This window comes from Salmo salar, chromosome ssa01, assembly GCF_905237065.1.
Source record: "Salmo salar chromosome ssa01, Ssal_v3.1, whole genome shotgun sequence".
Classification (NCBI taxonomy): domain Eukaryota; kingdom Metazoa; phylum Chordata; class Actinopteri; order Salmoniformes; family Salmonidae; genus Salmo; species Salmo salar.
The window spans coordinates 67,679,605-67,823,783 of record NC_059442.1 but is presented as its reverse complement, the minus strand read 5'-3'; the positions used below and the strand labels follow the sequence as shown (position 1 = coordinate 67,823,783).

At 43.2% G+C, this 144,179-nt stretch overlaps 7 protein-coding genes across 21 annotated transcripts in view; 3 read left to right on the top strand and 4 right to left on the bottom strand.

The window, feature by feature from the left end:
• The window catches only part of LOC106607666 (alpha-actinin-2), a 15,792-nt gene extending 14,739 nt beyond the window's left edge, over positions 1–1,053 (bottom strand). The window contains exon 1 of the mRNA XM_014204865.2: positions 731–1,053. Coding sequence (XP_014060340.1) covers positions 731–862 — 132 coding nt within the window. The 5' untranslated portion in view covers positions 863–1,053. The remainder of the gene's footprint in view (positions 1–730) is intronic.
• A 29,112-nt stretch (positions 1,054–30,165) lies between these two features.
• Positions 30,166–36,766, top strand: LOC106608780 (uncharacterized). 4 transcript variants are annotated; one of them, XM_014206911.2, is made up of 5 exons: positions 30,192–30,457; positions 34,547–34,678; positions 34,843–35,053; positions 35,883–36,180; positions 36,314–36,766. In XM_014206911.2, exons 2-5 carry the CDS (start codon positions 34,602–34,604, stop codon positions 36,715–36,717), a joined length of 990 nt encoding a protein of 329 aa, XP_014062386.1. In that variant the 5' UTR covers positions 30,192–30,457; positions 34,547–34,601; the 3' UTR covers positions 36,718–36,766. The 4 variants fall into 4 exon arrangements, with proteins under 4 accessions (XP_014062396.1, XP_014062386.1, XP_014062406.1 ...); XM_014206921.2 differs by lacking the exon at positions 34,547–34,678 and having other exon boundaries at positions 30,166–30,457; XM_014206931.2 differs by lacking the exon at positions 34,547–34,678 and having other exon boundaries at positions 30,193–30,457; positions 34,974–35,053.
• A 1,639-nt stretch (positions 36,767–38,405) lies between these two features.
• On the bottom strand, positions 38,406–50,018 carry ecd (ecdysoneless homolog (Drosophila)). 3 transcript variants are annotated; one of them, XM_014204832.2, is made up of 14 exons: positions 49,864–50,018; positions 47,105–47,330; positions 46,871–46,988; positions 46,680–46,767; positions 46,339–46,517; positions 45,965–46,157; positions 45,502–45,630; positions 45,276–45,401; positions 44,704–44,789; positions 44,085–44,194; positions 43,550–43,778; positions 43,327–43,394; positions 39,122–39,327; positions 38,406–38,980 (listed from the first exon to the last, which is right to left on the bottom strand). In XM_014204832.2, the coding sequence occupies exons 2-14, from the start codon at positions 47,307–47,309 to the stop codon at positions 38,780–38,782; spliced, it is 1,938 nt and encodes a 645-aa protein (XP_014060307.2). In that variant the 5' UTR covers positions 47,310–47,330; positions 49,864–50,018; the 3' UTR covers positions 38,406–38,779. The 3 variants fall into 3 exon arrangements, with proteins under 3 accessions (XP_014060307.2, XP_014060327.2, XP_014060318.2); XM_014204852.2 differs by having other exon boundaries at positions 38,406–38,977; XM_014204843.2 differs by having other exon boundaries at positions 49,869–50,010.
• A 302-nt stretch (positions 50,019–50,320) lies between these two features.
• On the top strand, positions 50,321–61,533 carry LOC106607615 (protein FAM149B1). 9 transcript variants are annotated; one of them, XM_014204763.2, is made up of 17 exons: positions 50,321–50,802; positions 51,260–51,376; positions 51,605–51,752; positions 53,823–54,037; positions 54,434–54,592; positions 56,496–56,675; positions 56,901–57,082; positions 57,248–57,390; positions 57,812–57,934; positions 58,328–58,440; positions 58,691–58,918; positions 59,313–59,436; positions 59,544–59,669; positions 59,807–59,888; positions 59,987–60,124; positions 60,432–60,457; positions 60,962–61,533. In XM_014204763.2, the coding sequence occupies exons 1-17, from the start codon at positions 50,756–50,758 to the stop codon at positions 61,268–61,270; spliced, it is 2,460 nt and encodes an 819-aa protein (XP_014060238.2). In that variant the 5' UTR covers positions 50,321–50,755; the 3' UTR covers positions 61,271–61,533. The 9 variants fall into 9 exon arrangements, with proteins under 9 accessions (XP_014060238.2, XP_014060236.2, XP_014060250.2 ...); XM_014204761.2 differs by having other exon boundaries at positions 58,328–58,455; positions 60,962–61,532; XM_014204775.2 differs by having other exon boundaries at positions 53,895–54,037; positions 58,328–58,455; positions 60,962–61,531.
• A 6,516-nt stretch (positions 61,534–68,049) lies between these two features.
• On the bottom strand, positions 68,050–83,302 carry LOC106607607 (protein NDNF). Of its 2 annotated transcripts, XM_014204749.2 has the most exons (5): positions 82,820–83,302; positions 82,401–82,425; positions 74,902–75,116; positions 73,496–73,617; positions 68,050–70,514 (listed from the first exon to the last, which is right to left on the bottom strand). In XM_014204749.2, exons 3-5 carry the CDS (start codon positions 75,081–75,083, stop codon positions 69,091–69,093), a joined length of 1,728 nt encoding a protein of 575 aa, XP_014060224.1. In that variant the 5' UTR covers positions 75,084–75,116; positions 82,401–82,425; positions 82,820–83,302; the 3' UTR covers positions 68,050–69,090. The 2 variants fall into 2 exon arrangements, with proteins under 2 accessions (XP_014060224.1, XP_014060219.1); XM_014204744.2 differs by lacking the exon at positions 82,401–82,425 and having other exon boundaries at positions 82,820–83,301.
• A 3,317-nt stretch (positions 83,303–86,619) lies between these two features.
• Positions 86,620–107,480, bottom strand: LOC106608765 (SPARC). The gene is made up of 9 exons (XM_014206892.2): positions 107,176–107,480; positions 106,644–106,724; positions 98,213–98,285; positions 97,947–98,058; positions 95,083–95,201; positions 94,836–94,990; positions 94,178–94,290; positions 87,064–87,158; positions 86,620–86,916 (listed from the first exon to the last, which is right to left on the bottom strand). The coding sequence occupies exons 2-9, from the start codon at positions 106,704–106,706 to the stop codon at positions 86,861–86,863; spliced, it is 786 nt and encodes a 261-aa protein (XP_014062367.2). The 5' UTR covers positions 106,707–106,724; positions 107,176–107,480; the 3' UTR covers positions 86,620–86,860.
• A 32,081-nt stretch (positions 107,481–139,561) lies between these two features.
• LOC123726763 (serine-rich coiled-coil domain-containing protein 2-like) lies at positions 139,562–142,618 on the top strand. The gene is made up of 2 exons (XM_045694718.1): positions 139,562–141,192; positions 141,373–142,618. The coding sequence occupies exons 1-2, from the start codon at positions 141,003–141,005 to the stop codon at positions 141,693–141,695; spliced, it is 513 nt and encodes a 170-aa protein (XP_045550674.1). The 5' UTR covers positions 139,562–141,002; the 3' UTR covers positions 141,696–142,618.
• Positions 142,619–144,179: the final 1,561 nt, after the last annotated feature.

Sequence of the window (144,179 nt, the reverse complement as noted above, 5' to 3'; positions counted from 1 at the left end):
TCTTACTGGGTAGTAGGATTAAAGTGGAGGGAAAGCTAATAAAGAGCCTTAATTAAGATGCCAAAGAAGTTACTGAGAACTGAAAACAAATCCCATGTGGTCAACACTGCTATCCAACTATACCATGCTTATACCATGCAGAAGGCCTTAATTAGCATGTACCTAAAATACCCACAAAATAAATATTTGCTTAGCCTGACAGATAGGCTACTGAGTTGGGGGCCTATATTCAGATGCTTGGTACAGTATTTTGTGGTTTCTATAAACAAAACAATTCCACACCAAGGACACTTGATTAACCCACTATAATGCCTTTTGGTCTCGAGGTTAAAATTAGATATAGCATCCATTCTAATCCCAAGCACGTCATCGCGTGTTAAGAAGCATCTGTTGACAGTTCACATTCCTCGCGTATCAGTGGAATGGCAGCAGTTTCGAGAGCCGCTCAATGAGCTATTGTTAGCTGGTACCCATCGCATCTGTCCGTCAATATTCCCGTCAACTGGAGCCAAGACAGACCCCTGGCTCCATCTGAACCCAATACCAGGAACCAGAGAGCGCTTTGAAGTCTGAGCTCAACGTGAATAACTTAATATTTAATTATTAAACAATTTGGAAATGCAAACAAATGTTAATTTGCTGTCATGTAAACTCCCAAACCGGTGCGTAAAGTACTGCAGTGTGTAAAGTTAATTTGTTATGTGCATGTCGTCATCTTCTCTCGATTTACCTTTCTTTGCTGTTTTTCCCAGGCAGGGTCCAGCAACATGTCCCTGTCCCACTCATCCTCCTGTATCATGTAGTCCTCCTCATCTCCGAATCCGTTGTCATAATGCACCGTCGTCTCTATTTGGGTCATCATTGCGTCCTAAGTATTTGTATTTCCCCAAATTCACTGAGTTTTTGTCTTCCAATATACTTATGTGTTTTGACTCTGATAATTTAATTATTGACCTGGGATGGGTAACTTCCACTCTACCTCTCTATCTCACTCCCTCTCTCTCACTCACGCTTGCCCGTGTTCTGTCTGGCTGCAGTTGCCACAGCCGGACAAGCACTGATATCAATTAGTACTGACAGGTCACGTGACAGGCGCGTTGCGTATCAGGGCGCTATACACAGGGGAGCAAACTGCTCTACTGTTCACAGACCCACGGTCGCGTGTGCGCCACACACACACACACACACACACACACACACACACACACACACACAAACAAACAAACAAACAAACAGGCAGATAAGTATTTGTTTCATTAATATAATATCAGTATGATTGTAAGATGGATAGTTATATTGTTGTAATGATAACTCAGAGTTTCAAATGCTATCATCTGTGATAATACATTCTGGAAAAATAAGTGCTTTCACATCTGAGTACACACAGAGGTGCTCTAGGACACCACAGGATAACTGAAGTGATTAGGATGAGAAGACATTGCTCTTGGAATTTGATTCCCACGTTTGGACACTGTCACTTCCAACATTGGAGACCTAAGGAATGTGATTCTGGTGATTCTGCAAGCAGGTCCTGGCAGTGACTTAACACACATGCGTATACACACACACACACACACACAATAATCTATTTCTGATGAAACCAAACACACTCTATCATTCACAAACGCACAGCGAGGCCTCCTCCCTAACTGTTCCATAAAAGCGTCCCCTCGTCCAATCAACCAGGCTAGTGTTCTGATGTGGCCCGTGTCCCAACAGCTGACAACAAACACACACGTCTCTCATGCAAACACACACCTTTTTATTTTTTATTATTATTATTTTTTGTATTTTTCACCCCTTATTTTCCTCCCCAATTTCGTGATATCCAACTGGTAGTTACAGTCTTGTCTCATCGCTGCAACTCCCGTACAGACTCGGGAGAGGCGAAGGTCGAGAGCCATGCGTCCTCTGAAACACAACCCAACCAAGCCGCACTGCTTCTAGACACAATGCCCATCCAACCCGGAAGCCAGCCGCACCAATGTGTCGAAGGAAACACCGTACACCTGGCGACCATGTCAGCGTGCACTGCGCCCTGCCCACCACAGGAGTCGCTAGTGCGCGATGAGACAAGGATATCCCTGCCGGTCAAACGCTCCCTAACCCGGACGACGCTGGGCCAATTATGCGCCGCCCCATGGGCCTCCCGGTCGCGGCCGGCTGCAACAGAGCCTGGACTCGAACCCACTGCGATGCCGTGCCTTAGACCACTGCGCCACTCGGAGGCCCTAAACACACACTTTCTTTGCATGAGAGAGTACATAGCATCTCTCACATCCAGAGATGCTTTTAAAAAAAAAAAAATTGTGTTTTTTTTTCTTCCCAGTATGAGAGGAGTTGCTATATTAATTGAATAAACCTTTTTCCGTAAAGTTAGGGCGAATTAAGATGGAATCTCAACGTAATTTATAACGTCATATAAAGCCTAGGGTTTCCATCAAACAAATTATCATTGCAGGATGAATGTGATGTACTAAAGTAATTGAAATATGTTGCATGAGAAAACAATCTGTTTTTATTAAAAAGGCACAAGATCTGTTTCCTAATCAATAAATGATTTAACTCGTTGAGTGCTAATCTATTCCTTTTGCGCATGTGAGAATCTCTGCAGAGAAACGTGTGGACCTGTAGGGCTATTTTCTGGGAATTGTGTTGGTATTATGTGCCAGATGTTAAGACTACAAACCATCGTAATTGGGTTATTTGCTGGATTTCTTCGTCATTTCAATAGCATTGAGTCTATGATATTGACTGAAATATGAGTTTCTGATTGTAATTCAAGTATTGGTATGTTTTGCCTGGACAGATACTGCCACCAGTGTTTGTTAAAGATATAAACTGAACGTTTCAACAGCTCAGTTCAAATTGAAAGGCTAATTCATTCAACATAAATAGCGAAGCGATGTTGATGTAATACAATGTCTTTTACCTAAATAGTCTGCTGGAATAACATATTGAGAATGGAGAAGTATTTAAATAACAATCAAATAAGGGACAGTTACCTACATCTATTGCATTCGAATAATAGCGGATAGGTAATTGCGATAGAGCTGTGACCATGAACATAACTGATATCTAAACAGGGGCATTACTTATTGCAGGATACAACTGCAATGAACTGAAGTTGTGGGCAGGAAAAGGCTCTGGTATTCCGAAATGTGTTTTCTCCTTATGGATTGACTGATGTATTTTATAAATCTGGTGCATTACATGTTACTTTTAATGTCTAGGACATTTCATTAGTAGGAAGCCGAAATAGAAGAGACAGTTGTCAAGTTTGCTTTTAACCTTACAGTAGAAGTAAGCGCAGAACGTTATTGGGAATGGGTTATATACAGTTGAAGTCGGAAGTTTACATACACCTTAGCCAAATACATTTAAACTCAGTTTTACACAATTCCTGACATTTAATCCTAGTAAAAAAATCACTGATTTGGTCAGATAGGATCACCACTTTATTTTAAGAATGTGAAATGTTAGAATAATAGTAGAGAGAATGATTTATTTCAGCTTTTATTTCTTTCATCACATTCCCAGTGGGTCAGAAGTTTACATACACTCAATTAGAATTTGGTACCATTGCCTTTAAATTGTTTAACTTGGGTCAAACATTTCGGGTAGACTTCCACAAGCTTCCCACAATAAGTTGGGTAAATTTTGGCCCATTCGTCCTGACAGAACTGGTGTAGCTGAGTCAGGTTTGTAGGCCTTTTTGCTAGCACACGCTTTTTCAGTTCTGCCCACACATTTTCTATAGGATTGAGGTCAGGGCTTTGTGATAGCCACTCCAATACCTTGACTTTGTTGTCCTAAAGCCATTTTGCCACAACTTTGGAAGTATGTTTGGGGTCATTGTCCATTTGGAAGACCCATTTGTGACCAAGCTTTATCTTCCTGACTGATGTCTTGAGATGTTGCTTCAATATATCCATATAATTTTCCTACCTCATGATGCCATCTATTTTGTGAAGTGCACCAGTCCCTCCTGCAGCAAAGCACCCCAAAACATGATGCTGCCATCCCCATGCTTCACGGTTGGGATGGTGTTCTTCGGCTTGCAATCCTCCCCCTTTTTCGAACAAACATATCGTTGGTCATTATGGCCAAACAGTCCTATTTTTTTCATCAGGACATTTCTCCAAAAAAGTACAATCTTTGTCCCCATGTGCAGTTGCAAACCGTTGTCTGGCTTTTTTTATGGCGGTTTTGGAGCAGTGGCTTCTTCCTTGCTGAGCAGCCTTTCAGGTTATGTCAATATTGGACTCGTTTTACTGTGGAAAAATATACTTTTGTACCTGTTTCCTTCAGCATCTTCACAAGGTCCTTTGCTGTTGTTCTGGGATTGATTTGCACTTTTTGCACCAAAGTACGTTCATCTCTAGAAGACAGAACGTGTCTCCTTCCTGAGCGGTATGACGGCTGCGTGGTCCCATGGTGTTTATACTTACGTACTATTGTTTGTACCGATGAATGTGGTACCTTCAGGGGTTTGGAAATTGCTCCCAAGGATGAACCAGACTTGTGGAGGTCTACAATTTTTTTTCTGAGGTGTTGGCTGATTTCTTTTGATTTTCCCATGATGTCAAGCAAAGAGGCACGGAGTTTGAAGGTAGGCCTTGAAATACATCCACAGGTACACCTCCAATTGACTCAAATGATGTCAATTAGCCTATCAGAAGCTTCTAAAGCCATGACATCATTTTCTGGAATTTTCCAAGCTGTTTAAAGGCACAGTCAACTTAGTGTATGTAAACTTCTGATCCACTGGAATTGTGATACAGTGAATTATAAGTGAAATAATCTGTCTGTAAACAATTGTTGGAAAAATGACTTGTGTCATGCACAAAGTAGATGTCCTAACCAACTTGCCAAAACTATAGTTGGTTAACAAGAAATGTGTGGAGTGGTTGAAAAACAAGTTTTAATGACTCCAACCTAAGTGTATGTAAACTTCTGACTTCAACTCTATGTTTTTCCTACTGCTAAGAATAGAAGAGTTCCAATGTTTTAGTCCGCTGGTAAAAGCGAGTCATGCTCGCTGGCCTATATCGGGCTGTAAGGGATGCAGTTGGACATTTGCAGTAGAGGTCTAAATAGTTGAATTGGAAACGTTCTTTAATGATTTCTGATTACTGTTGCAGGGTTTTATAGTTCAGGTAACACCAGTGAATTTGTTCAGGAAGTTAATGTATTCTAACATTATAATCTGTTTCCATTACGTGGAACAGTGTCTTGTCATTAAAGTGGATTGCAGTTTGAGTTTATTTACATTTTTACAGGGACAGTGCACATTAATCAACGTTTCAGTAAAAGTGTGGGTTTCAGCCAGCCGGCTAATTTTCAACCTGTCCCAGGGCAGGTTATTAAAAACAATTACAATAACAATAGACAATCAATGAGCGGTGAACACACACATAGAATGAGCAACACGTAACATGCAGACAGAGCAATAGCACTAAAAGCAACAAAACAAAATACATATAAGCAACAAAGTGTTTCCACACCTCACCAGCTGCAGACAACATGGAAAGTGGCAATACACAGGTAGGGATTATGTTCACCAGTCTGATTGGCCTTTAGCCATGTCTTCATGTTTTTTGTGAAGGTGTGATAGGTGGTAAAGTTGTGTGTGTCTGATGGCAGGGTATTCCAGACATTGGAAGCTCTCACAGAGAAAGCAGATTGACTATAGGTACTTTTCCTTCAGAGAACTATACAGTCACCTCTCATGGCAGACCTTGTGGATCTGCTGCCATAGGTTTGGGTTTTCTGTTTAACAAAAGTACTGAGTGGAGGGAGAGCCAGGCCATTTAGGATCTTGAATACAAGACGTGTCGGTGTATTGTGCAAGATTTTTCCAACTCAGGAGCTTATGCTTTCTGAGGATGTAACAGTGATGATGGCTATTGGGTTTCCTATCAAGCACTTTGAGAGCCTGTTTGTAGACAGACTGAATGGGTTTTAATGTTGTACAGCTCGGGCCCAACTAGTCAAGCAGTATGTTAAGTGGGGGAGTATCACAGATTTGAAGTACAGTTTTGCTACGTCTGTAGTCAAACAATTTCGTATAAATCGGAAATTAGCTAGGTTGAATTTGGTTATTTGAGTTACCTTTTTCACCTGCTTTTTAAAAGAGAGGTTGAAATCAAGTATGATGCCAAGGTACATAAAACCGGACACCACCTGGAGCTTCTCCCCTGACACATAGACATCTGGCTCAGTGGCATCAGTTGCCCTCTTTGTGAACAACATGCAGACTGTTTTTTTCACATTGAGATGCAAACTGTGGCTCAGTTGGTAGAGCATGGTGTTTGCAACACCAGGGTTGTGGGTTTGATTCCCACGGGGGACCAGTACGGAGAAAAAAAAAAAGAAATGTATGCATTCACTACTGTAAGTTGCTCTGGATAAGAGCGTCTGCTAAATGACTAAAATGTAAAATGCAAACATGAGTCACTGAGCCAATTTGTAACCTGGACCATTACAGTATTGAGTTATTGTGCAGCTTGTTGTTTGCTCTTTGCATACAGATATATCACTGTATCATCTGCATACATTTGAACTTCAGACCCAGTACAGACAGAAGGCAGATCATTAATGTACAGGCTGAACAGTATTGACCCTTGGGGCACGCCCACATCGTAGCTACGAGTGGGTGACACTTAGTTTTGACTATTACGCTGATGAGACAGCACCAACTTTTTGAAGGTTAAACATCAGGTTTATAATTTAACTAAATTAATGCAACAGGATGAAATGATTAGATTACTGGAAAGGGGTTACGGGTTGTTTATTCTTCATTGTAGGTGTCGATTCCACTTAATGAAACACTGTATTATCTGATGTGTTTTGTGAAGGATTCTTCCTTCCAGAACTGATGGAAGTCCCCTACAGTATGTATTTTAAGGGAGACATAGGAGACTATGTCTCAAACAACTTTTTAATAGACGCCTGGGATCAAATATCACTGATTCCTTACCCTGAGAAATTGACTACATTTGCAACAGAAAAATAATGTAGTAACGATACCAGGATAATGTGATATGGTTATGGAAAAGAGAGACCAGTCATATTATATAATATGGGAGTGAATTGTTAGACTTGGTGGCGAGATACATTTTGCTGTGTCTAAGGGTAGCACATGCTAAATTAAGCGCACATAAGCGTTGGGGTACATTAAAACAAATGATTAATGATTTGAGGGAGTACAATGGACTTATCATTATCATAAACCTTTGGGTTACTGATTATGATATTAGTATAGGGGGCAGTCATTTTCTCACTTTGGAATGTTTCCCGACGCTGTGGTCTCGGGGAGAGCAGTGAGTGAGATTGAGGCTGTAAACTACCAAATTAAATAAGGGCTGGCCATTTTTGTTTGTTTTTACATTAAGGTTTGCAAATACACACACACAACACACTTGTCATGACTATTTGTTGTTGTTTTTTAAATACCATGTTTGATTTGTTGTTAGTGTTCTATTTCATTTGGGTTTAGTGAGTTTTTCATTTGTCTTCGTGCCAAGGTATCTTAAAAGGACACACACACAAATGGAATTTTCAGAAGTTTATCTTTTCTGAGTTTTAATTGAACACGTGAATTCTTTTGATAAGACAGGTACTGTAAATTTACTAGAAACCTGGGATACGAAATGTATGAAATGCTTGACTGTTTTTCATTTCATTATTCTAATATAGTAAAAAACACTTATTCGAAGGGTTTGTATGACCTCTGACCCCTGTCCTGACTTTCCAGTGTGGTTTGATCACCCTCACTGGAAAGCAATTTGGATAATGAATTTAAGGTAATTTGTAATACTGATTTGAAGGTCATTTGTAATATTGATAATTATGATGAATTTTAAAGCCATATTTGTGATTTGGACCAACAGGAAGAAGGAGAGGGCGTTGCCTTTGACTAAGGGTAGTCTATTTTAAGTCAATTTTACTATGACCATATGGGTACAATTATTTTTCTTTATGGAGTTATTAAGGGTAGTGATTCTAATTCTATTTTGTTATTTTAAATTATTTAATTTAAATGTTTTGACCAGTTGTAGTGTTTTTTTTTTACATTGCTCACATTGGGAGTCATGTGAAAGCCACTTTCTACCACTCTAAATTCCAAGCATCTGCCTCTAACCCTAGGAAGCTCTTTGCTACCTTCTCCTCCCTCCTGAATCCTCCTCCCCCTCCCCCCCCTCCTCCCTCTCTGCGGATGACTTCGTCAACCATTTTGAAAAGAAGGTTGACGATATCCGATCCTCGTTTGCTAAGTCAAACGACACCGCTGGTCCTGCTCACACTGCCCTACCCTGTGCTTTGACCTCTTTCTCCCCTCTCTCTCCAGATGAAATCTCGCGTCTTGTGACGGCCGGCCGCCCAACAACCTGCCCACTTGACCCTATCCCCTCCTCTCTTCTCCAGTCCATTTCCGGAGACCTTCTCCCCTTCCTCACCTCGCTCATCAACTCATCCTTGACCGCTGGCTACGTCCCTTCCGTCTTCAAGAGAGCGAGAGTTGCACCCCTTCTGAAAAAACCTACACTCGATCCCTCCGATGTCAACAACTACAGACCAGTATCCCTTCTTTCTTTTCTCTCCAAAACTCTTGAACGTGCCGTCCTTGGCCAGCTCTCCTGCTATCTCTCTCAGAATGACCTTCTTGATCCTAATCAGTCAGATTTCAAGACTGGGCATTCAACTGAGACTGCTCTTCTCTGTGTCACGGAGGCTCTCCGCACTGCTAAAGCTAACTCTCTCTCCTCTGCTCTCATCCTTTTAGACCTATCTGCTGCCTTTGATACTGTGAACCATCAGATCCTCCTCTCCACCCTCTCCGAGTTGGGCATCTCCGGCGCGGCCCACGCTTGGATTGCGTCCTACCTGACAGGTCGCTCCTACCAGGTGGCGTGGCGAGAATCTGTCTCCGCACCATGCGCTCTCACCACTGGTGTCCCCCAGGGCTCTGTTCTAGGCCCTCTCCTATTCTCGCTATACACCAAGTCACTTGGCTCTGTCATATCCTCACATGGTCTCTCCTATCATTGCTATGCAGACGACACACAATTAATCTTCTCCTTTCCCCCTTCTGATAACCAGGCGGCGAATCGCATCTCTGCATGTCTGTCAGACATATCAGTGTGGATGACGGATCACCAGCTCAAGCTGAACCTCGGCAAGACGGAGCTGCTCTTCCTCCCGGGGAAGGACTGCCCGTTCCATGATCTCGCCATCACGGTTGACAACTCCCTTGTGTCCTCCTCCCAGAGTGCTAAGAACCTTGGCGTGATCCTGGACAACACCCTGTCGTTCTCCACTAACATCAAGGCGGTGACCCGATCCTGTAGGTTCATGCTCTACAACATTCGCAGAGTACGACCCTGCCTCACACAGGAAGCGGCGCAGGTCCTAATCCAGGCACTTGTCATCTCCCGTCTGGATTACTGCAACTCGCTGTTGGCTGGGCTCCCTGACTGTGCCATTAAACCCCTACAACTCATCCAGAACGCCGCAGCCCGTCTGGTGTTCAACCTTCCCAAGTTCTCTCACGTCACCCCGCTCCTCCGCTCTCTCCACTGGCTTCCAGTTGAAGCTCGCATCCGCTACAAGACCATGGTGATTGCCTACGGAGCTGTGAAGGGAACGGCACCTCCATACCTTCAGGCTCTGATCAGGCCCTACACCCAAACAAGGGCACTGCGTTCATCCACCACTGGCCTGCTGGCCCCCCTACCTCTGAGGAAGCACAGTTCCCGCTCAGCCCAGTCAAAACTGTTCGCTGCTCTGGCACCCCAATGGTGGAACAAGCTCCTTCACGACGCCAGGACAGCGGAGTCAATCACCACCTTCCGGAGACACCTGAAACCCCACCTCTTTAAGGAATACCTAGGATAGGATAAAGTAATCCTTCTAACCCCCCCCTTAAAATATTTAGATGCACTATTGTAAAGTGGTTGTTCCACTGGATATCATAAGGTGAATGCACCATTTTGTAAGTCGCTCTGGATAAGAGCGTCTGCTAAATGACTTAAATGTAATGTAAATGTAAATGTGTCAAAACAGGGGAGGTAACAGTCCTCTGAGGTTTTGGAGTGAAGTTTACACACCTTGAGTGATATGTAGGAGTGTATTGAGTGATATGTGAAGGAGTGTATTATTGTGTTATTTATTTGTTTTGATACAAATCTCACCAGATTAGGTCTGCTGGATTTTGGGGATTTCTCCGGATGGTCAACTGTGACCAAAATTGATTTAGACTTGTTTAAAAAAATTATTTTGGGGAATCAGGTTGATTGTAGAGGTCTACACATTGCTAAATGTATTGTAATTTAGATTAATAATGCATTAAGATACTGATCTGTATTATGATTGTGATAAGAAAGTTAATACTAGAATTATAGGATAATTATACTGTATGTTAATATAAACGTACATTTTGCCAATGTCTGTCACGACTTCCGCCGAAGTCGGCCCCTCTCCTTGTTCGGGCGGCGTTCGGCGATCGACGTCACCGGCTTACTAGTTACCACCGATCTATGTTTCCCTGTTCGTTTGGTTTTGTCTTAATTATACACACCTGTTTCATATTCCCTGATTATGTTCATTATTTAACCCTCTGGCTTTCATGTTTGTCTTGTCCGTGATTGTTACCTGTTTTGTAGTTGTTGGAGGAATTTCTCCCAGCCATGTCTTATTGCTGCGGGAGAAGTTGGATTATTGTTTTTGAGTAAAACGTTTTGTTTGCACTCATCCCTGTGTCCTGCGCCTGACTCCGATACTTCTCCTATGAAAAGCATTACAGAATCACGGACCACTATAATGGAGTCAGCAGGAGCAGCCAGTACTCCTAGTCCAGTAAAGGAGCGCATCCAGCAGCACGCGATCATGTTACAGAGTCTCGGGACAGCCATGGATCGCGTGCTGCAGACTATGGACAGTATTGAGAGAAGAGGATTTCCCTTCGACCCAGCCATTCCATCGCCACCAGAACCACATCATACACACATGCTCAACCATCCGTCGTCAGTATCCAGTGGGATTCTGCTCTCGCTCCCAGGAGCGTATGACGGAACAGCTGCCGGGTGCCAGGGGTTCCTACTCCAGCTGGAGCTCTACCTGGCGGCTGTCCAGCCGACACCTTCGGGACGCGAGAGAATGAGCGCTCTCATCTCCTGTCTGCCTGGTAAAGCCCTGGAGTGGGCCAATGCCATCTGGGAAGGGGAAGGCCCTACTCTGGATAACTACGAGGACTTCGCCCGCCGCTTTTGGGCAGTATTTGATCATCCACCGGAAGGGAGAGTGGCGGGGGAGTGATTGTTGCAGTAAAGACAGGGGATGAGGAGTGCTCAGGAGTTTGCGCTGGACTTTAGAACTCTGGCGGCGGGTGCGGGATGGAATGAGCGGGCCCTGATCGACCACTACAGGTATGGTTTGCGAGAGGACGTTCGTCGGGAGCTAACCTGTAGGGACACCACCATCCACCTGGACCAGCTGGTGGACTTATCGATCCGGCTGGATAACCTGTTGGCCTCCCGCGGACGTCCGGATCGGGGTTCGTTAGTTCCATCCCCCAGCCCCTTAGACCCAACACCTATGGAGTTAGGAGGGGCTGGTACGAGGGAGACCGGAGGGGGAACCATTCCATGCACTAGCTGTGGCCGCAGAGGACACACTGCTGATCGGTGCTGGGGAGGTTCTCCAGGAAGTCGAGGTGGTAGGCAGAACACTGGTGGTTCATCTCAGGTGAGTAGGCACACGACTCCCCCAGACCCCCCTGTTGCTCACATGTGGTTATCTATAGGATTTCCGAGGTTCTCCCAGCATTCCCTGCACAAGGTGCTAGTAGATTCAGGCGCAGCTGGGAACTTTATTGATCGGTCTTTGACTCATAGATTAGAGATTCCTATTGTTCCCGTTGTTGTTCCCTTCCCTGTACATACCCTAGATAGTCGTCTTTTGGGGTCGGGGCTGATTAGGGCGGTCACAGCTCCCATTGCTATGGTAACGCAGGGGTGTCATGAGGAGAGAATTAGTCTCTTTCGGATTGACTCTCCTGCGTTTCCCGTTGTTTTGGGTCTTCCCTGGTTGGCTTCTCATGATCCTATTATTTCGTGGCAACAGAGGGTTCTCAAGGGATGGTCCTGTCAGTGTTCAGGGAGGTGTTTAGGTGTTTCCTTAGGTGCCACTACGGTGGAAAGTCCAAACCAGTTTTCCACCATGCACATTCCCCCCCGAATATGCCGATTTGGCAATCGCCTTCTGTAAAAAGAAGGCGACTCAATTACCACCCCATAGACCGGGGGATTGTGTGATAAATCTCCGGGGGCGCTGCACTTCCCAGGAGTCACGTGTATCCTCTGTCACAGGAGGAGACGGAGGCTATGGAGACATATGTCACCGAATCTCTGGGACAAGGATACATTCGGCCCTCCATTTCACCTGTCTCCTCGAGTTCATTTTTTGTGAAGAAGAAGGATGGAGGTTTACGCCCGTGCATCGACTATCGAGGTGTGAACCAGATTACGGTAAAATACAGTTACCCGCTGCCTCTTATCGCTAGTATGAGAGTCATTGCACGGGGTGCGCTTCTTCACAAAATTGGACCTCAGGAGCGCGTACAACCTGGTGCGTATCAAGGGAGGGGATGAGTGGAAGACGGCATTTAGCACCACTTCTGGGCACTATGAGTACCTCGTCATGCCGTATGGTGGCTGGTCCGCTCCAGCAGTCTGAGGTACGGGAGGTTCCTCCGCCCCCTCTGGATATCGAGGGGGCCCCGGCCTTTACAGTACGAGCCATTATGGACTCCAGACATCGGGTGAGGGGCCTTCAGTACCTCGTGGAGTGGGAGGGGTACGGTCCGGAGGAGAGAAGCTGGGTACCGGCGGAGGACATCCTGGACCCATCATTAATCCAGGAGTTTCACCGCTTCCGTCCGGATCACCCTGCTCCCCGTCCTCCGGGTCGTCCCCGAGGCCGGCGTCGGCGCGCAGCTTGAGCCGCGCGTCAAGGGGGGGTACTGTCACGACTTCCGCCGAAGTCGGCCCCTCTCCTTGTTTGGGCGGCGTTCGGCGATCAACGTCACCGGCTTACTAGTTACCACCGATCTGTTTCCCTGTTCGTTTGGTTTTGTCTTAATTATACACACCTGTTTCATATTCCCTGATTATGTTCATTATTTAACCCTCTGGCTTTCATGTTTGTCTTGTCTGTGATTGTTACCTGTTTTGTAGTTGTTGGAGGAATTTCTCCCAGCCATGTCTTATTGCTGCGGGAGAAGTTGGATTATTGTTTTTGAGTAAAACGTTTTGTTTGCACTCATCCCTGTGTCCTGCGCCTGACTCCGATACTTCTCCTATGAAAAGCATTACAATGTCGATGTTTGTTAAAACATTTTTTTTTTTGCCTTTGAGTGATAGGACCAATGAGAATCACCGAACAATGTCATTCTACATTTTCTTTGGATAATTAATTGGGTTTTGATTATGATTTGGAAACTGAATGATTTTTATAACTGACAAATGGATTGGTGAATGGGGAGAGTGAAACTGATCCTAATCTATTTGACTTATTTACATTACCAAATTATGTTTTTGATGATCATGATAATACTCAGGAACTATAGCAGGTATGGTGTTATTAATGGCAAATAGAGACTATAGGAGTTGCCTTATAAATAGTGGAATCATGATGCTCGTCTTGGGTCATCAAATCAAATTTTATTTGTCACATACACATGGTTAGCAGATGTTAATGCAAGTGTAGCGAAATGCTTGTGCTTCTAGTTCCGACAGTGCAGTAATATCTAACAAGTAACCTTACAATTCCACAACAACTACCTAATACACACAAATCTAAAGGGGTGAATGAGAATCTGTACATGTAATATACGGTTGAGCGTTGGCCGAGCGGCATAGGCAAGGTGCAATAGATGGTATAAAATACAGTACATACATGTGATATGAGTAATGTAAGATATGTAAACATGATTAAAGTGGCATTGTATAAAGTGACAAGAGTTCCATTTATTAAAGTGGCCAGTGATTGGGTCTTAATGTAGGTAGCAGCCTCTCTGAGTTAGTGATTGCTGTTTAGCAGTCTGATGGCCTTGAGATAGAAGCTGTTTTTCAGCCTCTCAGTCCCAGCTTTGATGCACCTGTACTGACCTCGCCATCTGGATGGTAGCGGTGTGAACAGGCAGTGGCTCTGGTGGTTGATGTCCTTGATGATCTTATTGGCCTTCCTGTGACATCGGGCGCTGTAGGTGTCATGGAGGGTAGGTAGTTTTCCCCCGGTGACGCGTTGTACAGACCACATCACCCTCTGGAGAGCCTTGTGGTTGAGGGTGGTGCAGTTGCCGTACCAGGCTGTAATGCTCTCGGTTGTGAATCTATAAAAGTTTGTCAGGGTTTTGGGTGGCAAGCCAAATTTCTTCAGCCTCTTGAGGTTGAAGAGGTGCTGTTGCGCCTTCTTCACCATACTGTCTGTGTGGGTGGACCATTTCAGTTTGTTTGTGACGCGTTCGCCGAGGAACTTAAAACTTTCCACCTTCTCCACTGCTGTCCCTTCGATGTGGATAGTGGGGTGCTCCCTCTGCTGTTTCCTGAAGTCCACGATCATCTCCTTTGTTTTGTTGACGTTGAGTGAGAGGTTGTTCTCTGACACCACACTCCGAGTGCCCTCACCTCCTCCCTGTAGGCTGTCTCATTGTTGTTGGTAATCAAGCCCACTACTGTTGTGTCGTCTGCAAACTTGATGATTGAGTTGGAGGCGTGCATGGCCACGCAGTTGTGGGTGAACAGGGAGTACAGGAGGGGGCTGAGCACGCACCCTTGTGGGGCCCCAGTGTTGAGTGTCAGCAAAGTGGAGATGTTGTTTCCAACCTTCACCACCTGTGGGCGGACCGTCGGAAAGTCCAGGACCCAATTGCGAAGGGCGGTGTTGAGATCCAGGGCCTCCAGCTTGATGATGAGCTTGGAGGGTCCTATGATGTTGAATGCTGAGCTGTAGTCAATGAACAGCATTCTTACATAGGTATTCCTTTTGTCCAGATGAGATAGAGCAGTGTGATGGCGATTGCGTCGTCTGTGGACCTGTTGTGGCGGTATGCTAACTAAAGTGGGTCTAGGGTGGCCGGTAAGGTGGAGATGATATGATCCTTGACTAGTCTCTCAAAGCACAGGAACAATGGTAGCCATCTTGAAGCATGTGGGGACAACAGACTGGGATAGGGGGCGATTTAATATGTCCGTATACACACCAGCCAGCTGGTCTGCACATGCTCTGAAGACGCAGCTAGGGATGCAGTCTGGGCCAGCAGCCTTGCGAGGGTTAACACGTTTAAATGTTTTACTCACGTCAGCCACAGAGAAGGGGGGGGGGTGCACGACGGTGGCACTGTATTATCCTCAAAGTGGACAAAGAAGGTGTTTAGTTTGTCTGTAAGCGTGATGTCGGTGTCCTGGTTTTCTTTTTGTAGTCCATGATTTCCTGTAGACTCTGCCACATGTCTCATGTCTGAGCCGTTGAATTGCAACTCCACCTTGTCACTGTACTGGCATTTTGCTTGTTTGATTGCCTTGCGGAGGGAATATCTACACTGTTTATATTCAGTCATATTCCCAGACCACTTTCCATGGTTAAATGCAGTGTATCACGCTTTCAGTTTTGCGAGAATGCCGCCGTCCATCCACGGATTCTGGTTAGGGTAGGTTTTAATAGGCACAGTGGGTACAACATCTCCAATGCACTTCTTTGTAAACGTACTCACCGAGTCAGCGTATAGGTTGATGTTGTTCTCTGAGGCTGACCAAAACATATTCCAGTCCGAGTGATCAAATCAATCTTGAAGCTTGGCTTCCGATTGATCGGACCAGCGTTGAATGGTTCTCATCACTGCTACATCCTGTTTGAGTTACTGTCTATAAGATGGTAGGAGCAAGATGGCGTCGTGGTCGAATTTGCCGAAGGGTGGGCGGGGGAGGGCTTTGTATGCATTGCGGAAGTTAGAGTAGCAGTGGTCGAGGGTATTGCCCATACTCGTAGCGCAATCAATATGCTGGTACAATTTAGGTAGCTTGTTCTCAAATTTGCTTTGTTAAAATCCCCAGCTACAATAAATGCAGCCTCAACTTTATGGTTTCCAGTTTGCATATAGTCCAGTGAAGTTCCTTGATGGCTGTCTTGAGGGGGAATGTACACAGCTCTGACTATAACTTACGAGAATTCTCTTGGTAGGTAAAATGGCCGGCATTTGATTGTAAGGAATTCTAGGTCAGGTGAGCAGAAGGAATTGAGTTCCTGTATGTTGTTATGATTACACCATGAGTCGTTAATCATGAAGCATACACACCCGCCTTTCCTCTTCCCGAGAGCGGTGTTCATCTCTGTTGGCACGATGCATGGAGAAGCCCGGTGGCTGAACCGATTCAGACAACATATCCTGAGAGAGCCATGTTTCCGTGAAACAGAGAATGTTACAATCTCTGATGTCCCTCTGGAAGGCAACACTTGCTCAAATTTCGTCTTCCTTGTTGTCAAGAGACTGGACATTGGCTAGTAGTATACTCGGGAGCGGTGGATGATGTGCACGTCTACGGAGCCTGACCAGGTGGCCGCTTCGTCTGCCCCTTCTGCTGAGCTGTTGTTTTGGGTCGACTACTGGAATTAGATCCATTGTCCTGGGTGGTGGTCCGAACAGAGGATCCGCTTCGGGAAAGTCGTATTCCTGGTCGTAAGTTGACGTTGCGCTTATATCCAATAGTTTTTCCCCGGCTGCATATAATAAGACTTAAGATTTCCTGGGGAAACAATGTAAGAAATAATACATTAAAAAACAAAATACTGCATAGTTTCCTAAGAACTCAAATCAATTCACTTTATATGCGTGTGTTGTACTGACCTGCTCCCTTATTAATAAGTGAATAAAGATTTAGTTTAAGTATGACTCTGACTTGTGTGATAAGTTTGTCTCTCCTCATTTGAAAGTAAAGAAATTAACCACCACAGTAGTTAGGGGTAAAGTGACTATGCGTAGAACCCATCTGAACAGTGGGCTACAGTTCCCTTGACATGCCATAGGCCTATTTGAAGTTCCATCTGCGACTGTTGCATTTGTATAGCGCCTCATCACACATAACATAGGTGCTACAGACGGCTAAATCGGCCCGCTAATATAGGAATAGTAAAGGTCCAGTGTACTACTTTTGTGGGGAAAAAATATATATATATAATCGGGTTATGAGTCAAACCGGGCATCACTAGTGTGTGTGCATAGTCAGTAGTGTAGGAGAGTTAGTGGAAAAAAGTATATCTGTGTGTTGGGGTGTATATGTGTGTGTTGGGCTGTGAGTGTGTGGGTAGAGTCCAGTGTATGTGCATTGAGTCAGTGCAAGCCATTCCGGCGAGCCATTTGATTAGTTATTTATCAGTCTTGTTTAGCAGTCTTATGGCTTGGGGATAGAAGCTGTTCAGGGTCCGTGGTTCCAGATTTGCCGTGTGGTAGCAGAGAGAACAGTCTACAGCTTTGTCAATTTTTGGGGTCTTCCTCTGACACCGCCTGGTATAGAGGTCTCGGATGGCAGGGAGCTCTGCCCCAGTGTTGTAATGGGCTGTACTCACCACCTTCTATAGTGCCATGCAGTTGCCGTACCGAGCGATGATGCAGTCAGCCAAGATGCTCTCAATGATGCAGCTGTAGAACTTTTTGATAATCTAAGGGCCCATGCTAAATCTTTTCAGCCTCCTATAAAACAAAACAGATGAAAAGGAATTGCATTTACTCTTATCGGTAGCAAAAAATAACTATTTGAAAGCCATACCCCTACTAAATTACTTATTCAGTCTTCTGTTCTGACCCGCTGGGTCAAATCTCAAAAACCCAGTACCAATAACCCAGTACCCAGCATCAACAACGCAGCAGTTTTTCAAGAAAACAACCTAACTAAGTGACCCAACGCCTGCAACCCAGCAGTTAGGTCAACCAAATAATCCACGTCTCTGATCTCTGTATTCAAACAGTGGAGAGGGCCTAATTTGCCCTAATACATAGCCAGGGTACTATAGAAACAAACGTGATCAAACGAATACACAACACAGTGGAGCTACTTTGATGGAACCTGTTAAGATGGGTTCATCAAGACTGTTTGATTTATCAGTGACATCAGGGAACAGTTATTAAAATGATGAATCAAGCCAATATCCTCACCATTGTGTGGTTGTATTGTATAATCATATAAGCTTATACTCCTATATTTCAGTGACTTTGACCGCCATGGGTATTCATAAAAAGATAAAACATTTAAATATCTGTTAACCATGTTGGAGGTGTTTAATTCTTAGGGCTAGGGGGCAGTATCCTGAATTTCCGCCTGACTGATGTGCCTAAAGTAAACTGCCTGTTATTCAGGCCCAGAAGCTAGGATATGCATATAATTGTTAGAATTTGATATAAAACTCTTTGAAGTTTCTAACACTGTTAAAATAATGTCTGTGAGTATAACAGCATTTATAAGGCAGGTGAAAACCCGAGGAAAATCCATCTGGAATCATTTTTTTTTTTGGAGGTCACAGGCTTTTCCAATGCAAGTCTATGGGTCTATATATAAATATTCCTCCCGGATTGCAGTACCTATGACTTCCACTAGATGTCAACAGTCTTTATACAGGGTTTCAGGCTTGTTTCTTGAAAAACAAACAAGTAATAGTAGTCTTTCCAAAGGGAACTCAACAGGAAAAGTAGTCTTTTGGCGCGTGTGAATGAGGGCGCACTCTTCGTTATTTTCCTTTCCTATTGAACACCGTTCTTTCCGTATTAAATATTATTGTTTATTTACATATTAGGGTACATGAGGATTGTATAGAAACGTTGTTTGACTTGTTTGGACGAAGTTTACCGGTAGCTTTTTGGATTCCTTTGTCTGCATGTTGAAGGAGTGGATTACTAAAATCAATGGCGCCAACTAAACTGACTTTTTTAGATATAAAGAAGGATTTTATTGAACAAAATGACCATCCATGTTGCAGCTGGGACCCTTGGGATTGCAAACAGATGACGATCTTCAAAGGTAAGTGATTTATTTAATCGCCTTTTGTGATTTTGTGAATCGCATGGTATGCTTTCGCCGTTAAGCCTTTTGGAAATCTGACATTGCAATTGGATTAACACGAATTTAAGCTTTTAAATGATATGAGACACTTGTATGTTCATGAATGTTTAATATTACGATTTTGTCATTTGAATTTGGCGCTGTCCAATTTCACCGGATGTTGTCGGAATTATCCCGCTAGCAGGACACCTAGCCCAAAGAGGATCTGTTAACCTGTTAGGGCTAGAGGGCAGTATTGACACAGCCAGATAAAAAACGTACCTGATTTAATCTGGTTACTACTCCTGCCCAGTAACTAGAATATGCATATAATTATTGGCTTTGGATAGAAAACACCCTAAAATTTCTAAAACTGTTTGAATGGTGTCTGTGAGTATAACAGAACTCATATGGCAGGCCAAAACCTGAGAAGATTCCATGCAGGAAGTGGCCTGTCTGACAAGTTGTGTTTCATCTTGGCTCTTTTTATTGAAGACTGAGGATCTTTGCTATAACGTGACACTTCCTACGGCTCCCATAGGCTCTCAGAGCCCGGGAAAAAGCTGAACGATATCGAGGCAGCCTCTGGCTGAAACACTTTATCGCGTTTGGCAAGTGGCCGATCAGAGTACTATGGGCTTAGGCGCGTGCCCGAGTCGACCCCATGCTTTATTTTCTTTCGTCTGTTTACCTAAACGCAGATTCCCGGTCGGAATATTATCGCTTTTTTATGAGAAAAATTGCATAAAAATTGATTTTAAACAGCGGTTGACATGCTTCGAAGTACGGTAATGGATTATTTCAATTTTTTTTGTCACGAATTGCGCCATGCTCGTCACCCTTATTTACCCTTTCGGATAGTGTCTTGAACGCACGAACAAAACTCCGCTATTTGTATATAACAATGGATTATTTGGGACCAAACCAACATTTGTTATTGAAGTAGAAGTCCTGGGAGTGCATTCTGACGAAGACAGCAAAGGTAATAACATTTTTCTTATAGTAAATCTGACTTTGGTGAGTGCTAAACTTGCTGGGTGTCTAAATAGCTAGCCCTGTGATGCCGGGCTATCTACTGAGAATATTGCAAAATGTGCTTTCACCGAAAAGCTATTTTAAAATCGGACATATCGAGTGCATAGAGGAGTTCTGTATCTATAATTCTTAAAATAATTGTTATGCTTTTTGTGAACGTTTATCGTGAGTAATTTAGTAAATTCACTGGCAGTGTTCGGTGGGAATGCTAGTCACATGCTAGTCACATGCTAATGTAAAAAGCTGGTTTTTGATATATGAACTTGATTGAACAAAACATGCATGTATTGTATAACATAATGTCCTAGGGTTGTCATCTGATGAAGATCATCAAAGGTTAGTGTTGCATTTAGCTGTGGTTTGGGTTTATGTGACATTATATGCTAGCTTGAAAAATGGGTGTCTGATTATTTCTGGCTGGGTACTCTGCTGACATAATCTAATGTTTTGCTTTCGTTGTAAAGCCTTTTTGAAATCGGACAGTGAGGTTAGATTAACGAGAGTCTTGTCTTTAAAATGGTGTAAAATAGTCATATGTTTGAAAAATTGAAGTTTTTGCATTTTTTTAGGTATTTGAATAACGCGCCACGGGATTACACTGGCTGTTGAGTAGGTGGGCGTCCCACCTAGCCCATAGAGGTTAATTGTAGAATAATACAGAATAATATAGAATAATTGTTCATGGCTGACTATAGGGCAAAGAGGGAGACAGAAGGCCGTTTTCATCTTTCTGTCACTCTGCTCCCTCACCTGTCATAGCCAGCACCCATGTGGCATTTTAGAGCCCTTATCACCACTAAGTTTTCGAGGCAACCAGCTAGAATAAGGCCCTGCCAAGGAGGTGAGAGTGACTGAGTAAAAAAACAAGGAAAAAAACGAACCTCGTCTTTTACAGCTGAGCCAAGCAAACCAGTTCTGTGACAAATTGACAGACATTTAACCTTATATTTGTTAGACTGGTCAAGAATTTGACTGGAATTTCGACTATTCTCACTCTGGAAGGATATCCCCCTGATGAGGGGCATAGGGGGCAGCAACTGTGCCTTCCAAATGTCTGGTACTGGGAAACATGGGCATAGTGGTGTCCAGATGAGTGTTCTGTCTTACTGCTAGCTAGGCAGTGGTGGAAAAAGTACCCAATTGTCATACTTGAGTAAAAGTAAAGATACCTTAATAGAAAATGACTTATGCAAAAGTGAAAGTCACCCAGTAAAATACTACTTGAGTAAAAGTCTAAAAGTATTTGGTTTTAAATATAGTTAAGTATCAAAAGTAAATATAATTGCTCAAATATACTTAAGTATCAAAACTCAAAGTAAAAGTATAAATCATTTTAAATTCCTTATATTTAGCAAACTAGACGGCACCATTCTCTTGTTTTTTAAATTTACGGATAGCCAGTGGCACTCTCCAAAACTCAGACATAATTTACAAACGAAGCATGTGTTTAGTGAGTCCGCCAGACCAGAGGCAGTAGGGATGACCAGGGATGTTCTCTTGATAAGTGTCAATTAGAATATTTTCCTGTGCTGTTAAGCATTCAAAATGTAACGAGTACTTTTGGGTGTCAGGAAAAATGTATGGAGTAAAAAGTACATCATTTTCTTTAGGAATGTAGTGAAGTAAAAGTAAAAGTTGGCAAAAATATAAATAAGTAAATAAGAATATAAATAAGTAAAGTACAGATTACCCCCAAAAACTACATAAGTAGTACTTTACACCACTGTAGCTAGGCATCTCAGCTTGTGTCAGTAGTCTAATATGGGTTGCCATGCATCCCTGAAGAGTATGATTCTGTTGGGAAAATATATTGCTGAATAAATAATACATGCAATGTCCTTGGTTTAGGCCAGGTAATGCAGGTCTGTTTTTCTGTCTTTGTCTGAGTGACTAACTGTCTAGATACAGAACAATCCAGAAAATGCAAAAGCGTCTTGCAACCAAGAAACAGCATCCCCTACAGGGAAGTCAATGGTACTAGCAAATCATCCAAATGTTTCTCACTGACTCCAGTGCATAGACAGACCCAAGGTAGGTTAGCAACCAATATTAGATCAAGTGGATATAAGATTAAATATAAATGTGAGGTTAAAGTTGACATGAACTGTGACTGGAACTGTCAAATTACCACGATCTGCATTATCGTCAAGGATCACCCTACCGATCAAAAGCATTATTTGCGAACACAATATGCATTTGAGCTCTGTGTGTATGATTTTCTCTCGTGTGTGTGTGTGTGTGTGTGTGTGTGTGTGTGTGTGTGTGTGTGTGTGTGTGTGTGTGTGTGTGTGTGTGTGTGTGTGTGTGTGTGAACGCAGGTACATGCGTGTATGCATACTGTTGTCCAGCAGTGTGTGAGCCTGAGGTGCAGTTAGTGTTAATTCCTGCCTTCCCAAAGAGGGTGAGTGTGCAGCAAGGCTACACATTGTGTGGGCAGTGTGGAGGCCAGGGCAGCTTCCCCGTTCCTGCAGTGGTGCTTCTTCCAGCTCAGTGACCTGGGCATGGATCATGTCTTCCTACTGCGAGGCTTCTCTGCCTTCCACAGCCTCTACCCCTTCCTCTGCACCTCAGGCATGGTTCTCCTGGAGCCCGAGAGGTATACCCTCACCATCTACCCCTCTGAGATCCTGGAGGGGGAGCTCTACCCGGGCTAATCTGCCCAGGCCTCTGACTACCACATCCTCGAGAACCTACAAATCACCCATGTGGTCAATGCTACGGCTGACTGCCAGATGCATTTCCCAGCACCCTCAGCTACCCACGGCTGAGTGTTGATGCCCAACAGGACTTGGTGGAGGTGCTGCCCCAAGCGGCGAGGTTCATCACTGGGGCCCTGAACCGCGGGGTTGGGGGTTGAGCGCTGGTGCACTGCAGCATGGGGCGGAGCCATAGCTCAGCGCTAATGCTAGCCTTCCTCATGCAGCACCAGTGCTGGACGCCATCCACTGGCTAAAGGAGAGAAGAGAATGCACAGAGCCCAATGTGCACTTCTTGAGGCAGCTGTTGACCTATGAGGAGCAGCTGTTCGGACGAAGGCTCACCTTGCTGGACGACATCCGTCTGTGATGGAGCGAGAGGGCGGGGAAATTATGTGGAATTCCCAGTGTGGTTTCTCTGTATACTTCATGGAGAGGGAGGGAGACTGTGGACAGAGCCCATTCTGATTCAAATAATCACTTTTTTAAGACATTGGAGAGTTGTCTGACCTTGATGGTCATAATACACTGCTCAAAAAAATAAAGGGAACACTTAAACAACACAATGTAACTCCAAGTCAATCACACTTCTGTGAAGTCAAACTGTCCACTTAGGAAGCAACACTGATTGACAATACATTTCCCATGCTGTTGTGCTAATGGAATAGACAACAGGTGGAAATTATAGGCAATTAGCAAGACACCCTCAATAAAGGAGTGGTTCTGCAGGTGGGGACCACAGACCACTTCTCAGTTCCTATGCTTCCTGGCTGATGTTTTGGTCACTTTTGAATGCTGGCGGTGCATTCACTCTAGTGGTAGCATGAGACGGAGTCTACAACCCACACAAGTGGCTCAGGTAGTGCAGCTCATCCAGGATGGCACATCAATGCGAGCTGTGGCAAGAAGGTTTGCTGTGTCTGTCAGCGTAGTGTCCAGAGCATGGAGGCACTACCAGGAGACAGGCCAGTACATCAGGAGACGTGGAGGAGGCCGTAGGAGGGCAACAACCCAGCAGCAGGACCGCTACCTTTGTGCAAGGAGGAGCACTGCCAGAGCCCTGCAAAATGACCTCCAGCAGGCCACAAATGTGCATGTGTCTGCTCAAACGGTCAGAAACAGACTCCATGAGGGTGGTATGAGGGCCCGACTTCCACAGGTGGGGGTTTTGCTTACAGCCCAACACCGTGCAGGACGTTTGGCATTTGCCAGAGAACACCAAGATTGGCAAATTCGCCACTGGCGCCCTGTGCTCTTCACAGATGAAAGCAGGTTCACACTGAGCACATGTGACAGACGTGACAGAGTCTGGAGACGCCGTGGAGAACATTCTGCTGCCTGCAACATCCTCCAGCATGACCGGTTTGGCGGTGGGTCAGTCATGGTGTGGGGTGGCATTTCTTTGGGGGGCCGCACAGCCCTCCATGTGCTCGCCAGAGGTAGCCTGACTGCCATTAGGTACCGAGATGAGATTCTCAGACCCCTTGTGAGACCATATGCTGGTGCGGTTGGCCCTGGGTTCCTCCTAATGCAAGACAATGCTAGACCTCATGTGGCTGGAGTGTGTCAGCAGTTCCTGCAAGAGGAAGGCATTGATGCTATGGACTGGCCCGCCCGTTCCCCAGACCTGAATCCAATTGAGCACATCTGGGACATCATGTCTCACTCCATCCACCAACGCCACGTTGCACCACAGACTGTCCAGGAGTTGGCGGATGCTTTAGTCCAGGTCTGGGAGGAGATCCCTCAGGAGACCATCTGCCACCTCATCAAGAGCATGCCCAGGCGTTGTAGGGAGGTCATAGAGGCACATGGAGGCCACACACACTACTGAGCCTCATTTTGACTTGTTTTAAGGACATTACATCAAAGTTGGATCAGCCTGTAGTGTGGTTTTCCAATTTATTTTTGAGTGTGACTCCAAATCCAGACCTCCATGGGTTGATAAATTGGATTTCCATTGATTATTTTTGTGTGATTTTGTTGTCAGCACATTCAACTATGTAAAGAAAAAAGTATTTAATAAGATTATTTCTTTCATTCAGATCTAGGATGTATTGTTTAAGTGTTCCCTTTATTTTTTTTCGCAGTATAACTTTAAGCTGTTTTGTTTTCTTTGTCATTGTTGCCCTAGATCTATGACCATCTTTTATTAAAGGTTCTTTGATGGATGATGTTTTACAGAACACTAAAACAATGATGTTGCAGCATTACATTGGATAAGGGGAGAGGAAGTGAACGTATTTGCATCAGTGATGATACCAACCTGTACATAGGCCATTTGTGTATTCATAGTTCGGTTAGAAGTTTGTTGAGCTCCAACATTTTGTCCGGTACCTGGTAGAGCTACGAATAATATAAACATATTTTCCTGATGTTTCTGCTATCACTGAACATTGCACCATTTAACAGCTATGTTAAGAAGAGAAGAGAGTCATCTGGTGGTTCTTACAGATGTTGCAAAGTAAGGATGCTCTGTATATGAAACACATGGACATAAGTTCCTGTTGAAAGAAACTCAAGAGATCGAAGTTGTGTTATTGTTAACATATTATGAGGGGAGGAAAGAAAAGCAGAGGTAATGGAGCCAGTATCTCAGTATCAGTCCCAGATTATGTGACTGGTTTATCTCATTTGTCCCCTCATCCCCATGCAGGAGCGTTCCTGTACTCTGGCAAATTGTTTAATTCCTCAATTCTACAGTGGGAAAAACAGTAGTCTCTTCTGCAATATGTATGATTCACCACTGTGGAGGTTTATTATTAATTTAGTAGGTTATAACTGTTATAACATGGTAATAAACTGTACATAAATTGGTACAATAGTATGTTTTAAAAACTGTGTCGTGACATTGGCACCATTAATGCGATGACAATTATTTTATCAAATTAATTAACTATGTTTAATTATTACAATGATTAAATTAATCATGTAACAATTAACTCATTAGCAATCTTGGGGCACCACAGAAAACCTTTGTTTTATGAGTTTCCAGAATTAACTCTATCAGAATATATCGCTATCATTTTAGTCATCCATTAATTATTATTACCTCATTTGTCAGTCTCATTCTGAATGTCGTAATATCCCATAAATCTGCACGAACCCTAATCTCTGTGATGAATCAGCGATACACAAATTGGCTTAATTATTTATTTACTAACTAACTAATGACACAGAATTACATAAAAACACACACACAGGATAGATTATATGTTGGGGGGGAGACAAAGGAATTCAACTATCATACATACAGCTGAATACACTCATCAACAATATGGATATTTAGCACCCCAACAACCGCTCATTCGAATTTAGAAATGCAGGTACATATTTGCACTTGTATGTCTTTGTCATCACACTCTGCTGAAAACACCTGATCAGTCTGTGGAGTCAGTTGACAGAAAGTCTCTGGTTGTGTTGTCCACAAGAGGTCCCCATGTCCTTTGTAGTCGTAGCGTCTTGGTCTTGGCGTGTCTGTTAGAATGGGTCTTCCAGAGGTGTAACACACGGTGTTCAGCGGGCCTTGTCCTTCACTCTGTTTGTTTAGAATAGATACCTTAGAGATATCTATAGTGGTGTGCATCAACAGTCTATCAACAGCTGCAGACTGAATGTTCCTGTGTAGTCTTCTTCTTCAGAGGGTCTTACCATTTTCTGGTATTGTAGTCCTTAATGTTAGGGACAGACGTTCCGCTAGCGGAACGCCTCACCAATATCCAATGGCGCGAATGTGGCGCGAATTACAAATACCTCAAAAATGCAAAATCTTAAATTTTTCAAAGATATGACTATTTTACACCATTTTAAAGACAAGACTCTCCTTTATGTAACCACATTGTCCAATTTCAAAAAGGCTTTACAACGAAAGCAAAACATTAGATTATGTCAGAGTACCCAGCCAGAAATAATCACACACCCATTTTTCAAGCTAGCATATATGTCACAAAAACCAAAACCACAGCTAAATGCAGCACTAACCTTTGATGATCTTCATCAGATGACATTTCTAGGACATTATGTTATACACTACATGCATGTTTTGTTCAATCAAGTTCATATTTATATCAAAAAACAGCTTTTTACATTAGCATGTTTTGTTCAGAACTAGCATACCCACCGAAAACTTCCGGTGAATTTACTAAATTACTCACGATAAACGTTGACAAAAAACATAACAAGTATTTTAAGAATTATAGATACAGAACTCCTTTATGCAATCGCGGTGTCCGATTTTAAAATAGCTTTTCGGTGAAAACACATTTTGCAATATTCTGAGTAGATAGCCCGGCCATCACGGCTAGCTATTTTGACACCCACCAAGTTTGGCACTCACCAAACTCAGATTTACTATAACAAAAATTGGATTACCTTTGCTGTTCTTCATCAGAATGCACTCCCAGGACTTCTACTTCAACACCCAATGTTGTTTTGGTTCCAAATAATCCATAGTTATATCCAAATAGCTCCGTTTTGTTCGTGCGTTCAAATCACTATCTGAAGGGTGACGCGCCGGCGCGTTTCGTGTCAAAAAATTCAAAATATTCCATTACCGTACTTCGAAGCATGTCAAACGCTGTTTAAAATCAATTTTTATGCGATTTTTCTCGTAAAATAGAGATCATTTTCCAACCGGGAGACGTTGTATCCGTTCAAACACTGAAAGTAAAACATGGAGTCGTCACATGCACGCGCACACCAGTGCCATTGTTCTCAGAAGTACCACTCTCCAAAACCCCTACTGTTTTTCGCCCAGAGACTGCAGAGTTATCATTCAGTGTTCTGGCGCCTTCTGAGAGCCAATGGAAGCCTTAGAAAATGTCACGTTACAGCAGAGATCCTGTATTTTCGATAAAGAGGCTACAGAAGGCCAAGAAATGGTCAGACAAGGCACTTCCCATGTAGAATCTTCTCAGGTTTTGGCCTGCCATATCAGTTCTGTTATACTCACAGACACCATTCAAACAGTTTTCGAAACTTTAGGGTGTTTTCTATCCAAATCTACTAATTATATGCATATTCTAGTTTCTGGGCAGGAGTAATAACCAGATTAAATCGGGTACGTTTTTTATCCGGCCGTGAAAATACTGTCCCCTATCCCAAACAGGTTAAGCCATGTTTGGATAATCCCAACAACCCAACTTGTTGGGTTATTCTCGCAATCCAAATGGCTGGGTCACAATAACCCAGCATATGTTCTGTCCAATATTTACCCAGCCCTGGGTTACCAAATAACCCAAATTGTTTTTTTTTTAACGCATTATTTTGTGCATGAAGGATCAGTGATTAGATTCCCACTAGGGTTACTGTAGGACCAGATACACCTCCATGCACAGATGAAGTCATACTAAACAGTACGGTATGACACATTTGCAGAGGATGGATACAAATGCAGAGGATGGAGCAGACAAATGCATTGTTTATTTAAAAATGAAAGTCAAAGATAGACCTAACAGTACTTCCATACAATATGTAAAGCATTCATGACAAAGTTCTATGTGCTTTTACCACTAGGCTACATATACTGTAAGCTCAAAACCATGACCAAGCCATGCTACTTTTATAACATCTCAATAACATGTTTACAACTATCTACAATGTGGCCCACAGTTATTTTCCAAATGGCTTCAAGGCATATAACGCCTACAATTGTATCCTGGATAGATAACCAGCTGACATGCATGGGTTAAAACCTCTTATTTTCTGAAACCACAACCGCCTCTCCTCTCAGGGATCAAATCACTCCTTCCTATGACCACCTCTGGGTGATCTATTTAAGCAATAAGTCCCGAGGAGGTGTGGTATATGGCCAATATAACACGGCTAAGGGCTGTTCTTAGGCACGACGCAAAGTGGCCATATATCACAAACCCCCAAGGAGCCTTATTGCTATTATAAACTGGTTATCAATGTAATTAGAGCAGTAAAACAAAATGTTTTGTCATACCTCTGGTATACGGTCTGATATACCACGGCCTTTAGCTAATCACAATTCAGGGCTCAAACCACCCTGTTTGTAATTACATATGGATCACTAATCTAAGAGAGCTACTGTTTGTTGATAATTTTCTGTTAAACAAGATACAGATGGAGTTTGATGCAAAGACAATTTTACATTATTTCCCTACTGTAGAATACATAGATACATACTGTCTTTGTTAGTGGTATTTGCCCACCTACAAAGACACTTTACTGTCCCCCTATGGATTCTAAACTCATCAAAAAAAATCAACGTCCCTTTTTTAGGACCCTGTCTTTCAAAGATAACTCGTAAAAATCCAAATAACTTCACAGATATGAAGCATGAACAATTAATGAACATGCACCTGTGGAACGGTCATTAAGACACTAACAGCTTACAGACAGTAGGCAACAACTAAGGTCACAGTAATGAAAACTTAGGACACTAAAGAGGCCTTTCTACTGACTCTGAAAAGCACCAAAAGAAAGATGCCCAGGGTCCATGCTCATCTGCGTGAACGTGCCTTAGGCATGCTGCAAGGAGGCATGAGGACTGCAGATGTGGTCAGGTCAATAAATTGCAATGTCCGTACTGTGAGACGCCTAAGACAGCGCTACAGGGAGACAGGATGGACAGCTGATCCTCCTCGCAGTGGCAGACCACGTGTGACAACACCTGCACAGGATCAGTACATCCAAACATTACACCTGCGGGACAGGTACAGGATGGCAACAACAACTGCCTGAGTTACACCAGGAACTCACAATCCCTCCATCAGTGCTCAGACTGTCCGCAATGGGCTGAGAGGCTGGACTGAGGGCTTGTAGGCCTGTTGTAAGGCAGGTCCTCACCAGACATCACCGGCAACAATGTCGCCTATGGGCACAAACACACCGTCACTGGACCAGACAGGACTGGCAAAAAGTGCTCTTCACTGATGAGTCGCGGTGATGGTGATGGTCGGATTCGCGTTTATCGTCGAAGGAATGAGCGTTACACCATTCCCCCCAGAAATGTCCGGGAACTTGCAGGTGCCTTGGTGGAAGAGTGGGGTAACATCTCAAAGCGAGAACTGGCAAATCTGGTGCAGTCCATGAGGAGGAGATGCACTGCAGAACTTAATGCAGCTGGTGGCCACACTAGATACTGACTGTTACTTTTGATTTTGACCCCCCTTTGTTCAGGGACACATTATTCCATTTTGGTTAGTCACATGTCTGTGGAACTTGTTCAGATTCTGTCTCAGTTGTTGAATCTTATGGTCATACAAATATTTACATATGTTAAGTTTGCTGAAAATAAACACAGTTGACAGTGAGAGGACATTTCTTTTTTTGCTGAGTTTATAATCTAACAGGTGAGGTTAAAGTCCATCTAGATGTCAATAACTGTGTGCTTAGTGTTCGTGAAGGTTCTCATGGAAAATGCATTCCGCTCAGGTCATTGGCCATCAGACAATCCACAACTGCCATACGGAGAACAAAGCAAGGGAACTTTTTTTAACCTGTTTTATAAGGAACATTCATCTGTGGTCAATATAACCACATCAACCTGTTTCATCTGTGGATATTGGTTGGAGAGGAGAAGGAGACGAGGGACAGTGGAGGAGATTGTGGAATATCAAATAAACACCTAATGTAAAAACACCATAATGGAACAATTCAAACTCAGTGGTAAGTCCATCAGTTTTACATGTTAAAACTATGTACATTTTCTTCAGTGTAACCATTTTAAATTTTCTGTTTCTTTGAAAACATTATCCTTGGTATTGGTCTATTTGTGTTTTATATGGTGCTTATGTCACCTGCATGTTCATGATTCTTGTGTGTGAGTGGTTACAGAAGATAATTGCGCCGGAGGAGAGGGCCGCCGTTTTAAGGTCTCCTAACCAATTGTGCTATTTTGTGGGGGTTTTTCGCGATATTTGTAAATTATTTTGTACATAATGTTTCTGCAACCGTATTTTACGGCAGAAAATAGCTTCTAGATATCAGGACAGCGGTCACTCACCTCGGATTAGACAAAGATTTTTACAACAGCAACAACAGCAAGCAGGACTCACACGATATTCTCCAAACACCCCACAGGGCAGACATCCCAATTTTTCGCAAAAGGAAGCGATGCAGAGGAAGAAGAGCGGGATGCCTCGGCCGGACCCGACGAAGGCAACTAGGAAAGCTGCCGTTTTGTCAATATTACTCGCCAACGTGCAATCATTGGACAATAAACTAGACGAGGTACGATCACGAATATCCTACCAACGGGACATCAAAAACTGTAATATCCTATGTTTCACGGAATTGTGGCTGAATGACGACATAGATATTCAGCTAGCGGGATACAAGCTGCACCGGCAGGATAGAACAGCACACTCCGGTAAAACGAGGGGGGGCGGTCTGTGCATATTTGTAAATAACATCTGGTGCACGGAGTCTCTAGATTTTGCTCGCCTGAAGTAGAGTATATTGTGATAAATTGCAGGCCACACTACTTGCCTAGAGAGTTCTCAGCTATACTTTTCGTGGCTGTTTATTTACCATCACAGACAGATGCCGGTACTAAGACCGCACTCAGCCAGCTGTATAAGGAAATAAGCAAACGGAAAACCACTCACCCAGAGGCGGCGCTCCTAGTGGCCGGAGACTTTAATGCAGAGAAACTTAAATAAGTTCTACCAAATCTCTATCAACATGTTAAATGTGCAACCACAGGGAAAACAATTCTAGATCACCTGTACTCCACACACAGAGACGCGTACAATGCTCTCCCTCGCCCTCCATTTGGTAAATCCGACCACAACTCTATCCTCCTGATTCCTGCTTACAAGCCAAAATTAAAGCAGGAAGCACCAGTGACTCGGTCTATAAAAAAATGGTCACATGAAGCAGATGCTAATCTACAGGACTGTTTTGCTATCACAGACTGGAACATGTTCCGGGATTCTTCCGATGATATTGAGGAATACATCACATCAGTCACTGGCTTTATCAATAAGTGCATCGAGGACGTCGTCCCCACAGTGACTGTACGTACATACCCCAACCAGAAGCCATGGATTACAGGCAACATTCGAGCTGAGCTAAAGGGTAGAGCTGCCGCTTTCAAGGTGCGGGATTCTAACTCAGAAGCTTACAAGAAATCCCGCTATGCCCTGCGACGAACCATCAAACAGGCAAAGCGTCAATACAGGGCTAAGATTGAATCATACTACACCGGCTCTGACGGTCATTGGATGTGGCAGGGCTTGCAAACTATTACAGACTACAAAGGGAAGCACAGCCGTGAGCTGCCCAGTGACACGAGCCTACCAGACGAGCTAAATCACTTCTATGCTCGCTTCGAGGCAAGCAACTCTGAGGCATGCATGAGAGCATCAGCTGTTCCGGACAACTGTATGATCACGCTCTCCGTAGCCGATGTTAGTAAGACCTTTAAACAGGTCAACATTCTCAAGGCTGTGGGGCCAGATGGATTACCAGGACGTGTGCTCCAGGCATGTGCTGACCAACTGGCAGGTGTCTTCACTGACATTTTCAACATGTCCCTGATTGAGTCTATAATACCAACATGCTTCAAACAGACCACCATAGTCCCTGTGCCCAAGAACACAAAGGCATCCTGCCTAAATGACTACAGACCCGTAGCACTCACGTCCATAGCCATGAAGTGCTTTGAAAGGCTGGTAATGGCTCACATCAACACCATTATCCCAGAAACCCTAGACCCAGTCCAATTTGCATACCGCCCAAACAGATCCACAGATGATGCAATCTCTATTGCACTCCACACTGCCCTTTCCCACCTGGACAAAAGGAACACCTATGTGAAAATGCTATTCATTGACTACAGCTCAGCGTTCAACACCATAGTACCCTCAAAGTCACTAAGCTAAGGAACCTGGAACTAAACACCTCCCTCTGCAACTGGATCCTGGACTTCCTGACGGGCCGCCACCAGGTGGTGAGGGTAGGTAGCAACACATCTGCCATGCTGATCCTCAACACTGGAGCTCCCCAGGGGTGCGTGCTCAGTCCCCTCCTGTACTCCCTGTTCACCCACGACTGCATGGCCAGGCACGACTCCAACAACATCATTAAGTTTGCTGACGACACAACAGTGGTAGGCCTGATCACCGACAACGACGAGACAGCCTATAGGGAGGAGGTCAGAGACCTGGCCGGGTGGTGCCAGAATAACAAGCTATCCCTCAATGTAACCAAGACTAAGGAGATGATTGTGGACTACAGGAAAAGGAGCACCGAGCACGTCCCCATTCTCATCGACGGGGCTGTAGTGGAGCAGGTTGAGAGCTTCAAATTCCTTGGTGTCCACATCAACAACAAATAAGAATGGTCCAAACACACCAAGACAGTCGTGAAGAGGGCACGACAAAGCCTATTCCCCCTCAGGAAATTAAAAAGATTTGGCATGGGTCCTGAGATCCTCAAAAGGTTCTACAGCTGCAACATCGAGAGCATCCTGACTGGTTGCATCACTGCCTGGTACGGTAATTGCTCGGCCTCCGACCGCAAGGCACTTCAGAGGGTAGTGCGTACGGCCCAGTACATCACTGGGGCTAAGCTGCCTGCCATCCAGGACCTCTGTTTATCTTATATGCATAGTCACTTTAACTATACATTCATGTACATACTACCTCAATTGTCCCGACCAACCAGTGCTCCCTGGTTGGTCGGGACAACCAGGGAGCACTGGGCTATCTGCATTGTGTCCCACCACCCGCCAACCCCTCTTTTTACGCTACTGCTACTCTCTGTTCATCATATATGCATAGTCACTTTAACCATACCCACATGTACATACTACCTCAATAAGCCTGACTAACCGGTGTCTGTATATAGCCTTGCTACTCTTATTTTCAAATGTCTTTTTACTGTTGTTTTATTTCTTTACTTACCTACACACACACCTTTTTTTTCGCACAATTGGTTAGAGCCTGTAAGTAAGCATTTCACCTGTTGTATTCGGCGCACGTGACAAATAAACTTTGATTTGACTTGCTATGTACAGTATCATCGTCCATTCAGTAAGTTCAGTTTAATAAGTACAATATAAATGGCTTATTTACATAATTACTTTTTCAATCTGATATAGTTACTAAGAGCACTTTTGTAAAAACAAACCAATCTTTCCACCCTATATTATAGATCACAGATAGAACGGTGGATATGAAATGTCTAGGAAACAACATACATTTTTCTTATGGAGTATTGTCTGAGTAAATATAGGGTATAGTCCACTTGAAGAGTTTGGGAAACCCTGTTGTAAATTACTAAAATGTCAAGGTAATTGTTTTACATACAGATCTCATATTACTGTATTGAATTATAATTTTTTTAGATATTTGTCACAAATGTATCATTTGTGCAGTTCTTTATTAAAAATGTAGTTATGGTACATTTGACAGTGTAAACCCTAGCAGTACTACTTATTTATCTGATAGTGAGGCAGATATAACAAAATAATTTGTCTCTAATATAACAACCCCATGTCATTAGATAGTGAAAATAAAACACCAAACTCTTTCAGAATTTCTTTAAAACAATAAAAGCTAATTTACCAACATTTCAGAAAATGTATATATGGCGCTTTGGAATGAAACTCTTAATGTATTGTTTTGTCATAGTATTTTGGCAGTTACAAAGACAGAACGCCCACGGTAATGGTGAAGTAAATTAATGAAGAAATAAAGATGTTAATGTGATTTATGCCATGGAAGTGATTGGTTAGCGCCCATTTTTTAGGGAGTGGAGGAACGATGGCTCTCTACCTCCATTACCTGCTGCAGTAGAGGGGTTGATGAGAGGCAGTTGGAATATGAGGATGGACCCCAGGGATACCTACCCTACTACCAGGGTCTGTCTCCTGACAGAATGGTAGTCACCGGTTTTCTATAATAGTTTAATAGTACTTAATTGCAGACACGAGATATATGCAGTTCATTGCAGTGTATTCCAATTTGTTTAAATGTTTCTATCAATAGTCTCCTGAAGTACACTCCTTCTGTATTACTCTCTGTACCATTGTGTTCCCTAAACAGTCCTTGGTGGATGAGATGGAAGAGGAGTGCTTGTACACTGAGGAGGTTTTTGCCTGATGTATGGAAGCCTCTGGTGCCATTACTCAGCTTTAGTGCAATGCTATTGGTCATGGTGTTGTATGCCCTGGCAGATCGGCTCCGCAGCTTTGTTGCTGATATCTTCATTCCCCAGTACCACTACCCGTTTGCTGTACCAATCACATTTGTCCAGGTAGGGCACGATTGGCTTAGGGTTACTATAAGAGTAATCTGTGTCAGGTTTTGAGTTGTGGTGTTTGGATTTTGCATGAGCCATCAATGTTTCTTATCATCATTAGGCCTTTGCTAAGTGGTAACTTTTAGAAATAATAATGACCAGAATTATTGTAAAATTATCTTCAGCCGGCTTGTGTGCGACTGTAGCAAAGCTGGTTTGACTTTGGATAGCCTATCTACAGGGCTAGTTAGGGTCCGTCAATAAATTACACAATATAAATGGGAAAATGTTTTCATGTTGCAGACCTTTGTTGTCTCATTAAATGCTTTCAATATTTGTAAAGGAATTTCTACAATCTATAGTTGGTTCGAGATTAAGTATATGAAATTGGGAGCTATTGACATTTTAAGATATTGTTCCATGTACATTGTGTAATTTACGGATGGTCCCTAACTAGCCACATAGGGATATCAAATGTCAAACCAAATTGTAATGCCCATTGTCAATCTGGTCGCATGCAGCTGTGTTCCCAATTGATGATTGCTTGGGTGCTGCCGGCTGTGGGTATGTGGGCTTGACTGAAATAAACCCAACCCAAGGAAAACTGTTACGGAACCCTCATTATGTGACATACTATCATCTCGCAAATCTCAATTTTGGATGACACAGACTATGACCACTTATTTACAATTCATAGTCAATTTTGACACTAGAATAAATGTTTGACTTATCGATGCCAAATAGGCAATTTTCAAAAGGAGAAGTTGGTTTTTAGGGGCAGTTGCTCTTTAAAATGGCTAATGATGGCTAATGTTTGCCTGTGTTTATGGCATGTCTTTCCCAGGTGCTGGTGACTCTGCTATACTTGCTGCTCCTCCATGCCATGGGCCTAGCACCACTGAAGCCCTACTCTTTGTCTCTGGGTGAACGCCTGCTGGTGCCTTCTATTTGTGGCAGTGCCCAAGCTGTGTTGGGTGTGTGGGCAGAGGCCAGTGCCCACTCTGGCATGTATGCCCTCACCATGCGCCTGCTGCCCCTGCTCTGTGTGGGCTGGAGTCACGGCCTGCGGCTGGCAGTACCACCATCAGTCCACCTAACGAGCCTTATCACGGTCATCACTTTGACCTCCGTCACTATCACAGGTAAATGCATTTACAGTGTTTAGCTTGAGGGGAAAGTCAAAGGGGGAAATCTTAATAGTCTCATAAAATTGAATGTGTTGGCGTGTCAATCATCAGTTGTGTCAGTACACTAACTTACCCCTTCTCCCTGCAGCGTCTCAGGGTCTCCCGTCAGTGGAGGTTCTGGAGTGTCTCTACGCCCCGCTGGCCCTCCTTCTCCATAGCCTCTCTTTGACCTGGCTGGCCAAGGTGGCTGAGACCGAGCGCCAGCGCCACAGCAGCTCCCACACCTCGCCTTTTGACCTGTACTTCACCCTGATGGTGAACCAGAGCCTGGTGCTTGGCTTCCTGTGCCTGCTGCACCCAGAGGGCCCCCGGGCACTGGGCGAGGGTAGCTGGCACAGCCTGCTCTTCATGGGCTACCTGCTGGCAATACTGCTGCTGGGAGCTCTACAGCACCTCTTGGTGGACATGGCTGCTCTGACCTACTCACCGCTGGCTGCAGCGCTACTCCACACGGCACACAGATTAACAAGACCGTTGTACAGCCTGTTGTAGATGATCCAACATGTAGGAGGATGAAGTTGACCCTAGAGACTAGTCAGAAGTCAGTTGCCTCCGTCACATACACATGGTTAGCAGATGTTAATGCGAGTGTAAATGCTTGTGCTTCTGGTTCCAACAGCGAAGTAATATCTAACAATTCTCCAACACCTAATACACACATATCTAAAAGGGGTGAATGAGAATATGTACATATAAATATATGGATGAGCGATGGCCGAGCTGCAATAGATGGTATAACATACAGTATATGAGTAATGTAAGATATGTAAACATTATTAAAGTGGCCAGTGATTGGGTCTCCATGTAGGCAGCAGCCTGAGTTAGTAATTACTTTTTAGCAGTCTGATGGCATTGAGAGAGAAGCTGTTCTTCAGTCTCTCGGTCCCAGCTTTGATGCACCTGTACTGACCCTGCCTTCTGGATGGTAGTGGTGTGAAAAGGCAGTGGCTCAAGTGGTTATTGTCGTATCTTTTTTGCCTTCCTTTGACATCAGGTGCAATAGGTGTCATGGAGCGCAGGTAGTTTGCCCCCGGTGATGCGTTGTGCAGACCACACCACCCTCTGTAGAGCGTGGCGCAGTTGCCGTACCAGGCTGTGATACATATGCCATTTAGCAGACCCTTTTATCCGACGCAACTTAGTCACGCGTGTATAGGTTTTACATATGTACGGTCCCGGGAATCGAACCCACTACCCTTGCGTTACAAGCACCATGCACCACCAACTGAGCTACAAAGGATAAAAAGCAGGGCATGATGACCATCAAATTACAATACGAGAATAGTCTTGAACCTTATAAGCTAAAGGTCAGCCATTTTGGTCTGGGAGTTGGTCAACCATGGTTTGCCAGTGCTATGATAAGATAGTGTAAAATAATGCATTTGAAGAATTTGTATGTTTGTTAGCCATCCAAATTTAGAGGAATGACTCCATGCATTTTTCCAACTGCCAATATTCAATTCAAACAACAGTCAATCCACAGACATACAATACATTGGCTGAAAACAGTTGATAGGACTTAGAAAAGTTGTAAATCTACCGAATAAAAATCAGTTCAATGTGCATTTTCTACTCTACCATTGTTGTTGCGTTAAATAGCAACAGTTAGTTATATAATAAACACTAGCCAACAGCTCACATATACAGTGGGGGGGTGGTTTATTATGGATAAGAGCGAGATCATTTTTGTCAAATAAAATATCTATTGGAAAGGCGCAGCAAACTCACCACCCTGTGAAGTTCATAACATATTTAATCTGTAAACTTTCCCCAAGTCGTAGTGGGACGACCACACAACATATCTTCGCATGACTCCAGGTTTACGTTATTAAATCAATATTTGTGCATGAAGGTGTTTCCACCACCATTTCCTGCATAATTAATGTTACTGACAAATCTCACCTTGTCTAGAATATTTTGTTGACATTTGGAATGTTTACTGACAAATTTGCTGTTTCCCATCAGGCCGGTCCTGACATGTACAGTACTTTACTGAGATGAAAAGGTTAGATGGAAACCTGGTCAGTGAGCAAGTCAACGCATTTATCTGAACATGTATTATTGAAATTGGCTGGGCTTTGGTTAATATTTAATAACAATCAAGGCACAGGGTAAGTGAAGAAAAGTTATTTTCACTGCCTTGAAACCACATTTAACTTAATTTAGAAAATGGTTACACATTTTGTCCCCAAAAAGTAATGGCTTTATTATTTGACTATTTCATGCATTCTAAGTGCTGTAAAGAAAAAAAATAACACATTTAAGACAGTCAGAATCAGATTAATATATCCAACAGGGATACAAGTGTCTCCGTGTTAGAATCACAAAGTTTTAGGGTTACAGTTAACTTTTAGATCCTGCCATTCTGAATGCAAACATGATCCAGTTGTCAAACCCTATCCTGATGATCAATATTGATTCTGGCCCAGTGTACTCTGAGCCAAGAGTTTAAAGTCCTGTGCAGACAGTAAGATATGGACGCTAGGTCATAATGAAAAGTCAGTGTTGGGGGGCAGGTGCTCATGAGCGGTCAGTGATGGGGGAGGGCAGGTGTTCATGAACGGTCAGTATTGGGGGGCAGGTGGATGCCAAGACTCTGCAGCAGGTTAGAGGCAGGCCCGGCCAGCCCAGCCTGGGAGCTCAGAGACTCCAGGAGGTTAGTGACCAGGTTAAGGTCTATGTTCAGGGGCTGAATCTCTTCATCATCCTCACCCAGCAGATCCTCCTTGCCGGGGCCTGCTTTACTGGTGTCCTGCTTGAACCATAGAATAAAATCGTTATTTAACATATTTCTATGCAACTAATTCAACTTATGCAGCCTCTCTCCAAATAACTCTTTTCAGAATTTGCACACTGCAACAAGAGGTAATAAATATCCACCACAAGTCAGACTTGCCTGCTGGTTGAAGCTCTGTCCGATGTTCGTGCCCATAAGCTCATGGTCCATCTCATCCATGTACTTCTTAAGACCTTCCAAAGCTTCTGGCCCTACTCCTAGCGGTCCAGTAGGACCCTTCACTCCATCATCATCATCATCATCATCATCATCGTCGTCATCATCATCATCTAGGTCGTCTGAGTCCAACTCCTCGTCCTTAGCCCCTGAAATATTTACATAGCACATTGTTGAAAAGTTCGGACTAGACAGGCCCCGACATTATACATCGGGTTAGGGCCGGGCCTGTCTTTTTTAAATCAATAACTAGGTAAGGGCAGGGCTCAGGTATACTCTGCTGTACAGTAAAAGCATATCAAATAAAATGTTATTGGTCACCACATATTTAGCCGTTACTGCGGATGTAGCGAAATGCTTCTGTTCCTAGCTCCAACAGTGCAGTAGTATCTAACAATTCACACAAATATAAAATAATGGAATTAACAAACAAATATTAAGACGAGCAATATCAGAGTGGCATTGACTAAAATACAGTATATACACATGAGTAAAGCAGTACGTAAACATTATTAAAGTGGACAGTGATTCCATGTTTTGTATAAAGGGCAGCAGCCTCTAAAGTGCAGGGTTGAGTAGCGGCAAGTGACAGCAATTTAACAGTTTGAAGGCCTTGAGATAGAAGCTGTCTCTCAGTCTCAGCTTGGGGCAGCAGGTAGCCTAGTGGTCAGAGCCACTAACCGAAAGGTTGCTGGATCGAATCCCCGAGCTGACAAGGTATAAATCTGTTGTTCTGCCCCTGAACAAGGCAGTTATCCCACAGTTCCTAGGCCGTCATTGTAAATAAGAATTTGTTCTTAACTGACTTACCTAGTTAAAGTTAAATAAAATAAACTTAACTGTACTGAGCTCGCCTTCTGAATGATAGCGAGGTGGTTGATGTCCTTGATCTTTTTGGCCTTCCTGTGACATCGGGTGCTGAACGTGGCCTGGAGGGCAGGAAATGTGCCCCCGGTGATGCGTTTGGTAGACAACACGATTGCGGGTAGTGCAGTTGCCATACCAGGCGGTAATACAGCCCAGGATCGAGCGCGATGGGACAAGGACAAACCCTTCCCTAACCCGGATGATGTTGGGCCAATTGTGCACCGCCTCATGGGTCTCCTGGTTGCAGCCGGCTGCGACAAAGCCCGGGATCGTACCCGGATCTGTAGTGACGCCTCAAGCACTGATGCAGTGCCTTAGACTACTGCGCCACTCAGGAGTCACTCAACTGTGCATCTGTAAAAGTTGAGGGTCTTAGGAGGCTATAGAAATTTGGTTTGGCCTCTGAGGTTGAAGAAGAGCTGCTGCGCCTTCACCACACTGTCTGTGTGGGTGGACTATTTCAGATTGTCAGTGATGTGTACACAGAGGAACTTAAAACTTTCCAACTTCACTACAGTCCTGACGATGTGGATAGGGGCTTGCTCCCTCTGCAGTTTCCTGAAGTCCACGATCAGCTCCTTCGTTTTGTTGACATTGAAGCGGCCTCGTCATTGCTGGTCATCAGGCCTACTACTGTTGTGTCGTCTGCAAACTTCATTGAGTTGGAGACGTGCATGGCCATGCAGTTAATGGGTGAACAAGGAGTACATAAGGGGGCTGAGCACACACCCTTGTGGGGCCCGTGGGTTGAGGATCAGAGAAGTGTAGGTGTTGTTTCCTACCCTCACCACCTGGGGGCGGCCCGTCAGGAAGTCCAGGACCTAGTTGCACAGTGCGGGGTTCAGACCCAGGGCCCCGAGCTTAATAATGAGCTTGGAGGGTACTATGGTGTTGAAGGCTGAGCTATAGTCAATGAACAGCATTCTTACGTAGGTATTCCTCTTGTCCAGATGGGATAGGGCAATGTGATGGTGATTGCATCGTCTGTGGATCTATTGGGGCGGTAAGCAAATTGAAGTGGGTTTAGGGTGTCAGGTAAGGTAGAAGGGATATGATCCTTAACTAGCCTCTCAAAGCACTTCATGATGACAGAAGTGAGTGCTACAGGGTGATAGTCATTTAGTTCAGTTACCTTTTCTTTCTTGTGTAAAAGAACAATGCGGGACACCTTGAAGCAAGTGGGGACAGCAGACTGGGATAGGGAGAGATTGAATATGTCCGTAAACACTCCAGCCAGCTGGTCTGCGCATGCGCCGAGGACGCCGCTAGGGATGCAGTCTGGGCCGGCAGCCTTGCGGGGGTTAACACGCTAAAATGTCTTACTCACGTCAGCCACGGGGAAAGAGAGCCCACAGTCCTTGGGAGCGGGCCGCGTTGGTGGCACTGTGTTATCCTCAAAGAGGGTGAAGGGGTTTAGCTTGTCCGGGAGCAAGATGTCGGTGTCCGCAACGTGGCTCATTTTCTCTTTGTAATCAGTGATTGTCTATAGACCCTGCCACATACATGTCAGTCATTGAATTGCAACTCCACTTTGTCTCTGTACTGACATTTTGCCTGTTTGATTGCCTTATGGAGGGAATAACTACACTTTTGTAATCGACCATATTCCCTTTCATTGTGCCATGGTTAAATGTGGTAGTTCGAGCTTTCAGTTGTGCAAATGCTGCCATCTATCCAGTTTGAGTAGGTTTCAATAGTCAGTGGTAACAATATCCCCTATACACTTCCTGATGAACTCAGTCACCGTGTCCACGTATACGTCAATGTTATTCTAAGAGGCTACCTGGAACATCTCAGTACACGTGATCAAAACAATCTTGAAGCGTGGATTCCGATTGGTCAGACCAGCGTTGAATAGACCTTAGCACAAGTACTTCCTGTTGGAGTTTCTACCTATAGGAAGGGAGGAGCAAAATGGAGTCGTCATCTGATTTGTCGAAGGGAGGGGAGGGTCTTGTAGGCATTTCAAAAGGGGGAGTAGCACTGGTCCTGTGTTTTTCCCAGAACAAGTACTACAGTCAATGTGTTGATAGAACTTCGGTAGTGTTCTCCTCACATTCGCTTTGTTAAAAATCCCCAGCTACAATAAATGGAGCCTCAGGATTTGTGGTATCCAGTGTTCATAAAGTCCAGTGTAGTTCCTTGAGGGGGAATATACTCGGCTGTGACTATAACAGAAGAGAATTCTCTTGGGAGGTAATACGATCGGCACTTGATTGGGAGGTATTCTAGGTTGGGGGAACAAAAGGACTTGAGTTCCTGTATGTTATCACACCATGAGTAATTAATCATGAAACATACACCACTGCCTTTCTTCTTCCCGGAGAGTTCTTTATGCCTGTCTGCACGATGTACCAAGAACCCAGCTGGCTGTATGGACGGGGACAGTAAGTCACGAGTCCGTGAAACCGAGTATGTTACAGTCCCTGATGTCTCTCTGGAAGGAGATCCTCACCCTGAGCTCGTCTACTTTGTCCAGAGACTGAACATTAGCGAGTAATATACACTAAAGTGGTGGATGGTGTGCTCCCCTCCAGAGTCGGACTAGAAGTCCACTCCGAATACCTCTTCTCCGCCAGTGGTGTCTCAGAGCAGCCTTTGGGATAAGTTCAATTGCCCTGGGGGTACGAAAAAAAGGCTCCAATTTGGGAAAGTCATATTCCTGGTAAGTGACCGCCGCTCTGATATCCTAAACTTATTTCCGGCTGTATTTAATAACACAAAAAACGTTCTGGGCAATGTAAGAATTAACACAAAAACAACAATACTGCAAAGTTTCTTAGGAGATATAAGCAGAGCTTCCATGTCTGTCGGGGCCATCTGACTAAGACCATAACAATTTCAGAAGTGCTTCAACCTCGTCCAATAAAAAAAACAGGAGATTTCACAGAAAATAATGTTCCTCAAGTTCAGAGTGACGAATATTACACAACTGCTCGCTCATGTCTCTTCATTGAGCAGAGCAGCCCAAGTTGATCCATTGCTATGGATACTCAGACTCAGAGCATCATGAGCAGAGAGGGCTGCGCACAGGGAGCGAGTGAGACAGCGAGGAGCAGCTAATGGATTTACAAACAAAATAAGTTATTTCAGATTTCGGGCCGGGCCTTAAATTTGGCAGAATAAATCTGTCCTGGGTAGGGCATGAATGTTGCAGGCATGGGAGAGCTCTGGCTTTAAATTCATACCCGTGCAGGGCTCTAACGCAGACCACCACTTCAAGCTAGTTCTAATGTAACATATGGATTTCATAAAACAGTAGCCCTTATTCAACTACATACCCATTAGTCTGTCCAGTGCACCAGCCATGGATTCTGGATCAAACCTGAACGGCTCATTTGAATGGGACCTGTAACAAAGGCAAATTACATATACCTGAATACCCGTTAGTCAGCTAGCGTACATTAACGTTCTATACAGTATTATTGCATAGCCCTTTACGTGGGAAGCTAACTGCTAAGTAGAACAGTGTGGACAGACAGTGAATCAGCCACTCAGTCTCACCAGGGTAGTTCGGCCCCCTCGTGTGAAGACATGGTGTTGATGAAGTTCTTCATGCCCTGAGTCACAGCCACTAGGCTGTAGCTGCCCTCCTCCTCCCCTTTCTCACTCCTTCCCCCCTGCGTATGTTTGCTCAGGCTGGGCTTCGAGCCACCCAACCACACTCCACTCCCCTCTCTTTCCTCCAACAGATGCTCCAGCTCCTGGGCTGAAATATCCAGCCAACTTTCACCTGGAGATGGGGGGGGAGAGAGATAAGAGAAAAATCAGTGTTGTCATCAACCTTGAGCTCATCTTTATGGAAACAGCTTCTTTGTCCAGTTTACTACATGGGTATGTTCACTACAGGCTGATCCCTTCCCCTAATGAGCAGTCCTTATGACTGTGGTTTTATCTAACATGAAAGCCAGCATGCTACTTTGTGGTGTGAACATATCAGTTCAGTGAGTGAGATATAATAACATGAACTTTACTCAATGCACCTGAGCTGGTACAAGACTGACTGTTGTACTACAGTAAAGTGAGGTGTTGTACTCACTATCCTCTGGGGGTAGATGGGCCTCCTGTTTACTCAGCTCATCCAGGTTGTAGGGAGCACAGCTCTGTAATAGCTGAAGGACCTCCTCAGCTGGGGCCCTGCCACCTGAGCTACAAACACACACAGGATAGTGTATTCACACAGTGTTTCCCCTATATGCACTTAGCAGTGGCGCACTGCTAAAGAATTTTCAGTGTAAACTTAAATGACTAAAACCAGATAGAAAGTATGTAGAAAAGCTAATGGAGCAATATATTTTTCAATAAGATCCTCTTTAAGAACTAACAATAAAAACTAGACAGTCAGGGAGAATCTGAAATTCCCAAAACGTAATTTTGTCATGTTTGAGTCACTTAGATGGCTTGCGCCATGTCAAAATGCACATAATTGTTAGGAAATTAGCTTTACAACTGAAAGTTCTCAGCCCCATGACAAAATGTGTAGAATTGCAAGAATTTTTGTTTGAAACTGCACTTTTTTTCTCTCTGCCCCATGGTAAAAATTGCAGGAAATTAGCTTTAAAACAGCTACATTTGTCTCTGCGGCTAAGAGGGCTTCTAAAACCACGGCATTGAAAATACCACACGTGTACCTACACACACAAGCTGAGAGCACTCACCTGTGTGTTGGGGTGATTGACTGCTTAAAGAAGTTCTCTGCTGAGGTCATCAGTTTTCTGTAATGTGCAGAGCCCTCCAGCTCCCCCTGCCACAGACAACACAATAATATGTCACCAAAAGGTATAACGCTATGAATCACTGACAATTGCAATGCTAACAGCACAACACTGCTATCCTCAATGAAACGCGAAATAGAGGATTGTTATGAGTAATATAGGAGTCTGTACAATAGTTCCCCCCCCCTCTTACTGGTTAACGAGCAACAGAGATTAGCAGTCTCACAATCTAAACAATTATTTACTTTTGTTTGCAAGATTGCTAATCTTTTGTCTGTTGCTAACCAATAATAGAAAACCGATACTCTTGAACATGTGTAATCAGTTCACTGGGTTAACGATCAGTTGAAGCAATTGAAAATGCTGTCAAGATTACAGCGGTTTAATAACTCAAGAGATATATACATATACACACACACACACACACACACACAGACCAAATATATGCAAGCAAAGTAGACACTGCAAGCCTTGAGCCAGTCACCCTTTCTGTCAACGGCAGAGTAATGACTCACTCTGAAATAACCATTCTTCTTCAGACTGTTCAGAAATCCTTTCCACAAGGGGTTACAGCTGATGGGAGCATCAGGCACCAATGATGGCTGTCTGCATTTGGAGCACAGGATTTCAAAGCCATGGGCCTGGGAAGGTCAGAGACAAGAATAACTAAGAACTACACAATAAATAATTATCCCAAGTCTAAGAAATGTCAATATTGTTAGTGGGTGGGGGTGAACTCACCAGTTTCATGCCCAGCTCGTGGGCACGGTACTGGGGATGGGACCGGGCAGGCAGGGTGAACCCACTCCTCCGGTCGGGGGTGAAATGCTGCTGCTGCATTTGGGCGTACAGGCAACGGGTGAACGTCACCTGGAAATACAAATAGACAACATCTAAATACAGCACTAATATAGCAAAACTACACTGCATAACACAATGCAGTCGTGTTGTAATGATACCAGTATCGCGATACTAGGAAGTAAAAGAAACAAAAACAGCCTTATGTTTCCAACCAGAGTCACATTTGTATATTTTGCAAGCTATAGCACATCATATTTTACAAAAGCAGGTTTTAAAGGACCATAGAGTTTAGGCTGTGTCGTGTTCTTTTTTGCCAAAGAAAATCTATGCATCACAATATTGGTATCGTGACAACACTAAAATGCATACATCCGTCAACCAGTCAAAGGCAACTTATGTGTACTGAGGTTAGGACTCGTGTGTCGGCGGGAAAGGTCCGGAACGTCCGACAGGCCTGGAGATCTACTGGATCTCTCAGGTAGAAAGCTGACACTGCCGGGGCAACCAAGTCTGGTCTCTGTGCCAACACTGTAGCGATGCCCGCAGGCAGGAAGCAGTGAGCATGGTGAAGGTTTGCCTGGATCTTCTCTGGATATCTGTGAAGCCAGATACACCGACTCACGGTCATTATGACAGTAGGCTTGAATGTGTGGCTAGACGTACAAAGCTATATACCCTTAAATATGTATTTCTGAGCGATCATAAGGCCCAAATCTACCCTCAAACAGATACCTTACAATCACTTAGTCATATTGTTGTCTCTGCTGCTTCACTCACCCCTCCAGTCTTTTCCCCAGGGCAGTGCGGATCTTGGGGCTTGCGAGACAGGCCTGCGTGTGGGATGACAGCAGTGCCAGAGCATGGGTCACACTGGGCACCGCATCCCTGGGCAGTCCAACATCACCAGAGCGGGAGGGACAAGGCAGGATGTACAGCTCACCTCTGTGGAGGAACACCTAGCAGACCAGAATCAGAGAGAAACACAGATTGTGAGAGACCGGAGTGAGCGAGACCTGATATGCACCTACAGAGACAACAAACAAAGGTATAATCAGGTATGTGAAGCGATGTACAGAGAGTGATAAACAGATTGTAATCATCACACGTAGACATCTTACTCTGTTTTCACTGCTCTCTGGATTCAACCACTTGGGAAGATGGTCTGCTGCTTCAATCAGAAGGAACTCCCCATCATTGTCCTCTAACCTGTATCAAGTTAAAGTAAATATCAGTAGGAAAGAACACACAAAAGAAGAATTGAAACCAACTGGAAGTATTACAAGGCTTTGCAGACTGTGTTCCACTCTACCTGGCAGCAAGTTCAGGGAAGGCTTGCGTGATTTGGAGGAGGAGGTATACGATAAACCACTCATCCTCCACACTGTCCCCAAACACAGTGCTACCTCCAATGTGTGCAGGAACTCCCCCTGCAGGTACAATCAAGATATCACCATTCAATCAGTCAAAGCTTGAAATTAATTTATATAACAAATACTTAAAACCTTGAAGAACATTTGTATCCAGATCAGGACAAGCACTGTACCTTTCTCAGTGTGGTACTTGAGGTTGAATGGCTGCTGTTGCCAGATATACTGCATAAGGAGAGGTGCAACCTTGGCCAAAATCTCCTCCACTAGGTGTTGCAGACATAGCTCGTCAGCCTGTGTGTCTGAGAGGTTTGGCTGAACCAAGAAGAGATCATACTGGACCATGTCCTCTTGTATGGCTGTTCTCCTAAGTAGGTCCATAGTGGGGATGGCTTGATGAACCTATGATATAAGCAATAACAAGAGAAGTGATGTTTCTTGACTTTGATATCAGCAGAGACTGTTGTAGGTCAGGACATTGTGACATAGAGTGCATTAAGAAAGTAATCAGACCCCTTGACTTTTTCCACATTGTTACATTAGCCTTATTCTAAAATGTATTAAATACATTTTTCCCCTCAATCTACACACGATATCCCATAATTACAAAGAGTAAACACGTTTAGAATTTTTGCAAATGTATAAAAAATAAAACTGAAATACATTAACATAAGTATTCAGACCCTTTGCTATGAGACTCGAAATTGAGCTTTAGGTGGATCCTTTTTCCATTGACCATCCTTGAGATGTTTTATACAACTTTATAATAAAAAAATAAACCTTTATTTAACTAGGCAAGTCAGTTAAGAACAAATTCTTATTTACAATGATGACCTACACCGGACGACGCTGGGTAAATTGTGCGCCGCCCTATGGGACTCCCAGTCACAGCCGGATGAGATACAGCCTGTATTCGAACTAGGGACTGTAGTGACGCAGTGCCTTAGACCACTGTGTCACTCGGGGAGTCCACCTGTGGTAAATTCAGTTGATTGGACATGATTTGCAAAGACACAAACACACCTGTCTATATAAGGTCCTACAGTTGACACTGCACGTCAGAGCAAAAACCAACCCATGAGGTCGAAGGAATTGTCCGTAGAGCTCCGAGACAGGATCTAGGGAAGGGTTCCAAAAAATATCTACAGCATTTAAGGTCCCCAAGAACACAGTGGCATCCATTCTTAAATGAAAGTAGTTTGGAACCACCAAGACCCTTCCTAGCGCTGGCCGCCGGGCCAAACTGAGCAATCGGGGGGAAAAGGGTCTTGGTCAGGGAGGTGACCAAGAACCTGACAGAGCTCCAGAGTTCCTCTGTGGAAGTAGTTGTCCTTCTGGAAGGTTCTCCCATCTCTACAGCACTCCACCAATCAGGCCTGATGGTAGTGGCCAGACGGAAGCCACTCATCAGGAAAAGGCACATGACAGCCCGTTTGGAGTTCGCAAAAAGGATCCTAAAAGACTCACCACAAAACAAGAATTTATGGTCTGATGAAACCAAGATTGAACTCTTTGGCCTGAACGCCATCACGTCTAGAGGAGACCTGGCACCACCTACGGTGAAGCATGGTTGTGGCAGCCTCATACTGTGGAGATGCAAAGTAAGATCCTTGATGAAAAGAGCACTCAAGACCTGGCCCAGCGAGAGCACAAATCAAAGTTTGTCACGTGCACCGAATAAAACAGGTGTAGACCTTAGTGAAATGCTTACTCACAGGCTCTAACCAAGTGTGAAAAAAAAGGTATTATGTGAACAATAGGTAAGTAAAGAAATAAAACAGTAAAAAGACAGTGAAAAATAACAGTAGCGAGGCTACATATAGTACATACAGACACTACCTCAATCAGCCTGACTAACCGGTATGTACATGGAGATATGGTTAAAATGACTATGCATATGATGAACAGAGAGTAGCAGTAGCGTAAAAGAGGGGATGGCGGGTGGTGGGACACAATACAGATAGCCCGGTTAACCAATGTGCGGAAGCACTGGTTGGTCGGCCCAATTGAGGTAGTATGTACATGGATGTATAGTTAGTGACTACGCATATGATAACCATAGAGTAGCAGCAGCGTAAAAGAGGGGTGGGGGGGGCACACAATGCAAATAGTCCAGGTAGCCATTTGATTACCCGTTCAGGAGTCTTATGGCTTGGGGGTAAAAACTGTTGAGAAGCCTTTTTGTCCTAGACTTGGCACTCCGGTACCGACTTGAACCCCCTGTGCAGCAAAGCTTCCCATCCAACCTGACAGAGCCTGAGAGGATCTTCAGTGAAGAATGGGAGAAACTCCCCGTATACAGGTGTGCCAAGCGAATAGCGTCATTCCCAAGAAAACTCAAGGATGTAATCACTGCCAAACGTGCTTCAAAGTACTGAGTAAAGGGTCTGAATAATTGTGATCAGATTTTTATTTTTGATCCAAACAAAAAAACTGAAAAAACGTGTTGCTTTTTCATTATGAGGTAGTGTGTAGATTAAGAAAACAATTTCGTCCATTTTAGAATAAAGCCGTAACATGTGGAAAAAGTCAAGTGGTATGAATACTTTGACTGCACTATGTACAATGACATTTGAATGATAGCTAATTGAATTATAGGAAAATAAACTATTCAGCTCGTCTTACCGATTAATGTAATGATTCGCTAGCTAACTGTTAAAGTAAACTCTAGGGTTATAGTTTGGACATGCCTCTGGAGACCTTGCTATCACGGTATAATGTAATTAGGCTAGTTAACTGTTTGCTTATGTAACTGAAATTGATCACATGCTATCTTGATCTCTCGAAGTCTTCAATGTATAGGCCTAAACTAAAAATTACAGGATATTTGCAAATGAAGTCATGACAATAAAAGTAAGCAAACTGGACTGATAGCTAGCTAGCTAACGCGATACCATTCTAGTCATGATAAAACTACGTTAGTGATAGGTATTACCTTGCCTTGTTTATTATGTATCTGATGTAACGTTGGTCTTCAAGACGGAGTCCAATAAAATTACAATTAGTTGTGAACTTCTGTCGTTCTCATGCTGTTTTTAAGACAATTTTTGTCCTACCATTAATACATCTCGGCTATAAAACTACTTTTACTATGGTTCCTATATGAAACGGATTTATCTCAGAAATAATTGTTTACTGCTATGAAAATGTGCTTTAAACGTTTAAATATTGACCAAAGGTGTAACGAATCAATAGAACATTTGTAAAATGTACATAAAATGTGTAATTACAAAAAAATATCAAAATAATTATGTGTGGCCAAAATTCCCCGGTGAGAGACGGATATAATTTAGGAGCGCGATAGGAAAATCGCACAGAGCATATGGATTTGTAGTCTTTTATATTAACGAGAAAGGTCATATTAGACGAGATTGAAATACATTTCCCATCAGGCCTATGCATTGGGTGTCCATAACATCCTTGTTGTTGTGGCGATAATCCTCTTTAGTGGTAATGGATACTGTAATATTGGTATATATTATTACACTTGCGCTGAAACATAAAATACTTTATTTTTAGGCCACGGTTTGTTTGAAGTATTATATTGTAGATCAATACTTCTCTTCCTCAGTTTTCTAGAGTAACTAAATTGGCTAGCTAGCAAGTTAGCTGCAATTACTGTTAGCCTCAATAAGTTCAGTAACAACGAGGCCAGCTAGCTAACGTTACAGTAGCTAGCTAACTTGCAAGTGTGTACGTATTGACCTGCGGGCGGGGAAAAATGGCAAACCTCTTCCAAAAGACAAAGTGGGGACAGGAATCAGAGGGATGCACGACGAGAGGGGACACTCAGGAGGGCATGAGCCGATAAAAACGGAAAAAGGATAATGATTTCGCGATACAGTAGGAGACCAGTATCGCACAATCTTGAGATGTAAGTAAAGCAAGCTTGTTTGCTAATGACCAAGCTTATCATTTTTTGCTAACAGTAATTTCTGTCATTCGAGATACTGATTTGGTAGCTAGGTAACCTAGATTGACTAACGCTACATTGTTGGTAAGTAATAGCTAACGTTACCTAATGCACAGTCCATGATCGTATGACAATGTAAAAGGAGAATGTATTGATCAGATCACATTTTTGACAGCCCATCTGTCACACCAAGGTCAGTTGCCTCCCTACACAAAGGGATGGGATAGGATAATGTTTAATGCTTTAAATTGGTTATGTAAAGTCCCACCTCATGCTTCACTCCTTGTTTGTTTGGGATTAGTGTATTTTTACAACAATACATATCAACCTACTATAGTATTAGAATGATATATCTATGTATCTATCGATGCTATTGCTTACTCATATTTAATAAAGCTGTATTTTCCTTTCTCTGCAGTCGGGGCTTATCCCGAAGCAGCCTTGACCATCACCCTCTCCCAGAGGAGGTAGACGATGACTTCCTCCCCCAGCGCCTCCTCCATGACCTTCAGGAAGCTGTCTCCACTTACAACAGGTAGGACCTGTTCTCAAAGAATCGGGCGGGCGATACCAAGTACACTTGTAGGGAGCAGCAATTTTGCTTTCACATATCCTGTTTAGATGCGTGAAGCCAAGGAGACAAAAAAGAGGGAGGTAGCCAGTTAGTTACATAATCTGGTCTAAATTATTCCCTCACACACTCGACAACACACAACACTGTAATGCACAGCAACATGTAAACAGTGTCTGTCCTCTTCTGCAGCCCGGAGACGACATCTGCAGCCTCTCGCCGGTCAGACTGTCCAACGGCCACTACTGGAGACACGACGCGGTCCTGGTCTGGGATCCACAGCTACACAGGGACGGGTATCTCTACAGAGAGGAGCTCTGTCTTCTCCTGGGGCTATGATGTGAGTCTCGCCTCACCTTCTCAGCTGGCTGTCTGAATCTTACTATTCAATTGCCCTATGTTCTGAGTATTTTCAAGTGCTTATGGTGCCCTCAGAAAGTATTCATACCCCTTGATTTATTCCACATTTTGTTGTGTTACAGCCTGAATTCAAAATGGATTAAATATATGTTTTTTCTCACCCATCTACACACAATACCCCATAATGACAAAGTGAAAACAGGCTGTGATTACAGCTGTGAGTCTTTATGGGTACGTCTCTAAGAGCTTTGCACACCTGGATTGCAGAATATTTGCACATTATTCATGTCAAGTTGGTTGTTGATCTTTGTTAGACAGCCAAGTCTTGCCATAGATTTTCAAGGCGATTTAAGTCAAAACTGTAACTAGGCCACTCAGGGACATTAAATTTAATCTTGGTAAGCATCTCCTTGTGTTTTAGGTTATTGTCCTGCTGAAAGGTGAATTTGTCTCCCAGTGTCTGTTGGAAAGCAGACTGAACCAGGTTTTCCTGTAGGATTTTGCCTGTGCTTAGCTCTAAGTTGATTTTTATCCTAAAAAACTCCCTTATCCTTGCCCATAACATAACATGATGCAGCCACAGCCATGCTTGAAAATATGAAGAGTAGTAGTCAGTGATGTGTTGTGTATTCATAATGCTTTGTATTCAGGGCGTAAAGTTAATTTCTTTGCCACATTTTTTGCAGTTTTACTTTAGTGCCTTATTGCAAACATGGTGCATGTTTTGGAATAGTTTTATTCTATACAGCCTTCCTTCTTTTAACTCTGTCATTTAGGTTAGTATTGTGGCGCAACTACAGTGTCGTTGATCCATCCTCAGTTTTCTCATATCACAGCCAATAAACCCTGTAACTGTTTTAAAATCACTAGTTGGCCTCATGGTGAAATCCCTGAGAGGTTTCCTTCCTCTTCGGCAACCGAGTTAGGAAGGACGCCTGTATATTTGTAGTGACTGGGTGTATTGATACACCATCCAAAGTGTTATTAATAACTTCACCATGCTCAAAGGGATGTTCAGTGTCTGCTCTTTTTTACCCATCTACCAAAAGGTGCCCTTCTTTGCGAGGCATTAGAAAACCTCCCTGGTCTTGGTGGTTGAACCTGTGTTTGAAATTCGCTGCTCAACTGAGGGACCTTACATATATTTATATGTAAGGATCGAATCCCCGAGCGGACAAGGTAAAAATCTGTTCTGCCCCTGAACAAGGCAGTTAACCCACTGTTCCCCGGTAGGCTGTCATTGTAATTAAGAATTTGATTTTAACTGACTTGTGTGAGGTACAGAGATGAGGTAGTCATTCAAAAATTATGTTAAACACTATTATTGCACACATTTTTACTGCTGAACAATTATAGGCTTGCATTACAAAGGGGTTTAATGCTTATCGACTCAAGACATTTCAGCTTTACATTTTTATTTCATTTGTAAAAAATAAAACAAACTTTTACATTATGGGGTATTGTATGTAGGCCAGTGACACAGTCTCAGTTTAATCAATTTTAAATTCAGGCTGTAACACAACAAAATGTGGAAAAAGTCAAGGGGTGTGAATACTTTCTGAAGGCACTAGCTAGGCCTAGCCATGCTGAATGCTACAACAGTCTTTTATACAGATTTCCATTAAATTAGCCTTATCATATTTTATTGTAATGACTTAGTCTACTCTGTCTGCAGAGGTCAGTTCCCGCATGGTTTCACTTCATGGTGATTCTTAGCTTTTTAGAGCTTGCCCTCAGAAACTTTATAAAAACTCCATGATATATTTACACACAGCCATGTCCTCAGAATGCCTCATAGGAGTCATAGTCCTAACCTATATTGTACAGTAAACACAACCTGCCTGTGTAGGCACACACTCTCTCTCACAAACATATGCACGTGATACTACTTACTCCAGCACGATCACCCATACACTGCCACACACACAGTTCCCTGGGAGTTCTAGGAGCCCATCGCCATGCACACTGTAGCCTGCTGTGAAATAAACGACACTCAGCGATGTGCTGCTAATATTTGATTAGCTTGAAAAGCAACTGCCTTCTGTCATAGTGTTCCTCTGCAGGGCCTCCTCTCTCTCTACCTCTCTTCCTCCCTCCCTCCCTCCATCCCTCCATCCCTCAGGAATTTGACAAGGCGGCGTCGCGACAGGTGCAGCAGATGTTTGAGGAGATTGACGAGGAGCTTTATGAGGGGCAGGGTGGGGCGCATCTACGGGGGCTGCAAGATGAGTGTCATCAGTGGGCCTTCAGGTTCCCTCACCTACGGTGGGTCCTCACCCTACTCCCCCCCTCACCTCTCACTTCTCACACACTGTCACACATTACTGCCACTCTAGCCTTGTTCCACCACTCCTCGCCTGCAAATGTATCACTGAAAGTACTTAGGGTGCAATAAAGGGATACCTCTTAAAAGAACAGTCCAACTTGAAGGTACCTAAGATGAATCTGATTTTAGATTCATTTTCAAACCTGAGAAGAACCTACTTGCCACATAATTATAGGCTCAAAGCCCTTGAGCCCCATTCCCAATAAGATATCATAAACCATTGTCTCAGTGTGTGTTTGGGGGGGGGGGGGGGTTAATAAATGTTCCTATCGGTTGGATTAATTTAGGTTTTAATCACTGTTTGACCCCCTCCACCCTGCTATGTGAACCCACAGGATCCTGGGTAGTCAGCTGGTGTGTCCCAGTGACGAGGGCTTCCAGTGGTACGCCACTTCAGGGGAGGGGACCGGGACAGCCAGCAGCAGTGCAGCTGGACAAAAGGACAGCATCAGTAGCAAGCCCCAGGACAAGGACAAGCCTGGCCCCTGCACAGAGTGAGCACTAACTACTGATGCTGTTAACCCATCAATTATGGATGTCCATTTGCTTTGTGGTTTTGTGACCTACATACTGTGTGGCTTGTCAAACAGCAAGTCAACTTAAGTAAGTCAGTGTGTGTAAGTTACAAGGCATCAGTTGCGATTTTAGCATGTAAATCTTGGTGGGGCAAATCCCCCCACATTTTTTTAGATGCATGCCAGCAAACCCACTACACACCACTTAACAATATATTAATTGCAATATAACTGTGACACACGTAGGGCCTACATAAAGCTGTCCCAACAGCAGTCCCAACACCTTACCACTGCTACACCTGGCTATCAGTGGAGCCTTGTCTGGCAGCGAAACAGTTCATTCAGCCTCATTTAATGCCTTAAAAAAAAAACACAGCTGATATGGCTGACTTGCTTAAACAAATGTGGTTTTTACTAACAATTGAGATGTACCAACAAAGGCATAAGGAGTCGCCAAGCGGATAAGAGGCAATCCTTAATTTCGATTAAGACATTAATGAGCGAGCTAGGAGAGACGTAGTCAATATAACTATTTGTTCAGCACTTTTGAAATGTACAGCGACAGAATTCAGAACACGGCCGTTATTACAGTGTTCTCCCTGTACACCAAGTCAACCGTAGGTTAAATAAAGGGGGCATATAAGCAGACAATGAAAGCTCTTACAATATTCAATGATTACATTCTCTAAAACCGGCTATAGGCTATATGTGCACCACCAAGTCAGAACAGTAGGTGAAATTAGGAGGGGAAACAGGACCAAATTATTAAGGTGAGGCACATGGGCTATTAACAGCTTACTACACAACATACACTTAGTATGTTTACCAATCAAAGGCGAATCATGATGACGTCAGTGATCTTCAGGTCGGAGCTCTAGAAAGAGACCCGAATTCCAGACTTGCAATTCCGAGTTGGATGAACATTCCAAACCTATCTTTTTTAGCTAGTTCCCAGTTGTCTTGAACTCACTGAAGTCAGATTTCCCAGTTCCGAGTTAGCGCGGCAGAAATCATGCTGGATTGACAGCACGGACAATGTTGAATGTTTATCATTTTAAGCTTGGAAAAGAGACCTTTAAACCCAGAATTGGGACCACACACCCACTCCACTGAATAGCAGGCTAGTGATTGCTTTGAAATGCTTGCAGTTAGCCACTGATTCCTTCCAAACCACTCATTGTTGAGTTTGCAATCTCCAACTTGTTGTGTAATGTTTATGTCCAATGTCCAATACATTTTATCTATAATTTCACTTCATTATTTCTCTTCATATGACAAGGATTAAAACTACTAGATTTGCCAGTAGATTGTCGACTTGATTCAAGATTTTAAAAGTATGATGTTGACATGATCAGTCCAATCAAAGCTGCTGTAGATATAATGTGGTTTGATATCATTTTATCTGTGGTCAATGACCTTGAGCCTTCTTGGATGGGCACTTCTAATGTAACTCTAATTGCAGCACCCAAAGGGCTTGAATTTTCGAGCTCTACCCTTAGATTTGGCGGTGACGTAGTGTCCCAGTGAGTGACAGAACACTGAGCCAATCACGGTTCAACTAGAGAACGTTACCAACACCTACGCTCCGTATTTTCCGCTGGCTGCCCCACCACCACAGAAAGCATTGAGCTAGGCCTTACTCAAGAAAGCGAAAAAGAGAAGTTTGTATGTGGCTTTATTAACTCATAAAAAATAAAACATTTTTACATTGATTGCAAACTCATGTGACACTTATTAATGCCAAAATAACATGTAAAACAGGCATCTCCCCCCCAAAAAATATATAAAATAATATGTGTTATTTTTTGTATTTTTTGCAAGGCGTACATGTACTAGCTAGGCTACTTTGGCTAGCCAAAAAAATAGGACTGATGCTTTTTAGGAACCGTGTTTGTGTGTCCAGTCTGTGTGTGCAGGGTAGGAAGGCTGTGCTGTCCAGGCCCAGTGCGGATGTTGACCACCCACCTGGTACTCCCCGTGGATCCAGAGGTCATGACAGGCCCAGGGTGATCGAGACTGAAGGCCTGATGGAGGAGTACCTGGCCTTTGACTGCAGGGATTTGTGGGTCACCTCCCGGCTCTCCTGTTTAGTACCCTACAGTATATCTATAGGGGCAGTTCAATCACTTTACAGTATGGTGCACTTGATTGAGCTTGTTGCCTACTTTTGGGATTATCCTAAGGGTACCAAGTAACCTTAAACCAAGCTCAGTATTTGACAGTATTTTACATGACTTTGCCCAGGTCTGTTGTGTTGATGGTTTAATCTATGGTTTGACCTTTACAGGGATGACAAGTGGGAGCGGGGGTGCATGGGGGCTGGTCGGCGGCGGTACGGCCTGCCTCCGGTTTCTCCCTACCGCTGTCGCAGACAGGCAGTCCTCGACCTGCTGTTTGACGATGTGTGGCGAGAGCTGTTTGGCTGGATGGAGGAGCTGGTCCGCAGGCACTGGGAGGGCTGTGTGTCAGGTAGAACCACAGGGCAATGTCTTATAGGCAACGCTGGGTCATACATAGAGACTTGCCATTTACTTTTAAACCAACAAATCCATCATTGCCAAATGATGCCATCCCCACAGCATAATCTGTTGCTTGAGCCTGTGTTGACAGTATTCTGCATCCTCTTTTTGACAGACGATGAGAAAAATGCAGTGAACTTCAACCAATCCCAGTCGGATGCTCAGAACCCTTTTCTGCTCCTGTCCACACTGCCTACCCTGCTCCCCAGGCTGGGCCAAAGCAGGGTGCCCCAGCTAACAGGAACCCCGCAACCCCAGGTCAGTGACCTGAGAGGGGGGAGAAGGCCCACCAATGGGTCTACCTCCCCGCAGAGTGGAACATCCTACTGTTAGGATGTAGGATTTAGATCAATAGGATATGTTAGTAAGCACAGTGAATGGACTCTATAATAACCTTCAGATTAGTTTGAGAGTTTAGGCTTAGTTCTCAAAACTGGGAACACAATCACACACTGATGCTGAATTGTTTTCCCCTGCTGTCAGGAGTTTTTCTCACTCTGTTTTAAGGCTATCAGATAGTTCATTAACTTGAATCCTTTTTTCTTTCCTTCTTTTTGCCCCCTACTCTTTCTTGTTCCTTGGTCTGTTCCACACCCTTCTAACCACCAATCTGTCCTTCCTTACTACATCCTTTTCTCTCTCTCTCTCTCTCATTTGGTCATCCGTTTTTCTCCCAAAGACCACAAAATCAAGGGGCTCAAAGCACAAGCCCAGACGGAAATCCAAAAAGCAGAAAAAATCATCCACTGTATGCAACTCTCACCTAGAGGCAAAATGTTGCCGATCGACGCCATCCACAGCGGCATGTTTTTATTCATTCTTAGACCGAATGTGCTTGTGCCTGTTGAATAACTCAAACCATACCAATTTTAGTCACCTTCTTACCTCTTAACCAACTTTTTAGGTTTTTTTACACCCGTCTCTGTCTTTTAAAAAATGTATCAATGACAATTTTGGAATGCTTTTACTTACTACTTGCTTTAATTTACTTTTTTGTCTAACTGTTTGCTTGGTCTCAAGTGGGTGGTTGTAGGTCCTCTCCACTTGGTTGCATATAGAAAAGCTGAGTTGGGGCTAAGGTGATGTGCAAGTGTCCGTAGTGATAATGAGGTGGCTGTAGTTTTATTAGGTGAATGGCCACTTTAGGTGAATGACTCTTACTCCGTATCTCCTTCTGCCTCCCTCCCTCCTACAGTCCAGTCGGGTCCCAGTAGAGGCGGCGGTGACGCATCACAACCTCAACGAACTCATAGTCATCCACGGCATCCCCCTGCAGCAGAGGAACCTGGGAGTGATGGAGAGAGCCCAGTATGGAGATCATAAGTACTGATCATATTCATGCTGATGCTATAAGAATTTTTATTAGTATTATTATTTAGTATAAGAATCTTTATTAGTAGAGTGTAGCATTAGGAGCTAACTCTAGGGGTCAACCACTCATCACTTCTTATCGTCTTATTAAATAAGAGGTGAAGAGACGGTTATTAGCTATGGATATGTAGGTGTGTATGCATATCTTACTTTGAGTAAAGGTTAATTGCTTCCTTTTCCTTCTTAGGGACCCTGAGGAGAGGGTGATGACCCATCGGCCAGGGTCCATCGTGATTCCTTTTAGCAAGCCACGTCCTCGCCGGGTGCTAGAGCAGAGCTCCTCCTCCCTGTCCCGCCCTGCCCAGTCGGCGAGACGCCGTAACCCGCCTCCACGCACCCTTTTGCCCTTGGTTCCCAGCCTGACGCAGTCCAGTGCCGCTGGCTCCATGGATGAGGTCATCCGTGGGACGCGCCTGTGAGTTAACTTAAAGAGGGTTACCCAATCTCCATCTGGTCCCTGTCCTCCTCCATGTACACCCCTCCCTCCCTCGTTCTTCTTCTGCTATCGCTCTGAAGCTGGAGAACCGTCTGTGCAGAGAGATTACTTTGAAAGCGGTTTGCCTTTTAACTCGTGCCTTGTGGCGTTCTGTTCAGCAGAATGGAGGGGAAGGGTTGTGAGGAATTGTGTGTGTGTGTGACTGACTAAGTACCCGAACAGATGAACTTGTCATGAACCTTGAGTGGAACAATATCTGTGTGGAGCATATCATTTACCCTTGTGTGGAGTGAGATTTCAGTCTGCTCCATGTTAAAGGGACTGTAACTTTATAGAAAGCGTGGAAGGTGAACAGAGTTGTTACTCTCTCCAGACCCACAGCCAGTGACCGCCTGGCCTCTCCTCCGATGCCTCTGAGCAGGAACACACTCCTTCCTCCCATCGGCACAGGGGACGCTGAGCCCAGGCACTCTGGACAGCACTTCAGACCTACTCAGGTATGGGACGAGTAAAACTGCATACTAGTTGTACATCTTGAACTGACTTGATAAAACACTTACTACTATCACCTGCTTATAACACAACGCAATTTTATTTTGTGTAGCGGCATAGAGACTCGTCCAGTCGTGCCCACAGTGCTGTTACAGATGAAGCAGGTAGTTTGCTTCCTCGGGATCGGCTTCATCAATTGGACGTATTCTCCCGTCCCAACACCACCCACACCTACAGGGTATGGCTATAGTCACACATTATTACCACTACAGCATGATTTAGGTATATTTTGTAGGTTTATTTTGTAAAGGATGAATGTGGAATATGTTTGCCTGCGTCCCAGTCAGTGAGATTTAACTCTGGGTTCTGTTGCAGTCGGACACCCCTTACCGCCGCTCCTTCACGGTGCTGGACAACATTGGACAGGGACGTCCTGGCAGGGCATCTGTGGGTACAGGTGGGCACCTCGTTTTACATTGCATACTGTACACACTTTCTACACATTTATTTTTGAGACCGACTGATTGAGTGAGTCTCTGTCTGGTATTCTGGCAGACTCTCTGGGCATCGGAGTGACGGGCATCAGTCTGGGCATCAGCAGCTCCTCCTTCCTGGACTCCTTTGCCCACCAACCCCTGGGCCACTCCCCCATTGAAGATGATGAGGAGCCTGACACACAAGCCCCTCCCCCAGGTCAGACACATTAAGTGGTCCTCATAATTTCTTAAAGGCTGTGGCTGCGGATCTGACTTTTCACTGACCTTTATTTACCCAGACTAAAGATCCCGAAGCTTCTGCACTTGTGTTTATTCACTACTTTATGCTTTCTCTGCTCTACTTGTAAAGAACAGTCTACTCTGGCGAACAGGTTTCGTTTGATTCAGCTTTGATCTAACTTTATTAATGTCCGCAAGATCACATAATATAAACTCATAGTGTAACATTACTGTAAGACAAAAACACCACTGCATTTTTCTTTCATGTGGCCAAAACTCAACAGGGCGCGCCACAAGGCAAAATACACAGGTAGGCTATGCTACAGTTTGCACCATTTGCTCAAAAAATTTGCTCACTGAACATCATTCAAAACACCACTGTAGGCTACTTCAAAACAACACTGTATAACTCAAGAAGATCTAAATGCATATCCCCATGAAACTGATTGAGATAAAATGGTTGGTAAAACTTGAAATTATCATTCATGATTGACAGTGGGAAATGTGAAGGGAAGGAGACCTCAAATGTGTGCATAAAGTAGAGGTAAAGAAGCACATACACAGAACGGATGGTGATCCGCACATGCCCCGACGCTTCGGGACCTTTAATCCGTGAAAAAAAGATATGCGGCCACTCCGTTAATAAAACATGTCGCTGGGTTGTGTTTGGTAATTAAGTATGTTCATGAGAGAGTTCGGTCGTAGCCTCCGGTTACGAGGAAAGTAGTTATCTTCAAATAGAGACAAATTTGAGTATTAACTATCAATGCTCATTAACACTTGTCGTCTTTGTCCTGATCTCCTCTCTTCTCAGCTCTACTGGTGCCTGTTTCAGTCCCAGCAAGCTCCCACAACCGGGGTGGCTTCATGTCCCGCAGTAGCAGACCTGGGTTGTAGCTGCTTTGACCTCGCCCTCCTCCACCTTCTCCATCCACACTCCTCAGCACAGCAGGGTGCAAGCCCTGCTTCCAATCCCAACGGTGCCCTCAAACGACACTTTATACAGAAGCAGATCTTTCGTACAATGTACTGTTTGGTGATTTTATTTATTGATGCTTTTTGTTTTTCGAGAGCCTTATTTTTGTATTTTGGAACTCTCCGCTTACCTGGCTGCCAAAGATAGTAAACTGTCTCATTTACCACCTGGATGTTGGTATGTACACTACCGTTCAAAAGTTTGGGGTCACTTAGAAATGTCCTTGTTTTTGAAAGCAACGCATTTTTTTTTGTCCATTCCAATAACATCAAATTGATCAGAAATACAGTGTAGAAATTGTTAATGTTGTAAATGACTATTGTAGCTGGAAACTGCAGATTCTTTAAAGGAAATATCTACATAGGTGTACAGATGCCCATTATCAGCAACCATCACTCCTGTGTTCCAATGGCACATTGTGTTAGCTAATCCAAGTTTATCATTTTAAAAGGCTAATTGATCAATAGAAAACCATTTTGCAATTATGTTAGCACAGTTGAAAACTGTTGTTCTGATTTAAAGAAGCAATTAAACTGGCTTTCTTTAGACTAGTTGGGTATCTGGAGCATCAGCATTTGTGGGTTCAATTACAGGCCCAAAATGGCCAGAAACAAAGAACTTTCTTCTGAAACTTGTCAGTCTATTCTTGTTCTGAGAAATGAAGGCTATTCCATGTGAGAAATTGCCAAGAAACTGAAACTCTTGTACTACGCTGTGTACTACTCCCCTCACAGAACAGCTCCAACTGGCTCTAACCAGAATAGAAAGAGGAGTGGGAGGCCCCGTTGCACAACTGAGCAAGAGGACATTAGATTGTCTAGTTTGAGAAACAGATGCCTCACAAGTCCTCAACTGGCAGCTTCATTAAATAGTACCTGCAAAACACCAGTCTCAACGTCAACAGTGAAGTGGCGACTCCGGGATGCTGGCCTTCTAGGCAGAGTTGCAAAGAAAAAGCCATATCTCAGACTGGCCAATAAAAAGAAAAGATTAAGATGGGCAAAAGAACACCGACAGAGGAAGATTGGATAAAAGTGTTATAAAGTGGGAGATTTGTACAGGGTAAAAGGGATCTTGAAGAAGGAAGGCTATCACTCCATTTTGCAACACCATGCCATACCCTGTGGACGGCTCTTAATTTGAGCCAATTTCCTCCTACAACAGGACAACGACCCAAAGCACAGCTCCAAACTTTGCAAAAACGATTTGGGGAAGAAGCAGTCAGCTGGTATTCTGTCTATAGTGGAGTGGCCTGCACAGTCACCGGATCTCAACCCTATTGAGCTGTTATGGGAGCAGCTTGACTGTATGGTAGGTAAGAAGTGCCCATCAAGCCAATCCAACTTGTGGGAGGTGCTTCAGGAAGCATGGGGTGAAATCTCTTCAGACTACCTCATCAAATTGACAACAAGAATGCCAAAGGTCTGCAAGACTGTAATTGGAGGAGTCTTTGACGAAAGCAAAGTTTGAAGGACACAATTACTATTTCAATTAAAAATCATTATTTATAACCTTGTCATCGTCTTGACTATATTTCCTATTCATTTTGCAACTCATTTCATGTATGTTTTAATGGAAAACAAGGACATTTCTAAGTGACCCCAAACTTTTGAACGGTATTGTATGTACTGTGTACTGTATCTATGGTTTGGATGTATATGTGTGAATGTATATTGTCTGTTCTTTTCTCTGATCTATCTCTATACTCTTAAGTGATTCTATGCAGGTAATGGGAAGTCAAACCAGACAGGGAGAAACAAAAGCATTTTGCACACTGACACGCTTCGTCAGGCTGCTTTGTACTTTTCTAAGGACATGATTTTTTTATTTTCCCATGTAAAAAAGACGAGCACAAAACCTCGGTTTCATATAGCATACCTTAACAGGAGGAGACAAGACATGCCTTAGACGCTAACTAAATGGGTAGGTATTTGGTGTTTTCCTCACAAGCCTTTTTGTGATGAGGGCTTAGTGTAAGCCACAGGAGACATGTGAGGGAATAGAGGGGCTGTATTAGTACTGGGACAATTCACCTCTGCAGTAGAAGCCATATGTTTTCAGCAGAGGGACTAGCTGAGCCAAGATCAGTCAGGCAATTTTTATATAAATACGTGATAGATGTGTGGCTAGAGGGCATGCAGGTAACAAGTTTTAATCCAAATTTGACCTGCCTTGTCTTAACTTCAAGGTTTTGTGCAGGGAAACGTGTACGTTTTCTGCTAAATGTAATAGTGTTTTATAAGCACATTTATGTTTCTAGTCCCTTGTGCTTAACACCAGATATATTGGTGCTCCTTTGAATTTCCTAATTATGACTGAGATGGAAGGTTCTTATCTATATTTTACAAAACAGAACTGCAGGTCCCCTTCCATTTCTATGGCTTCAACAACACAGTCAGGAGCACCAACTAACATGGAGGTATTTGACTTCTTTATAGAGTTAGGTTGCACTGGATGGTCTCCCTTGTAGATGGCATTAATATAGCTTGAAATGCAGCATAGTTCTGTATGGATTCCTTTTGAAGTTTATCCCAGTATTTTATATAGAATAATAAAGATGTGTATTCAAATAAATATAATTATTGATTGCCTCTCAAGGCTCTTGGATTATACACCGTAACATAAAACACCTCAAATACAAAATGCTATGTTTGACATGTGATAGTTATAAAGTACTAGTGTATAAAGATACTACAAATTCGACCTACAGGATAACAATTGCACTAACTAACAACTAAGTAATATTTGGTGTGGATGCATATGGAATGCACATTTCTGCCAACATGAATCTATCTAAAATGACTTGCAACACTAAACAAAAATATAAACACAACATGTAAAGTGTTGGTCCCATGTTTCATGAGCTGAAATAAAGTTTCCAGAAATGTTCCATAAGCACAAAAAGCTTATTCCTCTCCAATTTTGTGCACACATTTGTTTACCTCCCTGTTAGTGAGCATTTCTCCTTTGCCAGGATAATCCATCCACCTGACAGGTGTGGCATATCAAGAAGCTGATTAAACAGCATGATCATTACATAGGTCACCTTTGCTGGGGACAATAAAAGGCCACTCGAAAATTTGCAGTTTTGACACACAACACAATGCCACACATCTTAAGTATGAGGGAGCATGCAATTGGCATACTGACTGCAGGAATGTCCACCAGAGCTGTTGCCAGAGAATTGAATAATCATTTCTCTACCATAAGCCACCTCCAACGTCATTTTGGAGAATTTGGTAGTATGTCCAACCGGCCTCAGACCACGTGTAACCACGCCAGCCCACATCCGGCTTCTTGACCTGTGGGATCGCCTGAGACCAGCCCCCTGGACAGCTGTTGACAGTGTGGTTTTGTACAACCAAAGAACTTCTGCACAAACTGTCAGAAACCATCTCAGGGAAGCAGGCATAAGCTACGGACAACAAACACAATTGCATTTTATCGATGGCATGCACAGAGATACTGTGATGAGATCCTGAAGCCCTTTGTCGTGCCATTCATCCGCCTTCCATCACCTCATGTTTCAGCATGATAATGCTCATCCCCATGTTGCAAGGATCTGTACACAATTCCTGGATGCTGAAAATGTCTCAGTTCTTCCATGCCCTGCATACTCACCAGACATGTCATTCACGGAATATGTTTGGGGATGCTCTTGATCGATGCCTACGACAGCGTGTTCCAGTTCACAACACGGATGCGGAGATCATCCGTTCACCTACTTTGCGTCTCACAAAGACACGGCGGTTGGAACCAAAATTTGGACTCATCAGACCAAAGGACAGATTTCCACCGGTCTAATGTCCATAACTTGTGTTTCTTGGCCCAAGCAAGTCTTTTTTTCTTATTGGTTTCCTTTAGTAGTGGTTTCTTTGCAGCAATTAGACCATGAAGGCCTGATTCACGCAGTCTCCTCTGAACAGTTGATGTTGAGATGTGTATTTTACTTAAACTATTTGGGCTGCAATTTCTTAGTTGCAGTTAACTAATGAACTTATCCTCTGCATCAGAGGTAACTCTGGGTCTTACTTTCCTGTAGCGGTCCTCATGAGAGCTAGTTTCATCATAGTCTTTGATTGTTTTTGCGATTGCACTTGAAGAAACGTTCAAAGTTCTTGACATTTTCCGGATTGACTGACCTTCATGTCGCATAGAAATGATGGACTGTCATTTCTCTTTGCTTATTTGAGCTGTTCTTGCCATAATATAGACTTGGTCTTTTACCAAATAGGGCTATCTTCTGTATACCACCCCTACCTCATCACAACACAACTGATTGGCTCAAATGCATTAAGAAGGAAATAAATTCCACAAATTAACTTTTAACAAGGCACATTTCAGGTGACTACCACATGACGCTGGTTGAGAGAATGCCAAGAGTGTGCAAAGCTGTCATCAAGGCAAAGACTGGCTACTTTGAAGAATCTCAAATAAAAAATATATTTGTTTAACAATTTTTTTGTTATTACATGATTCCATATGTGTTATTTCACCATTTTAATGTCTTCACTATTATACTACAACGTACAAAATAGTAAAAATAAAGAAAAACACTTGAATGAGTAGGTGTTTCCAAACATTTGACTGGTACTGTATATATATATAGTGTCCTTTATTTTAAAGTGTTTGAAGACTTCACTTTTTTTCCTTTCCCTCCTGGTTTGGCATTCCTCCCTTTTTGAAGTATTTGTTTGAACTGCAGATTACTCCTTTAACCTTAAATTGTCTCCTACCTCGCATACGGCACACAACCATTCATTGACTGAGGTATAAAAAAACACACACAACTCACCTAGCTAGCTAGCTAGTTAGGTTGATAGCTGACAGTAGCCAACAAATTGATAAATAAAGTTACCATACGTGCTAGCTAATACATAGTTGCATACTACAGAAGTACTATTTTCTTAGTTGTTGGGCACCACAAAGTAGTTCAAAGTAATTCAAAACAGATATTGGCTGTAAACGTTATTTACAATAACGTATCAAACCTACCAGTCTTCTTTATCAAAACTGTTGAAGTAGCTAGCTGGCTAAAAACGTCACTTGCTTTGTTTACAAAATGTGGTGCTCTGTCCTGTCAACAGAGTGTAGGTTAAGGGTCAGCATACATAGGTTTGGTTTGTTCATAGCAGAAATCAGCTAGGTGAAGCAAACTTCTGCGCTTGCATACTCCCTAAAAATGTTTTTGAAAAAAGTGGCAATATTACAGTTGTTTTTCCCTCTTGCACCACCGTAGCAACAATAAAGCCATAACACTTCCTGAAACTAGTTAAGTAGTTAAGCAGAACAGCCCTTAGGAGGGAGTTATCACACAATAATCCCTGGGATCGAGGGCCTTGTTGCTTTTATAAAATGGTTGCCAAAATATTTATAAAAACATTATTTTAATGAATAAATTCGTTTTTGCATTCTGAAGATGCTACCCAAGCGGCTGGTCGTTAGTTATTTTCTCATGTTTGGACCAAGTCATTAATCCTTATCATTTTATTCATTCAATGTTTCTTCCCTAAACAAATCATTTCCATTTAGCTATCTTGCATAAATTTAATGATAATGAGAGACAAGAACGTCAATAAATAATGATTTAAAAGTATCAAATAGGCTTACATAGGCAACAACTATTATGGTTAGCAAGTTCGAGCTAACCAAGCTATAGTGACGTTTCCCATGATGGCACACGAGTGGAAGTAATGTCCATGGTCCTGGTGTTGGTAGCCTAGTGGTTAGAGAGTTGGACTAGTAACCGAAAGGTTGCAAGATTGAATCCCTGAGCCGACAAGGTAAAATCTGTCATTTTGCCCCTGAACACGCAGTTAACCCACTGTTCCTAGGCCGTCATTGAAAATAAGAATTTGTTCTTAACTGACTTGCCTAGTTAAAGAAATGTAAAATAAAAATAAATAAAATATTGACAGTCAGTGCTTGCCTCTTCTATGGTGGAGAATGGGACGTCCCACTCACATCGTTGCCAGCTAAAATGTCCCAGCACTTTCTGTTCTCAATGTTAGGGGTTGCCAATAAATCTCACAGCCATTATGTCCCTTGCCTCCTGGCCCGTATCGGATAACTTTTGCATTCTGAAGTTGCTACCCAAGTGGGATGGTCTTTAGTTCTTCTCTCATGTTTTGACCCAGTCCTTAATTCTAATCATTCTATTCATTCAATGTTGCTAAGGTAAACATATCCAAATAAAAAATATCCAATAGGCCTACACAGGCCACTGGCACTGTGCTGGTTAATGAATTAATGGAATTCCAAGTATTTATGGTTTCCATGGTGAATTATTAGTTCCATGTTTATTCTTGGGCTAGCTAGCCTGCTGGCATGGGAGTGAAAGCATTTTTAAAATGACACATTGTTGCTCAGATTGTAGAGGCTGACAGGTAGGTTTATACAACCCCCAACTGTTGCAAACCAAATAGTAGCATTGGAAAATAATGATGTGCTTTTTTTCCCCGAGGGAGATGAAGTTTATGACTTTCCTCCCTGGGCTGTGGGACAGTGGGAATTATGAGATTAACATGTCATGGTGTCCCTCAACTCCTGCATATCAACCAATCAGCATCCAGGATCCAAACAACTCATTTTATATTCAGAATTAATCTAAGATAAATCAAGAAATCTGTAATTCATTTTAACATTTCTGTTGAGGAGGTCTAAGTCACACAATTTTACATCTAGCTAAGATTTTTGGTGCATTACTTTTGAAGTTAATTTTTTTTCATGAAAACTAGTTGCTGCTGCGCTCTGTTGTTGAATCACAGCAAACACTTAATTGGAAAATCCTGTCCATAGTTCCCACCCCTACTGTTGACCAATCACAAACGAAGGGGCGTAGACTTCGGCTACCGAACTTCGACTTGCCTCAAGATAAAAACATTTAACAGCCGAAAACAAATAAGTCAAACACCAAAACGAACAAAAACATCACACATTTTAATTTAGGCATAATATAGGCACAAACTGTTTCGACTGGGAAGCATGCAACAGGCTTAACGAAAACGTGCTTATGTCGATGCAAAAATGCACTCGTATTGGTTACTTTTTTAGCGTGTTAACGTGTTTTGTGGAATCAAGACTTTCTGATATCACAGGCTGATGTCCACCCATTCTGTCTGTTGAAGCAGGTAGGGCAGCTAGGCAATCATGATCTTCAGTCATTCTCTTAAGTTTTGTAGTAATCATCCAAGTAGAGATAAATAAATGCAAGTGTTAACATTTAGGGTCACATTGATTTCTCAATTTAATCATTTTCTCAACTAACTGTCAGCAAAGAGTCAAACAAAAGAGGATATTTTATTAGATGTTGATACAGAGATAGAGATACTAATGTGTTTATTGGTGCATTTTAAGCATAGCACAATTAAAATACATCAAAGACAATGAAGCTAGTCGCTAGCTCATTTTACCTGCTTCATGCGAAAGCAGAATACAAGATAGCCTACACACTGACTTTGCGCTAAGCATCAATAGATTACCCCATCTGTGTTTTAAGCCTGTAGAATATAGAACAAAACAATGCAGCACTAAATATATACTGTAGGTTCTTACCATACGTTCTCTATCCCCATTGTAAAGTACGATCAAAGCTCCATCTGTTTCTGTTGCATATTTTTGGGCACAGTCTTTGCTGACATTTTTTGTCATCAAAAACCTCTATCCTCCTTTGTACTCAGACTCAGAATAAGTACTTGGACAACTGGCACAACTATAAACAAAAAGACAAAAAGCACAGCAGGTTACTGTAATGGAATTAATTTTGCTGGTGTGCGGTCCCCCCTCTGCTTCTCCTACCCAATCCATGGGTACCAGTGTTCAAATGCGACCACTCTTCGGCGGGTGTACCACAATTATTAACAGTCTCCCTCATAGTAGAATGGCTTTGTCATGGTAAGTCTTTGTAAATCACCTCTTTGTTGAGTCCAATGCTGCTGCAGACTACGAGACTAGGAGGGGGCAACAGCTCAGCACTCCTTCCTGGTTTTCACTGTCTTGCTGCTGTACTTTATGGGGATCCCCCAGCGTCTCATTAGATAGACATCAAACATGTAGGCGACCCCAGGCTCCAGGCCCCCGATCACGGCCGTCGTGACAGCCCGCCGAGGGTTTAGCTCCTGGAAGTATTTACACAGGACTCTCTCAGTGTCCGACCGTGACTCGGGCCCCATGCAGGGTGCCGTACCTCCCTTCTCCCCCTCGCCTTTACCCAGCCTCCGGCGGTACACGCAGTATAGGCTCCTCTCCTCTGTGCCCATCCAGGCCAGGGTGATGGATTCACAGCTCCGCAGCCTGTTGAAAGACTTAATCTGCAGGGTGGAGGGGAGCGAAGGTACCCCTTGACGATGGTAAGCAGAGGATGCCTGCATCTTAACAGAGGCCTTCAGCACCCCTAGAGCAGCTTGTCTGGGGGGCGCAGTACCCTCTCTCTCCAGGTGGATGAGGTAGGAGGGGCTGCCTTGGAGCCAGATCTGAGCCAAGTCTTCTCCCACAGCCTGGGAGCTAAGCTCTTGGCCCTTGCTGGAGACGGTGACCTTGATCTTCTCACTGCTTCCGCAGCTCTGGAGAGTGAATAGGCCACTCTGCTGCCAACCCCGGGGACGGAAGCTAAAGAACTCCCCAGAGGTTGAGCCTCCATCCCGGAAGGTCACCCACCGGAGCTCCCCTTCCCTGAGTGGTGTGATAGCTGGTCGGGCCTCCTCATGTGTTTGAGTGAACGTTCCAGTATATGCTGCACTGGTTCCATTTAGCCTGTCAATCAAAAAGACGTCAAAGTAGTACTGCGTGTCAGGGACAAGCTCTGAAACAGTGCACACGCTCTCTGTTCCCTTACAAACACATTGGAGTTCATCATGCTGGTCACGGAGCGCAGCAGGTGACCGGAGATCTGTTTCAGCATCCCACTGCTGCCACCACCAGTTTTTGAGAATCGGCCACACAGTTACTTTGCTTTGTTTGTCCTTCTTCTGCCGTTTCTTGTCTTTCTCCCGCTCTTTCCTGATGCCCTCCCGGGCAGCACAGAGGTTGCGGTAGTTGTGTTTGCGGTTGACAAGGACACAGTAGTCATAGCTGCGTTGGGTGTGCGGCAGTCTTGTGAGGGAGGTACTGGGGCCCCAGCTGAGGGTGACACTGGTCATTCCTACACCCAGGGTGTGGACATGGGGGTCAGAGGGAAGCTCTGGGAAGGCCCCTGAGGACCCAGAGCCCTGATGGAGGTACACGCTAGCCCTGGTGTCCTGGTCCTTGGGGCGCAGCCTGAGGATGTAGATAGATGCTGGGGCGTAGGAAGGACCTGTGTAGGTGTCCATGGCGTTGCCAGTGTAGGTGTGTATCTTGTCCTCAGTCCCAGGCCCTCTCCACCACACCTCTGGCATACTCTTCTTGGTACTCCCTGTGCAGAAAACACTGTTAAGCCATGGGTCATTAATATTCTGCCTCATACATGCACACACATACTTACACTCACTAGAGAGAACATACATTCACACTCATTGAAGATACAGTCTTACAGTTCAATATGTATCGTGATTACTTTTAAGGAATACAGTAGTCAACTCTAATCAATGAAGTGCAAAGAAGATTGTCCCTTATTCATATAAACCCCTTTTCACCATCATCCTTTATAATTTCTCCTTACCTTGGGAAATAAAAGGGGACCAAATGTTACACAATTGAAGTGAATAATTTAGGCAGACGTTGGGGAACATAGGGTTCACACTCTGAATGATTTATGTGTCACAGTATAACTTCATAAAGCTGTTCGTTTGTCCATCTAGAATACCCACTGATTTTAACTAAGCAGGCTGGTGAGGACCATGTTGCATAACATCATTGCTAGCCTAAATAGGCTACTTTTGGTAACTGACCTTTTTGTGCTCACCGAGAGATTATATATATATATATTTTTAATTGAATGTAGTTATGTCGCTTAGACTTATCTGTTCTTTATTTAACCCTCAAGTTCTATTTCTGCAACTCTTTGAGAGGTTTCCACCAGATTTGCTATATTTTGGGTTTCACTTAGCCCATAGAAGCGCAAATAAAAACTATTGGGCATGAATATGAGACATTTCCAATGAAATCGTAAAGGTCAGAATTTAGCTGAATTTCAGTTTATACTGTATAGGCTATTACTTGCATGCCGTTCTGTACAAATCTATCTATGTATCAATCTTATAAAAGTTATTTTAAAAAGCAGAACCCTCTCTATATGTGTTATTTTAAATGACAAATTTAAAACCCTTATCCTCAAGTATTGGCAAAACAGTGCCTTGCAAAAGTATTCATCCCCCTTGGCGTTTTTCCTATTTTGTTACATTACAACCTGTAATTTAAATTGATTTTTATTTGGATTTCATGTAATGGACATACACAAAATAGTCCAAATTTGTGAAGTGAAATGAAAAAAATTACTTGTTTCAAAAAATGTTAAAAAATGTATAAAAGGGAAAAGTGGTGCGTGCATATGTATTCACCTCCTTTGCTATGAAGCCCCTAAATAAGATCTGGTGCAACCAATTACCTTCAGAAGTCACATAATTAGTTAAATAAAGTTCACCTGTGTGCAATTTAAGTGTCACATGATCTGTCACATGATCTCAGTATATATATAATATATATACCTGTTCTGAAAGGCCCCAGAGTCTGCAACTCCACTAAGCAGGGGGCACCACCAAGAAAGCGGCACCATGAAGACCAAGGAGCTCTCCAAACAGGTCAGAGACAAAGTTGTAGAGAAGTACAGATGAGGGTTGGGTTATAAAACAATATCAGAAACTTTGAGCACCATTAAATCCATTATAAAAAAAATTATGAATATGGCTCCACAACAAACCTGCCAAGAGCGGGCCGCCCACCAAAACTCATGGACCAGTCAAATAGGGCATTATTTAGAAAGGCAACAAAGAGACCAAAGATAACCATGAAGGAGCTGCAAAGCTCCACTGCGGAGATTGGAGTATCTGTCCATAGGATCACTTTAAGCCATACACTCCACAGAGCTGGGCTTTACGGAAGAGTGGCCAGAAAAAAGCCATTGCTTACAGAAAAAAATAAGCAAACATGTTTGGTGTTCGCCAAAAGGCATGTGAGAGACTCCCAAACATATGGGAGAAGGTACTCTGGTCAAATGTAGGTTTTTGGCCATCAAGGAAAACGCTATGTCTGGCACAAACCCAGCACATCTCATCACCCCAACAACGCCATCCCCACAGTGAAGCATGGTGGTGGCAGCATCATTCTGTGGGGATGTTTTTCATCGACAGGGACTGGGAAACTGGTCAGAATTGAAGGAATAATGGATGGCGCTAAATACGGGGAAATTCTTGAGGGAGACCTGTTTCAGTCTTCAAGAGATTTGAGACTGGGACAGAGGTTCACCTTCCAGCAGGACAATGACCCTAAGCATACTGCTAAAGCAACACTCGAGTGGTTTAAGTGGAAAAATGTAAATGTCTTGGAATGGCCTAGTCAAAGCCCAGACCTCAATCCAGTTGGGAATCTGTGGTATGACTTAAAGATTGCTGTACACCAGCGGAACCCATCCAACTTGAAGGAGCTGGAGTTGTTTTGCTTGAAGAATGGGCAAAAATCACAGTGGCTAGGCGTGCCAAGCTTATAGAGACATAACCCAAGAGACTTGCAGTTGTAATTGCTGCAAAAGGTGGCTCTACATTATAATAATTATGAATTAATAATATTAATAACAAGTATTGACTTTGGGGGGGGGGTGAATAGTTAATAATTGTGCACTCTCAAGTTTTTTGTCTTATTTCTTGTTTGTTTCATAATAAAAAATATTTTGCATCTTCAAAGTGGTAGGCATGTTGTGTAAATCACACGATACAAACCCCCGAAAAAAATCTATTTTAATTCCACGTTGTAAGTGGAACAACAAAATAGGAAAAATGCCAAGGGGGTGAATACCTTCGCAAGCCACTGTACTGTATGTGAGCCAGATATAATCATACTTTAATACAAACATCCATCTAATCTCTCTTACATTCAGGAAAAAAGTGTGACATTTAGATATTACTGTCCTTCTTGCTTTGAAGGTAAAATGGTTGGGCAGATTGTCCAGTGATATACTAGGCCTGGGCTCAGTACTGTGTGTGTGTGAGTAAGAGAGAGGGAGAGAGGAAAAGAGAGAGAGGTGGAAAGAGAGAGCAAGACCAATGGACTGATTAAGTCTCTCCTATCTTGTAGACATTTATGACCAGGGTTAGTCTTTAAATGGACACTATGTCAAAAATAAATGGCTCCAGTGTGAATTGGATTGAGGTGTAATGAAACTGAATTGATATGAATAGGAATTGCATGTGAGAGGGTGTTGTGTGTAGTTGCCTTTATTTTCTATCAGTGTTTCCCACTTACAGTGTGGATTTTTAGGCGGTTTGTCCTTCAGGGTTCGGGCTGCGAGGGTCCATTCGATGGGGAGGTCACAGGGACTGACGGTCACAGACATCATCACAACCTTCTTCAATGTGAAGTACAGTCTGCACGAAGATAGGTACCACACGAAAAAGGGATTGTCTATTAAATTCTCATGTATTTTTCTTCCCCCTTTCAAATGTAACAACATACTGTTACTAAGAAAAGTACTGTACATGTAGCCGTCAAAGCATTCCAAGTGTTTTTAGAAAATGTCCACTCCTTTGTTTCTCCCATACACTGTTAAGCTCGTAAAGCAAACAAGGAGAGTTCAACTAACGATCTGTGATAAGCTTTCATCGACCTGCGCTGTACAGATGGATATCTCTTTGCTGTAACCTTCTAAAATCGTGCATAGCATGAAGACAGCAATGTTGCTTTGGAATGTTGGGCAATTATAGGACCATGAAACATTTGTCATTGGATTGCTACATTAGATATCCCTCCTCACCGTGTGCGATGACAATCCACAGAACTGCAGTCTATGGACACACAATGTTAGACTACAGGTGTCAATCCAACATCACATTTCTGTGCTTAGACATTCTGGTCTCCTTCTACAAGCTTATTGTTCATCTCCTCCACAATATAATTAGATTCAAATTCACCAATTAACCATGACTATCATTATCAATCACCAACTCAGTCAGCAATATTTGATCATCTTTGTATTTTCACCAACATAACTCATCAAGGTGAGACATTCAATATTGAGATGTAATTGACCTCTATGTTGTCATAGGCTCCGGAATATTTACTCTGCCCATTGAAAAATAGTATCATTCTTTTACATATATTTTCTGGATCAACTGCTGATGTGCTGCAGTTTATCAACAGCTGTGCCGTGCTAATGTTGTCAAGGGCAATACATAGTTTAACTGATTGATTAATTAGAATCATAATTAGCGGATTTTTTCCTCATTTAAAAAAAAATCTGTTTTGTAATGCATGGCTGCATGGATGGACAGATGGACAGCTCACAGGGATGCCCATATTCCAATTTACAGCTCCCAGGGTTAGAGCTCTACCACTGACATGATCAGCAGAGCCCGGGCCAAGCGGGTTGCTCTTCCTGCCCATGGGGCCACACTACACTCAACCACTGCCTTTCCAACAACCAAAGAAATGGCTATTAAGATTAAGGCTATCATTGTTTTTGCTCAAACCCATGAAGAATTACACAGGAAATTACCATTTGGGTAGCTTGTAATAACATAGCCTATTGTTGTGACATCATTTTAAACAGGGGCCTTTCTTAATAAGTATTTCAATCTTTGTCCAGGACACGGAACATAAACATTCAGTGTGCAATACTATCCACCTCCTCTGACGTGGTCTCTATACTGTACCTCCGGGTGCGTCCTTTGGGCAGATGTATGGAGGTGACCTTTCCATCAGGCAGCCAGGCGGTGGGGCGGAGTGGCACCTCATTCTCAGGGGCCAGAGCCGAGTGTCCTTGGGGCCAGGAGGGGCCACAGAGGAGAGTCACGGCCAGGCAGAGATACCAGGACAGGGCCATTGCTGCCATCATTCACACTGTCACCACTCTGCCGTCTCCCAGGGACTGAAAGAGCAGGGGAAAGGTCAAAAGCATCCATCAGTTCCATCACATACAGTTCTGCTCCTACTGTTCATGATGTACTAAAGAGGTCTAGCAGCAGATGATTCATTGATATGAGGAAACATTTCCGCTATTCACACGGAATTATTCATGCGGGAAAGCAAATTGCCACGCTATATTACTGGGATCTGTATAGCGCAGCTTGACACTTGGTGAAAAATCACTCATCGTACAACTTTCAAAGCGTGAAGTGGGTTGCAAATATCTCTCAGAAGTGGATTCATTTGAATATATAGATCTATTTATAGTATGCCAGTACAAATGGGTTTGTTCTCTAAATAGAGGGTATTTTTTCATGGTCGTTGCAGCCTTTGTTAACGGAAATCCGCCACTTCAGTTTGGAAAAACACAAACAACATCTGGAGGTGCTTCAGTATAATCCAATTGGGAGACAGATTCTCTTGACAAAAGCAGACAAAGCCACAAGAACTTTGAAACAGATTTCAGATTGGGCTGCTTTTTCTTTCCTGTTCTCACTGTTGTGATGATTTGTAGATATGATTACAGGTCTCGGCTCTCGTCCCCAGAGAAAAAATGCATTCATTCAAAGTCACAGTCTTCAAAAAACGCCTGCTTCTCAACGTGTGTTTGTCGGCGTCAAGGCTGTGCCCTGCAGATCAGATGACAATTGTACGTAGGTTCTAGGCATATGCATCTGAGTCTTGATCAGGCCCTGGGACCTCTGAGTTACAACAACAGTTGCATCATTACAAAGTATGGAGGATCTCATTATCCAAGTAGTGGAGTCAACACACCCATAAAGCTTTTACAGAGAGGGAGAAAGGGAGAGAGAGAGAAATGAGAGAGGGAGGTGAGAGTGAGAAAGATTGAAATATTGAGAAATGAGAGATGCAGAGTGAGGGAGAGTGAGAGAACATTTTGAGAAATGAGAAGAGGGGGAGGCTGGGGTCCAGAGTAATAAATGAGAAATGGAGCAAAAGAAGGCAAAGTGTGATGGAAGGAGGCACATATATTGAAATGATTGGTGTTTTCTACAGCTTCACGTCTAATGGGTTCATAACTGGTGCCACATACTGTATAGTGCACTCGGAAAGTATTCAGATCCTTTGACTTTTCCCACATTTTGTTATGTTACAGCCTTATTCTAAAATAGATTTGTTTTAATTGTCCATATCAATCTAGACACAAAACCCCTTAATGACAAAGCAAAAAAAAAAAAAAAAAAAAATGAAATATGCCATTTACATAAGTATTGAGATGCTTTACTCAGGCCTGAATTCCAAGCGTCACATCTGGAGGAAACCAGGCACCACTCATCACCTGGCCAATACTGTCCCTACGGTGAGGCATGGTGGTGGCAGCATCATGCTGTGGGGATGTTTTTCAGCGGCAAGGACTGAGAAACTAGTCGTTCTTGAGGGAAAGATGAACAAAGTACAGAGAGATCGTTGATGAAAACCTGCTACAGAGTTCTCAGGACCTCACACTGGGGCGAAGGTTCACCTTTCAACAGGACAATGACCCTAAGCACACAGCCTAGACAACGCAGGAGTGGCTTCGGGACAAGTCTCTGTATGTCCTTGAGTGGACCAGCCAGAGCCCGGACTTGAACCTGACTGAACATTTCTGGAGACACCTGAAAATAGCTGTGCAGCGATGCTCCCCATCCAACCTGACAAAGCTTGAGAGGATCTGCAGAGAAGAATGTGAGAAACTCCCCAAATAAATCAAATCAAATCAAATCTTATTTGTCTCATACACATGGTTAGCAGATGTTAATGCGAGTTTAGCAAAATGCTTGGGCTTCTAGTTCCGACAGTGCAGTAATATCTAACAATATTACCTAACAGTAATATCTAACAAGTAATCTAACAATTCCCCAACAATTACCTAATACACACAAATCTAAAGGGGTGAATGAGAATATGTACATGTAAGTATATGGATGAGTGATGGCGAAGATGCAATAGATGGTATAAAATAGTATATACATGTGATATGAGTAATGTAAGATATGTAAACATTATTAAAGTGGCATTATTTAGAGTGCATTGTATAAAGTGACTAGTGATCCCTTTATTAAAGTGGCCAGCGATTGGGTCTTAATGTAGGCAGCAGCCTCTCTGAGTTAATGATTGCTGTTTAGCAGTCTGATGGCCTTGAGATAGAAGCTGTTTTTTAGTCTCTCAGTCCCAGCTTTGATGCACCTGTACTGACCTCACCGTCTGGATGGTAACAGTGTGAACAGGCAGTGGCTCTGGTGGTTGATGTCCTTGATGATCTTATTGGCCTTCCTGTGACATTGGGTGTTGTAGGTGTCATGGAGGGTAAGTAGTTTGCCCCCAGTGATGCATTGTGCAGACCACACCACCCTCTGGAGAGCCTTGCAGTTGAGGGTGGTGCAGTTGCCGTACCAGGCTGTGATACAGCCCGACAGGATGCTCTCGATTGTGCATCTGTAAAAGTTTGTCAGGGTTTTGGGTGACAAGACAAATTTCTTCAGCCTCCTGAGGTTGAAGAGGCGCTGTTGCGCCTTCTTCACCACACTGTCTGTGTGAGTGGACCATTTCAGTTTGTCTGTGATGTGTACGCCGAGGAACTTAAAACTTTCCACCTTCTCCACTGCTGTCCCTTCGATGTGGATAAGGGGATGCCCCCGCTACTGTTTCCTGAAGTCCACGATCATCTCCTTTTGTTTTGTTGATGTTGAGTGAGAAGTTGTTTTCCCGACACCACACTCCGAGTGCCCTCACCTCCTCCCTGTAGGCTATCTTGTCGTTGTTGGTAATCAAGCCCACTACTGTTGTGTCGTCTGCAAACTTGATGATTGAGTTTAAGGCGTGCATGGCCACGCAGTCGTGGGTTAACAGGGAGTACAGGAGGGGGATGAGCACGCACCCTTGTGGGGCCCCAGTGTTGAGGGTCAGCGAAGTTGAGATGTTGTTTCCTACCTTTACTACCTGGGAGTGGCCGGTCAGAAAGTCCAGGACCCAATTGCACAGAGCGGGTTTGAGACCCAGGGCCTCCAGCTTGATGATGAGCTTGGAGGGTACTATGATGTTGAATGCTGAGCTGTAGTCAATGAACAGCACTCTTACATAGGTATTCATTTTCTCCAGATGGGATAGGGCAGTGTGCAGTGTGATGGCGATTGCGTCGTCTGTGGATCTGTTGGGGCGGTATGCAAACTGAAGTGGGTCTAGGGTGGCCGGTAAGGTGGAGGTGATATGATACTTGACTAGTCTTCAAAGCCCTTTCATGATGACAGAAGTGAATGCTACGGGGTGGTAGTCACTTAGTTCAGTTATCTTTGCCTTCTTGGGTACAGGAACAATGGCAGCCATCTTGAAGCAGGTGAGGACAACAGACTGGGATAAGGAACGATTGAATATGTTCGTAAACACATCAGCCAGCTGGTCTGCGCATGCTTTGAGGACGCGACTAAGGATGCTGTCTGGTCCGGCATCATTGCGAGAGTTAACACGTTTAAATGTTTTACTCACGTCAGCCACGGAGAAGAGGGGGGGGCGGGGGCGCAGTCCTTGTTAGCGGCCCGCGACAGTGGCACTGTATAATCCACAAAGAAGGTGTTTAGTTTGTCTGGAAGCGTGACATCGGTGTCTGTGACGTGGCTGGATTTCTTTTTGTAGTCCGTGATTTCCTGTAGACCCTGCCACATAGGTTTAGTGTCTGAGCCATTGAATTGCGACTCCACCTTGTCCCTGTACTGGCATTTCGCTTGTTTGACTGCCTTGCGGAGGGAATAGGTACACTGTTTATATTCAGACATTTTCCCAGACCTCTTTCCATGGTTAAATGCGATGGATCGCGCTTTCAGTTTTGCGCTAATGCCACATCCACGGTTTCTAGTTAGGGTAGGTTTTAATAGTCACAGTGGGTACAACATCTCCAATGCACTTCTTTATAAACGCACTCACAGAGTCAGCGTATAAGTCAATGTTGTTCTCTGAGTCTGACCAGAACATATTCCAGTCCGCGTGAGCAAAACATTGTCCAAAACATCAACCAGGTGTGCCAAGCTTGTAGCGTCATACCCAAGAAGACTCGAGGCTGTAATCGCTGCCAAAAGTGTTTCAACAAAGTACTGAGTAAAGGGTCTGAATACTTGTGCAAATGTAATATTTCAGTATTTTGGTTTTAATAAATTTGCCTGTTTTTGCTCTGTCGTTATGGGGTATTGTGTGTAGATTGATGAGGGGGAAAAAACGATTTAATACATTTTAGAATAGGGCTGGAACGTCACAAAATGAGAAAAAAGTGAAGGGGTCTGAATACTTTCCAAGCGCACAGTATGCTGCGTACTTCTAGGCCCATATTTATATTTACAAGACTGAGTGCTGATCTAGGATCAGCATATCAAGCGTCTCAAAGTATGATGTTTTTATTTATTTGAACCGTCAATTTTTACACAATGCTTTTTTTTCTGCATTTCTGACTGGATTTATATATCTGGATGAAATAAAGACAACCTCTCTTTTAGTGGAGTATATCTGGGCCTCAATTTCACTTGGTTACAGGAAAATGGTTACAGAATATGTGGGATTGAAGATGCAATCTTCAGAACTGCAGCCAGATAATTAACTCTCTTCGCCACCAGGGGATAGCTTTGGCCTTGTGGAGCTTTTTTATCAGTCAAATATGGTCAAATAAGGACACATAACACAATTTCTGAGTTATTAAAATGTTCACATCCTCTTCAAATTCTGTGTACTTGTAAGACTGTAATTTGTGATTTTCTTTCTTCATCATGTGTTGAAAGTCTTGTGAAATGTGATTTTAGTTGGAAAGAGCTTCCTTTATATAACTTGTATTCTTATGTATTCATATGCTTCTTATATACAGACTCTGAACCATCAAACTAAATACGTTTTTTTTTACCTTTTCTCAATTTCAAAATCACATTTCATAAGATTCTCAACATATGTGATGAAGAAAGAAAATCATAATATACAGTGTTACAATTACACAGAATATGAAGAGGATGGGAACATTTTAATAACTGTTCTGTGTTGTGTCCTGATTGACCATGTTTGACTGGGGGAAAAAACACAAGGCCATAGCTATCCACTGGTGTCGCAGAAGGTTAATTATCTTTCTAGTGGAACCAAACATTGCAGGTTCAAAGCCTGCATGTGCAAATTGTCAACATATGATGTGAATAAGTATGTTTGTGTAATTAAATGTCCTATGAATGAATTAATGTGCACATTATCAACATATTAAGTGTAGAACATATGGGTGTCTTTGTATGATTAAATGTTGTTCAAATGTCCTGTGAATGAAATGTAAAAGGAATGTTTCTCTATATCACCCAAAAGTACACTATGCAAATTGACAAACACAATGGGGATGTATTCCAATCTGCTTATGTTTTAAGGAGCTACACAAACTTAAATATAACATTTTCTAAACGTTCTTGAAATGTTCTGAGGACCTCAAAGAAAAGGTCAAATGTATATTGTGTGAACATCAATGAAATATCACCTTAAACATAAAACAATGCTATGAACGTCATAAAAATGAACTTACAACTGAACAGTTCTAGTGTTTTGGGAACCTATCTCTTGTGATAGTCTCACAATGTTCCCACAACCTAAATAAATGTTTTAGGAACTTTTGAAGAACATCAAAAATGTTTTCTGGGAATGTTCTTACAACTTCAAGCAACATTATTTTCAACCTAATAGAAACATTGTTATAATGAGCACAAATGGACAGTTTTTGTGTTTTTGGAACATATCTCTTGTCGTATCGACACAATGTTCCCATAACCTAATGAAACATGCTGGGAACATTAAAATAACAGACAAAATGTGCTCTGGGAAAATTCTTGTAAAACCAGGTGAATGTTTTTGCACCCTAAAAAAAACATTGTAGAATCTTCCGCACAACTGTACAGTTTTTATGTTTGGGAACATACTGAATCATTAGTAATGTCCCCACAATGTTTCCACCAAATTGTTCCCACAACATAATGAAACATTCTGGGAACCTTTAAAGAACAAATGAAATGTGTTCTGGGAACGTTCTTTTAACATCAAGTGAAGGTTTTATACTCCCTAAAAGAAGCGCCGTATAATCATCTGCACAATTGGACAGTTTTTGTGTTTTGGGAACATATATTTTTGTTCTCATTACACTCTTCCCACAACCAAATGAAACATTCTAGGAGCCTTTAAAAAACAGATTAAATGTGTTCTAGGAATGTTCTTGCAACATCAGGCAAATGTTTTATACAATCATTCTATAATCATCACCACGACTGGACAGTGTTTGTGTTATGAGAAGATTTACTCAGACCTAACAAATGTTCTGGGAACTTTCACAGAACCAATTTTGGTTTGCTTTGGTATCGGTATAGACACTGTGTCAGATGTCTTCTGTCCTAGACTTAGGGGGTCCCATCTGCCTCCTGTGAGTGGGTTAGAGGGACAGATTAAATGGCATGGGTAGGTCCCCAAAGGATTTTATGTATCCTCACTAATATGGGATATGGTTTGGGGGGACATGATATGGCGAGGGAGTCGGAGGTGGAGTGTAGAGGGTGCTTCTACCCCACTGCTAGTGTGTCTGAGTGTGTTAGCCGTCTCTCTCCCTTATATCCACCACCCCCTCTTTCTCACCATCCCTTTCGCTCTCTCTCTCACACTCTCGCTCGCTCGCTCTCACACACACACACACACACACACACACACACACACACACACACACACACACACACACACACACACACACACACACACACACACACACATTATTGCTAGATCTCTCTGATGTCCTCCTTCATTATGTCCTCTTTCCTTCTGCTATCACTTCCCACTTCACAGTCACACTTAGCAACTCTTATGGGGAGCTAGAGGAACATACTGAGATACCGGCTGACAGAGAGACAGAGAAAAAGGCAGGTTGACTGACAGAGAGACATGCAAGTGATTGACAGACAAGCGGTCATAGTGAAACAGTGGTTTAGAGGAAAGCTACAGTATGTAGAAAATGAAGTAAATAAAACCCAGAAAAAATACATAAAAATCTTCACTATTTGCATCATCTGTTTGTCCCACCGACAACAAACCCAAAGTACTCCAAACCCCCACACAGCTTTCTCCAACCTCCTGAGGCTGAGAGAAAAAAATGAACTGCTCTGATGTAGAAACAAGTTTGAATAACATCCAGACTTGTTTATCGATATGAACATTTCAAGATGATGCACACACAGGCACTTGACAACAACATGCTTGTCCTTACCTCACAGAGCAGACAGACTCTCCCACTCCAGAGCAGAATATGAGGGATGAGAGGAGAGATGGATGAAATAAAAAGGCAGGTTGACTGACAGAGAGACAGACAAATGATTGACAGACAAGCAGTCATAGTGAAACATACAGTGGTTTAAAGGAAAGCTATAGTATGTAGAAAATTAGGTGAAAAAAACACAAAAAAACATAAAAGCTTCATTATTTGCGTCATGTACTTGTCCCACCGACAACAAACCCAAAGTACTCCAAACCCCCACACAGCATTCTCCAACCTCCTGAGGCTGAGAGAAAAAAATGAACTGCTCTGATGTAGAAACAAGTTTGAATAACATCCAGACTTGTTTATCGATGTGAACATTTCAAGATAATGCACACACAGGCACTTGACAACAACATGCTTGTCCTTACCTCACAGTGCAGACAGACTCTCCCACTCCAGAGCAGAATATGAGGGATGAGAGGAGAGATGAACGAAAGGAGGATGAGAGATGGACGGGAGGAGGAGCTCGAGCAAACAACACAGGTTGTTGTTGGATGCCCCTTTCCCTCCCTTGGAGCTTGCTTTCTGCTTTAGTAGGTGTCCGGCTGCCTCAGCACCACTCTCAGTGTGGTGTCAGGTCCCAAAGCACAGTATTGGGTATCTGTAGGTCCCACTCAGTCACACGTGGAGCCTTACCCCATACGAGTCCTACAAGATCTGTGATCGCTATGTGAATGTCATCGTCTGTGAGTGAAGCTTCTCTCTCTTCTCTTCTCTATCCTCTTCTCCTATTTCTCTCTAGTTTTTTTCCCTCTCAAATGTCTCTCCTCTTCTCCAGTCCAGTTCAGATCTCAGTGAGCAGCACAAATCAAACAGAGGTAGGCACACGTGTGTAGTGTGTGTGTATGTGTGTTCAGGGTGGTGAGGTCACAGAGTGGGAGTGGGGGTGGTGGTGAGGGGAGTGTGTGTGTGCAGAAGGTGGGGGGGAGTTGTCAGAGGTAGTGGTGGAGAATGGAGAGGGGGTGAATGATGATACAAAACTTGCCCACATTAACCATTTGCTGGACGATCTGATAAGATCTATATTGAGTATGAACTGTGGGAGCTTGACGTCACATTTTCTTCTGCCATTTGATTTGGTGCCTCTAATTGACTATGAACACAAGAATAACAAACAGCAGTCATGTCAATGACAAACCACAATGCAGCAGAGTGTTGTGAACTGAAAATGTACACAACGTAGGGCAAGAAACAAAAATCTAAGTTGGGGTGGAGTGGTGTGGTATGGTATGGTGTGAGGAGGTATGGGTCAAGTACAGCTCTCAGAGGAGCAAGGTGCACATTGACACACAAAGACACACAATGGAGAACCGCATGTAGGTACTCTTTCTTCCGGTCTTCAGTCAATATCATCAGAAAACCAAAGAGGCTGTTTGCATTGTGTGCTAACTCCCCTCTCTTTTCTCTCGCCAGGGCTTTTCCCACCCATTCACTAGCTACTTCAGTAGGACTATTGAGGTCCTCTGAATGGAGCCACTTCACCCAGAGGGAGTATTGTCTGTCCTTAGACAAACCTGAGAGCCCTCTGCAATATGGGGGCTTAAAGCAAAACCTCCTGGAAAAAAATAGATTAATATATTAATGATCAGAGCAGTGGCAAAATCTGTTTCCCCTTTTAGGAAGGACCCCTCACTGCTGCTGGACTCTCTTTCAAAGCTAACAGCTCTCCCCTCTCTCTCTCTCCCTGGCCCACTTTAGAATCCCTCTGAAGTTTTAAAAGTTGACAATCTGGCAGAGCACGATATGGCTGATGCGTTTGAAGGCAAGATTCTGATTAACCTTTTGGGGTTATAGCCTATATACAACTGACTGTCCGTATATTTAATTTATTTCAGTGCTGCTGTTTAGTGCAGGAAATGGATCAGCGTATCTGATGGAGCCAAAGTAATGTCAGAAGAATATTCCTGTCCCATAATTCACCTCTCTCCCGTTGTATCTGTAAGGTAACTCAGCCTGCATGCTGGCATATGACAGGTATATCAGGACAGACACCCACAAAATGCACACTATCTCTCCGTCTGTCGTTTTCTCTCTCTCTGGTGGGATCTGCACCATCAGCGCTGGCCTGAATATTTATTTTGATCCCACAGCTTTCCCTCTCTTGTGTTGCCTTTAATAACTTATCGACAAACAGTCACTGGACTAACTCGATCCGCTGAGAGCAACAAAAACCAAGACAGAAAATGTAATTTAAATAATTGCATGGCAGAAACCACAAAATTGCTGGTTTCATTTATTATTTATGTCTGCTTACGAGTCATGCATAATGCAGCAGGCCGTCTTTATGACAATCATGTATTAAATATCATGTTTTTAAGGCCAGGGCTCAGTCGTATGGGACAGACAGCTGGGCTACTGTCTGCAGAGCGATAGTGGCACAGTACTGCGACTATGTTGTAAAGTGTTGCGTGGGCAGTGTTTGAGAAAGAAAGAAAGAAAGAAAGAAAGAAAGAAAGAAAGAAAGAAAGAAAGAAAGAAAGAAAGAAAGAAAGAAAGAAAGAAAGAAAGAAAGAAAGAAAGAAAGAAAGAAAGAAAGGGCGCTAGCTGACAACGGGTTAACAGGAATCTTTATTTTTAACAACATATCAACACCAGCCACCCATCTGCTCCTGAGCTGGCAGAGAGTCCCTTGAGAGAGAGAGAGAGAGAGAGAGAGAGAGAGAGAGAGAGAGAGAGAGAGAGAGAGAGAGAGAGAGAGAGAGAGAGAGAGAGAGAGAGAGAGAGAGGACAAACACCATCTCAGATCAGATCACCAGGGGGAGAGGAAAAGGTTGGGTTGGGAGGTGGGAAAGATTGAGCTACTCAACTTCCAACATGACAACAGAAAGAGAAGAGAATGATTGTAGGTGAGTGTGAGTAAGTAGGGAGGGACAACTGGCTGGGATGGGATAGGCAGCCTTTGGATCAGTATTAGCCTCCCCTGGGTGTGGGAGGGTAGATTTGAAGGTGGGGCAGGCGGTCCTGAGGTAATAAGTGGGAATGTATCAACGTGAGGGGGATGAAGACACAAAGAGGGAGGGGACACTGGGACCTCCAGGGGTGGCGCCAACAATTCATTTCATTTTCACAGATAAAGGAGCAAGTCCCCTGGGATGGGGGAGCAATTGAAGCTGGGACTTTGTATTCAGATCTCCTTTCTCCTCGCCGTGGTGACTGCCTTAACAGCTTGATTTGCAGGTCACTCATTAGCAAATACAGTCTGCTCTCAATTGGCTCTGGCTGATCTCCGATCACATACCTATATCTCTTCATTTACAGCTGCCCTCGCCGTCTGTTTTTTTTCCTATCTTCTTTTTTCTAACTCTGATATGTTTTACAGCCTCCAGTGGTCTCGTCTTCATCAAAAGTGATGAGAGCGAATCTGAGACGTCAGGAAAAAATCTTGTTTTGATTCTTTGGTTTTTTTCTGGACACATTGCAACTCTCATTCCTCATTTGCCCCATGTCTGGGAAGCATCTCTATCCTATGTTGAATATTGAAATATCTCTCTCTCTCTTTCTCTCCCCATCCTCCTGGCGAAGCAAAATATGAGGGCTAATTAGTCCAGAGACACCAGTGGAACGGAAGAACCCACCCCGGGCCACGTACATCCCCTACTGATCTTTGAGAGTACACACACACACGTACGCACACACGCACGCACACACGCACATACACAAAACAAAAACTAGAGCTATGGAAAAGCTGAGGCAACAGCTGAAATACCTCAATATGATAGAATGTACTGGAATGTATAAGCCTGTTAAGGGCTAAGGATTTGGATCTTTGACATTACAAGAAGTCATTATTTCTACATTTCCTCTTGACAAATATCATACGCTGTGGCTAATATTCCCCACATCAAACCTCTTCTCACATACTTTATTTTTCCCCTAACTTTACTTCTTTCCGACTATTCCATCCCCCTCCCGTTCTTTTTCTAATTTCTGATCCCTCCCCTCCATTATCCCTCGTTCCCTTCCCTGGTCACGGCGTCTCACACTAAGCTTCCTCGCCTTCCATCATCTCTTTTCCATCTCTTACCTCTATCATAGTATCCCACTGTCTCTGTGAGTCTTTCTCCATCTCTCTTTCCCACAGTAATTGGATGCTTGATCCATGCGACACGTCCTCTTGGTTCTTAATGAGCCCCTCTCTCCTCAGGCCATCCCCATACAGACACTAACGGGGCAGCCAGGTCTCATAGACATTTATTACAGGCCATTTCTCCACACAGATGAATGTACAGTGACCGTCACAAAACAGATGTCGTAAATCAAAAACTGTCACACTCAGTACTGTGTTTGTTAGGGGAGTATGATGCTGGAAGTGGAGAAAAGTGGATCATCTTTGATGCTTATTATTGTAGATAGCAGTGATAAACAGATGCACATGTAGACAAGCGAGAGGAGATGTGTTGATGTCCAGATCAAAGGTGGTTGTTGGGCTTCATGGGACACAGCTTACTGGATCCCATTTTCATAGCTGTCAGAGAGAGAAAGAAACATTTGCTGTAATTTAAAAATTTGCTGTAATCAAATTTTCTTCAATTAAAGATGAAACACACGACACACTAGGATCTACAGGTAATGTAGCATAATTTAGATAGTGAGGGTAAGTGATTGCACCCACACATGAAGTTGTGGAACCAGCTCTCTGAGCGATCCACCAGACAGGAGATCCATTCATGCAGGGTCACCTTACTGTTCTTGTTATGGTCACATGACCTGCTTACAGAGAATATACATAAACAAACATATAGGCCTACTGTTGCAAATACACACACACACACACACACACACACACACACACACACACACACACACACACACACACACACACACACACACACACACACACACACACACACACACACACACACACACACAGGCACACACACAAACACGAAGGGCAAATTAAGCACACAAACACAAAGGACACATGCAAACAAACACATCTGCATACAATATGCACAGACTGACATTTGTCTTCACCCACAAAGAAACATTATCTTTGAAGGGTACCATTTCCATTTGTGCTAATCCACACACAACGGGAAGCTCAGTGGGTAATAAACATTATCATTGCTGGGAATGGCTTGACATTGAGCCGGCCAGCCCCACTCCCACAAAACATGTCACTGCAGACTGGCAGCACACACACAAGATTTACGACTGAGGCGGGAGAGGGGGAGGGGGAGATAGAGAGAGACAGAGATTGAATAGACATAGTAGGAAGGAAAGAGAGCGATTAGGACATGGGTTATGGAGGAGGAAGTGATAGAGGGATGGAAGAGATAGTGAAAAATCGGAAATACATACATTGTCATCCTACAAGAAACATGGTATAGAGGAGATAGACCCGCTGGTTGACCTCTAGGTTACAGAGAGCTGGTAGTCCCATCCACCAAATGACCAGGTGTGAAACAGGGAAGGGACTCAGGGGGTATGCTAATTTGGTATAGAGCAGACCTAACTCACTCCATGGAATTAATAAAAAACAGGAACATTTTACATTTGGCTAGAAATTCAAAAGGAAATGATCTTAACAGAGAAAAATGTCCTCCTGTGTGCCACCTATATCCCCCACTAGAATCCCCATACTTTAATGAAGACAGCTGCTCCATTCTGGAGGGGAAATCAATCATTTCCAGGCCCAGGGACATGTACTAGTCTGTGGCGACCTAAATGCCAGAACCGGACAAGAACCTGACACCCTCAGCACACAGGGGGACAAACACCTGCCTGGAGGTGACAGCATTCCCTCCCCCATATGCCCCCCTAGGCACAACTATGACAACATAACCAACAAAAACGGGTCACAACTCGTGCAGCTCTGTCACATGCTGGGCATGTACATAGTCAATGGTAGGGTTCGAGGGGACTCCTATGGTAGGTACACCTATTACTCATCTCTTGGCAGTAGTACTGTAGGCTAATTTATCACTAACCTCAACCCAGAGTCTCTTAGGGCGTTCACAGTCAGCACACTGACACTCCTATCAGACCACAGCAAAATCACAGTCTACCTGAACAGAGCAATACTCAATCATGAGGCATCAAAGCCAAAGGAACTGAGTAATATTAAGAAATGCTATAGATGGAAGGAATGTAGTGTGGAAACCTATCAAAAAACAATTAGGCAAAAACAAATTCAATCCCTTCTAGACAACTTCCTGGACAAAATGTTCCACTGTAATAGTGAAGGTGTAAATTTGCCAGTAGAAAATGTTAACAGTATATTTGACCTCTCAGCTTCCCTATCTAATCTAAAAAATGTAAACTGAAAACTGAAGAAAATGAACAACAATGACAATGGTTTGATGAAGAATACAAAAACCTAAGAAATAAATTGAGAAACCTGTCCATCCAAAAACATAGAGACCCAGAAAACCTGAGTCTATGCCTTCACTATGGTGAATCACTGAAACAATAAAGAAATACACTACGGAAAAAGAAGGAACAGCACGTCAGAAATCAGCTCAATGTAATTGAAGAATCAATAGACTCTAACCACTTCTGGGAAAATTGGAAAACACTAAACAAACAACAACACAAATAATAATCTATCCAAAATGGAGATGTATGGGTAAACCACTTCTCCAATATTTTTGGCTCTATAACAAAGAACAAACAGCAAAAACATACACATGATCAAATAGAAATCCTAGAATCAACTATTAAAGACTACCAGAACCCACTGGATTCTCCAATTACCTTGAATGAACTACAGGACAAAATAAAAACCCTCCAACCCAAAAAGGCCTGTGGTGTTGATGGTATCCTCAATGAAATATACAGAAAACAAATTCCAATTGGCTATACTAAAACTCTTTAACATCATCCTTAGCGCTGGCATCTTTCCCAATATTTGGAACCAAGGACTGATCACCCCAATCCACAAAAGTGGGGACAAATTTGACCCCAATAACTACCATGGGATATGCGTCAACAGCAACCTTCGGAAAATCCTCTGCATTATCATTAACAGCAGACTCATACATTTCCTCAGTGAAAACAATGTCCTGAGCAAATGTCAAATTGGCTTTTTAGCAAATTATCATACGACAGACCATGTATTCACCCTGCACACCCAATTGACAAACAAACAAACCAAAACAAAGGCAAAGTCTTCTCATGCTTTTTTGATTTCTAAAAAGCCTTAGACTCAATTTGGCATAAGGGTCTGCTATAAAAATTGATGGAAAGTGGTGTTTGGGGAAAAACATACGACGTTATAAAATCCATGTATACAAACAACAAGTGTGCAGTTAAAATAACACACACACATTTCTTCCCACAGGGCCATGGGGTGAGACAGGGATGCAGCTTAATCCCCACCCTCTTCAACATATATATCAACGAATTGGCGAGGGCACTAGAAAAGTCTGCAGCACTCAGCCTCACCCTACTAGAATCTGAAGTCAATGTCTACTGATGATCTGGTGCTTCTGTCACCAACCAAGGAGGGCCTACAGCAGCACCTAGATCTTCTGCACAGATTCTGCCAGACCTGGGCCCTGACAGTAAATCTCAGTCAGACCAAAATAATGGTGTTCCAAAAAAGGTCCAGTCGCCAGGACCACAAATACAAATTCCATCTAGACACATCAGCGCCACAGGTAAATTCCACAAAGCTGTGAACGATCTGAGAGACAAGGCAAGAAGGGCATTCTATGCCATCAAAAGGAACATCAAATTCAACATACCAATTAGGATTTGGCTAAAAATACTTGAATCAGGTATAGAACCCATTGGCCTTTATGGTTGTGAGATCTGGGGTTTGCTCACCAACCAAGATTTCACAAAATGAGACAAACACCAAATTGGGACTCTGCATACAGAATTCTGCAAAAATATCCTCAGTGTACAACGTAAAACACCAAATAACGAACGCAGAGCAGAATTAGGCCGATACCCGCTAATTATCAAAATCCAGAAAAGAGACGGTAAATTATACAACCACCGAAAAGGAAGCGATGCCCAAACCTTCCTTAACAAAGCCATCACCTACAGAGAGATGAACCTGGAGAAGAGTCCCCTAAGCAAGCTGGTATTGAGACTCTGTTCACAAACACAAACAGACCCCAGGACAGCAACACAATTAGACCCAACCAAATCATGAGAAAACAAAAAGATAATTACTTGACAAATTGGAAAGAATTAACAAAAAACAGAGCATACTAGAATGCTATTTGGCCCTAAACAGAGAGTACACAGTGGCAGAATACCTGACTACAGTGACTGACCCAAATTTAAGGAAAGCTTTGACTATGTACAGACTCAGTGAGCATAGCATTGCTGTTGAGAAAGGCTGCCGTAGGCAGACCTGGCTCCCAAGAGAAGACAGGCTATGTGCACACTGCCCACAAAATGAGGTGGAAATTGAGCTGCACTTCCTAACCTCCTGCCAAATGTATGCCCATATTAGAGACACATATTTCCCTCAGATTACACAGATCCACAAAGAATTCGAAAACAAACCCGATTTTGATAAACTCCCATATCTACTGGGTGAAATACCACAGTGTGCCATCACAGCAGAAAGATTTGTGACCTGTTGCCACAAGAAAAGGGCAACCATTGAAGAGCAAACACCATTGTAAATACAACCCAAATGCATGTTTATTTATTTTCCCTTTTGTACTTTAACCATTTGCACATCATTACAACACTATATAAACTCAGCAAAAAAATAAATGTCCCTTTTTAAGGACCCTGTCTTTCAAAGATAATTCGTAAAATTCCAAATAACTTCACAGATCTTCATTGTAAAGGGTTTAAACACTGTTTCTCATGCTTGTTCAATGAACCATAAACAATTAATGAACATGCACCTGTGGAACGGTAGTTAAGACGCTAACAGCTTACAGACAGTAGGCAATTAAGGTCACAGTTATGAAAACTTAGGACACTAAAGAGGCCTTTCTACTGACTCTGAAAAACACAGAAAGAAAGATGCCAGGGTCCCTACTCATCTGCGTGAACGTGCCTTAGGCATGCTACAAGGAGGCATGAGTACTGCAAATGTGGCCAGGGCAATATATTGCAGTCGGTACTGCGAGACACCTAAGACAGCGCTATAGGGAGACAGGACGGACAGGACGGCTGATCATCCTCGCAGTGGCAGACCACGTGTAACAACACCTGCACAGGATCATTACATCTGAACATCACACCCGCGGGACAGGAACAGGATGGCAACAACAACTGCCCGAGTTACACCAGGAACGCCTGTACGCTCCTGTACACTGGAGCGGGATCGATTTGGAGGTGGAGGGTCCGTCACGGTCTGGGGCGGTGTGTCACAGCATCATCGGACTGAGCTTGTTGTCATTGCAGGCAATCTCAATGCTGTGCGTTACAGAGAAGACATCCTCCTCCCTCATGTGGTACCCTTCCTGAAGGCTCATCCTGACATGATCCTCCAGCATGACAATGCTACCAGCCATATTGCTCGTTCTGTGCGTGATTTCCTGCAAGACAGGAATGTCAGTGTTTTGCCATGGCCAGCAAAGAGCCTGGAGCTCAATCCCATTGAGCACGTCTGGGACCTGTTGGATCGGAGGGTGAGGGCTAGGCCCATTCCCCCCAGAAATGTCCGGGAACTTGCAGGTGCCTTGATGGAAGAGTGGGGTAACATCTCACAGCAATAACTGGCAAATCTGGTGCAGTCCATGAGGAGGAGATGCACTGCAGTACTTAATGCAGCTGGTGGCCACACCAGATACTGACTGTTACTTTTGATTTTGACCCCCACTTTGTTCAGGGACACATTATTCAATTTCTGTTAGTCACATGTCTGTGGAATTTGTTCAGTTTTGTCTCAGTTGTTGAATCTTGTTATGTTCATACAAATATTTACACATGTTAAGTTTGCTGAAAATAAACGCAGTTGACAGCGAGATGACGTTTTTTGTTGTTGCTGAGTTTACATAATGTGACATTTGTAATGTCTTTATTCTTTTGGAATTTCTGCGAGTGTAATGTTTACTGTTCATTTGTATTGTTTATTTCACTTTGTATAGTATCTACTTCACTTGCTTGCAATGTTAACATATGTTTCCCATGCCAATAAAGCCCCTTGAATTGAATTGAGGAGAATGATGAGTGGGGAGGGGGGTTGGCTGGTTAGTAGAGGGAGAGGGGGGCTCAGAGGAAGGCTGATTGGCACAGAGGATGTCTGTTGAGGATGGGGTGCAGAGAGCACATGTGAATGGGAGGTGCAACATGGAATGGGGTAAATGCCATGACATGGTGAGACATTTTAACCCTCTACATTCAGGAAATCATTTGACATTCCATTTTGCAAATAGGTAATTGCCCCAAATGTCACATTTTTTCATAACATTCTCAATTAATAAGTTTAATTGATAAGTGTTTTCTTTATTGATTGAGATGGAATTATATTGATAGTTGGCAACTGATAAAGACAATAATGAACATAGTGGGGATTTGTATCTGTCATAATTTGTATGTGGTGCATAGAGGATAAAGTACAGTGAGGGAAAAAAGTATTTGATCCCCTGCTGATTTTGTACGTTTGCCCACTGACAAAGAAATGATTAGTCTATAATTTTAATGGTAGGATTATTTGTTACATTTATTTGAACAGTGAGAGACAGAATAACAACAACAAAACATCCAGAAAAACACATCAAAAATGTTATAAAATGATTTGCATTTTAATGAGGGAAATAAGTATTTGACCCCTCTGCAAAACATGACTTAGTACTTGGTGGCAAAACGATTGTTGGCAATCACAGAGGTCAGACATTTCTTGTAGTTGGCCACCAGGTTTGCACACATCTCAGGAGGGATTTTGTCCCACTCCTCTTCGCACATCTTCTCCAAGTCAGTAAGGTTTTGAGGCTGACATTTGGCAACTCGAACCTTCAGCTCCCTCCACAGATTTTATATGGGATTAAGGTCTGGAGACTGGCTAGGCCACTCCAGGACCTTAATGTTCTTCTTCTTGAGCCACTCCTTTGTTGCCTTGGCCGTGTGTTTTGGGTCATTGTCATGCTGGAATACCCATCCACGACCCATTTTCAATGCCATGGTTGAGGGAAGGAGGTTCTCACCCAAGATTTGACGCTACATGGCTCCGTCCATCGTCCCTTTGATGCGGTGAAGTTGTCCTGTCCCCTTAGCAGAAAAACACCCCCAAAGCATAATGTTTCCACCTCCATGTTTGACGGTGGGGATGGTGTTCTTGGTGTCATAAGCAGCATTCCTCCTCCTCCAAACACGGCGAGTTGAGTTGATGCCAATGAGCTCCATTTTGGTCTCATCTGCCCACAACACTTTCACCCAGTTGTCCTCTGAATCATTCAGATGTTCATTGGCAAACTTCAGACGGGCATGTATACGTATTCTTGAGCAGGGCGACCTTGCGGGCGCTGCAGGATTTCAGTCCTTTACGGCATTGTGTGTTACCAATTGTTTTCTTGGTGACTATGCTGCCTTGAGATCATTGACAAGATCCTCCCGTGTAGTTCTGGGCTGATTCCTCACCGTTCTCATGATCATTGCAACTCCACGAGGTGAGATCTTGCATGGAGCCCCAGGCCGAGGGAGATTTTTTTGTTATTCTGTCTCTCAATGATCAAATAAACCTACCATTAAAATTATAGACAGATCATTTCTTTGTCAGTGGGCAAACGTACAAAATCAGCAGGGGATCAAATACTTTTTTCCCTCACTCTAAATGTGAATGTCTAGTGTGTATTCAGAGTGGGGCTCACTGGAAGAAGAAGTTAGCACATTGCTCGAGAGGCATCCTCTTGTAGCGCAACTTCCTCAGGTCCCTCTGGCTCAGCTTCCCGTCCTTGTTCTTGTCCAGCAGGGCAAACCTCCGCTACACAATTCAGGAAAAGAAAGAGAGGTAACATCTCAGCAGAAGAATATTAAATGACAAAAATGTGCCATTCATGCCCAGGTTCTCCTATTTGGCAATAACTACAAAGAGGATGGACAGAGTGGGAGGGAGGAGGAAGGAGGACAACGAGAAGGTTAAGGATGTGATTTGTTGAATAGATAAAGGAATGGCGAGAGGACAGGAAGGCAGGGATGGGGATATAATATTACCACCCAGTTAACTTTCTTATTGAATAATTGAGTGATTATTGACAGTCTATTTATACTGGGGTTCCTGTAAGCCCCCTCATTCTGAGTTGTGGAAGACCACACAATAAGCTAAACAGGAGCTTGTTAACCTTAGCAATTTAACACCACAACACAAATCATAGTGGTCTTATGCCAAAGTGCTCTCCATGCCCTTCAATATAGTTCATGATAAGTGTAATCAGGTGCAGTAGCACTTGGGTAGAGCTAAATCTTGCAAACACTGCAGCCCTCCAGGACCATAGTTGCCAAGCCCTTTTCTTCTGTCTTGTCTGTTACCTGGGCTAGTTGGGTGCGCTGGGCATGGCTCAGGCAGCTCTGGGGCAGGGCGTAGGGGGCATAAGACTCTCCCATACGACTCAATAGGAGGAACCAGTCCATTAGGCGGTATGGGAATTGGCCATACTCCTCCTCTGTGCAGTTTGCCTTGGGAACTTGGAAACAAACATAAGAAAGCATGAAGTGGGAACTGGACTTGAAGAAGGCTTATTATGTAGGTACAGTACTGTGAGTTTGTGTGTCCTACCAAGACAGGGCCCTATATGAGCCAGTCCAATGCGACGTCTCTTGCGGCAGGCTTCTCTATGCAGCAGACACTCGTTGCCATAGGTCTTTCCCAGAACACTGCACACTGGTGCCCCCTGCCTGCACACACAAATCATTACACGTGTAATGAATAAAGCTTACTTATGCTTATTGATCAAAACAGTTTGCGCATGTATTTTGACACATTTTGTGACGTTTTCATTCATTTTGGTGTTCGGCAGGTTTTTTTGGGGCTATTCGAGAACACAAAATTTTTTCTTGAGGCAAGCTGATGTTCGATAGCCGAAGTCTACGCCCATTCGCCAGTGATTGGTCAACAGTAGGGATTCTTCAATACAGTGTTTGCTGTCATTCAATGACAGATGACTAGTTTTCATGCAATTATTTTCACTTGAGAAATACTGCTCCAAACATCTTAGTTAGATGTACAATTGCGTGACTAAGACCTGCAAAAATTTCTAAATAATTACCAATTTCTTGATCTATCTTAGATCGATTCTGACTATTTTGAGGAAGTGTTACTGTAAGGGAGAACGGGGACGAAAGTTACTCAGAGATTGATAGAGCTAGGTAAATTAGTTGAAATTAAATAGACCGAGAATAGAACTACTGCAATGTTACTTTTGTACCTGCTGGCAGGGTGGGAAGGAAGTAACAGCCATCTCCATGATTCTGGTTTGTAATGGTCATTAACTTTCAGCAAATGTACTATCAGACATAATTTCATGTTTGTGTTGATTTGAATAGTTAATGCAATAGGTTCTGTCACGTCCTGACCAGCAGATGGAGCTATTGTATTAGTTTTGGGGTCAGGACGTGGCAGTTTTGTGTGTGTGAATGTTTGTTGGTGATTGGGACTTCCAATTGAAGGCAGGTGTGTTGAGTTGCCTTTGATTGGAAGTCCTAAATAGGTGTGTGTGTGTTTTTCTTTGGGGTTGTGGGTAGTTGTTTTGCACTGCGTATGTTAGCCTGCAAACTGTTGCTGTCGTGTTATTGTTTTCCTGTGGATGCCTTACTTGAGTCTATTAAAGTATGAGTATTGACAGTCTCGCTGCGCCTTGGTCCTCTTCTCTCCAGTACGACATTTTCCGTGACGAGTACGACATTTTTTGTGACAGAACTACCCACCACCAAAGGACCAAGCAGCGGAAGAACGAGGAGGAACAATGGACCTGGGAGGACAAGTTAAGGGAGCTAAGGGAACCCGAGAGGCAGCCCCAAGATTTTTTTGGGGGGGGGGCATAAGGGCTGTTTGACGGGGCAAGGATGGAGCCCCAGGCCAGCTCCCCGCACTAGCCCTGAGGTGCGTGTCTCCAGGCTGGCACATCTAGTACCAGCCCCACGCATCAGGCGTCTAGTGCGTCAGCCCAGCCTCGCCAGTCAAGAGTCACCAGAGCTGCCCGCCAGTCAAGAGTCACCAGAGCTGCCTGCCAGTCAAGAGTCACCAGAGCTGCCCGCCAGTCATAAGTCGCCAGAGCTGCCCGCCAGTCGTAAGTCGCCAGAGCTGCCCGCCAGTCGTAAGTCGCTAGAGCTGCCCGCCAGTCGTAAGTCGCCAGAGCTGCCCGCCAGTCAAGAGTCGCCAGAGCTGCCCGCCAGTCAAGAGTCGCCAGAGCTGCCCGCCAGTCGTAAGTCACCAGAGCTGCCTACCAGTCAGGAGCCGCCAGAGCCGCCCGCTAGTCAGGAGCCGCCAGAGCCGCCCGCTAGTCAGGAGATGCCAGAGTGGCCCGTCTGCCCGGAGATGCCAGAGTGGCCCGTCTGCCCGGAGCCGCCAGAGTGGCCTGACTGCCCGGAGCCGCTAGAGTGGCCCGACTGCCCGGAGCCGCCAGAGTGGCCCGACTGCCCGGAGCCGCCAGAGTGGCCCGACTGCCCGGAGCCGCCAGAGTGGCCCGACTGCCGGAGCCGCCAGAGTGGCCCGACTGCCCGGAGCCGCCAGAGTGGCCCGACTGCCCTCCGGCCCAGCCCGAGTGGCCCTCCTGTCCTCCGGCCCAGCCCGAGAGGCCCTCGTGTCCTCCGGCCCAGCCCGAGTGGCCCTCCTGTCCTCCGGCCCAGCCCGAGGGGCCCTCCTGTCCTCCGGCCCAGCCCGAGGGGCCCTCCCGTCCTCCGGCCCAGCCCGAGGGGCCACCGAAGTGGGCGACGCCGAGGGTGGAGCAAGGTCCACGTCCTGCACCTGAGCCACCTCCAGGATAGGTGGGTTGGGGAGGGAGGGTGTAGCACAGTGCCGTCGTTGACGGCAGCCACCCTCCCTTCCCTCCCTTATTGTTTAGGGGTTATTGTTTAATGGGTTTTGTTGGGGATTTTTTTTGTTGTTGTGTGTTTTCTGTTGGTAGGTGCATTCCGGGGTCTGCACCTTGGGGGGGGGGGGGGTACTGTCACATCCTGACCAGCAGATGGAGCTATTGTATTAGTTTTGGGGTCAGGACGTGGCAGTTTTGTGTGTGTGAATGTTTGTTGGTGATTGGGACTTCCAATTGAAGGCAGGTGTGTTGAGTTGCCTTTGATTGGAAGTCCTATATAGGTGTGTGTGTTTTTCTTTGGGGTTGTGGGTAGTTGTTTTGCACTGTGTTTGTTAGCCTGCAAACTGTTGCTGTCGTGTTATGGTTTTCCTGTGGATGCCTTACTTGAGTCTATTAAAGTATGAGTATTCACAGTCTCGCTGCGCCTTGGTCCTCTTCTCTCCAGTACGACATTTTCCGTGACGAGTACGACATTTTTTGTGACAGGTTCGTAATTTATGAAAATGAACATCGCAATGTTGTGCAACCACAATATTTTGCCTTAGAATATTAATCGGTGTAATGCACCTGTCTTGAATATAACTGAATTAAGTTTGTGGTGTGGCCCTACCATGGGCAGGTCTTCGGACACACACACTTTGGGACGAGGACTCTGTTGTCCTGCACCACTTGGCACCAGGAGCCCATTGGACTGTGACACTTCAGCAGCTCACACAGTTGGACTGGGACATGGGGAGGGATGGAGGGAGAAATGGAGAAACAGTGGAGGAAGTGACTGTCACTAGGCTTTAAATATTAACTGAGTTTGTGCATGAATTTAATGTTGGATGTAAACCAACTAGGACAGAGTTAACAAAGACAGCAGACTTGTCTCACCTGGGTCCACTCTACCCAGGTATGGTCTCAGACTGTCCTCAGCCTGCCTTTGTTTGCGCTGGGATCTTCCTCCCTGAACAACACACAGAATTCAGGAGCAAAAAGAGACAGACCGCTATGTTATCAGTTTGTAACTTTGAATAGACCCAGAACATGTGTTGTCTTTTCATGCTGTGATCTTTGAGGCCGCTGTACTAGTACAGCATATTTAAGGCCCTATCCACTCAACATGAGTTGATAACTTCAATTGCTCTGTTCTGGAGAAATACTTTTTTATTGAATTATATTTTAGGTGGTTGGGTTCTCAGACAAATAGAGGCCAACCAACAGTCAGAGCCTCTCCCAAATTATTAGATGTCTCTTCAACCATAATAAATATGTACATGCCTGCCTGCCTAAAGCGGCGCAGGTCCTAATCCAGGCACTTGTCATCTCCCGTCTGGATTACTGCAACTCGCTGTTGGCTGGGCTCCCTGCCTGTGCCATTAAACCCCTACAACTCATCCAGAACGCCGCAGCCCGTCTGGTGTTCAACCTTCCCAAGTTCTCTCACGTCACCCCGCTCCTCCGCTCTCTCCACTGGCTTCCAGTTGAAGCTCGCATCCGCTACAAGACCATGGTGATTGCCTACGGAGCTGTGAAGGGTACGGCACCTCCATACCTTCAGGCTCTGATCAGGCCCTACACCCAAACAAGGGCACTGCGTTCATCCACCTCTGGCCTGCTGGCCCCCTACCTCTGAGGAAGCACAGTTCCCGCTCAGCCCAGTCAAAACTGTTCGCTGCTCTGGCACCCCAATGGTGGAACAAGCTCCCTCACGACGCCAGGACAGCGGAGTCAATCACCACCTTCCGGAGACACCTGAAACCCCACCTCTTTAAGGAATACCTAGGATAGGATAAAGTAATCCTTCTAACCCCCCCCTTAAAAGATTTAGATGCACTATTGTAAAGTGGTTGTTCCACTGGATATCATAAGGTGAATGCACCAATTTGTAAGTCGCTCTGGATAAGAGCGTCTGCTAAATGACTTAAATGTAATGTAAATGTAAATGTAAATAAAATTGTATTTTACTTGTCACATGCTTCATAAACAACAGGTGTAGACTAACAGTGAAATGCTTACTTACGGGTCCTTCGTCAACAATGCAGGGTTAAAGATAAAAAATAAAATATAAATAGTGACACGAGGAAATACACTGTGAATAACAAATAACAATGACAAGTAAAAATAACATGGCTATATTCAGGGAGTACCAGTACCGAGTTGATGTGCGAGGTAATTGAGGTAGTTATTTGCATATAGTTAGGGTTAAAGTGACTGGGCAATAGGATAGATAATAGACAGTAGCAGCAGCATGTAGCCATTTGATTAGCTATTTAGCAGTCTTGTTTAGCAGTCTTATTGCTAGGGGGTAAAAGCTGTTTAGGGTCCTGTTGGTTCCAGACTTGGTGCACTGGTACTGTTTGCCGTGTGGTATCGGTGAGAACAGTCTATAGCTTGGGTGGCTAGAGTCTTTGAAAATGTTTTGGGCCTTCCTATTACACCGCCTGGTATGGAGGTCCTGGATGGCAGGGAGCTCAGCCCCAGTGATATACTGGGCCGTACTCACCACCCTTTTTTAACGCCTTTCGGTCGGGTGTCTTGCAGTTGCCATCAGTCAAGATGCTCTCAATGGTGCAGCTGTATAACGTTTTGAGGATCTGAGGGCCCATGCCAAATCTCAGCCTTCTGAGGGGGAAGAGGCGCTTTCCAGTGCTGCATTTGTAAATTGGGAGGTGCCAGAATAAAAAGTAAGCGCGAGAAGGGGGTGACCTGGAGAGTTCTGAGGTACCAGAACGCATTACAAAAAAAATTACAAAATAATCACCTTTATAGTAAAGCATTGCGTGCATATCATCTCATTTGTGTAGTGGCATAGAACAGTAGAGTAGAGGCACTTACAGAAGTTGCACATATGGGGAACATTTTTAGTAGCCTAGGGTGCGGGAAAAATGTGACCTTTTATAAATGCATTTCATTCAATTCTACATAATTTTACATGAATGGAGACTTTGGCAGAGTATTTTTTAATACCGCACATATGATCGAAATGGCAGGGTACTTTGACACTGACAAACTGAGAATCTGAAATCAATAAAAATGACCTTGTCTTGAATCCATCAATAGCCTAGGCCCAGGTGTGTGGAGACACATATTATAGGCTACAATATGATAAGGAAATTATAGTCCTAAAAATGGCGATGGCTGATGGCTCCTGCCAAAAGCCTATCTCTCCCTTGTTTTACTTTGTAAAACAATATTTGGAAGTTGACCAAATATTTAGGTAGCCTACAGCATAGCGTATTCTCTTTTCAGCAGGAGCCATTTGCTTTCTAAACTGTTTTCCCTCGATTGAATTTGAAATATTGCGAATGGCCTGTTTTGTCTGCATGTTGTTTTTTTCACTGACAGATTTGCCGTGCGTTCCTGACTGTAGGCTATTCCTGTCATTGGGCTACAATCAACAGCTAGGTTATTTTTTTTAAGAAACTATTGATCTGCTTTTGCTAAATTATAGGCCTTCTCATGGTGTAGTTGCCTATTCTGAATAATTTCATGCATTTCTGAACAGACAGCAGTAATTATATACTTTTAGCAAATGTATTTCAATTTATCAGGGGTGCTGCAGTTCCTTCAGAAACCTTCGTGCAATTCTATAAGAAAATACATGATGAAGTGCAATGCTGGAGAGATGAGAGTTGCAGGCTCATTTCTATCAGAGCAGTGAGGGAGAGAGATCATATAAAGTGAATCTCATTCTAGCTATGTGAGAGAAACTGTACTGGCGTGCTTCTCACACAGCCACAGCCAAACGTTGGTCTCAATCATAGGTTACAATGTTACGCAAACCATAAACCCAGACAGGCCCATCCCGAATCAACCTTTACAATATTAGGCCCCGGCTGAAAATCTACTTTTTCACGTTATGTTTTTTGTGGGTTTGGGATAATTAACGGAAGAGGAATTTTTACATTGCAAGAACTGAGAAAAAAAATGTCATGCCACGAGAGGTACCGGATCCGGCCAAATAGGTTCCGGTGTTGTGGGGAAAAGCTCCCCCCTGACAGAATTCAACCCCCCCTCAATTCTTCATTGCTGCGACTTGCTTGAACACGCACACACTCAATTCTTCATTGCTGCGACTTGCTTACTAGTTTAAATTTCTGATCACGTTAGGCTGCTTTTAATTATTTTTTTTTATTATGTTGGTTAATCGCGGGGAAGCACTAATAATGTCTGCAGTTTTCGGTTTGGCTATAAACATCCTATATGTTTAAAAGAACACACATACATTAATTATTCATTTAGGTTGCCTATCCTGATTTGATGTTTGTTTCGAAATAAAATATTTGACTCTGATGTGTGCCACAGAAAGAATTTGACTCTAGCCACAAAATTAAGGAAATTAGAAGGGAGGGAGGATTTCGGAAAGGCTATTTTATTGCCTGCCGAAATCCCCCCCCCCCCCCTTCTGTTTTGGGACTGCAAGGCCTGGCACACTTTAGAATCATTCTGGTAGCTCATCTTTCCCTGCTGGAATCCCTGCATTCTCAGATTCACATCTGTTATTAATCTCTATATTGTAATCAATTGTCACGTTCTGACCAGCAGAGGGCGTAATTGTGTTAGTCTTGGTCAGGATGTGGCAGGTGGTTTGTGTTTGTTAAATGTTGTGTTGGTGATTGGGACTTCCAATTGAAGGCAGGTGTGTTGAGTTGCCTTTGATTGGAAGTCCTATATAGGTGTGTGTGTTTTTCTTTGGGGTTGTGGGTGGTTGTCCTTGCACTGCATTGTATGTGCCTGCAAGACTGTTGCTGTTGTAAGTACTGTTTATTGTTGTTTTCAAGTGGATGCTTTACGTGTTTTATTTAATAAACATGAGTGTCCACAATCCCGCTGCGCCTTGGTCCTCTTCTCTCCATGACAACTATTGTGACATCAATAAAGTTTTTCAAAATGCTGTACTTTTATTAACATATACAGTTGAAGTCGGAAGTTTACATACACTTAGGTTGGAGTCATTAAAACTCCACTCCACTAATTTCTTGTTAACAAACTATAGTTTTGGCAAGTCGGTTAGGACATCTACTTTGTGCATGACACAAGTAATTTTTCCAACAATTGTTTACAGACAGATTATTTCACTTATAATTCACTGTATCACAATTCCAGTGGGTCAGAAGTTCCATACACTAAGTTGACGGTACCGTTAAACAACTTGGAAAATTCCAGAAAATGATGTCATGGCTTTAGAAGCTTCTGATAGGCTAATTGACTTAATTTGAGTCAATTGGAGGTGTACCTGTGGATGTATTTCAAGGCCTACCTTTAAACTCAGTGCGTCTTTGCTTGACATCATGGGAAAATCAACAGAAATCAGCCAACACCTCAGAAAAACAATTGTAGACCTTCACAAGTCTGGTTCATCCTTGGGAGCAATTTCCAAACGCCTGAAGGTACCACATTCATCTGTTCAAACAATAGTACACAAGTATAAACACCATGGGACCACGTAGCCGTCGTACCCCTTAGGAAGGAGACGCATTCTGTCTCCTAGAGATGAACGTACTTTGGTGCAAAAAGTGCAAATCAATCCCAGAACAACAGCAAAGGACCTTGTGAAGAAGCTGGAGGAAGCAGGTACAAAAGTATCTATATCCACAGTAAAATGAGTCATATATCGACATAACCTGAAAGGCCGCTCAGCAAGAAAGAAGCCACTGCTCCAAAACCGCCATAAAAAAGCCAGACTACGGTTTACAACTGCACATGAGGACAAAGATCATACTTTTTGGAGAAATGTCCTCTGGTCTGATGAAACAAAAATATAACTATTTGGTCATAATGACCATTGTTATGTTTGGAGGAAAAAGGGGGAGGCTTGCAAGCTGAAGAACACCATCCCAAAAAGCATGGGGGTGGCAGCATCATGTTGTGGGGTGCTTTGCTGCAGGAGGGACTGGTGCACTTCACAAAATAGATGGCATCATAAGGCAGGAATATTATGTGGATATATTGAAGCAACATCTCAAGACATCAGTCAGGAAGTTAAAGCTTGGTCGCAAATGGGTCTTCCAAATGGACAATGACCCCAAGCATACTTCCAAAGTTGTGGCAAAATCGCTTAAGGACAACAAAGTCAGGGTATTGGAGTGGCCATCACAAAGCCACGACCTCAACCCCATAGAAAATATGTGGGCAGAACTGAAAAAGTGTGTGCGAGCAAGGAGGCCTTCAAACCTGACTCAGTTACACCAGCTCTGTCAGGAGGAATGGGCCAAAATTCACCCAACTTATTGTGGGAAGCTTGTGGAAGGCTACCTGAAATGTTTCACCCAAGTTAAACAATTTAAAGGCAAAGCTACCAAATACTAATTGAGTGTATGTAAACTTCTGACCCACAATCATTCTCTCTACTATTATTCTGACATTTCACATTCTTAAAATAAAGTGGTGATCCTAACTGACCTAAGAAAGGGAATTTATACTAGGATTAAATGTCAGGGATTGTGAAAAAGTGAGTTTACATGTATTTGGCTAAGGTGTATGTAAACTTCCGACTTCAACTGTATGTTCAGATCATTCCTGAGAGAGAAGGGGCGTAATATCTCCAGATGGGCGTGTGGTACCCTTCCTCACCCATGCCAACCATCTGTTACTTCTTGTGGGGTCCTTCCCTTGAAAGTAAGTTTGAGAGTATAAGTAATGCACAATTCATCTACTGAAAATATACTGACTAACAGGCAAACAGAACTGTCAAATTATAGTATGTATAGCTGTGTCGTTGTATACTTGCGAATTATAATCTTAAGTGTAACAACTTTGTTGGGGAAAATTTAAATGCCAATCACATTTTTTTCATAGTTTGCTGAATGTGTTCTGAAGGAGGAGTTGATTGTCCTTTCAAATACGGATAAAGATGTCAACATCATGATAGAAAAAATAGCAGTCACTCTCCTCCAAAACATTGGTATGTTCAATTTTTTATTTAATATAATTATAGATAAAAAAACAACATTTTTATGGATCTTTCAAGGTTATCTTTGATCCAACGACTAGATGGCCACTAAAACACATGTATTTAAATGATTTTGTTACAAGAAACCTATACTGTTCCCTGTTCCCCGTTTGCTCAGAAAAATACATGTAAAGATATATAGACTACTTGACATTATGTTTTGCTAGATGACCTGAGCCAGCTGTGCCACTTCTGTGGGGAGGTGGACAATAATGAGGAAGACACTAACTGTGTAATTGCTTGTTCACTTCTAAAGGCACAGTTTTACGAGAACAAATTTGTATAAGCAGTAATATTTCTAGAGGTAGTATTATCAGCTTTGTCTGATACTGAAATAATTGTAATTCCAGAAAATGTATTTAAAGTTTTAAATATATTAACATTTTTCATCATAAATTTCAGATTGGTTGTGATCGCAGGCCACGATGGTTCCACCAGTCCTGTATGAAAACCATCCCACCATTGGAGGATTATGTCTGCGTTGCCTGTGAGGACTAGGTTAGGCTTGAGTTCCAGGCGACGGTATCACCTGGAAAACTTTCCATAAAAGTGGACTAAATGTTCAGTCGAGCTGTTGCAACTTTCCAATTTGTTTATTTGATTTATTGTCATTATATCTTATTATGCAAAGATTTACATTTGTATTTCCTATTTAATGTTTGTTAACAAACTTAACTTTCTGAGATGTTATTGTGTTATTGTGTCTTTATTTTCTTAAAAATTACAAAATGTTTCTTTAGACTCTAATTTTGCTTTCTGTGGCACACACTACTGGTCAAGATGAGCTACCAGAATGATTCTAAAGTGTGCCAGGCCTTGCAGTCCCAAAATAGAAGAGGGGGGGGATTTCGGCAGGCAAGAAAATAGCTTTGCCGAACCCCCCCGCCCCCCTTTTAATTCCCTTAACTTTGTGGCTAGACTCAAGTACTTTCTGTGGCACACATCAGAGTCAAATACTTTCTATAGAACAAACTTCACATCAGGATAGGCAACCTAAATGAATAATTAATGTATGTGTGTTATATTAAACATAGAGGGAGTAAAATGTAGGTAAGCAATAAACATTTCAGAACAACTATTAGTCGAATAAGACACGGGAGAGATGACGCATTTTGGCAAGGAGATATATTTATGGATTAATACACTTGAAACAACATGCCAAAGCGAAAATCTGCAGACATTACTAGTGTCTCCCCCGCGATCAAACCGACATAAGAATTTAATGAAATGCAGCGTAACGTGATCATAAATCTCAACTAACAATCAAGTCACAGCAATGAAGAATTGAGTGCGTGCGAGTTTTGCAAAGGGGGGGAGAGTTCTGGCAGGGGGGAGCTTTTCGGCACAACACCTGAACAAAACAGTCCAAAACGGAGAGGTGCCGGGTCCCAGCAGGATCTGGCTCAAATTAAGCGCTGGCTCTTTCATGCCCTCTTCACAACTGTGTGAGTGTGTGTGGACCATGTTAATTCTTTAGTGATGTGGACACCGAGGAACTTGAAGGTCTCAACCCGCTCCACCACAGCCCCATCAACATTATCAGTCTGCCACTGATCATTTTTTAAAATATTCAAGCCAATCCAGTGTCCATAAGTTATTTCACTTTATATATGGAAGCTATATGGATTGATGGCTTTTTTTGAGTATATGGAAGCTTGACTGGCACAAAAACAGCCCCCCACCCCTGAATCTATCCTCAATCTACTACAGGGGCTTTGTAGTCTGAGCCAGACCCACATCTGCCCTTAACATATGCTCCATTCTAATGAGAAACATGTGTATTGTGACCCAAAATTCTGGAGCCTCAGCTCCCAAAGCCCAATTTAACACAAATGTATCGCCTAAAAACTCCAACTCGATTCTATTTCGATAACAAACAGAGAAATGTTGGTTTACCTTCATCTAATTCCAAAATGTGGGACCATTTCTCAATGTGTATGCTACAAGCTTTCCTACTTCAGTAAGCCCAAATATTTTTCCTTCTGTTGGTTTGACATGCCAAGTGATTTCCTCAGCTGTACACACATTTTTACCTGGTGCCTGGCTGGATATTAAAGTATGCATTGACTTCTATGAACAGTTCTCAATGTATAACAGTCCCACCTTTCCGTACCACCTGGGATGGAAATATACATTTCTCAGGTTACCAGGGGTGTATTCAGTGAAATGAAACATTTAGAACGCTGCAGATAAATATGTAATGAATAGAGCTTACAGCATTTAGTATTCTACATGACAGACCATAGACTGTGACAGACAGACAATCATATTGTATGTTCTATAACATTTCTGTCCGAACCTTCTGTAACATTGTACTCTTTTGAACAGGTCCCAGCCTCCTAATGTAATGAGGAGAAAGGTTATACTCACCATGGCCAGGTCAGGGTGAATGGTCAGGACCAGCAGGCAGAGCAGGTTCATAGTCAGGTGCATCGTGGTCAAGATGGCAGGCTGACCGCAGGAGAAAGGAGTTTCTAACAGGTCAATTCATCTGTAATACCACTTGTATATCAAACGAATAAAATAAATAATCTAAACATTCAAACAATATCCTTTTATATGATTTTTATGCACACACTAAAACAAATGAAGTAACTGAGGAGTGAAAGACAATACAACTTTCAGATTGTCAATTTATCCATAAATGCTTGTATAACAGACACATATTTCTTAATTTTCTCCTTCCCTAATGCAGCGTATTTATTGTAATTTCCCTCCATTATTTACCAGTCATTCCAATAATGTAGAATAAAACAATGAAGCTCAGTCAGAAGAAAGCAATAATTTCCCATTACTGTACTGTAGGAGCCAGATTGAGTTACATGGAGAGGACATTAGACATCAACAGAGGAAGTCATTATATGGAACAAGTCATGTTCCTCCACTGCTTCAAAAATCTTACCAGTTTCACTTGCTTCTGTCCTCCGTTGCTATTCCCCTTGTTCTCCTGCGTCTTGCCAGCTGCATAGCTTTTCCTCTCCTATTCACACACTTTTTGAAGGTATCTGTTTTTATGTGCCAATTCTGCTCCCATACTTTCTCTCTCCTTTTATTTGATTGTCTATTTTTACATTTTTACCTTATCTGCCCCTCCTCCCTCCTTTCTGCCTCCTCCTCTAACCGAAATGTTCCCTCACTTCAGTTCACATTATCCCCCGTTGAGAGGCCACATCAGCAGACCCAAAATACTCAGAGCAAAATACTTCAGTCATTAGTCAGTCAATCAATTAGACAAAAACAGAAAATGCTATTCAAGACATAGGTAAAGGTAACTGTTGAAAGAGAGTGTATGAATAGGGCTTAACTGTACCTATGATGTAGAAAGAGGAAGAGTGAATGAGTGAGTGAGAGAGATGGGGGAGGGCAAGAGACTTAGAGACAGAGAGACAGAGAGACACAGAGACACACAGAGAGAGAGAGAGAGAGAGAGAGAGAGAGAGAGAGAGAGAGAGAGAGAGAGAGAGAGAGAGAGAGAGAGAGAGAGATATGTATTGTCTGAGCCCATGTGCTCTCTGGCCTGTAAATATGTCTGTGAACGAGTGCCAACCTCAATGAGAACCAGTTTCCCTTCCCTACAAACCTGTCATCGTGCACACCTCAAATACACTGCAGAGGTGAATGGGGATAATAGCAACTTTTGTATGTTCAGTGTTGTGAAAGAATGAAGCCCATAGCAATTACTATCCTCCATTTTCAGAGAACCTCATAGGTATGAACATACATTTATCTTCATCAATCCTCATAAAGGAACAAACTTTGCACAGTTTGTCAGGGCTGAAGATACTGATGTGGGGAGGAAAGCTCCCACTTAGCCCAGTCCAAGCTCTTCTCTGTCCTGGCACCTTAATGGTGGAACCAGCTTCCCTCACAGCAGAGTCCCTGCCCATCTTCCGAAAACATCTACATCTGAAACCCTACCTCTCTATGTATATCTTAAATAATCTCATAATCCACCCCTCTTGTACCCCCAAACATACAAAAAAGCCTTTTGTGAACTAACACTCGCACTTGACTCTTTTCCCCTCTACTCGCACTGACTTTGCTGATAGCTACTTTATTGAAGAAAAATTTACTTACTATGACTGTGATATGTGGTTGTCCCACCTAGCTATCTTAAAATGAATGCACTATAAATTACTAAAATGTAAAAAATGTGGGGAACGACTTAGTGAGTAGGCCACAGGGGTATTCAACTCTTACCCTATGAGGTCCGAAGCCTGCTGGTTTTACATTTACATTTACATTTAAGTCATTTAGCAGACGCTCTTATCCAGAGCGACTTACAAAATGGTGCATTCACCTTATGATATCCAGTGGAACAACCACTTTACAATAGTGCATCTAAATCTTTTAAGGGGGGGGGTAGAAGGATTACTTTATCCTATCCTAGGTATTCCTTAAAGAGGTGGGGTTTCAGGTGTCTCCGGAAGGTGGTGATTGACTCCGCTGTCCTGGCGTCGTGAGGGAGCTTGTTCCACCATTGGGGTGCCAGAGCAGCGAACAGTTTTGACTGGGCTGAGCGGGAACTGTGCTTCCTCAGAGGTAGGGGGGCCAGCAGGCCAGTGGTGGATGAACGCAGTGCCCTTGTTTGGGTGTAGGGCCTGATCAGAGCCTGAAGGTATGGAGGTGCCGTTCCCTTCACAGCTCCGTAGGCAATCACCATGGTCTTGTAGCGGATGCGAGCTTCAACTGGAAGCCAGTGGAGAGAGCGGAGGAGCGGGGTGACGTGAGAGAACTTGGGAAGGTTGAACACCAGACGGGCTGCGGCGTTCTGGATGAGTTGTAGGGGTTTAATGGCACAGGCAGGGAGTTTTCTGTCTTACCTAATAAGTAATAGCACACAGCTGGTGTCCCAGGTCTAAATCAGTCCCTGATTAGAGAGGAACAATGAAAATAATGCAGTGGAACTGGCTTCAATGTCCAGAGTTGAGTTTGATGGGGCTAGGTTATCAATGTCAGGAGAAGCTTAACACTGTCATCTTGTGGCCATTATGATGCACGACTACTATATTTTGGGTGAATGAGTTTGTTGATGGTACTGTATACAGTACATGGTACAACAGCAGAACCTCAATTATTATTCCGAACTTTGAGTTAGCTAACCTAATTTCTCTATTTTCTTTCTGAATTAAATGCTCTCAGATTTCTCACTAGATTAAAATGTCATGACCTTCTGAAACTTCGCTTGAAACGCATGATCGTCAAAGGGGATTTGAGAGCGAACTGGAGTGGAAAGAAAACGTACTGTCATCCCTCTGAAAACAGTTCAGAGTTTGTGTGAGAGAGTGAGTGTGTGAGTGAGAGAATTTCTCCAATCTCTTATTTTCATGATTACATGTTTTTTTTGCAAATCTTATAAACACCTTACTCTCTGATAACACATTATGGTAGCATAAACCTGCTATCTATACTGTAGCAGCCTATATCCCAAAATGTGCACAAAACCTGATACCAGTTAGCGCGCGCACAAGAGAGCGGGAGGAAAGTATGACAGCTGACGTCAGTGTCAACAGCGCTACAGTAGACTACAGAATGGTTGAGGTCGAAGCTGGGTGAGGGCTGAAAAACAGGTAGAATAGTTATTTAAATGAATATAGAGATAGCCCTACAACATTTCCAATGACTTGTACTTCTGTTACCGCACCGTTCAAACGGTTGTTTTATGAAACAAACCATTTGCACCACTTATTATCGTACACGTTGAGATTAGAGGTGTCGCCAAGCCATTGAGATCCAGGTGACTTCCGAACGCTCCGCCCATCGAGTAGAAGAGGATGTTGTTTTTGAAATGATAAGAAATCATGCATCTCCTCTGGGAATTCGGCCGAACTGTAACGTAGGATTTCGTTTTCATCGAAAAAGTGTGTTTTCTGGTGGACATTTCAGTTACTTCACGGTACGTCCACGTGGATACATTGTTTCTCTGCATGACTGGTGCTTCCGAACATCATTTGACTTTATCGTTACATTGTAGCCTATCGGTGTTGACAGCGCGTAATACTCCGCTGTAGCTTGCGTTTATCTTCGCAACACTGCAACCTGGGGATATTTATAAGGTTCTTTACATTAGGCCTATTGCAATAGTTGAATTGGAACCACATTTCAACGTCAATATAATTAACAACATGAATAGGTTTAAATCCTCTTTCTGTCAATTTTGTTAGTATTTCCACTTATTGTTCACATTCTAAAGAAAACTGTTCTTATATAGATAAACAAACTTGGTGATAACAAGAGGATTACTTCAACTTCAGGACAGTAGCCACTTCCTTCACCTGACAATTATCTTCTTTGGAACTTGAACCCAGTAAACATTTAACTCTGCCCTTCCAGGTAAGAGTCAATATCACACTTTTTCTAATCACTATGCTAATTCAAAATCCTGCCATATTGTACCTCAAATGAATCTACTGTGGTAGTTTTCTTTATCCATGGTATTCTGAGCATGTCTCCTGTCATATGGAAAGAGGAGATACTGTACATAGACATAATATTAACATGATAACAACAATAACATGTCAGTAAGTCATTATTAAGGGTTAGCCCTTAAGTCCTTCTGTAGAAGAGTAAATAATATAAAGTACAATACATGGGCAACTTGTCAATGAGGTTACATTTGCCATTTACTCAAAGACATATTTTCTGAAATGTCCATAGTATCAAAACTTGACTCAATGCAATGGCTCATATGGTTGTTCTCCTGTCTCTCTTGACTGTTCTGTTTAGTCACCATTTTTGACTTGCACTGTTAGAGCTTAGAGCTTAAGAATTTAACTGTGCCCTGCAATTACATCTGCGACCCTGCGCATTTGACTATTAAACTCATCTAATATAATCTATTCAGACAGTCTGCTGGGTCTAGCCATGATTAACAACTCATGTCAACTTAGTAGAGGTCGACCGATTATGATTTTTCACCGCCGATACCGATTATTGGCAGGGCCAAAAAGCCGATGCCGATTAATCGGCCAATTTGTTAAAAAAAAAAAAAAAATTGTAATAATGACAATTACAACAATACTGAATGAACACTTATTTTACCTTAATATAATACATCAATAAAATCTATTTAGCCTCAAATAAATACTGAAACATGTTCAATTTGGTTTAAAAAATGCAAAAAAAAGTGTTGGAGAAGAAAGTAAAAGTGCAATTATGTGCCATGTAAAAAGGCTAACATTTAAGTTCCTTGCTCAGAACATGAGAACATATGAAAGCTGGTGGTTCCTTTTAACCTCTTACATCTAGACGTTCCGCTAGCGGAACACCTGCTCCAATATCCAATGATGGGCGTGGTGCGAAATACAAACTCCTCTAAAATCCGAAAACTTCCATTTTTCAAACATATGACTATTTTACAGCATTTTAAAGACAAGACTCTCGTTAATCTAACCACACTGTCCGATTTCAAAAAGGCTTTACAGCGAAAGCAAAGCATTAGATTATGTCAGCAGAGTACCCAGCCAGAAATAATCAGACACACATTTTTCAAGCTAGCATATAATGTCACAAAAAACAAAACCACAGCTAAATGCAGCACTAACCTTTGATGATCTTCATCAGATGACAACCCTAGGACATTATGTTATACAATGCATGCATGTTTTGTTCAATCAAGTTCATATTTATATCAAAAACCAGCTTTTTTACATTAGCATGTGACGTTCAGAACTAGCATACCCCCCGCAAACATCCGGTGAATTTACTAAATTACTCACGATAAACGTTCACAAAAAACATAACAATTATTTAAAGAATTATAGATACAGAACTCCTCTATGCACTCGATATGTCCGATTTTAAAATAGCTTTTCGGTGAAAGCACATTTTGCAATATTCTCAGTAGATAGCCCAGCCATCACGGCTAGCCATTTAGACACCGACCAAGTTTAGCCCTGACCAAACTCCAATTTACTATTACAAAAGTTTGATTACCTTTGTTGTCTTCGTCAGAATGCACTCCCAGGACTGCGACTTCAATAACAAATGTTGGTTTGGTCCAAAATAATCCATCGTTATATCCAAATAGCGGCGTTTTGTTCGTGCGTTCAAGACACCATCCGAAGTGTAAATAAGGGTCACGAGCATGGCGCAATTAATGACAAAAGATTTCTAAATATTCCATTACCGTACTTCAAAGCATGTCAACCGCTGTTTAAAATACATTTTTATGCCATTTTTCTCGTAAAAAAGCGATAATATTCCGACCGGGAATCTGCGTTTAGGTAAACAGACGAAAGAAAACATCGCATGGGGTCGACGCGGGCACGCGCCTGAGTCTCACAGTACTGTAACCAGCCACTACCCAAACGCGCTACTTTTTTTCAACCAGAGCCTGCAAAGCCACGATTCGGCTTTTTGCCGCCTTCTGAGAGCCCATGGGAGCCGTAGGAAGTGTCACGTAACAGCAGAGATCCTCTGTAATGGATAGAGATAATCAAAAAGGGCAAGAAATTGTCAGACAGGGCACTTCCTGCATGGAATCTTCTCAGGTTTTGGCCTGCCAAATGAGTTCTGTTATACTCACAGACACCATTCAAACAGTTTTAGAAACTTTGGAGTGTTTTCTATCCAAAGCTAATAATTATATGCATATTCCAGTTTCTGGGCAGGAGTAATAATCAGATTAAATCGGGTACGTTTTTTATCCGGCTGTGAAAATACTGCCCCCTAGCCATAACAGGTTAACATGAGTCTTCAATATTCCCTGGTAAGAAGTTTTAGGTTGTAGTTATTATAGGAATTATCGGACTATACGATTTGTATTTCATATACCTTTGACTATTGGATGTTATTATAGGCACTTTAGTATTGCCAGTGTAACAGTATAGCTTCCGTTCCTCTCCTCGCTCCTACCTGGGCTCGAACCAGGAACACATCGACAACAGCCACCCTCGAAGCAGCGTTACCCATGCAGAGCAAGGGGAACAACTACTCCAAGTCTCAGAGCGAGTGACGTTTGAAACGCTATTAGCATGCACCCCGCTAACTAGCTAGCCATTTCACATCGGTTACACCAGCCTAATCTCGGGAGTTGATAGGCTTGAAGTCATAAACAGCACAATGCTTGAAGCATTGCGAAGAGCTGCTGGCAAATGCATGAAAGTGCTGTTTGAATGAATGCTTACGAGCCTGCTGGTGCCTACCATCGCTCAGTCAGACTGCTCTATCAAATCATAGACTTAATTATAACATAATAACACTGTAACGATCGTCTGGAAGAGGGGACCAAGATGCAGCGTAGTAAGTGGTCATAATGATTTTTAATGAGACACTTCAAAAACAAACGTAATAATAATAATAAAAAAAAGAAATCGGCAAATCGGTGTCCAAAAATTCTGATTTCCGATTGTTATGAAAACTTGAAATTGGTCCTAATTAATCGGCCATTCCGATTAATCGGTCGACTACAACCTAGTATATTCTCATCTGTCAATCGAGCATCCTATGGCCAATAGTAAAATCGCTCTCTCTCCCTACTGCTCTCCATCCACGCAGAAGACGCACCATGTTTTATGCAACGTTATAACCCTGGGGCTGTGACTCAAAACATCTCCTGGAAAAGTTACTTTACCATGAATGTTTATGTTATGCTTAGATATTTATTTAATAGTGCAATAAAAAGAACCGTGGGATTTATGTAATTTGTCAGTTCATTGATGGATAAATATGAGTATTTCATTCAAGCTTTTGAATTTGTTTATAGTGTGAGTTTCACTATTATAGGGTTATAAGTGTCTTGAATTTTGGTTCACATTTGTATAAGAGAGCACCTAATACACATGATCCCGATACACAATCTACCAAGACCTGTTATTCTCGATTGACACTTGACACTGTCTGCCAAGTGAAATAGATAACCCAGACAGTGCTAAGCTCCCTGTATCATCACCCCATATCTACTAGTGAGCTGGACATATATTGATGCTCTGGTGGATGTTTTCTCTTCCACTTCCACATATCTCTGTGTGTGTTCCCCTGGTACCTGTTTGTGTAGGCCCCAGCCTGCTGCTGCGTTGACTATGTTGTGTTTACGACCACACTACCCCACAACAGCTGACTGTCTCCACTGAGGGTCTGCCCATGTAGGACCCCCCAACCTGTAGTATCAGGGTCTAATTGGGTGTGTGTGTGTGTCTGTGTATATATGTGCATGTATTTCTCATACCCACAGTCTTTCATTGGCAGTGTGTGAAACCGTATCACATACCAGTCATACCCAGTAATCATGGTGTCCCTGAAAACTGTCTAGTTGAGCAGATACAATGTCATTATTAGACCACACCACCTTCCCTGTAGCTCAGTTGGTAGAGCATGGTGTTTGCAATGCCAGGGTTGTGGGTTCGATTCCCACGGGGGGCCAAGTATGAAAAAAAAAAAATGTATGAAATGAAAAAAAATGAAATGTATGCATTCACTACTGTAAGTCGCTCTGGATAAGAGCGTCTGCTAAATGACTAAAATGTAAATGTATAAAGGTAGTTGGTCACTGGACTGTGTCACTGAGAGTCAAGAGTTTTCTTGAATTTACAAGTAACCTGATACTTTTAAGGTGAGTTAGCAATGAATAACAGAGCAGTTTAATGTTGGTCTCATCTCCTTTATTGCCAGAGTGTCCTGGCAATGTAATCTCATGTCTGTTGTTTTTCATTGTATTGTGGTTTAGCAATGTGTTATAACATTGCTATATCAATTTAATGTCTGACCGCGGAGAGGCCTTGAGTAACAGTGCTCAATAGAAGACCGGGTGTGTGTGTGTCTGTGTGCGTAGCGTACATGTTTGTTTTTGTTTCACTTTCTAGGACTAGTGAACAATCAATGCCAGAGTGGGTCACAAACCCCACTCTGTAATGATAAGACCCAGTAGAGCTGGTTGTGATGTGGGGGTTGATGTGACTTAGACAGTAGTCTGATCTGTTTCTCCCTTTCTCCACACTCTCACTATGAGGCCTATCATTACAGCTATATTTAGTCATGCTTATTAATCCTATCTGACCGTTGGGCTGTGTTTCACAGTCCGGTGGAAGGTGTGTGTGGCACTGTTTTGAGTCTTTCATTGTCATTATTAGCAACATTTAATCCCATATTTGTTTAACCTAAATTCGTAATATACAGACTGTCTTTATGTACAATTGGACTTTCCACTAGCCAAAAGCAACACTGTGGCATGGATGTGAAGGGCTTGTGCACACAGGTGTGATGGGTACGATTATGCAACTCTGATTGGGAGCTCCAGGTGTGGAGAGTGTTTTTAATCATAAGATGTTTAAGAGCCTCATTGTATTTGTTACCTAGATTAATAATGTGCAGGGGTTACTAATACTGGCAGACAGGTGTGTTGTTTGAATGGGAATGTATGATATTTACACAGTGTATGTGTATTCTGAGGATAGATACAGGACATCAGCATGACGTGTCCCACCTCAAATCAAATTTTTGCTGGCATGTGTGCTGGCTGCCATCTTGGCTCTAATGTGTTTGGATGACAAGCAGCATACAATGCCTTCAGAAAGTATTCACAGCCCTTGACCTTTTCCACATTTTGTTGTGTTACAACTGACATTTAAAATGTATTAAATTGAGATTGGTTGTCACTGGCCTACACACAATACCCCATAATGTGAAAGTAGAATTATGTGATTTTTGTGGGGAATTTTTACAAATTATGTCACGTCCTGACCAGTATAAGGGTTATTTGATATTGTAGTTTGGTCAGGACGTGGCAGAGGGTATTTGTTTTATGTGGTTCAGGGTGGTGGTTTATTTAGTAGGGCGTTTGATTTATTATTTCCGGGTTTTTGGGGTTATGTTCTAGGTTTGTATTCTATGTTCTTTCTGGTTTGTTGTATGTTTAGGTTGATGGGGGTTGGACTCTCAATTGGAGGCAGGTGCTTTCTCGTTGCCTCTGATTGAGAGTCCTATATATGGGTAATTGTTTGGTTTGGTGTTGTGGGAGATTGATTCTTGTTTTGCTTGTGTGAGCATTACAAGACTGTTTTGTTGTTTGTGCGTTTCGTTGTTTTTGGTGTTCTCTTTATTTAAAATAAATGATAAGATGAGCATCCATATTCCTGCTGCGTTTTGGTCCTCCATTCCAGACGACAACCGTTACAGAATCTCCCACCACAAATGGACCAAGCAGTGGAGTAAGGAGCATGGGCAATTCGATATGGACTGGCGGGAGAGATGGACCTGGGAGGAAATTCTGGACGGGGCTGGACCTTGGCACCACGCTGGGGAATACCGTCGCCCACGGGAGGAAATCAAGGCAGCCAAGGCGGAGAGGCGGAGGTACGAGGCCTTGTACGCGCTGAGGGAGAAGCACGAGAGGCACCCCCAATAATTTTTGTGGGGGTGGCACACGGGTAGTTTGGCTGGGCCAAGGATGAGCCATAAGCCAGCTACCCGTGTTTATATGTAGGACCGTATGGAGTGGAGGGCGCCGTGTTTTGCTGAAGTGCGCACAATCTCGCCCATACGCACGCACAGTCCAGTGCGAGTTATTCCAGCCCCTCGGAGATGCCGTGCTAGAGTGGGCATCCAGCCTGGTAGGAGGATGCCTGCGCAGCGCGTCTGGTCACCGGTGCGCCTCCTAGGACCAGGCTACCCTACGCCCGCTCTACGCACGGCAACCATCAGGGCCCTGCACAGCCCAGTTCGGCCTGTACTAGCACCCCGCTCGTACAGGGCTACTAGTTCCATCCAGCCAGGACGGGTTGTGCAGGAGGTGAGATCAAGACCGCCTGTGCGCCTCCATGGCCCGGTGTTTCCAGTTCCTGTCTCTCGTGCGGACCTGGAAGTGCGAAACCCCAGTCTGGCACGTCCAGTAAGCCTTGAGACAATTGAGACATGAATTGTATACTGTATGTGTGGCATTCAGAGGGTGAATGGGAAAGACAAAATATTTACCGTAATTTCCGGACTATTAAGCGCACCTGAATATAAGCCGCACCCACTGAATTTAAAGAAAATATTATTTTGAACATAAATAAGCCGCAGGTGCCTACTGGTACATTGAAACAAATGAACTTTACACAGGCTTTAACGAAACACGGCTTGTAACAAAAATAAATAGGCTTTAACGAAACACGTCTTGTAACAAAAAAGAAAAAATTAGCAGTAAGCTTTAGTTGTCTTTTTGCACTGAGTCAATTCCTCACGCTGCTGTTTCCAACGTCTTATCATCGACGTTGCTCCCGTGCAGCAGCTCTATTTCCTTTTCCAACAGCCAGATCAATCGCCTTCAACTTGAAAGCTGCATCATATGCATTTCTCCGTGTCTTTGCCATGATGAGGGTGACAAAATGACTACCGTAATCAGAATGATGGGAAGTTTGAGAGCGCTTGATTTAATCTAAACAGTAAACCAAAAAGTTGTTTGACCTTAACCCGTTCGGCAATTTCATTGGAAAGCTAATTAATTTCATTAATGAAAGCTTCATGCCGCCAAAAAACTGAGCACGTCACAGAATGTGTTTTTTTTTTAGAAAAAAAAAATTTAAAGCAGGAAAAATCTATATATTAGCCGCGTCATTGTTTAAGCCGTGAGGTTCAAAGCCTGGGAAAAAAGTTGCGGCTTATAGTCTGGAATTTACGGGAAGTGCCTTTGAACAGGGTATGGTAGTAGGTGCCAGCGCACCGGTTTGAATGTGTCAAGAACTGCAACGCTGCTTGGTTTTTCATGGTCAACAGTTTCCCGTGTGTATCAAGAATGGTCCAACACCCAAAGGACATCCAGCCAACTTGACACGACTGTGGGAAGCATTGGAGTCAACATGGGCCAGAATCACCGTGTAGCGCTTTCGACACCTTGTAGTCCATGCTCCGACGAATTGAGGCTGTTCTGAGGGAAAAAGGGGGTACAACTCAATATTAGGAAGGTGTTCCTAATGTTTTGTGTATAGAGGAAGTTCACCCTGTGCTGCAGTCACAGGGGTTAAATCCATCAGGTAGACAGAGCTATTAAAAGACTAGCCCTACTATTTTAAACACATCGTGGACTAAGTAGCTTTAAGGTGTGTATTGAATCCAGCTGCAATATTTTTATTGAACCTTTATTTTATCAGGGAGTCATACTGAGACCAAGGGCTCTTTTACAGATGAGCTCTGAATTATACTGAACAAAAATATAAACACAATATGTAAAATGTTGATTCCATGTTTCATGAGCAGAAATTAAAGATCCCAGATGCACAAAATGCTTATTTTTCTCGTTTGTTTTGCACAAATTTGTTTACATCCCTGTTAGTTAGCATTTCTCCTTTGCCAAGATAATCCATCCTCTTGACAGGTGTGGCATATCGATAAGATGATTAAACAGCATGATCATTACACAGGTACACCTTGTGCTGGGAACGATAAAAGGCCACTCTAAAATGTGCAGTTTTGTGACAGCACAATTCCACAGATGTCTTGAGGGTGTATGCAATTGGCATGTTTACTGCAAAAATGTCCACCAGAGCTGTTGCTAGATAATTGAATGTTACTTTCTCTGCAATAAGCCGCCTCTATTGTCGTTTTAGAGAATTTGGCACTACCTCCAACCTGACTCACAACCGTAGACCACGTGTAACCACACCAGCCCAGGACCTCCACATCTGGCTTCTTCACCTGTGGGATTATCTGAGATCAGCTACCCAGACAGCTGATGAAACTGAGGACTACTTCAGTCTGTAATAAAGCCCAATTTGCTGGGCCTGGGTCCCTATTGCTGAGCCACAGTCATGTGAAATCCATAGATTAGGGCCTAATTAATTTATTGACTGATTTCCATATGTACTGTCCTCCGTATGCGTTACTGTGCATAAAATCAGTCTGATGCATGCTGTCTGACAGTAGTGCCAGCCCTTACAGTTGCTGTTTTTTGCCGCTGTAGTGTTGTTGAAGAGACGAGCGATGTAGACGAGGTGAGTGATTGCACGAGTCAGTGACTTCCACGTGGAGAATATTGAAAAGCGTAAGGATCCAAGCTGCTTGCGTGAAGTTGTCTTCAGTGTGGACTATTGGGGGCAAACGTCAGCATCTGAGGAGGGGTTGATGAGCTCAAAAGTGTCCCTTTCAAGACTGAGAGACTGGCGTGTCAGAAACGCTGGGCCAGAGAGCCAGGTTGTGTCTGAGAGGTAAGCTGCAGGGATGAATCTCATCGCATGATCTGCAGGGTTATGATCTGTAGGTACATAGCAGCACTGTTCTAGACGAGTAGATCTCCTTATCCAATGGACTCGATTGCTTACATAGACGTAGAAACAACGGGTCTCATTGTAGATGTAGTCTAACACCACCTTGCTGTCTGTGTGGAAGGTTGTATCATCAAGCTCAGTGTCTATTTCTGAGGTGATGTGCTCGGTCATCTCAACTGCCAAGACTGCGCAGAGTTCCAACCTTGGAATCGTGTGTTCTGGGTGTGGCTTCAGTTTTTCTTTACCCATAACAAAGCCCATGTGACTCAATCCTTTGACGTCTGTCACTTTGAGGTAGGCAACTGTGGCTATTGCCTTTATGGATGCATCCGAGAATAAGCATAGTTCTCTTCGTCTCACTTCTGAGAGTGAGACCTTAGGGGCCCTAGGGAGGCTCTAGGGATGTGGAGGTTACATTGCTCTTTCAAAGACTCTCTCCATGCAACCCATGACTCCTCCATTTCTGGAGACAGGGTAGAGTCCCATTCGCCGTTGGCCATTGTGAGCTCCCTGGGAATAGACTTGCCTTGAATGGTGACAGGGGCCACAAATCCCAGTGGGTCGTACAGACTGTTAATAGCACTCCTCGGCGTGTGAAGTGCTTCTCATCTTTGGCTACCTTGAAGGTGAAAGTGTCGGTCCTGAGGTCCCAGTTGAGACCCAAGCTGTGCTGCATAGGCAGAGTGTCTGACCCTATGTCGAGATCTTTGAGGTTGTTTGCGTGATCTTGAGATGGAAATGCTTCCATTACCTCCTTCTTGTTCGAGGCAATCTTGTGTAACCTCAGATTAGAGTTGGCGAGAATCTCTTGTGTTCTCTTGAGCAGCGTGACTGCATCTTGGACTGTAGGAAATTACTTTAAGCCATCATCGACATAGAAGTCACGTTCCACAAACTGTCTGACATCAGGATCGTAGTCTGGTTCTCCTTGTTGAACAGACTGTCTGAGGCCGTAGATGGCCACTGCTGGAGAGGGACTGTTGCCTGGAACCACAGGAATCTCAGGAAGTTACGGTCTTCTTCTTTCACCAGGAAACAGTGGAACATTTGTTGAATATCTGCTGTAACAGCAACAGATTCCTTATGGAAACGAATAAGCACCCCAAGGAGTGTGTTGTTGAGATCAGGCCCAGTCATGAGAACGTCATTGAGGGACACTACATCTTATTGGGCACTAGAGTCAAAAACCACACGGATTTGACCAAGCTTCTTTGGGTGATAGACAACAAATGTAGGTAGGTACCACCGTTCTTCTTCCTCTTTCAGGGGCGGCGCCTCTTCAACATGACCATTCTCAAAAGTCTTCTCCATGAAAGGGACGAAGTGGTCTTTCATCTCGGGCTTCCTAAGGAAGCTGCATCTGAGAGAGGAGAAGAGTTTCAGCGCTAAAGGTCTATTGTCGGGGAGACGACGTCTTGGTGACTTGAATGGTAATGGTGTAACCCAGCTGTTACGGTCATCCTTCCTGATCCCTTCCTTCATGATTTTCAGAAAAGAGCTGTTTTCGATGGAGAAGTCCACTTTATTGTCGTCTCTAGTTTGCTGGAACACATTGCAGCCCAAGTGAACTTCCTCTTTGTCGCAAGGAAGACTTTTGTAGCAGCATAATCAGGTTGATCGGGAGCTTGGGCATTCCGGAATCTTTCTTTCACCAAGACGAGGTTGGGACATGGCTTGAAGAGAGTAGGGCGTCCTTTCTCCAAATTGTTTGTGTAAAAGATACTCACAGAGAGAGGCTTGTGAATGCTCCCCAGGCAGACATTGCCTATTTTTACCCATCCAAGGTCAAGCTTCTGGGCGTATGGTGAGTCATGGGGCCCATTAACTTTCTTGCGCAGCTTATGGACTCTGATAATGTCTCTTCCAAGAAGGAGCATGATGGAGCCTTAGGTTCGATTTCTGGGATGTGGTGAGCAAGGGGTTTCAGGTAAGCATAGTGGAGCGCTGCGTCTGGAGTTGGGATCTCAGATCGGTTGTTCGGGATGTCATTGCACTCGATGAGAGTTGGCAGCGGAAGACTGACTTGCCCATCCATTGATTCTACCTGGTAGCCATTGGCTCTTCTTCCTACTGTCTCCATCACTCCAGCGCAGGTCTTAAGGGAGTAGAGAGAGCTGGGGCCTTGTACCCTGAAGATATCGAAGAACTCAGACCGAACCAATGATCTGTTGCTTTGCTGGTCGAGGATGGCATAGAATTTTACTGCTCTATCTCGGTAGCCTGCTGGGTAGATTTTGACAAGGCAGATCTTAGAGCAAGGCCTGTCGGTGAGGATCCCACCGCAGACTTGCGTACACTGAGACGTTACGTCGGAAGGAGGTGTGGGCTCTTCCTCCCCACAGTCCTCTGTAGGAAGGTCAGATTTTTTGACCCAGGTAGTCCTGGATGAAGGGCGGTGTTATGACTCTCGCTCTCACATTCTGTGCAGCTAACGCTTGACTTGCAGTTCTTGGCAATGTGAAAAGATTAACAACATCTAAAGCATATGCCATTCTCTTTCAGGAAAGCCTTGCATTGGTCTAGTGGTTTCTCACGGAAGGCTTCCATAAGGGGTGAGGCTTCTTGTGGATAGGGCACTGCCGTTCGGCTTTCTTGGTAGGCTTGTCTGAGTTGGAGGAGGTAGTGGGGGATACCTCTGTTTTGTGAACTGAAACTTCTCTCATTGCCTAGCCTTTTTCTCACTAATGTCCTGTCACTGGTGAAAAAATGTACGAAATACAACTAAGAATCATCTCACAAAAAAGGATTATGGATTGCAGCGTCATGATTTTCACAGAAACATGGCTAAACAACAGGATACCCGACAGGATACCCGACAACGCTATTGGGCTAGAGGGGCGCGACATCTTCAAGGCTGATCGTACGGCAGAGGACTCTGGTAAGACCAGAGGAGGTGCTCTGTGCATTTATGTAAACAAAGCATGGGGTACAGACAGTAACATGACCGGGAGTCACTGCTCAACCAATCTGGAGTACCTGATGATTAGGTGCAGGCCTATCTACTTGCCTCGGGAGCTTACATACATTGTTGTTACTGCAGCCTATATACCTCTGGATGCTAATGCTAAACTAGCAATGGAAGAACTGCAGGTTTCTATTAGCAAACAGCAAACTGCTCATCCTGATGGTGCTTTTATTGTTGCAGGGTTATTTTAACCATTCAAATCTTAAAACTGTTTTTCCCAAATTCCACCAAAATGTATCCTGCCCCACTAGAGGAGACAATACACAAGACCACGTGTATAAATGTGTGAAACCATCAGTGAGGACAGTCAAAGTGTGGCCAGAGGGGTCAGACTCATTACTACAGCACCAGTTTCAACACACAGACTGGAGATTGTTTGCCACTCAGGCCACCCTTGACTCCCATTTGAACATTGAAACATGTGCTTCTTCCGTTCTGGATTACATCAACATCTGCATCAACAATGTCACCACCCATAAACTAATAAAGACTTTCCCCAACCAGAAGACTTGGATGAACAGAGAGATCCGACTACTGCTAAGGCACACAACGCTGCATTTAGATCCGGCGATGCGGAAGCCTACAGCTCACCCAGGACCAACCTGAAAAAGGGCATCAAGATGGCTAAACATGAACACAAACTGCGGATTGAGGAGAACTTCAACAACATCTCCGACCCTCGACGCATGTGGCAGGGCGTCCAAGCCATCACAGACTACCGGCCCAAAAACCCTACCCCCCACAGCCAGCGACGTCTCCATCGCCAACGAGTTAAACAGGTTCTATGTTCGCTTCGACAGGGACAACAAAGTTCCAGCCATCAAAGCTGAGCTCCCTCCAGACGACCTCCCCCGCAGACTATCCATCGCAGATGTGTTGTCTGCACTGAGCAGGGTTAATGCACGCAAGGCTGCTGGTCCTGATGGCGTCCCCTGTCGGTGCTCAGAGCATGTGCTAGGCAGCTGGCCGAGGTCTTCACTGACATTATCAACCTGTCACTGGCCCAGGCGGTTGTCCCCACGTGCTTCAAGATCGCAACCATTGTGCCAGTGCCGAAGCAATCGACCGCATCAAGCCTGAATGACTCCCGACCTGTTGCACTCACCCCCACAATCATTAAGTGCTTCGAAAGACTGGTTTTGGCCTACCTTAAGTCCTGCCTCCCTCCAACACTGGATCCCCACCAGTTTGCCTACCGACAACGCCATCTCCACAGCTTTACACTTTGCCCTGACACACCTGTACAAAACCAACACCTATGTGAGAATGCTGTTTATAGACTTTAGCTCAGCATTCAGTACGGTCATTCCCTCTAGGCCGGTCACCAAACTCCATGACCTAGGGATCAGCCCCTCTCTCTGTAACTGGACTTTGGACTTCCTAACCAACAGACCCCAGTCTGTCAGGTTAGACAACTTCACCTCCTCAACCCTGAACCTGAACACCGGTGTGCCACAGGGCTGCGTGCTGAGCCCCCTCCTGTTCTTCCTCTTCACCTAAGACTGTGTTCCTGTAAACGGTCCCAACACCATCGTCAAGTTCGCAGACGATACCACGGTAGTAGGCCTGATCAGTGACAATGACGAGTCAGCCTAAACGGAGGAGGTCAAGCACCTGGCTGCATGTTGCACTGACAACAACCTGGCCCTCAATGCAAAGAAAACCAAGGAGCTCATTGTGGATTACAGGAAGTCTAAAAGCTGTAGCTACGCCCCAGTTCTTATTGATGGCACTGAGGTGGAGCGTGTGCCCAGCTTCAAACCTCAACCCTGGTCAAAAAGGTGCAGCAGCGCCTGTACTTTTTGAGGAGGCTGAAGAAGGCCCGCCTGTCTCCTAAGATCCTGGTGAACTTTTACCGCTGCACGGTCGAGACAATTCTGACTAACTGCACCACAGTGTGGTTTGGCAGATACTCCATGGCTGACCGGAAGGCCCTGCAATGGGTGGTGAAAACCGCCAAGCACATCACTGGTGCCCAGCTCCCTGCCACTGAAGACCCCCAGCGCAAGCGGTGTCTGCGTAGGGCGCGCGGCATCATCAGGGACCCTTCACATCCATGCCACAAACTGTTTTCCCTCCTACCATCAGGCAGGTGGTACAGGTCTCTACGTTCCCGCACTAGCAGGCTCAAGAACAGTTTCTTTCCAGCTACTGCAACCCTGCTGAACTCTGTGACATGGCACTAGCCATATCCACCCGCCCACCAATTAGTACTGCCTCTCAGGGACCTTGTTGCACTACTCTCTTTGCACTCTTCACAATACTACTGGACTGACATGCTTTGCAAATTCTGATTAAGGACATTATTCAGTGGTACATGCACGTCTACCTCGGTAACCTCATCGATGCTATCCCTGCATTTAAGTTGCATGCCTCCTTGCACTTTCAATTTGCCTTCATTGCACATTTAGACTTGCCATTTGCCTTCATTGCACATTTAGACATCGCACTTAATAACATACAATGTACTTAATTGTTTTACTTGTAAATGTTTTTGCACTCATTTATTTGCACTTCTTGTCAGATGCTAACTGCATTTCGTTGTACTGTACTTGTACTTGTTCAATGACAATAAAGTTGAATCTAATCTAATCTACATTCCCTGGTTCGATTCCAGGCTGTATCACATCTGGCCATGATTGGGAGTCCCATAGGGCGGCAAACAATTGGCCCAGCGTCGTCCGGATTTGGCCGGGGTAGGCCGTCATTGTAAATAATAATTTGTTCTTAACTTCATCGGGGTAGGGGGCAGTATTTTGACGTCCGGATGAAAAGCGTGCCCGTAGTAAACTGCCTGCTTCTCAGGCCCAGAAGGTAGGATATGCATATTATTAGTAGATTTGGATAGAAAACACTCTGAAGTTTCTAAAACTGTTTGAATTATGTATGTGAGTATAACAGAACTCATATGGCAGGCAAAAACCTGAGAAAAAATCCAACCAGGAAGTGTGGAAATCTGAGGTTTGTAGTTTTTCAAGTGATTGCCTAAATGACATTTTGCACTTCCTAAGGCTTCCACTAGATGTCAACAGTCTTTAGAACGTTGGTTCATGCTTCTACTGTGAATGGGGAGCGAATAAGAGCTCTTGGAATCAGATGACTGAGATAATGACATGAGCTCAATCACATGCACTCCCGTGAGAGTTAGGTGTGTTCCTTTTCATTTCTGAAGACAAAGGAATCATCCGGTTGGAATATTATGGAAGATTTATGATAAAAACATCCTAAAGATTGATTCTATACATCGTTTGACATATTTCTACAAACTGTAATGGAACTTTTTAAATTTTTTGTCTGAACTTACTGCGCGAGCACAGTGCATTTGGATTACTCGCTACTTTTTAGTAGCCTACCGAAGTGCTAACAACTTGGAGTTATTTGGACATCAATTATGAACTTTGTTGAAAGAAACCACATTTGTTGTGGACATGGGATTCCTGGAAGTGCCAATGGATGAAGATAATCAAAGGTAAGGGATTATTGACAATAGTAATTTTGATATTACATGGTTACAAGATGGTGCTAACCTGTATAGCCTAGCCTATTGTTCTTAGCACAGCACCCGGTTTATTGCAAATTGTGATTTCCCAGTAAAGTTATTTTGAAATCTGGCAATGCAGTAGCATTTACGAAATGTTAAACTATGAATATTTGAATGACAATATTATAATTTACCAATGTTTTCGAATAATAATTTTGTAATTTGTAACGTTGTTCACCGGAAGCATTTCAGAGAAGAAAAAAATCTGAATTTCACCGCTACTGTAAAATGCTGTTTTTGGATATAAATATGAACTTGATGGAACAAAAAATGCATGTATTGTATAACATAAGTGTGTCATCTGATGGAGATTGTCAAAGGTTAGTGCATAATTTTAGCTGGTTTCTGCTTTTGGTGACGCCTGACCTTGAATTGAAAATGGATGTTTGTACTTTTGTGGCTATGTACTGTCCTAACATAATCTAACTTTATGCTTTTGCCGTAAAGCCTCTTTGAAAATCGAACAATGTGGTTAGATTAAGGAGATGTTTATCTTTTAAATTGTGTAAAATAGTTGATTGTTTGAGAAATTGAAATTATTAGATTTTTGACGTTTTGAATTTCCAGCCTTGCTAGCAATCCCGTCTCAGGGTTCATTGCTACCCCCGAGCCCCAACAGGTTAACCAAAAAACAGCTAAATGCAGCACTAACCTTTTACAAATTTCATCAGATGACACTCCTAGGACATCATGTTACACAATACATGCATTCTTTTGTTCGATAAAGTTCATATTTATATATAAAAACAGAATTTTACATCGGCGCGTAACGTTGACTAACTATTTTCCCTCAAATGCATCCGGTGAAACAGCACTACAATTTACTAAATTACTATTCAAAAACATTTTTAAAATGTAATATTGTCATTCTAAGATTTATAGATGAATATCTCTTGAAAGCACCTGTAATGCCAGATTTAAAAATAACTTTACTGGGTAATCACACTTTGCGATAAAAGGGGATGCGATACTCAGAAAATAGGCTAGCAATACAGGTCAGCGCCATCTTGGAACAATCGCATATCAAATCTAGTCTTGTATACTATTGTCAATAATCCCTTACCTTTGATTGTCTTCATCAGAAAGCACTTCCAGGATCCCAGGTCCACAACAAATGTATTTTTGTTCGAAAAAGTTGATCCTTTATGTTCCAATAGCTTGTTCTTGTTAGCGCGTTCTGAAGGCTGCACCAAAAGTTCCGTCGTGCGCGGGACACCTCTTTCGAAAAAATGCATTTTTTTTAAATTTAGGTTCGTTCAAACATGTCAAACGTTGTATAACATAAATCTTTAGGGCCTTTTTCAACCAGAGCTCCAATAAGATTCAAGGGGGACGATTGCATTGTCTTTCAAAACGTTTCGAAAGGGGAGGGTAACCAGGGGCGCCGGCGTCATAATGGTGATGGCCCTCTCCATGTGACCACTTTCCACAGCGTCTCATTCAGTCAGTTTTCACAGTAGAAGGCTCAAATCACTTTGTAAAGACTGGGGACATCTAGTGGAAGCAATAGGAAGTGCTCAATGAACCATTGCTCACTGTGTGATTTACAGGCAAAGTGGTGAAGTTGAGTCCGCAATTCAGAATTCCACATACTGTTACGATCTGTCTCGGGGTTTTGACTGCCATATGAGTTCTGTTATACTCACAGACACCATTCAAACAGTTTTAGAAACTTTAGGGTGTTTTCTATCCACAAGTATTAATTATATGCATATCCTAGCTTCTGAGTTTGAGTAGGAGGCCGTTTAAAATGGGCACAAATTTCTTGAAAAAAATCGCTGTAGCGCCCCCTATCCTAGGCGAACGACAAGAGGTTAATTTGTACCAGTTTCCATCTCTGTACAAAGCCAGGGTCTTCAAGCTATGGAAAATGGCACAACATTTAATAATAATAATACTTGATTGTACTTTTCTTGACACCCAAAGCATTTTATAGTGTAAGGGGAAACTCACCACCCTAATCCCACTTACATGCTCGTTATTTGTTTTATTGGCCCATCCAACTTTGTTTTTACATGTTTGTCTTTTTTTACAGATATTTTGTTACCTATACATTATTCAGACACTTTACATACATGGTACTTTTGTACACAGTATTAGATGATAGGAATACAGTTTGATACACACATTGCACATCGTTATTGCAAGAGTATGTAATAATGAGGACCATAAGTGCCATGGGATCTTTAGTGACCACAGAGTTAGGATACCTGTTTAAAGTCCCATCTTCTTCAATTTTATTGAGGAACATTCCATTGTTAGTTATTACTTCCAATTACATTATTAAAATTAAATTAATGTTGTAAAAGTGATCTTTGAACTTACTGCCTTCTTGTTAATTTCAACAGCATATTTCTCTTTCTTTTGTTCGTTTGTCTTTCCCCTGGTGGCATTATTCATACATCTTTGTGCCCACAACTTAAGTACAAATATTTTAAACTATTACTAAGTCGTTTTTTGGGGTATCTGTACTTTACTATTTATATTTTTGCCAACTTTTACTTTTACTTCACTACATTCCTAAAGAAAATAATGGACTTTTTACTCCATACATTTCCCTGACACCCAAAAGTACTCGTTACATTTTGACAGAAAAATGGTCCTATTCACACACATCAAGAGAACTTCCCTGGTCATTTCTACTGCCTCTGATCTGGTGGACTCACTAAACACAAATGCTTTGTTTGTAAATTATGTCTGAGTGTTGGTGTGCCCCAGGCTATCTCTCAATAAAAAATAAAAAAATAACATTGCCATCTGCTTAACATAATAAGAAATTGTTTATACTTTTACTTTTGATACTTAAGTACATTTGAGCAATTGAATTTACTTTGATACTTAAGTATATTTAAAACCAAATCCTTTTAGACTTTTACTCAAGTAGTATTTTACTGGGTGACTTTCACTTTTACTTGAGTCATTTTCTATTAAGGTATCTTTCCACCACTTTTGTGCATCTGTTGAAGGTCAAGAATATGATATATTACTGTTAGAATGAAAGTATTGTTGGGAAACTAACAATTTTGATCTATCTAACATAACTCCTATGTGCTTGGGATGGAATTCCTTATGCAAGTTAGCTCATTTTAAATGAGAGTAGCAAAAGTTAGCTACTGGTTATGTGGGCTCCCAAGTGGCGCAGCGGTCTGCATCTGAGTGCAAGAGGCGTCATTGCAGTCCCTTGTTCGAATCCAGGCTGCATCACATCCGGCTGTGATTCGGAGTCCCATAGGGTGGCGCACAATTGGCCCAGCTTCGTCCATGTTTGGCCGGAGTAGGCCGTCATTGTAAATAAGAATTTGTTCTTAACTGACTTGCCTAGTTAAAGAAAGGTTACACATGTAAAGAATAAAAGACAACTTACTATTTTGCCCAAAACTTTTGTCCTTTCTCAATGTTATGAATTTTAGTGAAGTTACCAATTATTGTTCCTGAGTGTATTTAGTTATTTGGTCCTCAAACTTGATCTCAAGATGTGCCATCTCGAAAATTAGGTGTTTCCCGCGAACCTGAATATGCATCATCACACTCCCTCATCTAATTGGTTGGGTAGGCGGGCCTTGTGACTTTGTGGCTGTTGTAACTAGTGACGACCCATGAGCAGAGTGCATACAAAGCGAGCTGCTTATGCGCCGGGAGTGAGTGACAGACAGAGAGGAGCAGTTAATGAATTTACTTACGGAGGAAGTTGTTTCAGGTTTTGGGCAGGGCAGGGCCGGTCCTTAAATTTGGCAGAAGCAATCAGGCCAGGGTAGGGTAGAGCCTGAACATCCCGGGCATGGGTAGGGACTGTTTGGCGCCGGAGAGGATGGCTGCCGTTTTATTGGCTCTTAACCAACCGTGCTATTTTTTTCACATTGTTTGTAACTTATTTTGTACATAATGTTGCTGCTACCATCTCTTATGACCGAAAATAACTTCTGGGCATCAGAACAGCGATTACTCACCTTGAATTGGGCGACTCATTTTTCTTTAATGAGTCGAACGGAAGGGATTTACTGCAGACACCCGAACAGGCCCTCACCCCCGTCACTCGCAGGAGAAAGAGACAGAGATTTCACGTAAGGAGATCGGGGTGCCTTGTGAGGATCAGGCGATGAGTGGCTAATCTACATTTGCCATTCGTACTGTTAGGCAACGTACAATTGCTGGAAAATAAATGGGACGATCTAAAAGCATGTATATTCTACCAACGGGACATTAATAACATACAGCTGGCGGGTTATACACTCTATCGGCAGGATAGAACAGCTGCCTCTGCTAAGACAAGGGGTGTGTGTATTTGTAAACAACAGCTGGTGCACAATATCTAAGGAAGTATCTCATGATTAGCTCTAGACCACACTATCTACCTAGAGAGTTTTTATCTGTATTTTTCGTTGCCGTCTACATACCACCACAGACCGATGCTGGCAACAGAAATAATGTAGTTATCAGTATTTATTCAAAATGAACAGCTGATTTTCCAAAGGGAAGGGAAAAACTAGAAACCCATTTTAGGCCAATGTAGAGTAAACTGGAAAAAATCCCCAATGTCTTTTAACAGGACAATCAAGCAAGCTCCTGGAAAATACACAAATAATCAACATGTAGCCTACCCATTAACTATTTACATATATTATTGACTGTCACATTAGGCGGCTGAGAGAGCAAAGCATGAAGTGGCACAAACTGCTTGGTGTTCTGCGCCAGCAGCGGGCCTGTGCTACTTCTCCCACTGAGGTCACCCACCTGAAACGACTTTGGATACACCAAGGGGACGGCAGTGGGGTGGCAAATGTACGGATTTAGAGATGATCCTCCGACTTCACTCAATGAGCCGTATACGGCCATAAGCAAACAGCAAAATGTAAATCCAGAGGCGGTGCTCCTAGTGGCCGGGGACTTTAATGCAGGGAAACTTAAATCAGTTTTACCTCATTTCTATCAGCATGTCAAATGTGCAACCAGAGGGAAAAAAACTCTAGACCACCTTTACTCCACACACAGAGACGCGTAGAAAGCTCTCCCTCGCCCTCCATTTGTCAAATCTGACCATAATTCTATCCTCCTGATTCCTGCTATCAAGCTAAAATTAAAGCAGGGAAGCTGCTATCCTCTGTTGTTATCTATGCATAGTCACTTTAGTAACTCTACCTACATGTACTTATTACCTCAATTACCTCAACTAACCGGTGCCCCTGCACATTGACTCTGTACCGGTACCCCCTGTATATAGCCTCGCTATTATTATTTTACTGCTGCTCTTTAATTATTTGTTACTTTCATTTGTTACTTTTTTTTAGGTATTTTCTTAAGACTGCATTGTTGGTTAAGGGCTTGTAAGTAAGCATTCCACTGTAGGGTCTACACCTGTTGTATTCGGCACATGTTACAAATAACATTTCATTTCATTTGAGAAAAATTCATGCCTGTGCAGGGCTTCCTTCTATTATTCATTATTTAATTAATTCATTATGGTCTGATAGTCTGAGTTGACCAACTCTTAAGCCACATTACACTATAGTTCCCATAATTTCTATAGTTCCCATGATCCTTTTGAGGGATTTCTCTGATGATGGACAATGAAAAAACAATGGTGCCTGTGTGCATGGCCCATAAGCTTGGACGAGCGACAATAGAGACACCGACTAGCAGCTTATCCCATCACATGCACATGAAGGAAATGGACCATACTTGTCACGGTATCCCTGTGTCTGATAAACCTGCCTGACATGCAAATCCCCCTCCATGACCCCCTGACCTTATCTTCTTAAGGGGAGCGGCATGTATAGCAGTAGCAGGGTATTAAGAACAGCCCTTATTATTATCATTATGCAGTGGGCTGCTTTGTGTCTGTCTGTGTGTGTGTGTGTGTGTGTGTGTGTGTGTGTGTGTGTGTGTGTGTGTGTGTGTGTGTGTGTGTGTGTGTGTGTGTGTGTGTCTGTGTGTGTGTGTGTTGCCTCTGTTCTGGAGCTGATACAGATTATTATTAATGGGTCTGGGAATGATGAACCATTGGATAAGGAGGATAAAGGTTCTTTAGCAGGTACTGCAGGAAAGGGAACCTATCCTACATACAGAAACTAAAACTTCCCCCACCATTTGAACAAAATATTATTAACTATCATGACATTTTGATCTGTGATATCAATAAGCCTTGCTCATGGTGTTCTGGTGTGTTGTATGATAATGTAGCTGTGTTAGAATTCCAGGGTCTGACATTGACAGTGCAAACATTCTACGAGACAATATTGAGAAAGAAAAGCAGGATGAAATGGATTTACTTTTTTATTTACATTTACTGAATTCATCCATCAGCTTTGTTAAATGCCAGGAAAACACAGAGGTCCCATCTAAACACATCTACAGTAGTAATGAATAGAGAAGACAATGGGAAAGTCCACCAAATATCTTTCAAAGTTCATTCTGCATTGTCTATGGTTTACAAATATAGCCCTCTAGATTAAGAGTAACAAACTGATATTCAAGTGAAATAACAGATGATTGTTTCTAATACTATACAGTACATCCAACAAAGGATTCAGGGATTGACTCCAGAATGTCTACTCTTTTCACCTTGCATATCTTTACATAGAAAAAAACAAGAATGAGTTGGCTTTGATCTCGTGTCAGACTTCCACCTTTGACACCGAACGCCTTAGGGACAGAATCCTTGTGTTAATGGCGGTATTCTGTCTAGTCATTGGGCCAAATAAATTATTACGAATCTAGGAATCATTATCTGCCTCACTGCTACAACATATAAAGGGTAGCCAGGTGACGTACGATCCCTCCTGGCTGCGTTGGAAGACCACCGCATCAATTCTTCAGACAACAACCGCTGAGTAGCTCCACCAAGCTGTATAATAGCAGTGCCTAAAACACCATGGTCAATTTCTGTGCCGTATTTGTTTGCTCCAACAAGGCAGGAAAGACAATAGGGTAAAAATCATTTTACAGATTACCCGTAATCATGAAACACAGAGGAGATAATATTCATGAACTGTCAGAAAAGTGAAGAAATCTTTTTTCCCGTCAAGACCTGAACCCAGACAGCTGTCATATAGGGTCTGCTTTGATCATTTCATCACTGGTAAGTCTGATTTCGAGTTTAGTTTTGTTGTTATGCTAACCAGGTGTTAACAACAAGACTAAGTAGCCAACATTAGATAGCTTGTAGTCTACTGTATCTAGCATGTGTCTCGCTCATAGGCAGCGTGTGAGTTTCACGTTTTGGGGAAGCTGTTTTTTTTCACCATAAAAATGCACCTTTATAATAAAGAATTGCGTGCATCTATAATTTAAGCCTACTATTCCCAATGTGATGAGTAGATTGGATAGTCATAATTTAGGCTATTAAAATAACTTAGTCTAATCACGTTGCATGGCTGATTGCATAGTGGCAAAGGCCTATAGGCTATATCAGAAAAATGTCTTCTCTTTGCATGTGACCTTTTATAACACATTTCATGCAATTCTACTACACTTAATATGACTGGAGACATTAGCAGAATAATTTTTTAGTACAACAAATAAGAGGACCTACTCTGCTGACACTGACAAACAGATCAATCAAAATGACCTTGTCTTGAATACAACCATCTTATCTAGGCCTGCGTGAAGGGCAGACACATATTGTACAATATAACGTTCATCTAGCCTGGAAGAAGACATTATTATCCCAAAAACCTTTCCATTGGCCCTGACACAATGATAATCTGTTGAGAAAATGTATGAACATGACTGCATAGGACAAAGGCCTCAATGGAATAAGGTGCAATTACACTGTAACAGAATTACGCTGAGACTCAGATTTTTCACTTTCCAAACAAAAATAATTTACTGGAAAAACTGTGCAGATGCAAAGTTCGGTAACATAATTACTGTATAATCTCCCTCAGATTTTTTTTGTTACCAAACGTTGTATCTGCACAGTTATTCCTCTAAATGTGTTTTTGTAATATTTTCTGTGGAAATTGTTCAATGTAGTCCTTGTGCATAGAGTTGTACGGTTTGTTAAACTTTGAAATCAATGGTTTTGGTTTGGTATACATTTTCAAGTAAAAGATCAGTGTAATTCCGTTACCGTGGCATTGCCCTAGGACAACCTGCTGTGTTGACTATTGGTTGTTCCAGCTTAACAATATATTTATATGCAGCTAAAACACCTGAATGAATTAAAGACAACCAAACAATCAAGAGCCCTGATGGTATAGGTGACCTGAAGAAGTGGTATTCTAACATCAGGTGCGCTTTGTATTTGTTTATGTACTATGTTCACCAGCTGACCTTTCTCAAGACACACATGTGGTCTGGTTTCCCACTGTGAAGACGAGCAATGCTGCAGCAGTACGAGATTCTACTTCTACTACTTCGTCCTTTTCCAGATATGAAAGGAGACATCCCTCAGTTAGATAAAATGGTCGTCATGACAAAAGTTTCCCCTTAAACTTAATGAAGGGTGTAGCAATAACTGCTGATTGAAAAGAAACACAGTTTCACAGTAATATATTTACGTACACATGTCATTTGGAACAACATGTAAAATACTATTGTTGATGATATTATAAACATACTGTACTTTAATAATAGGCTACATTGTTATATGGGTGAAATAACAAGTATTTTGTGTCATCTCTGCTTTGCTTTGCCCCATTGAATAAATGTATTTCTAATAGCCTAACTATGGATGTCAATTAGCAGCCCCCTGCACCTCTCTGATTCAGAGGGGTTGGGATAAATGCTGAAGACACATTTCAGTTGGACAACTGACTAGGCATCCCCCCTTTTCTTTCTCTCTTTCTTTCTCTCTTTCTTTCTTTCTTTCTTTCTTTCTTTCTTTCTTTCTTTCTTTCTTTCTTTCTTTCTTTCTTTCTTTCTTTCTTTCTATTACAATTTAAACACATTTAGCATCGAAAATGTAATTGTTGTGGTAGTGAAGCTAAAACTACAAATTCTAGCTCATTTTTCAAAAAACAAGCCTGAAACTCTTTATAAAGACTGTTGACATCTAGTGGAAGCCCTAGGAACTGCAATCTGGGAGGTATTCCTTTGATTTTCCCATAAACAAGGATTTGGATGGGCAGACATCTCAAAACAAATAATTCTGGATGGATTCTCCTCGGGGTTATGCCTGCCATATCAGTCATGTTATACTCACAGACATTATTTTAACAGTTTTAGAAACTTCAGAGTGTATTCTATCCAATGCTACCAATTATATCTTAGCTTCTGGGCCTGAGTAACAGGCAGTTTACTTTGGGCATGTCAGTCATCCGAATTACCGAATACTGCCACCGGCCCTCAAGAAGTTATCAACCAATTAGGTTTGATGAGTTGAATAGGTGTTAGTGCTGGGCTGGGACAGAAGCCTGCACACCCAGCGTGGTTGGACTGCTACAGTTGTAATAGGTTTATACACTGTGTGTGATTTTTAAACTGTATATTTGTTTACAACATTTGCTAACACACATAACCCATGGTATACAAGGATGTACCCGTATTATCTTGGGACATTCATTGGGACCTCTTCATCTGCAGAGACAGTTTCACAGCTCTCTGTATCTGAGGGAAAGGAAGAGGCTGCATTATAGAGTTATGTCGGTTCTTCCAGTTACTGGCTTCATTAATAAGTGCATCGGGGACGATGTCCCCCAGTGGTCAGGTTGCAGTTGTAAATGAGAACTTGTTCTCAACTGGCCTACCTGGTTAAATAAAGGTGAAATAAATTAAAGTGACCATACGTACATATCCCAACCGGAAGCCATGGATTACAGGCAACATCCGCACTGAGCCAAAGGCTAGAGCTGCAATCATGGAGCAACTTTTGCTGCCAGCGAAAATGACATAAGGAAGTAGTCAAGACGACTAGCTTGATTGAGCCTCCGCCATGTATATTTCACTAGGTCAGGATATTTCAGCCTCCATATATCCACTAGTTCCAATATATCCATAATATTTGTAATTTCTTGAAGTGCACGAGGGTGATAGTTTGTAATGTGATTTCCTTTACGGGCCATTGAGATACTTAAAACCGTATTATAATCTCCCACCATTGTATTTGATTAATGTATAGCCTGTAAACTCGATAAATTATTATATATATATTAAAGAAGCGTGGATTATCATTATCTGGACCACATAGACTAATGAGCCAAGTCTGTTTATGGTCCAATAGCATATTTAGAAGGATCCACCTTCCTTGCGGATCGGTTTCAACAGTTTGCACATTCAGATGAAAATGATTGTTCATTAATATGATCACTCCTTTGTATTATGATCAATCAAATGGCTGCCTGGCTTTGACCCCCTTTTTTTGCACTGACTCTCTTATTTAAAAAAAAAAAAAATGGATAAAATATTGATATATATATATATTTTTTCACCTTTAACCAGGTAGGCTAGTTGAGAACAAGTTCTCATTGCAACTGCAACCTGGCCAAGATAAAGCATAGCAATTCGACACATACAACAACACAGAGTTACACATGGAATAAACAAAACATACAGTCAATAATACAGTAGAAAAAAAAAAAATCCAAAAGTCTATATACAGTGAGTGCAAATGAGGTAAGATAAGGGAGATAAGGCAATAAATAGGCCATGGTGGCGAAGTAATTACAATATAGCAATTAAACACTGGAATGGTAGATGTGCAGAAGATGAATGTGCAAGTAGAGGTACTGGGGTGCAAAGGAGCAAGATAAATAAAATAAATAACAGTAATGGGATGAGGTAGATAGATGGGCTGTTTACAGATGGGCTATGTACAGGTGCAGTGATCTGTGAGCTGCTCTGACAGCTGGTGCTTAAAGCTAGTGAGGGAGATATGAGTCTCCAGCTTCAGTGATTTTTGCAGTTCGTTCCAGTTTTTGGTAGCAGAGAACTGGAAGGAAAGGCGACCAAAGGAGGAATTGGCTTTGGGGGTTACCAGTGAGATATACCTGCTGGAGCGCGTGCTACGAGTGGGTGCTGCTATGGTGACCAGTGAGCTGAGATAAGGCGGGGCTTTACCTAGCAGAGACTTGTAGATAACCTGTAGCCAGTGGGTTTGGCGACGAGTATGAAGCGAGGGCCAACCAACGAGAGTGTACAGGTCGCAGTGGTGGGTAGTGTATGGGGCTTTGGTGACCAAACGGATGGCACTGTGATAGACTGCATCCAATTTGTTGAGTAGAGTGTTGGAGGCTATTTTATAGATGACATCGCCAAAGTCGAGGTTCGGTAGGATGGTCAGTTTTACGAGGGTATGTTTGGCAGCATGAGTGAAGGATGCTTTGTTGCAATATAGGAAGCCGATTCCAGATGTAATTTTGGATTGGAGATGCTTAATGTGAGTCTGGAAGGAGAGTTTACAGTCTAACCAGACACCGAGGTATTTGTAGTTGTCCACGTATTCTAAGTCAGAGCCGTCCAGAGTAGTGATGCTGGACGGGCGGGCAGGTGCGGGCAGTGATCGATTGAATAGCATGCATTTAGTTTTACTTGCATTTAAGAGCAGTTGGAGGCCACGGAAGGAGAGTTGTATGGCATTGAAGCTCATCTGGAGGTTAGTTAACACAGTGTCCAAAGAGGGGCCAGAATTATACAGAATGGTGTCGTCTGCGTTGAGGTGGATCAGAGAATCACCAGCAGCAAGCGCAACATCATTGATGTATACAGAGAAGAGAGTCGGCCCGAGAATTGAACCCTGTGGCACCTCCATAGAGACTGCCAGAGGTCCGGACAACAGGCCCTCCGATTTGACACAGTGAACTCTATCAGAGAAGTAGTTGGTAAACCAGGCGAGGCAATCATTTGAGAAACCAAGGCTGTCGAGTCTTCCAATAAGAATGTGGTGATTGATAGAGTCGAAAGCCTTGGCCAGGTCGATGAATACAGCTGCACAGTAATGTCTGTTATTGATGGCGGTTATGATGTCGTTTAGGACCTTGAGCGTGGCTGAGGTGCACCCATGACCAGCTCTGAAACCAGATTGCATAGCGGAGAAGGTACGGTGGGATTTGAAATGGTCGGTAATCTGTTTGTTAACTTGGCTTTCGAAGACCTTAGAAAGACAGGGTAGGATAGATATAGGTCTGTAGCAGTTTGGGTCTAGATTGTCACCCCCTTGGAAGAGGGGGATGACCGCGGCAGCTTTCCAATCTTTGGGAATCTCAGACGATACGAAAGAGAGGTTGAACAGGCTAGTAATAAGGGTTGCAACAATTTCGGCAGATAGTTTTAGAAAGAGAGGGTCCAGATTGTCTAGCCCAGCTGATTTGTAGGGGTCCAGATTTTGCAGCTCTTTCAGAACATCAGCTATCTGGATTTGGGTGAAGGAGAAATGGTGGGGGCTTTGGCGGGTTGCTGTGGAGGGTGCAGTTGACCGGGGTTAGACGTAGCCAGGTGGAAAGCATGGCCATCCGTAGAGAAATGCTTGTTGAAATTCTCAATTATAGTGGATTTATTGGTGGTAACAGTGTTTCCTAGCCTCAGAGCAGTGGGCAGCTGGGAGGAGGTGCTCTTATTCTCCATGGACTTTACAGTGTCCCAGAACTTGAGTTTGTACTACAGGATGCAAATTTCTGTTTGAAAAAGCTAGCCTTAGCTTTCCTAACTGCCTGTGTATATTTGTTCCCAACTTCCCTGAAAAGTTGCATATCACGGGGGATATTCGATGCTAATGCCGAATGCCACAGGATGCTTTTGTTCTGGTCAAGGGCAGACAGGTCTGGAGTGAACCAAGGACTATATCTATTCCTAGATCAATTGTTTTTGAATGGGGCATGCTTATTTAAGATGGTGAGGAAGGCACTTTTAAAGAATAACCAGGCATCCTCTACTGACAGGATGAGGTCAATGTCATTCCAGCATACCCCTGCCAGGTCGATTGGAAAGGCTTGCTCGCAGAAGTGTTTTAGGGAGCGTTTGACAGTGATGAGGGGTGGTCGTTTGGTCACAGACCCATTACGGATGCAGGCAATGAGGCAGTTTACTACTATAGCCCAGAGAAAGGCATTGCATTACACATTCAAAATGGCGAAAAAGACAGTCAAAAAATAAATCATAAGAAACAATGTTTTGAAGTTTGTCCTTTATCTAGGAGATATAAGAAAGCTCAGGAAATATATCTATTTATTTTTACACATATTTAACCCCTTTTTTTGGGTAAGCATAAAACTATTGTACCTTCATACTTCACAATTTAAAAATTACTGGTTACCTTCAGACAAGTCCTGTGACACTTGTCGGGATCGTAGAGCAAAACGGATAACACCATCATGTTCTTGAGAATCTCCCCTTCACACAGTGGGGTTAGTTTGTAGGCCAAACGGTTCAGACGCTACAAACAGAAGTTGGCACATCGACGGTACTGACTTCAGACGAGTTCCGTGACACTTGTGGGGGTCGTAGAGCAGAATGGAGGCCACCATTGTGGTCAAACTGTTCAGATGCTACATATGTTTTCATGAGAAGACCGATTTTGCGGGATGTCTCATGGTCTAACAAACAGACTTTAGTCTGACAGAATTTGGTACCTCTTTTTTTCACACACATGCATGAAAGTATGAAGTTGTAACATTTAAAAATCTCTTTCTCTGTGTCTCTTTCTCCATCTCTCTCTCTCTGCAGTCCTGTGTGACACTGTGCACCTCCATGACTGTGCAGGTAGCTGTTGGAAAAGAAGGCTCCCATCAAGTCTGCCATGGTGTCCAGATTTCCTGAGTTCGGGGTCCGACCCGCCACAGGGGTCACCAGCTCCCTGCCCAATGGAACCACCCAGCCCACCCCCCCAGCAAGACCCAGTGGGGTGGTCGGTACCTCTTCCTTCTCTCTAAAATGGAGAAAAGACGGTGGTAGTACTCCCACCACCACCACTAGCCCTGAAGATGGTGCATGTCCAGAGGAACGAGGGGACAAGTCCCAGACTCAGCACTCCCCAGGGGGGAGGGAGATCAAGAAACCCACCCCATCCACCCCTAATGGGGTCAGGAGGTCTGGTTTGTCTGTGTCCTCTACTTCCAGCTCCAAGGCCATCCCCTGCCAGGCCACAAAGACAAGCCCCAAGGCAGAGCCCAGACAGGGGCAGAGCCCCTCCCTCAGTGGGGGCCCCAAACCAGGCCAGAATGGAGCTACTGCTGGCTCAAGATGGTCAGGCTCAGGGCTGGTGAGGCCGCGGGCCAGCTCCAGCTCCCCTCGCAGCAGCTCTAGAGACAGCCTCTCCCAGTCCAGCGACAGCCTCAAGTCCCTCATGCAGGATAGCATGGTGCGCTCACAACTTTTTTCAAGGAAATCATTTTCATTCATTTTCATTATTGCAGTTGATAAGCAATTTTTTTTTCTTCTCAGATTTGCTGAGGGAGATGAGGGTGGCTATGATCCTGTTCTTTAGCAGGTGCAGATTCACAAAATCAGCCTTGGTGCATTGGATTGAAAATGTTACAATTAACAAACCTTGGTTACTGTGCTAATCTTGATATTTGAAACAGGGGAGTAGAGCTTGAGGAGTAAGGAATTAAGAGTCCTTGGAGAATTTAACACTTTTTCAACCTCAAGCAGATCCCATTCCCGACCAACATGCCTTTGGCACGCTCCTTTTCCTTTAATCGGGCAGTGGAGCTGGCCAAGCCTCTGGCCAACACTCAGCTACAACCACCCAGGACAAACCACATCAAACCCCCCCAGATGTTGAACGGGAGGCTGGGCCATGGGTTGGGCCTCGGCCTGGGCCCAGGGATTGGGACAGGGCTGGGACTGGGGCTGTGGAAGCTTCAGTGTCCTAGGAACCCCTCTTCAGCCTACTCCCCCTCCATAACCTCTAGTGCCCTGAAAAAGCCTCTCCTCCCCAACTGTGTTCTTAACAAGCCCTCTGCTTTGGGCTATAGACTGATGCGGTCTGGCCAGCCCAAGCAGCAAAAACCCCTGTTTACAGGAAGGTTGACGGGGGAGGTCAGGGCTGGAGGGGTGGGGGGCGGGGATACGGCAGAGTCGCCCCCCTCACCCTCACCCCAGATCCCCTCAGTGACAGTAACAGGACCTCAGGGGGGCAGCTCAGGGGGACACGGGAGGGGCTAGAGGACATGTCTCTTTCCTCAGCCTCATCGCTCTATCGAGGAGACACCAACGAGAAGTTCTTGGATGATTTTGATAACCTGACTGATGGGGACAGGGATGTCCCTGACAACAAGAAGAGACGTAGTACTGCCACTCAGATACGCCTGCGTAGCTTCCTGAATGAGACCATGGACTGGGCTGGGATGGGCCTCTCAGGTAAGCTTAAAAAAACATCTGCTAGAATCACATCATCTTCTACTGTTGTGATTTGTTTTTACTAGTTGCCACAATTGACAGCTCTAGTGCTCTTGATAACACTACTCTAGTCCCGCGATTCCTGACAGTCAATAAAAGGTACAGTATGAACTGTTTGGCCTGTGTGTGTCCCCTGTGCAGGGCAGAATGAAGAAGTAGGGGTGAGGGCATCCCTTAGCATCAAGTCCCCAGAGAGGGTAGACTTCCTCCAGGGCTCATCTCTGGAGCTGTCCTCCTCCAATAGCTCGAGAGGCACCTACAAGTGGGATGAGGAGGGTTTAGAGCCCCTGGGACAGAGCACGCACCCATGTGAGTGCTACGACTACTCAAACCACCTCAACAACATAGTGAGTCAACGCTTGGTTTGCCCCAAGGTACCAAATTCATACACACAGAAACACCTATATTTACCTGGCTGGTTAGATAGCCTAGACATAGAGAGAGTCATGAGAGTCATTGTTTAGATGTGGCAAAACTGTTTTTTTTGTTGTCCACAATTGCCTTGTCTTCCACCTTGCATACACTTGATATAGTATCACTGACTAGTAATGATGTACTGTCATTTCTGTATGGTGTACACTACATAGTTATTTCATCTGATTGTCTAGTGTTGTTATTCACCAGAGGCCTGATACAGTGTGTACCTTTGACCCTATTGTGTCAGTCTTGTCCTCCCAGCATGCCTACCTGCCCTAGATCCCGCTGCTAAATATTTGGTTAATTGGATCCTTAATAGGGATTAGGAAAACAAAGACAGAAAGGGAACAGGAATGCCAAGGCTGCCAACCACCCACTCCCAACCAAGGTCTCCCTCCCTCTGGGTTCCCAGATTCTGGAATGTCTACATAGCTCCTTACAAGTCACATATTATCTCCTGAAGATAATCTGACAGTTTTTCCTGTTTTCCTCTCTGTGTTCTGGTGCCATTGTCTCTGGAAGTTTTAAAACGCTTAATGACAGGGATTTAAATAAGTTAATCAGCTTTGTATTTTCTTCCCTTCTTCTGGGGTTTACCATTACATGTAGACACGGGACTGTTGCTCTAACAGTGGTTTAAAGACAACTGAGACCATGTGTATTGATAAGAGAGCTGTCTGGGGATGCCAACTGTTCTGAGTGGGTGTGAGTGACTTTCTGACTAGAAAATCATTGTACTGATACAATTACAATAAAACAATATTGTGTCTGGTAGACCTAGTGGGATAGAGTCCATCTAACATACTGTGTCATAATTGTTTGGCCTATTAGAAAAGTCAAAGCATCCTTGAGATGTGCTGCATTAATTTGGAACGTGATTCAGCGCATACACAGCATGTGTGTAGGGCGACACCTTGTGGGCAACTGTGCAATGCCATTTGTTTCACTAATAAAGAAGCATAGATAGAATAAAAACACAACAACCTTCAACACATTCAATGTTTTGTGTCTTTAAGGCTATTTGAGATAAATAGTTTAGAGAAAGTTATGAAAAGAGGCAGCAAAGGAGTAAGACAGAGAAGGAGATAAATATGAATGGAGCGGGAAAGAGAGAGTGGGAAAGAGTCGCCTGCAGACTGATTATCTTCATGGGAAGTCATTGTAAATAAGAACTTGTTCTTAACTGACTTGCCTAGTTAAATAAAGGTTAAAAACATGTTTTTATAATAATAATTAGATGATAGAAAATTGGCTCAATAAATGGAACGAGTCTAACTCGCTATCATTTTGTCATGTTGGAATAGACAATGAATACCAGTCTGGCACATAGACCAGAAGAAGGATGTAAGACATGCAGAATAATTGCTGGGCTGGGTATTCCAGAGGACCTGGTACCCTCCCCTGCCCTGTCGGGAACTGACATCTAGACAGACATGTAAGTATCTTAACAGAGGAAACTGACAGCCTTGATGGTCTGGTGTTGGATTAACCAGACAAACGTGTTATTATCCTGCATTGTACAAGAGCTTCATAACACTAATGAGAACTGAGTCAGAAAACTCTGTTTTTCCCCAGATAAATCAAATCACGGTCATCATCCTAGTTTTGCTGGCTTGCAATTGCTCTATGACCCCACTTGATGGCAGTGTGAATTTATCCTAAGACACAAGAGTGTGTTTGTGTGTGTGTGGTTGTGGTTGTGGTAAGATTCACCTGGCTTCCATGGTGCACTGTTGATGATTTCCTATAGCCTACTGTTGAGAAGTAGACTGCCAGCTTCTCAATTAGAAGTCCTCTTGGCCTTATATAAGATGATTTTAATGCATTATAATGAAATTACTTTAATCTTCCGGCTAGCCTATTGCATTCACCACTGTCCGCCACAAATGCACAAGCTTAGATGAATCTCTCTGAGAACAAATCAAATCCATATCGTCACTTAGGGTAAGTCAGGGGAGTGAGAGGTATTGGACTCCTTCAGAACAGCTGCATTAACAGACAGGTTCTGTTTTGTTTTAACCAAATCTCTATTTTTATGGAAATTACATGCTATTTTGTTGGACTCGAGTGATAGTTTTCCATTCCCGTGCATGCTTTCTCTTTTCCATTCCTCCCCCTACATGTGCACGTACAAGCAGTCTGCAGGTGAAAAATGGCACTTCTGTTTTGTGGATAATAGCAAATATTTGTTATGTCCTAAATCTGCTATAATATGAGAACGGATAATATTTATTTGGCTCTATTTGGTCACTTTAGAAAGCATTGTCATGAGAAAACATCAGTATCACCACAATATGAACAAGAATGCATGCGCATGGAAAAGTATAGAGTCCAACAAAATTAAATATTACATTCCGGATAAAGTTAAGAATGACACAATTTAATGTGTACAACACCTAAAGACCTGCATTACTATACTGGGAGCTTTGCCGTTTCTAAAAAGGCGTATTTGGGTGTTTTTGGAGCCTTTGTTCATGTTTTCTGTGTGCCATTATACTGCCAAATGAGCCTGCGGAGGTCTATCACTAGTG

Coding starts and splice junctions, on each gene's coding strand:
- LOC106608780 (XM_014206911.2), top strand. CDS start 34,602: ATGAGAGGCAGTTGGAATATGAGGATGGACCCCAGGGATACCTACCCT. Junction 35,054..35,882: donor TACCAATCACATTTGTCCAG/GTAGGGCACGAT, acceptor TGTCTTTCCCAG/GTGCTGGTGACTCTGCTATA. Junction 36,181..36,313: donor GACCTCCGTCACTATCACAG/GTAAATGCATTT, acceptor TTCTCCCTGCAG/CGTCTCAGGGTCTCCCGTCA.
- ecd (XM_014204832.2), bottom strand. CDS start 47,309: ATGGACCTACTTAGGAGAACAGCCATACAAGAGGACATGGTCCAGTAT. Junction 43,779..44,084: donor CCATCTACCCCCAGAGGATA/GTGAGTACAACA, acceptor CCCCATCTCCAG/GTGAAAGTTGGCTGGATATT. Junction 39,328..43,326: donor TGCACTGGACAGACTAATGG/GTATGTAGTTGA, acceptor TAAATATTTCAG/GGGCTAAGGACGAGGAGTTG.
- LOC106607615 (XM_014204761.2), top strand. CDS start 50,756: ATGATTTCGCGATACAGTAGGAGACCAGTATCGCACAATCTTGAGAT. Junction 57,391..57,811: donor CAGGAACCCCGCAACCCCAG/GTCAGTGACCTG, acceptor TTTCTCCCAAAG/ACCACAAAATCAAGGGGCTC. Junction 59,437..59,543: donor AGCACTTCAGACCTACTCAG/GTATGGGACGAG, acceptor TATTTTGTGTAG/CGGCATAGAGACTCGTCCAG.
- LOC106607607 (XM_014204749.2), bottom strand. CDS start 75,083: ATGATGGCAGCAATGGCCCTGTCCTGGTATCTCTGCCTGGCCGTGACT. Junction 73,618..74,901: donor CCCAAAGGACGCACCCGGAG/GTACAGTATAGA, acceptor ATCTTCGTGCAG/ACTGTACTTCACATTGAAGA. Junction 70,515..73,495: donor ACCGCCTAAAAATCCACACT/GTAAGTGGGAAA, acceptor TTTTCTGCACAG/GGAGTACCAAGAAGAGTATG.
- LOC106608765 (XM_014206892.2), bottom strand. CDS start 106,706: ATGCACCTGACTATGAACCTGCTCTGCCTGCTGGTCCTGACCATTCAC. Junction 95,202..97,946: donor TGTCCGAAGACCTGCCCATG/GTAGGGCCACAC, acceptor TTGTGTGTGCAG/GCAGGGGGCACCAGTGTGCA. Junction 94,291..94,835: donor AGCGCACCCAACTAGCCCAG/GTAACAGACAAG, acceptor TGAATTGTGTAG/CGGAGGTTTGCCCTGCTGGA.
- LOC123726763 (XM_045694718.1), top strand. CDS start 141,003: ATGTCTCTTTCCTCAGCCTCATCGCTCTATCGAGGAGACACCAACGAG. Junction 141,193..141,372: donor GGCTGGGATGGGCCTCTCAG/GTAAGCTTAAAA, acceptor TCCCCTGTGCAG/GGCAGAATGAAGAAGTAGGG.